The following is a 121896-nucleotide window of genomic DNA, read 5'->3' on the forward strand; positions in this document are numbered from 1 at the left end:
TGTAACAGTTCTAAAAATAAATTTTTCTGTGACACGCAAAGAAAAACTCCGAGACCCACCTTGTATGCTTCCTTTGTTTTTTCTTCATTTTTAAAATATCCATCAGTAACATTTGGACCGCCAATAACTATTTCACCTCGGGGCATTGGTGAATCATTGGTTCGATATCCACCCTCAGGCCAATCTATTAACTGAAATACAGAGGAGACTCGTTAATATGAGTAGAATAAATATATTCCTCCATTGGATGAAAATATAATACTGTAACCTTTTTGTACATTTTTGTGAATCATATTAGAAATCCACAGAAGTTTTAAGAATTCCATTGCAAAACATCAGAGATTATCTCACAAAGAATCAATAGAGTGGACGGGTGGTGGGGGGAGGGGGGCTCTAAAAGTGTTGCCATCCGTAAGCCCAACAGATAATCCCATCAGCAGATAAGAAAGATTCATGCAAGATCAACAACCAGGCTAAACATTATACGTCCACTGTTTTGAGTTATTCCTATGAAATAATGGCCGTTTAGATTTCAGAGCAACATCTCCATGTACAGAAATAAGGCCACCAAATTTTAGAAGAATAGATTGAGAAAAAGGATGTTGCAGTTGGACAGTATCGAGTTTCAGAACATTACATGAAAATAAAGTATGGAACGAGGAAATCTGAAGAAGAATCTCTCAAGGAAACTGATTATTAATAACCAGCTGGAATTCCCCATAATGTATTTAAGTGCACATGATGACATAAAATTTCTAATTGCAACACATAAAAATGAAAAATTTCTAAAGCTTTTACCTTAATATAAGAGCATGGTACTGGAGGACCTACACGACCAACGGACGTATCATCAAACTCAGAAAATGTTCCACCAGCACAAGTCTCTGTGAGACCGTACGCTTGACCAATTGGGGCGCTAGAAATGACCATCCAATTTTGGGACCATGTTAAAAACATAACCCAACAAAGCATTTTTCAAAAGAGTAATAACAGAGATGGTACATAAAGGTGAAAGTTAACCAGAAGAAAGCGATGAAATAATAGTCTTGTCGGCAATGTTAACCAGAAAAAAGCAATAAAAGACGTTAAAGCATGAAAGAAAATACATTGTGAAAATTTCTGCTCCGAATAAAACCGCATGCAAATTCTTCAAATGGCTCAAAAATGAATCATACATGTAAAGCATCAAAGAATATGACAACATTGAGCACTGGTCTAATTCCCCTTCTCACCCCCAACCCCTTATCTGTCTTTTTAACAAAATCATCTTTAAGAGAAATGACCAACAGAGACCAAAGGTTCAATTTAAAGGTGCCATAATTCATAAGTGCCATTGAAACAAAAAATGGAAAAACAGAAAACTAGAGCCAAATCTAAATAGAAGGAACTGGGCTCAAGTCTCTTAAATAAAATTTGACCATGTGCTACCAAAGTTAAGAGGTGCAATGAGTGTGAACAGATGTATGCGCCTGTGCACGCACGAGAGAGAGAGAGAGAGAGAGAGAGAGAGAGAGAGAGAGAGAGAGCAGCCAGTACCACTTGGAATTAGATACATTCTTTTGCAACCCCACTTACAGAAAATAGCTACTCTGACGAATCATTGTCAGGAGCTCATTACAGACATGAGCCTTCTCCCTAGGAATGACATTATCTTTTCAGCCTCACAAAGCAATTCAGAAAATCTATTTATATATGAAGTTCAATTAGAATTAGCTAGTACAATACTAACCCAAAACAAATATTGATGAATCTTTGAGTATCTGCAGAGAGAGGAGCACCTCCAGATAGTAGAAAACGGATGCGGCCTCCCAGACTTGCTTGGACCTTTCTAAATACAAGAAAGTTCCATAAAAGCTTCTCTAGGCCCCAAGCCCCAAACCAACTGCCATTAATTGCAGACAACAAACGGCCAAACGCAAGATAAAACAATTTCTTGGATAGCCCACCCTTTGTGTCTACCTGAGGTGTTGGGACAATTCAGTATTCATGTAGGTGAATTTGATTTCAAAGAGCTAAGTTTCACACAGTAAAGATCAAGTTTCACATGCTAACAAGACACAAATGCACGTAAAAAATCGGAGATTCACAAACCTTTGTAAGTACACCATCTCTAATACGATCAAGAATTGCTGGGACAGCAGCCATCACTGTTGGTCTCAGAACTGAGGCATCCCCCTTAGTTCCCTTTTTTATTTTGTTTGATGTATCAGTAAGAGTCAAAGGGGATCCAAATCCTATGGCACTTCCAACCGAAGCTAAAAGATTCTGCAATATGGATGATGAGATTTGTTAAAACACTCTGCAGAACAATATTCAGATTGTCTGGGAGTAAGCCGATCACTGAAAATCCTCACTAATGAAATCTAATGAGTACAGAAGCAGGTTCATACCTCAGCTACCAATTCAAGGATATGAGCCATAGGTAAGTATGCCAAATAAACATCATTGCTTTCAAGACGAGGAACAATTATCCTAACAGCAGAAACTGTCGCTAGGACATTGCCATGTGTCATCATTACACCCTGCGCAAAGCGTATATAATTAATGTGGATAAACGCAATGAAACAATATGACTTCACCTTGGTGAACATTTTAGTACTTACAACATAGAAACATCACCCAAACAACAGGTAGTCCCCATCATTGGCAAATTAGAATAAAAACAAAGAAAAAAGCATTTCTTTCATAGCTTCAATCAGATGTCCCAAAAAAAAAAGGCATTCTAAAGCACCTAGGGAACAGTCACCACACATGGTTAATCTTCCTCTTTTTTTATTTTTGGATAAACAGAAAGTGTATTAAAGGAAAAAAGAAGTACAACAAAGGAAAATAAAAAAGAAAAACCAGGGAGAACAAGATATCCACCCATTACAAAAGGAAAGATAAATACAAGACAAAACTAATATATTAACACCAACCAATCCGCAGCAAATCCTCCAAAGAAACACAATGAGGGAATCCATTTGCCAAGCACCAAAGGGATGCAAGGAATAACACTCTACTCCAAAGCCATCTGTGCTTAATCTTTTGATGCCAAGAACTTAGAGCATGCACTCAAAGCAACCCACAAAACCTAAATTGGGAATGCTCAGGCCATGAAAACTATATCAGGGCTAAAAGGCTTTCATCAAACCCAAAAGTTACCATTCGCTTCATGTATGTAGGCAGCTGCCACTAAAACTTTGTCTATGTATTTGCACATTAATTACTTAATTTGATAGATAGATTTCTTTACTAAGAAAACACTCAAGCCAGCCTACAGCCACATTCAGTCTCTGCAATAGCACAGTGGGCAACTCCACCAAGGCCACAAAAGCGGCAATCAATGTTCCACTGGGATCAAATGGGAGGTTCAAACGGGACCAAATATCTTGGACATCCCAAATAACACATAAATTTCAGCCCAAGGCAACATAATAGGCAGATGTTCATGCTTTCAAACCCAAAAGGCTTCAGGTGAGGGGATGACTTTGTTAATAAAACCTATTCTTCAGAGCTCATCAAACATTAAGGTTGGAGATTAAGAAACTTGTCAAAATATACACCATCTCACTCCAATGTCCCAAGGTTTGAGCATTCTAACAACACCAGTTCATTCTGAGGACATGACCAATCAATTCATTTCTCCTTCTACATCTTCAATTTTGCTTAAAAAGTGAGATATTATTTTTTCTATATTTGATGAGTACAAGAATGGGGTAGGCAGTGTAGTGGCAGAACTTTTGAAGTTGATTCTAGTTCTTCTAGTGGTGCGATGGAGCTAAGCAGCCATCAATGAAGATGAGGATGCTTATGGTGGATAAATTCAAGCAACATAGGTTAGAAAGAGAAGGTGAGGAAGGCAAAACAATATTGATAGGTATTCTTCTAAGAACCTTGAAGAAGCTTGTCAAGAATTTAATATTTTAGGATGGTGGAAGATATATAGTCCAAGATTTCCTATCCTTTCACCAGTCCCACGTGATGTTTTGGCTGTCCCCATATCTACTCTTGCCTCTGAGTATGCATTCAGCATGGTAGGTCGTGTTCTTTATTCTTTCAAGACATCATGGGCTCCTAAGATTGTGGAGGCTCTTAAATATGCGCAACATTGGTTGTGGAATTCACCTACCAGTTAACAATGAAGAAATACTTGAAGAACTTGATAAACTCAAAAAAGATAAAAGATAATTTCTTAGTGTTTAGCTTCTTTACATATCCTAATTGTTTTATTCAAATTACCAATATTTTAAAAGGCACAATAGAGGTTTGCCTTGAGGCGAGCCTCAAGGCAAGGCATGCCTAAAACTCCTCGAGGCTCAATCTAAAATACCAAATTCCAAGATGGCTAGTGCATTACATGTTGAGACTCATGCATTTTTGTAAAAAGCACATCTTTCGTGCCTTCTTAGTTTAGGCTTACGCATTTTGGGTGTGTGATTCTCAAGTTAGAATTGGTTAGAAAATTTTAATTACATGTTTGTGTAAAAGAAATTTCATAATATGAGTTTATTTCTAAAACTCTTGAACCTCAACCTTTCCAGAATAACTGAGAGTTATATCTAACATCATGTAAATAGTTTGAACTTTGAAATGATATACCTATCCCTTTGACATGATTTTTGTCATGTATTCAAGTTAAAAGTTTTTGAATGGCCAACAAGTATTTTGCAAAGTATATCTAGTTTTTCTTTTTTACAAAATATTTGTGATTTTCTTAATTTTCACTTTATTTTTAATATATATATAATTTATTTAACATATTTTTTATTTTTTTTTTAAATTCTCAAAAGGCTTACGCCCCAGCGCCTCTTAAGGGTCAAGACACCTCGCCTTACGCCTTCGCCTTTTAAACATTGCTAATTACTGTTTTGTATTTATTTTCCCTAATTTTTTAACTTCTTTTTTTAAATTCATTTCAGAATTTGATAAATTGGGCATAAATTCTTCTAGTATTGACACCATCAAGATTTGTTAAGTAAGATTATGCATTCATTTTTTTTATGAACATTGATTATCAACTTAATTTTATTCCGTTATAATTTCATTTGCTTTATTTTATTAGGAAGGCTGAATGATGCTTGAATGGGGATCAGAGAATTGAAGCTCTAATTTTGAAAATTGAAAAATGTGGACTGGAGAATGTGGATGACTTCTTTGAAAGTTTTTAACATTTATTTCCTTTTTTAGTGAACAATTTTAATGTTTGTTTTTAGGTTTTTTATTTGGGATATTTCATATTTCCTTGTTTATTTTGGATGTTCTGTTATTTATTATTTTGCATGTTTGCTTATTTTGGGCAATTATGGGTAGGAAGACCTAACCATTAAAGAGCCGAAGAATTTACTTATTTTTTGCAATCAAGGACAAGGAGACTTGAGTATTAAAGTGCCCAAGGATTTGTGACATTGTGGTTAGAGTATATGTGATCTGCACTATTATGTTATAGTTACCTTTATTGGTTTGTAAGAGCCTAGGAGGGACCCAAAACTGATTAACAGAAAATCTAGTAGGAACTAGGAAGAAAATGAAAAGGATATAAGACGGTATTAAAACCTATACCAGTGACCAATCCTAGCCTCTAGATCGGTTTGACCAATCGAACCAGTGGTCGAACCAATAGTATTATATATATACACAAACACATATGCATAATATATAGTATGCATGTGTGTGTATTACAAAGAGAGTTTAATGATGTTGATGTTGTAACTATTATCATCCTTAAAAGTTAAGTAATATTTAATAATAGTAAGATAAGAGTTTTATTTAGTTAAAATTTATTATGTTTGGTTGGGATCAAGAATTTTAATTTAAAGAAATAAAATTTATAAAAAAAAAAACATAAATAGGAAATTCATCTTCTATTGTATTTTTTCTATATTAAATGAGATCAGAATAAAAATTATGATTCAAAATTAAGAAAAAAAAAAATAGATTTTAATAATATGCAAAATTAAATTTTTTTAATTGATTTGTTATATACTTTGTGTCTTTTTTCACTTTCTATAATTAAAATTAAGTAAAAAAATTTTAGATTTCCTTCATTTTAAACATTGTTTTTCTTAATATTTTTAAGCTTCAAACAAAGACTTCAAGGTAAAAGATTTTAAACTCTGATAAATTCTATATTTTTACCTATAATTTAGATTGCCCGTATACCTGTATACTGTGGTTATTGAACAAACAAAATATGGTAGCTTCTGTGGTGAGACTCCTCATCACTGAAGGTCCTGGGATCAAACCCAGGCTGGCTGCAAATCAAGCGTATTAATATCTTTATTCAATACCGTTAGACACAGTTGACTCATCGAGTTTGGCCAGGTTGAACCGAGTCACCAGAGTCTGACCAGGTTTATTCCAGGTCACTCAATTCCATTTAAGCCCCTATCAGGACTGGCTAAGCTGGCCGGGCTCCAGTCCAGCCGATTCAGGCCGACCGATCCAATCCAGTTTTCAAACTATGGTTTTCTCTATATCAATTATTATTTAAATTACAAATTTTCTTCCATGATTAAAAATTAATGCAAAATCAAAGGTCCAGCAAGTTCTCAACGGTCTAGGCTGTCTAGCAAGGTTTGCTTCTGTTAAATTTATGAAACATTATGAATAATCAAAAGGTCAGCAGGTTCTCAACAGTCCTCCGTGAAAAAAAAACCATTGAACATTAAAAAGTCAGTTTAAAACTGAAAAAACCAACGAAACGGAACCGCCCAGCAGGTTCGGTTTGGTGTCTGTTTCAGTTCGCTTCAATCACAAACTGCAATTTTCAGTTCAATTTTCGGCTTGCCCCCTAACCGAACCAAATAAAACTGAGTCCACCCCTACCCCCATCTTCCTCTTTCACTCTTCTTATACCCTCCTTTTCTTCTTCCTCCTCTCTTCTTCTCTTTCTGATCTTTCTCTGGTTCTGTTTCCTCTGTTCTGTCCCTAATCCTCTGCTGCCCAGCAGCATTGTTTCCAGTTTCTTCTTCTATGTTCTATTCTCTTTCTAGTTTCTGTCCTACAATGCCTGCAAACCCCCTTTTCTTCTACTTAATATTTCTTCTTCTCTTCTTCTTCTTCTTCTTCTTCTTTTCATTCTATGCTTCCCCCTCACTCCTCTCCATTTCTGATGTATTCTTCTCTGATATGAATTTTCAGTACAAAAAAGAAGAACAGTTCTGAACAATTTTTGAAAACTCCAGTCCGTGTCCCCAGTTTTCGAAACCCTAATTTCCTGGAATAATTTTGCGATATCACCACCACCATCAAAAACAGAACCCCTTGAAACCCTCCTTCCCCCTGATATTTCATCACCATCCAACCAGTCATGAAGTCCCACGTGCCACCTGAAATTCCAGCCACCTCTTCGAAATTCACTCTATAGCCGGATTTTTTTTTTTTTTTATGACATACCATCTCTCACCCGTCAACTCACCCGCCCTTCAATCTACCACCTTCCAGAACATCATCACCAGTGTACCCTCCCAATTGCACACGCCCCACACAAACCGCAACCTGCAAGTGAGAAACTTCAGGTGTGTTCTTGTTGAGAAATTGGCTCCAGCCACTGAATTTGGGTGTTTTCTCCTGAGATTTTGATTTGCAGCATGTATTTTGGGTTTCCAGAAGATATTTTGCAAGTTGTGATAATTTTGCTACGAGGAAGTGAGAAATTCTCACTGCCAGCACTAAAACCAGGTTCTATTGCTGCATTTTGTGAATTTTCAAGGTGAATTTGTTGCATTTCAGCAGGATACTCAAGATATAAGGTGAATTGAAGATAGATTTTGAAAATTGGGAGGCAAGTTTAATGGTTTTGCATGACTAGATTTGAGTATTGTGGGCAATGTGTTAACAACTTTGGGGATATATAGTTTACAGTATACATAAATGTAAATCCAGCAAACATGGTGAAAAAAATTATTGGACAAAGGGAATGCTTTGTCACACCTTGGGCACAATTTCAAGCTTTGTCACACCCTTTCTCAACTACGGGGGGAAATGTTTACAAAATCATCATTGATGGACGATGCCCATGAGTATGATTTCTAAAAATGGAGTCACTAGAATGCAACTTTATTTAGAAACCTCAAACCAAAGCCCTTGTGAGATGTCTTGGGATTGTTAGGATGAAGTGCTTACCACTTCTCCTAAAAAGCAATTGCTGTTAGGAAAGGCGCAACTTTTATTTCCTTATACGTCTGGCAGCGCAGAGCCCCACACTAAATGGCAGGTGAGGCATAGAGGCGGCACCATTTCTGGTGCACGGGCGGCCCCGCTACATTCTTCTCTGAGCATGAGTAGATTGCTGGCCCCCATAAAGCCAACAATCTCCCCCGAACAGCTACCCTGGGAGCGCTCGAATCCGTGACCTACTCTACACCACTTGTTAGGTTCAAGCGCTTACCACTTCTCCAAGAAGGCGCAACTTTATTTCCTTATACACCTGGCAGCGCAGAGGTCCGCAACTAAGTGGGCAGGTGGGCATAGGGGCTGCACCATTTCTGGTGCCACGGGCGGCCCGCTACGTTCTCCTCTGAGCATGGGTAGATTGCTGACCCCCATAAAGTCAACAGGGTTGATAGCTCCACTATACATGTTAGTAAAAGATGTTTGGTTCCTATCCAAATGGGTGACTATTCTGGTAATGTTTGGTGTGATATCATACCAATGAAGATTGGCCATGTCCTTGGTTTTCCTTGTTTAGATGATTTATATGTGACTAAAGGACATGAGAACACACGTCTTCCACAAGGCAATAAATGTGTCTGAAGACATACAAAGTCTCTCAAACTTTCATATTGAAGAGTTTGTCATCTCTGATGTGATTATTGATGCCAATTCTCAATTCAAGCCTATAGTGCCGTCAATGGAGCAAGGTTTCTTGTCTCACTCAAGTGCTGGCTTTCAAAGGATCCAAGTTTGCTTCTTTGTTTTTGATCCTTCAACATTTTAAAATTCGAGGCCGAAATTTTTCTATCTGTGGAAGAGTTGATGTGGGACAAGAAGCAAGACCATGGGAAGACCCACCTTGGGAGAATAATTAAGAAGAATTGGGTTAAGGGATTGTTGTGTTTTAGATAGTAGCTAATTGTGGTCTTAACTTAGGATTATGTGTATTTAGGAGCTTGTTTGTAACATTTGTGTATTCCAGTGGTATGTTTGTAATGTAATTAGTTTTACAGGTTTATACATAATTTCATTTGAACAGGCTTTCTTATAAATAATTCGTGAAAGCCATGGTGTAAGCAGTTTATGTTGAATTTGACTTTGAGAAGTGAACATGAGTTCCCCCTTGTATCTCCTCTCTCCTCCTCCCCCCTTCCTCTTGCAAATTCAACACCACCATTTCCCCCCCACCCCCCCCCCCCGGCGCAGGGACTTTCCTAATACAAATCTTAGAACATCGAACCACCAATCCTACTTTCAACTTTCCTTACCTTGTAGGCTGACATTGCTCCAATCCACACTTATTCTAATGCAGGCAAGGACATTCAATCAACATTTTCAATTATCTTCTTTCAATCCAAACTCATTGTGTCTATAAAACTAAATAGCAATTTACAGCATCTATTCTAGTGCTAATGTACAATATCGTGCTATTTCTCTAGGCATGAAAGTATTTGATTTCAGCTTCTATTTGTTGACCTGGAAGTTACTATCTTCACAGCTTACCAACCTATTATCATAACTGAAAATGGTACTCGGATGACCATGAGCCAGGAATCTCAAAAGCACCAAGCATAGTGAGATTGAACACCCCTTTAACCATATTTACTTAGAAACGCAATTTTATCACGTCAACTTCTTGATTTCTCATATAATCCCTCATCCTTCAAGAATCATTTGTCTAATTGACAAACTCTCAGTTCTTGAACACTGTAATTTGTGATATGCATGAGGCTAAGGGTATGTAGAACATAATTCAACAGATTTTTTTACATGCTGTACTCAAGGAATATTGCCAAGTACACATGCTTACATTGTACCAATATATAAAAAAGATCACATCATTAAACAGAACAAAGTACAAAAATATTACATTTTTCCATTCAGTTTAAAAGTAGGGTGATGCAACCAAAATGAGCAGTATACATGTTAATCCAACCCAGGCAACTGAATGGACCGGGCGACTGGTGATACATGCAAGCACTTTCTCTTGTGGCAAAGAAATAGATTTATATCCCAGATGAAGAAAAGGGGAATAAATAGGAAGAAGCTGATGACTTTTAGTATGAATTGAGGTTGACACACATCACATAAAGCTTTGAGATCTAAGGACACCACTGAGTTAATAATCCAAGAATGAAAGAACTAATACTCTAAATACCCACATGTTGCACATAATGAAAGACTTCTGTTTTAGAAAAAAAAAAAAAAGGTGAGTAATTCCAATAGGAAGATAATGATATGGAAACTAATCATGCGTCCACTTACCTTTGGCAATCCAGTACTCCCACTTGTATACATTATAACTGCAATATCAGCTGAAACAGGTAAATCTGCATCAACAGGATTCTCTTGGCCAAGTCTCTGCACGTCAGCAAAAGAAATAACTGTCCAGCTGCTATTTCCCCTCACCAATGACTCATTCTCATCCTCCATAACTATCACTCGTTTCACTGTATCAAGTTGTCCACTGATGTCCAAAAGTTTTTTCAGTTCTTTGTGCCCACAAATCACAGTGGTAACCTCTGTCTGCAGAGGAGAAATAAATTTTAATTTTAAAAAACTATATAAATTATGTGAGAATTATCAACAAAAAAAAATACTACAAGATATCACTGCAAACTAGGAAAAATAAAATAGATCTATTTTCTAATAAATGATGCACATTTTGAGGTCAAACTCAAAAGCATAAACTAGCATATGAACTGCAGTGAAACATAAACGCAATATAATATTCCAACAACTAATGACAACATAAACAGAATAATTTGAAGAGATAAAAGACTTAAAAATTTGAGCATTAGTTTACTAATAAAACAATTTTAGCTAAACTTTTACTTCTTACAGACTCAAAAAATAATTCTTTTGAATGTGTGTCTCTGCTCTTCATGCAGGGCTATTGAGGGCTTGTAGTCTCAGTAGTGGACATGGTGTTCAAGCTTTTCGAAGAACTTGAACTCCATGCCTGTGAAATGACCTCCAACAGACCCTACAAGAGGCAAATTTGAAGAATGGATTGCCTAAGAGGGATTTCTTCTTTATAAATATAGATGTCCACCATGCCATCAGTTACCTTCTTAACAAAAAAAATGGCACACAAGATGCAACTGTAAACTTCAGCATGAAGCTAAGATATAATCCCACACCGAACATAATATAAATGATATTTCAAGACTGGTCAATGTGTTAACAATTCAAACCTAAATTTACATTATTTTTGTTGAATGCAATTGTTCAATGCTATTTAAATTCTGAAGTGATTAGTGAAAGTATATATTACCATACATGTACACCTCCCCACAACCAACCATGTCCATATAATAGAATTGATCAGATTCTGTACTTCAATATTTTCCATTAAAGTCCTAAACTTCTAACTACATAGTATGATCAGAATATAATAGAAAGTTCTACAAAACCAATTCTAACCACATAATGTCTAAATCTCAAAGCAATGTTTCCCCAAAAAAAGAACACCTTTTCCTCTGCCCCATTTCCCCAGAAACTAAACACATCCCTTCACCCTTCATGCAATATTTATATATATATATATATATATATATATAGAGAGAGAGAGAGAGAGAGAGAGAGAGAGACCTGATTTAACGAGTGACATAGAGCCTCTCCCCCAAAGATGCGTATATGGTCACAACAGTGACATTACGCCTAAAGCAGCCCTGGTCAAAAACATAATATGTAAATAATCCACCATATTATTTACACGACAGTCAAGACATTCAGAAAAATCATTTCACCAACAGATATATAAGAAAAATATATTAAATCAATGGCAATCGTGGGGCAATTCTTAGAATGCGCTCTAGAAAGTATAGTTTAGTTAAATTAGTAACATATCAAGTGTAAACGTACTCATGAAAAAAGACAACAAAACATTTTTTGTCAAAAAAGTAAACCTGCAACGAAATAAACCATTCTTCTCGTGTATCAGCAAATATTGCCGCACGTTCTTCCCTTCTGTGCCCAAGTTGCACTAAACCAGAAGCAAAGTTGCACACAGCTTCAAATACTTTGCCATAGCTCAGCCATACATAGTCTCCCAAATGAAGTTTCTCAAAATACCTTCCATCCTTGCTCACTCTTTCTCTGGAAATTAACTCACGAGTCCCAAGTAGTTGCTCGTTCGGATGCTGCCTGCATGACTGCTCAAAAAGTTCTGCAAGTGTTGAGACGCCTTCCCAAGCAGTTTCCAGTGGGGAAGTGTACCTAGCATTTCGGAGTGTAAACCCAGGTTCACCACCAACTTCAGCAGGCAAGCCCCTTTTCTTTCCTTGCTTTGACTTCCGGAAGAGAAGAGAAACCACAAGAGGAACAAGAACACCAACGACATAAGGATTCATCTCTCGAGGATTATACAGCCCCCGGCAGAATCTACCAAATTCAAATCCTATATCAAAAATTACATGTAGCCATTCTCATTAATATCCATTCATAAAAAATAAAATAATAATAATAATAATAATAATAATAATAACAACAACAATACAACAACAACCACGCAACGTAGAAAAAGCATTGCAGCGAATAGTCCCAACAAATCAATTGGACCTAGAGATACATCAATTATAATCGTTAACCAATCCTAGTAATGAACCGCCGACTGAATGAGCTTCTCGCACCTGCCACAAAAATACAGCGGGGCCTATGATGACAACAATAAAGGACTCAAACAGAAACACGACGTTTGAAACCAACTGACCTTTTCGAAGCTCCAAGACACTTCAAAGACCTAGCACACGAAACCAAAAAATTTTGAAAATTTTCGAATAATAACGAGAGAAAAATGCTTTACGAATTTGGCAAAGAAGCAGAACAATAAAACACTGGAAATCGAAGAAAATAAATGACGACGCATTAATCGTAAATGATCTTGGAAGTTGGTAATATTATTCGAGAATTGACAAAATAAATGCAAGAGATCAGGGAAGCAACTCTTGCCTCCAAGGTTCACGGACTACGATTCATGCGAGGGAAAAAAAACACCTCCAATTAGAGAAGACGAGGAGTAGTAGGAGGCGGAAGAAGGCGACCAAGTCCGTGACCTACACCTTTAGCCGGTACCTGAAACAAAACAAACAAAAAATGACGAAAAACGCTGCGCCGAGAAACCCTGCAAAGGAATCGAGATTGCAACTTCAAGGAGGACAAGGACTTAGGGTTCCTGCGGAATAAAACTGCATCCCGGGTTAGAAGAAGCAGAAAAAGAAGAAGCAAGGCGGAGCGAATCAATCCCGCGACCAGAGCAAAGAGAGAAAAATCACTTGTCTAACTACAGCATCAATGTGCCTATTTCAAGGATTTGGAGATGAGTTATTTCACCACACTTCGTTTTCTTCATACAGATTCCTTCGACATTGCTGCGGAGTCGGTGAACGACTTGGGACTGGGAAGAAACCAGGAGATGCTGCGTTACGAGAGAATGGATTGGTCGCCATACCCAGTTAAAAAAATGAAAAAAACCATTGGAGGACAACACGTGTACAGAAACTAGACACGTGGCACATCATGTCGCCCATTCTATTAATTAGGGGCAAAAGAAATTTTATAATTAATATTTTTCGCTTTCCATTATCATTAGCCGCCCTTTTTGAGTGCTTTTTTTTTTTTTTTGATAATTTGTGCACGTATATGTTACTTAAAAAAAATTAAAATCTACAAAAAAAGAGGTACATCTTTCTAAAAATTTAAATATATTATAAATCTTTCTTAAATTTTTAAAAATATTATATACGCCTACAATTTACTAAAAAAATATAAATTTCATTCAAAAAAATTATCTTCTTATAAAATATAAAAAGGGATTCGTATATTTTTTTTTTTGAATTACGTACTGAGTATTCACGCGTCCAAGATTTATATATTTTTGACAAAACTTAAGAGTGGTTTCTAAAAAAATCATTATTTTTTTTGTTAAATCTAAGAAAAGGTTAATATCTTTTGTTCTTAATTATTTTTTTTTATATTTAATGTTTCGATCATTTTTAACCTTTAAGAGAATATTTGATTCCGATCAAAAACATTCTTATATATTTCTAAAATAAACTATTTATTTAAAAGTATTTTTTTTAAAGTATTATAATTAATAAGTATTGTTTGATTGTATCAATAAATAAGTAATGATTATAAGTATTGCTTGGCATGATTATTTTTAAAATAATATCATATAATATAGGAATATGATCCTATTAATTTATTTTAATTATAATATTCCTAATTCAATTAAAAATTTTATTTTAATTTCCCAAATTGTTGCTTCTTTAGGTTTGGGAAGACGCTCGTCACTTAGGAGGCAGCGGCAGAGCGTAAAGTGGGAATCGGCGAGGACAGCGCCGCCGATGACTTGCGGAGGAGGCGACGGCGACGATATCGACAATATATCGAATCTTAAAAGAGAGGATTTAAAGGGACAAGAGTGGTGGCGGATCTAGAGACAATGTCGCAGAGAGGGTTTGATCATTCGAGGTTGCTTGGGCTGATCTTGGAGTTAAACCACCATTAGTCCACTGCAGAGCACCACTGGACGATCAAATATTAACCAAACTGTTATAATTAATGGATGGTCTCAGTGGCTGTCCACCTCACCCGCTCCCATCATTCATCGACTCTCACCCACCCCAATCACCTAATAAGAAATCAACACGACCTGCTCCTCCTGTGTGATTGAACAAAAGTAGAAGAAGGAAGAAAGAGAAGAAAAGGACAGACGCGGAGAGGAATATGAAAATTATAAAAGAAAGTGATAGATATTTTGTCTCATATCATTTTTATTATTCTTCTTAAAGAAAGAGAAGAAAAAGAGAGGAATATGAAAAATATAAAAGAAAGTGATAGGTATTTTGTCTCATATCATTTTTATTAGTAAAGTTTTGATCGTCCATAAAATAAGTATATTCGAATCACGTAAAATTTTTGTTTTGTTTTTATTTATGTTAAAATTGGAGAAGTTTGATTTTTCACTATTGATTCACACTCAATACAAGGATTACAAGGGTATATATACATCAGAGAAATAGAAAAAAATGAAAGTAAATAATTTGTTAAAATGGCAAGTATATGTATCATTAATATTCCCCCTCAAGTTGGAGCATGGAGATCTGTAATGCCCAACTTTCGTGATAAGTTTTGAAAATGGTCACGACCCAAAACTTTTATGAAGATATCGGCAAGTTGACTGTGGGTAGGAATATGCTTAGTGAAAAAAAGTCCAGCCTGTAACTTTTCACGAACAATATGACAATCGATTTCTATATGTTTGGTACGTTCGTGGAAAATAGGATTCTGGGCAATGTGAAAAGCTGCTTGCTTGTCACAATATAAGAGCATAGGCTGAGAAAGCAGTATGCCAAGATCATGTAAAAGAGTTTTGAGCCATGTAAGTTCATAGGTAGTAGAAGCAAGTGCCCAGTACTCAGCTTCAGCGGAGGAGCGAGAGATGGTAGTTTGTTTCTTAGTGTGCCAGGAAATGGGACTAATGCCCAACTGAATGAAAAAACCAGTGGTGGAGCGGCGAGTGAGGGGATAACTAGCTCAATCCGAATCAGAATAAGCTAAGACTTGAAGAGTGTTGGCAGTAGGAAAAAATAAGTCTTGACCTAGAGATGCCTTAATGTATCGAAGAACACGGACAACAGCATCATAATGTGGTTGTTTGGGCTGGTGCATAAATTGACTGAGAAGGTTAATTAGAAAGACAAGGTCGGGACGAGTGATGGTAAGATAGATCAAACGTCCAACGAGGTGCCGAAACGAGCTTGGATCAGAGAGGAGAGCACCATCAGTATTATTGAGCTTCAGATTTTGTTCCATGGGAAAGTGGGCAGGACGAGCACCTAGATGACCGCTATCAGTTAGGATGTCGAGAGCATATTTGCGTTGATTGAGAAAAATGCTAGTGGGAGAGCGAGCAACTTCGAGGCCAAGGAAATATTTCAATTTGTCAAGATCCTTGAGTTTGAATTTCTGAGCGAGTATGACTTTGAAAGTGCTAATAGCGGAGAGATCATTGCCTAACCATGAGAATGTCATCAACATAAACAAGTATAAGAAGAAAAGACTGACACCGAGAGCGGGTGAAAAAAGAGTGATCGGCTTGAGATTGGGTGAAACTCGCAGCAAGTAAATTAGAAGATAATTTAGAGAACCAATTGCGAGAAGCTTGCTTGAGGCCATAAAGGGATTTCTGAAGACGAAAAACACGAGTCTCCCCCTGTTTGCAATAACCTAGGGGGGAAATCATATAAACCTCCTCATCGAGGTCACCATGGAGAAAAGCGTTGTTGACGTCCAATTGAAGGAGATGCCAATTCCGAGCGGCCGCCACACCTGACAGTAACGAGTTTAGCAACAGGAGCAAAAGTATCATGATAATCCAAACCTTCTACCTGAGTGTAACCTTTGGCTACCAAGCAAGCTTTGTGTCGCTCTATGGATCCATCGGCCCGGAATTTTGTTTTGAACACCCATTTACAGCAAATTGGTTTTTTTCCAAGGGGAAGGGGTTGAAGAACCCATGTATTATTGGTTTCTAAGGTTTGGATTTCAGAAGTCATAGCATCACGCCAATGTGAGTGTAGCACAGCCTGAGAATATGAGGTGGGTTCGGGATTGTGGGACATAACAAAAAGAAAAGCCAAATGTGGTGTAGAGAAACGATGGTAAGATAAAAAAGAGGAGAGACAATGAACCGTACCTGAGGGACGTCTTGAAACCTGTGAAGCCATGGAGGACTTTGGTAAAGTAGAACAGATATAATCAGCTAAGTGAGAGGGATGTGTGACAACTCGTTTGGGCCGTGAAAAGGGAGGTAGAGGGGGTGGTAGGGGGTGGAGGGGAAGGGGACCAAGGGAGAAGGAGAGAGAGAGGAGGGGCTAGGATTAGGTGTGGGTGGTGGAGAAGGTAAAGTGTAGGAAGGATGTATATCAGGAATAGGAAGAGGAAGGACTGGAGAAGATGTGGGAGTTGGAGAGACGAGATGATAGGAAAAAACATTTTCTTCAAAAGTGACATCACGAGAGATGAAATTTTTTTTGTTTTCAAGATCGTAGACACGATAAGCCTTATGATGAGTAGGATAACCTAAGAAAACACATCGAAGAGCACGAGGAGAAAATTTATCGCGATGTTGGCAAGGAGTTTGGGCATAGCACAAGCATCCAAACACTCACAAGTGTGTATACAAAGGGGGTTTCTGAAAAAAAAAAAAAAAAAAGTGTTCATAAGGGGACTTATGATTGAGGCTAGGGGAAGGAGTACGATTAATTAAATAGATGGCTGTCAGAATGCATTCGCCCAAAAGGAAACAGGAAGATTGGCTTGAAAACATAAACACCGAGCCACATTAAGAAGATGTCGATGTTTACGCTCGGCAACACCATTTTGCTGTGGTGTATCCACACATGTGCGCTCGTGAAAAATGCCTTGATCATGGAAAAAGGTTTGAAGCGGGGTGGATAGAAATTCTCGACCATTATCAGTGCGTACATGCTTAACAGTGCAATTGAAATGATTTTTGACCATAGCGCAAAAATTTTTAAGACAAGTGAAAGTATCAGATTTCATGCTCATAAAATAGACCCATGTAACACATGAGTGGTCGTCCACAATTGTTAAAAAGTAATGTGCACCAGAGAGTGAAGCGGTAGGATAACCACCCCATATATCACAATAAATCCGATTAAAACAAAATGTGCTCTTCTGTGTATGCAAGGAAAAAGGTAAACGAGTGTGCTTTGCTCTAGCACAAACATCACAAAGCAAATGAGGAGAAGAAGTATTTAAGGTTTTCGGCATACATGAAATGGAAAGGTGACCGAGACGTTGATGCCAAAAAGTGGTGTCAGAAACACGTTGAGAGTGGAAAACTGAGGTGGAGGGGGGTTTGTAGTGGTAAAGCCCATCACGTACTTCACACGTTCCAATCAGCCGCCTCGTTGATAGATCCTGAAAGCACAAAAAGTGAGAAAAAATATAGCAACACAATTGAGATCAGTGGTAAGTTTGCTGATGGATAATAAATTAAATTTAAATGAAGGCACATAAAGAACATTAGAAAGAGAGAAATTAGGAGAAAATTGCATAGTGCCCATATGAGGGACAGGAACAAACTCAACATTTGGAAACTTAATGGGGCATGGCCGATGGAGAAGTTGAATATTATTAAGAGAAGACAAATTGGAAGTCATGTGATCGGAGGCACCTAAATCAACAATCCATTCAGTGTTAGAAAGTGAAGCAAAATGACACGAGACAAGGTTACTAGCAAAATTAGCAGAGTTGGTGTTCAAGGGTGATAAAGGATCCAAGAGCCAACAACATTGTTCGCTGATGAGACAAGGGATTGCAATCTCAGAAGAGGTTGAAGAACCGATGACAATATTTGCCACCATAGAAGAACTAAATGCTTCGATGTAATAATCGTCAAATTTAATCAGAGGAGCCGAAGGTGCCGGAGTGTTGAGACCACTAAGGCAAGCCGAAACTGAAATAAGTATTATACTTGCAGCCTGCAGATTGAGAGCTCTTAACTAGGGAGCAACTGGTGGTGTGAAGAAGCCCCACAGGTTCAAGCCGGAAACAAGTCCTTTTGTAATGCACTTCCTTTGCTTCAATGTAAGTTAATATGTTCAGGTCTTTCTTCAGTGTGTTGCGATGCCACCCATGAATAATATCTTATCAAAATGGGTTCCTATGGCAGAGAGGAACAGAGCGGGATGGAGGCGACGCCGGGAAAAAAAAAAAGAGACAGCCGAACAAGAAACTGTTGCGTGCGTTCGGTGACAACGCGGATAGACGTCGCCAAAAAATCAAGAAGGCCACCAAGAATAGGTCCACTAGACGGCTGAGAACTAGATGCCAGCCAAAAAAAACAAAAACAGAGAGAACCAGAGAATCTGGAGAACTGAGAGAGCGCCGAACTGAGAACACCAGAACGATGAGCCGCCGGAGAAGATGAGGGCCGGAAGAGCACCGGCCGAAACGGAGAGCACAACACTGAGTACGACGGAGAGCAGAAGGTGACGCCGGAACACGGAGATGAAGCAGCGAACTCCTGAGTACAGAGGGTGCAACGGCGTGACTAAGAGAGGCGGTAACACGCCGGAGAAGACAACAGAAGACAAGAGACCTCTGGAAAAAAAAAAAACAGAGAGAGACGGGAAATCTGAGAGATGAGAGAGACGGCCAGAGAAGATGAACACAAGCCAAGAGACGAGCCGTGAAAGATGAACTCCGGAGAATATGAACGAACACTCGTCGGCACTGATGAGCCACGATTGAGATACGGCGGGATGGCCAGAGCGTGTTCGCTGATGCCGGAACCGCAGGAGTCTGGTGGGTGTTCAGCGGCAAGGGTGTGGCGGCAGCAGGACAGCGAGGGCGACGACAAAGAGAGACAGACCAACAGTAGTGGGGGCGGCGCGGCAAGGCAAGGAAGAGAAAAAATTTAGGCTTATTCTACTACCATGTTAAAATTGGAGAAGAATGATTTTTTACCATTTCATTCACACTCAATACATATAAGAGAAATGGAAAAAAAAAAAGTAAATAATTTGCTAAAATAGAAAGTATATATATCATTAATAATTTATTTGTTTGCATATTTCATAACATGCTATCAGCATGAAACTCTAACCAACTGAGATTTTTTTAATTCTTATTTAATTTATTTATTTATTGTAAATTTTATTTCACAAGAATATAATATTCTTTAGAAGAGAATATGTTTTTTAAAGTTTAAAAAATATTAATTTTCAGAAAAGATGATAAGATAGTTCTCTTGAAAATGCTATATATTTGAATTTCTCGAAAAAAATAATCCTCCTGAAGAGGTTATATATTTAAATCTCCTGAAGAGATAGTCATCTTAAAGAGATTATATATTTAAATCTCCCGTATATATATATATATATATATATATATATATATATATATATATATATATATATTTAATATCCCGAAAAGATAGACCTCCTCAAGAAGTAATACATTTAAATCTCTCGTCTATACATTTAATATCCCGAAGAGATAGACCTCTTGAAAAAGGTATATATCTATTCTCCAAAAGAAATGGTAATATTTACCTCTTGAAGATGGTATATTTTTAACCTCCCGAAAAGATGTTCAAATCGACCTCTTGAAGAGGTGAAACGTTTATCCTCCAGATGAGGTAGTATATTTAACCCTCCAGAAGAGGCGATAAATTATTACCGAATTTAATATTGTAAATTAGAATCATACTCCTAAAGGGTACAAATTGAGAAAAATAAAATAATATTCCTGAATAAACATATTTAAGTACACCGGAAGGGTGGAAATAATATTATATTATTATCTCAATTTTATTTCAGGTTTTAAATTTTATTTTTCTAAATTACCTTATTATTGTTAATCTATTCACATGTCGAACATAAGTAAAATTGAATTTGTTCCACTTGACATCAAAGACAACAATTATCTATCATGGATTCTTGATGTTGAAATTTATTTAAAAGCAATGAACTTGGAGAATACTATTTTAGATGAAAATATCGCATCCCTGTAGGATCGCACAAAAGTTATGATCTTCCTACGTCATCATTTAGATGAAGAATTAAAAACTAAATATCTCACTATTAAAAACCCACTTATCCTATGAAATTATTTAAAAAATAGATTTGACCATCAAAAGATTATGATTTTACCAAAAGCTTGATATGGATGATACACCTAAGGTTGTAAGATTTTAAAACAGTCAGCGAATATAACTCAACTCTGCATAAAATTAGTTCGAAACTAAAATTATATGGTGAAAATATTACTGATGTAGACATACTTGAAAAGACATTTACTACTTTTCATCCGACTAATGTGCTCATGCGGTAGCAATATAGGGAGAGTAAATTTAGTAAATTTTCTGAACTAATATCATATCTTCTTGTTGTTGAGAAAAATAACGAGTTTTTAATGAAACATCATCAAACTTGTCCAACAAATTCGACCACATTTCCTAGAGTGAATATGAACACATCTCGTGATCGAGGACGAGGTTGTAGGTATGGTCGTGAGCATGGTCATGGCCTTCGTCGAAATAATCACTAGCATCAACGTGAGGTTGCAATCCCCAATAAGAGGGATGACCCCCAAAAAAGGGATATCCCTTAGAAGCGGGTTAATGATCAAAATCAACGACTCATGCATAATGAAAATGAATGCTACAAATGCGAAGAAAAAGGTCATTGATCGCGTACCTATCGTATGCCCATGCATTTAGTAGATATATACCAAGCCAAAGAAGTAGAAATAAAATTTGCTGATTTTCTTACAAATCAAGACGGAAATAATGATGAAATATTTTAAGATATTAAGTAAGCAAATTTGGATTTAAATAAATAAACTATCATATTTATTATTGCTATTATCAATTATAATAATGGGTTTTTAAAATATGTACTACACCGTGGATTGTCCTAAAGTTTTGATCAATTCTAAGATGTCTATGAAGGAAGTTTGTTTAGTTGATATTGTTACAACACACATAATTCTTCAAGATAAGAAATATTTTCATTACTTGAATATATTTTCAACAAATGTTAATAACATATCTAGTTCTACAAATTTGATTGAGGGCTCTGAAAGAGCTAATATAAAGTTATCCAATGGTGCTTTTTTACAAATTGATGAAACAGTATTCCCTACATTAAGGGGAGCAAAATCAGTGTCTGAAGTACAACATGAAATCACATGGAATGTCATGAGTTTATCTCATTTAGATTCTCACACAAATCAACGTGAACTTGAAGTTCTGAAGATTATACATTTGCAAGGGATTACAAATCAGTTACTAGATTCTTTTGCAGATATCAATGACATATTAACATCTCTTATACCTGTTACAAATATTCCAGCACATATTGATGTCCCTAAAGGACAACAACCAACTAATAAACCTAAGTCGCAAGTCAAACGTAGAAGGCCTATTGGTGCAAAAGATAAAACTCCCAAAATGAGAAAATTAAATCTGTAAACACTCCAAAAGAGGTTACAGAGATAATCCATTCAATATTCACAAACATGTTTCTCCTGAAAATGAAATCTCCATTAAGGAACATCTTCAAGAGGAATTTCCTAAAGAGACATCCCAGCCTCCTGAAGAGAAATCTCCTAAAGAGACATCCCAGCCTCTAGAAGAGGAATCTCTTGAAGAGAAAACTCCTGAAGAGACATCCCAACCTCTTGAAGAGGAAACTCCTGATGAGAAAACTCCTGAAGAGACATCCCTTAAAAAAAATAGATACTTGGAAATAATAATGAGATCTCAATTCATTACACAAGATAAATGTGGGATAAAATAAAGTTGTTGTCAATAACACATTTGTATATGTAGTAGCTGCTGACATTACCAGAAGTAATGATGATATTACCAAAAGTAATTATGACATTACCATAAGTAATAACATTACCAAAAGTAGTGAAGATCATGAACCTGAATCTATTAATGAATGTTGATATAGAAGTGATTGGGAAAATTGGAAAGAGGCTATCACAGCAAAAATAAACTCTCTATTAAAATAAGAAGTTTTTGGACCTATAATCTAGACACCAGAAGATTTCCAACCTGTTAAACACAAATGGGTATTTATACGCAAGCGAAATGAAAATAATGAAATTACTCAATATAAAGTAAGGTTTGTGGCACATAATTTCTCGTAAAATTTCAAAATTGATTATGAGGAGACATATGCTCCCATAATGGAAGAAATCACTTTTATATTCATAATTGGGCAAGTTGTGACGCCCCAACCCGCCAAATGGGGCCCGGGTGCCACGTGTTCCAATCACTTGCATCTGATACCATAATTATCATTCACGCAGCGGAACATAAATAAATAACCTCAAATAAATACCAGAGTTCTAGATAACAACCCAAAAACGAATACTACAACATCCAAATATCTGTATCCACAACCAGCATTTAAAACGTAATTCCGTACAAATATATCTATACATATATCAGTATCTCATAATATCCCAAAAAGAAACTACCACAAACAGTCACAGCCTAGGCCTTCAAACCCGGTCTCCATAAGAACCTGAAAAATTGTTAATCCACTAGGGTGAGACACTTCTCAGTAAGGGTGGAATAAATTATAATAGTGTGTGACAATTGAGTTTTAATATTTATATCTCAAAATAAATTGTTTATCACATAATATCAATAACAACTGAGAAAATGATTAATAACATCTCTAACATATGATATCATACGCACATCCAAAATGCACAAGTACATAATTTTTATGCAGGCGAAAGTCCCCAAGGATAGGGAAGATTACCCGCCCATACAAGTAGCTTCCCTCTGCTCTGGTACTACAAACTACCTACCAGAGTACTCACCTTACTCAGTAAGCCCTCAGGTGAAGAATTACCTCGCTTCCAGTCTGCACATATTTATTATTTTAAAGGCGAAGGTTTCCGAGGATCGGGATGTCTACCCGCCCATACAAGTAACATCCCTTTACACTGATACCAAGAAACTACCTAACAGAGCACTCGCCTTTCTCAGCAAGCCCCCAGTGGTATGTTTACCTCGCCGCATGCACATACATGCATTCATAATGTGCTATACTATTATTTTTATGCTATAATTAAATTCACATGCGCACAACACATCCACACAGGAATCATGCATCTCATACTTCATCTTCCAAAGTCCTCAGTACGTGGCCCACACAGAACAACTGCGTACATGTCAGTGCTTGGCCCACACAGGCACCTACGCACTTCTTATCTACACATGGCCCACACATGCACCACTAACCACACGGGGTACATAACATAGTCCACACAAGCGCCATTATCCACACAAGATATAACGTGACCCACACAGGCACCACTACCCACACATGGTATATAACATGGCTCACACAAACGTCATTATTCACACAGGATATAACGTGGCCCACACAAGCACCACTACCCACACAGGGTATGTAACATGGCCCACACAGGCTCCATTATTCACCAGTATCCAATCTCCATGACCTACCTGTTATACATCAGTAGAACAAGCTCCTCGACCTGCTAATGTCCTACCCCATATAAATAACAATACTACGAGCTCCTCAACCTGCCAACGTCATATCATGATTTACATCTAGGCAATATAACAACCTCCTCATGCCAAAGTCATATTGAGATGCATACGAATAACCACACAGTTAGTTCACACAGACGCATTAATGCATTTCCACACAAGAATCCAATAGATCAATACATTTCCCACACAGTATCCCCACAGATCAATACATTTCCACACAAGAGTCAAACATAACAACTCATTCATCATGTCATAATCATTTCAAACACCCCCACATGCAAACCCAAATACTATAGTAATTCATATTCAATTTATTAGGAAAAATTACTCCTATGTCACACGAATTTCATATCATAAACAATTATCCCAAATATAACCTTAAACCAAATCATCATTTTTTTCCAGTAATAAGACTATTCTGAAAATCATATAGATAAATAATAAATTTCGTTTGCTCGTAAATAATTGGTTCACTTTAATAAAATACTGATATAATTTTATTCCCCTTTACCTAATTCCCTAAACCACGCCTGCAGGACTCCCAAATTTATACCCACACCGCTCACCCGAACCCTGATTCAATCATATCAACCCCAAAAAAATATTATTTTAACCCTTCATAATTTATAATAATTAAATAATGATTAATTTCTAAATAACCCATTTATCCTAATTTTGGGTTATTTCTATGACGATCTCACGAGAAATTCGCTTCGCTGGACTTATAGAGAATCATCCCTAAATTCTCGTGGTGGTGTCCGATCGCCCATTTGGCTTAAAATTTGGGAAAAATTGAGATAAAAATGAGAATTTGGCTTACCCCACAAGATATGCCCACATTACTCCTACGATAAATCCACTTCGGTAGATATGTCGGTGGCGAAGAATGGAATTCGGTGGTAACTTCTGATTTTCAATTGGACGAGAATCGGCCGCGAAATCGTAAAAAGAAGAAGAGTGGAGAGCGTGAGAAAATATATTTAAATTTTTTTTCTCTTTCCTTTTGTTCAAAGCGCATGAATCTGTTTTTTTTTCTTTCCTTCTTCTCTTCCTGTTTCTCCGAAGACTTAACCTTTAAGTTTTCTTTTCTTTTCTTTTTTCTTTCCTTTATCCTCTTTAACCTTTATCCTACTTTAACCTTATCATATACTCTTTTATATATATATATAAATTAAATATACATATATATATATATATATATATATATATCCACAATCCTCAAATTTCTTAATTTAATTAATTTTCTTAATAATAATTAATTAATTAATAATAATTTTTTTAATTAATAATTTTTTATTTTATTTATTTATTTATTTATTTTTTAGATCGTTACACTAGTAGTCGCTAAACGACTAACAACATACCTATATGAATCATTTGATAGTGAAATTTATATGAAAATCCTAAAAAGATTTAAATTACTTGAAACAAAACCCAAAAATTTATATTTATTTAAACTTTAACGTTCTTTATATGGATTAAAGCAATCTGGACTCATATGGTACAATCAATTAAGTGAATACCTTGTCAAAGAAGGATTCATAAATGATCCAATTTATCCATATATTTTTATTAAAAATTAGAATCCAGATTTGCTATAATTGTTGTTTATATTGATGATTTGAATTCAGTTGAAACACCTAAAGAGCTCACTAAAACTGTCAATTATTTAATGAAAGATTTCGGAAAGACAAAATGTTGTCTTGGCCTACAGATTGAACATGTAAATGGCGGAATTCTTATTCATAATCTAAATATACGGAAAAGGTATTAAGACAATTCTATATAGACAAAGTCCATCCTGTGAGATCTGTAATGATGGTGCAATCACTTGATGTTAAAAAGGATCCATTTCGACCTCATGGTGAGGGGCAGGAATTACTTGATCCTAAAGTACCATATTTAAGTTCTATCGGCTCTTTGATGTACATGGCCAATTGCACAAGACCCGACATTGCATTTGCTATAAATTTACTTGCAAGATATAGTTTTGCTCCTACTCAACGATGCTAGAATGGAATTAAACATATTCTACACTATTTGAGAGGTACATCTTATTTAAGTCTATTCTACTCATTTGATTCCAAATCTCAACTAGTAGGACATGCAAATGGTAGATATCTATCTGATCCTCACAATACTAAATCTTAAACTAGATATGTATTTCTTTACGAAAAAATTGCTATATCTTGGAAATCAGTAAAACAGACGATTGCAATAACATCTTCCAATCATTCTGAAATACTAGCTATCCATGAAGCTAGTAGAAAATACGTGTGGCACAAATCAATGATTTTTCATGTCCAAGCAAATTGTGGTCTTCAATCAATCAAAGATATTCCAACAATTTTATATGAAGACAACGCTGCATGTATAGCTCAACTAAGAGAAGGATACATAAAAGGTGACTGATCGAAGCATATCTCTCCAAAATTCTTCTATACACATGAACTTCAGAAGAATGGTGATATAGATATTCAAAAAATCCGATCAAGTGACAATCTACCATATTTGTTCACAAAAGTTTTGCTTACTACAACATTCAAGAAATTGGTTCGTCTCATTAGAATGAGACATCTTAAAGATTTTAGCAAAAAGAGTTAATATATGAGTGACAGCCAAGGGGGAGTGTTATGAATAATGGATGGTTGTCTTATGTGGTTGTCAACCTCACCAGCTTCCATCATTTATCTACTCTCATGCACCCACCCTAATCATCTAATATATTTGAATAATAATAAATCATCACAACCTGCTCCTCCACACGGCTATATAAAGAGGAGCAGATAATTGAATAAAAGAACAAGCAAGAAGGAGAAGGAAAAAGAAAGAAGTGGAGAGGAATAGGAGAAATGTAAAAGAAAGTGATAGATATTTTGTATAAGGCTGGTTACATATCATTTTTGTAATTCTTTCCGGGATAGTGAAGTTTTGATCCCATTGGCCCATGGAGTAAGTATATCCAAATCACATAAAATTTTTGTTTCGTCTCTATTTATTTTTTTGCATCTTTCATAACGCAAAACACCACTTTTTTAAATAGAAATACTTTTTTTAAGTGAGAAGTGTTATAAACACTTGTTTTTAAGTGCTTCCAAACAAGTGGTAAGAATAATATATTTGATTTATGAAAAAAAAAATTATTTAGCTTGTATTATAAGATTCCCAAAAATGAATACATGATTCTCGTGTTCATGTTTGGTCCAACGAGAGAATCTAGACAGACATTTTAAAGAGAAGGTGATCATTAAATCCTTTACATGTGTGTAACTAATATATGAAGAATAATTATATTTTTCGACCAAAACTTACTAAAAATATGTAGTTAATTAACATTTCATCTTAAAATCTTTAACAATTATAAATTTGAAGCACTTCACATTTAATAATTGAAATTGAGGGTAATATAATGCCTAAATATTGATTATTATATTTAAATTTTATGAGGCAATAATGCTATTAGTTGTTTTTAATAAATTACAAATTTCAATTAAAATATTAATTAACATAAATGTAGCGACCCAGAAAATATGAATAATAAGAAAACAAAGGAAAAGAAGGAATTTAGTTTGGTGTAGACCAAACTATCGACAGTTTGGTGGGGGAGTAGAAAATCATCGATAGTTTTGTAATTATTGTGGCACAGTTAAGGGTAAAATGGTGAAAAAGTTTGGTTAAAAGCCAAACTATCGATGGTTTCAAGAAAACCGTCGGTGGTTTTATCTGGCAGTAGCTTATATGTAAGGTCCTGCAGCACATTTTTTTTTTTTTTTTTTTAAGGAAATCAAATCTCTCTCTTAGGGCTGCAGCTCCTCCTCCTTCTCTCCTAGATTTCTCACATGATTTCAGCCCGAATCAGTAGATAAATGTGATTTCGGGATCCCAATGGTGATTCTCTGCAGTTTAATCAGAGTAATTTCGTGAATCAGACATTTCAGGCACCACTCCAAAACTAGGGTGAGGAGGTTATTTTTAAATTTTAGCTAATTATTGGTAATATGTGAGCCTAGGTATGTCGAATGACTATCATTCTAGGGTTAAGTTGATTGAATTAGGGTTTATGGATACTGGCTTTGTGCGGGCACTGCAGACATAGTATTGGTTTCTCTGCAGACATAGTTTTAGGAAACAGGTAAGGGGATAAAATATGTCAGGTATCTTCAAAAAGTTTACCGTTTAAAATATAGTATTTGATTTAGAAATTGTATATATGAATTATATAAGTTTTTGGGAAATCTGATGTTTGAACTGAGTAAACCCTGGAAACAGATTTATTATTATTTTTCAGAAAAATATAATCTTCCCAAACAATCAGTATATTATAGAATAGAAAATCGGCAACGATTTTGGTTTTACCGCGAAATGGTAACGGATAAACAATAAAATCAGACTGGTTAAATAGAAAATCGGCGACAATTTTCTGAGGGTTAGAGAAAACCAGCGTGCTGAATATAATAAAGTTCCGCGAGCTCATTTGGTTTAACAAATAAAAACCACTCTCTCCCTCTCTCTCTCCCAAACCCTATGAAGCTTCCTTCTTCTTCCTTCGATTCCGGTTCCGTTAAAGCTCGAATTGACAATTAGCAACCACCACGGTGTTCCTAGGAAGATTCTCTACAACGTACGCAGAGTAGATTTTCAGTTTGGGGTTCTAAGGTACTATCCCAAAACCAGGGTAAATGGTGTATTTTAGAGTTTTAGTATTAATTTGGAGTATATAGAGCCTAGAGAGTATTAAATGGAAATTATTCTAGGAGTTGAGTAGATTAATTTGGGGTAAATGTGAATTTCAGGTTTTTGGGCTACGAACGCAGAGGGATGTAGAAATTGGGTGTTTTAATGAAATCTCAGTAAGTCAAGTAAAGGGAATAAATTATAACAATCAATTTTGAGAAATACTGATTGAGTTATTATGTGAAAGCGGTATTATGATATTTTACCTGAAATTTATTTATGATATAAATATCAGATGAAATTTGTGTGGTATATGATTTATATTGAGATATGTTTAAAATTAAGTTAAATGATTTACCTTGAGAATATGAGATTATGAAATGTGATTTAAATATGAGATTTGAAATGTGGAAGAATGATGAAAAGTGATATGTACTAAAAAGGGTACCTTCTGAGAAATACGGAAATGTTTTATTGAGAAATATTGAATAACATGAAATGAGATATGTATATGTTATTATGAGACGAAATGATTATTGAATTAATGAAATATCATTTAAATGGTGAAATGAGTTATGAATGCAAAAAATGATACTGCAATGTGAAATCTACAATGTAAATCTTGAGATGTGATTACTGAAAATGTGAACATTGCAATGTTTGTGTTACAATGAGAATGATGAAAAATATGAATACTAGTTGTGAATACCGATATGTGAATACTGTTATGCGAATATTGAACTGAGAAAATGTAGTTCCTATTGATGTCAATGGGGAAGAATGCTCAGTATGGAGATTGTATATGTGTTGTTCCTACTGATGCCTATAGGGAGGTATGTTCAGTACGAAAATTGTTGTGTAGTCCTTACTGATGCCGTTGGGGAGGAATGCTCAGCAGGGAAGGTAGGTTGTGTAGTTTCTACTAATGCCGATGGGGAGGTATGCTCAGTATGGGGATTGTGTGTGTGTGTGACGTTCCTGTTGATGTCGTTGGGGAGGTATGCTCAATAAGGGAACCATATTGTGATGTTCCTACTGATGCCGTTGGGGAGGTTTGCTCAGTATGAGAGCCATATTGGGAAATTCCTACTGATGTCATTAGGGAGGTATGGTCGGTACGGGAACCATATTAGGAAGTTCTTACTGATGTCGTTGGGGAGGAATGCTCAGTATGGAAAGTAAGTACGTGTTGTGAGTTAAAGTTAGGTGATTTATTGTATTATGTAAAGTACATATATATGGGTTTACCTATACATGGATATTTGTTGAGTTAGAACGTGTTCTTGAGAAGGACGGCTATTGAATGTGCATTCGAGAAATGAAAGCTTATGAAAGCTATAAAGTATGAAGATGAGAAATGAAAGAGTGTGAGTTTAATAACATAAATAACTAGGGCGAAGTAAAACTCTGCGCCTAAGGGCTTACTGAGTAAGGTGAGTACCCTGATAAGTATCAGTTGTACCCGCACCCGATTTAATTGGGCAAGGTTACAAATGATATCAGAGTAGAAGGGCATTACATGTATGGTTGTCTAATCTCCCTTATCCTCGGGAACTTCACTAGTAAATGGGGGTTGTATGTGAATGAAAATTGAAAAGGAAATTAAAGTGTCTAAAAACTTATGTTGTATATCTATATGATAGTGGAAATGGTATATTTTCTAAGAAGATATTATTACTGAAACAAACATATGTTATGATATAATGGATCTTATACTCCCACACACTGTAGATATTTTATTCCGTCTTATTGAGATGTGTCTTACCCAATCATTTAAATATTTTAGGAAACCAAGATAAACCTGATGATAGAGCTCAGAGGTAGAGGGGAGCAGATATCCTGGATAGACAGGGTACGTATTTTAAGCTAGGGAGGTTTGATTCCCCTAGAAGTTTTCTGGTAGACTTGTATTTATGGATGGTTGGTACTCTAGTATGTGTATTCGCTATGATATGTATATATGTGTGAAATGATTTCCACTGTTAGGTTCGTGTATATGAATATGAGTGTGTACTCGGTACCCACTTTCGGGTCGGGTTATGTATTGTGGTATCAGAGGTCGACGTGGCCAATATGTGATGAAATGTGTTATTTATATATATAGAAGAAAATGGCATGAAAACTTGGGGCGTCACACTTGTGATCATTGCTTATTTGACAAGCAAAAGAGAATTTCATTTAGTTCATCTACAAATAGAAGATTAGATTTATTAAGGTTGGTACACTATGATGTATGCAACCCCATGGAGGAAGAATCACTGGGTGGTAACAAGTATTTTGTCACCTTCATTGATGATGCTTCATAGAAGGTGTGGATATAATTTCTCAAGACCAAGAAGCAAGTATTTGAGCATTGCAGAAATTTCCATGTCATGGTGGAAAGATAGACAAGGAAAAGACTTAAGTGCCTCTGATCAGACAATTGAGGTGAAAACACTTCCAAGGAGTTCAAAGCTTATTGTGTTGACCATGGTATCAAACATGAGAAGACGGTCTCACGTACCCCGCAACATAATGGTGTCATTGAGTGAATGAATCAAACCATTATGGAGAGATTCAGAAGTATGCTCAATATGGCTAGGTTACTAAGCCATACTGGGGTGAAGTAGTTCGTGCCGCATTTTTCCTTATCAACAAATTTCTGTCAATATCACTAAATTTTGGAGTTCTAAAGAAAGTATGGACTAGAAGAAAAGCTTCTTACACTCATCTAACAGTGTTTGGGTGCAAAGATATATATATATATATATATATATATATATATATATATATATATATATATCTAGTGAGCAGAGACAAAAGCTCGACATTAAGTCCATTCCATGCATTTTCATTGGCTATGAAAAAGATGAATTTGGCTACATACTATGGGATCAAGAGATGAAAAGGGTCATATGATCCAAAGGTGTGGTATTTTACAAGCATGAGTTATTTGAGGACTTTGAAAACCTCACAAAGTCCAAGCAGCCAAGTACCAATGCTCCAAACATTGTATCTGATCCTGCACCAGCATATTCTCCCACAAACGATGGAAAGCTACAAGATGATCCTCTGGAAACAGATGTAGAGGGTATTAAGCAGGGGGAGCAACAACCCCCCTCACCGAAAATTTCATATTCATCAAATCAATCAGATGATGAAGCAACTCCTCCAGAAGTTATTGAGCCTAGAATATCTATGAGAGGTCATGTTTTGATTCCATTGAGGAGATATCCAGAATCAAAGTATCTTTTACTCACCGATGAGGAGGAGCCAAAAGGTTTCCAAAAGGTCCAATCTCATACTGACAAAAACAAATGGATGGAAGTTATGAAAGCATAGATGAATTCCTTACATAAGAATCAGACGTATGAGTTGGTAAGACTTCCCGGAGGGAAGAGAGCACTAAGGAACAAATGGGTGTTCAAGCTGAAGAAATATGATAGTGGATAGATAATGATGCATAAAGCCAGATTGGTGTCAAAGGTTTTGAACAGAAGAAAAGTGTTGACTTTGACAGGATATTTTCATCAGTAGCGAAAATGACGAAAATTCGAGCCATACTTGAATTGACAGCCAGGTTAAATCTAGAGCTTGAACATATGGATGTGAAGACAACTTTTCTTCGTGGAGATTTTAAGGAAGACATCTACATGGAACAAATAGAATGAATTGAAGTTCCAAGGAAGGAGCACCAAGTCTGTAGGTTGAAGGAAAGACTCTACGGCCTCAAGCAAGCACCGAGACAATGGTATAAGAAGTTTGACTCTTTTATGGTGAGTCATGGATACAAGAGGATTGCAACAAATCAGTGTGCATATGTTCAGATATTCACTGATGGTAGTATTGTCATATTACGGCTTTATGTTGATGATATGTTGATCGTTGGTCAAAGTGCAAGAAAGATCAAAAAGTTGAAGATGGAGTTGTCTTAGTCATTTGAGATAAAAGACTTAGGCTCAACCCAACGAATCCTAGGCATGAGGATTAGTCATGACAGAAAAGTCAGGAAATTATGGCTGTCACGGGAGAAGTATGTTAAACGTGTCATAAAAAAGTTCAACATGGAAAGTGCTAAGTCAGTCAGTACTCCATTGACTAATCATTTCAAGCTAAGCAAGAAGTTTTCTCCCTCATCAAGGGAGGAAATTTCAACAGCCCCATACTCCTCAACAGTCGAAAGCTTGATGTATGCAATGGTGTGTACGAGAACAGACATTACTTATGCTGTAAGCGATGTGAGCATGTTTCTTTCCAATCTAGGGAAAGACCATTGGAAAGTTGGGAAATGTATTCTCAGGTACTTGAAAGGTACATCGAACTATGCTTATGTTTTGGGGAAGCTTAACCAACCTTGGAGGTGATGCATACATGGCTGATGATCTTGATGGAAGAAAATCAACATCAAGTTTTTTGTCCACCTTTGCAGGGGGAGAGCTATATCATGTCAATAAAAATTGCAAAAGTGTGTTGCCCTATCCACAACAAAAGCAGAATGTATTGTCTCAATAGAAGCTGGAAAAGAGATGTTATGGTTGAAGCGGCTTCTTTAAGAGTTAGGGGTCAAACAAGAAGAATATAAGGTGCATTGTGACAATTAGAGTGATCTGGACTTTAGCAGGAACTCAATGTACCATTCTCGAACAAAACATATTGACATTCGCTATCATTGGATACGCGAAGTGAATGAGTAAAAATTGTTGAAGCTTGTCAAGATTCACACTAAATAGAATCTGGTAGACATGTTAACAAATGTGGTTACTTATGAGAAGGTCAGGCTATGTAAAGACATAGCGTCAACTGAAGATTGACAAATTGTTCTCCTCCGTTGGGCATGGAGGGGAAGAATTGTTGGTAGATTTGCAAAAGATTTACAAATCAATTCCATGCCCACAAATCTTGATTTTCAATGCAAATCAATTTCATGCCCACAAATCTTGCTTTTCAATGCTAATCAATTCCATGCCCACACATCTTGATTTTCATGCAAGCTGCTAATATGGTGGAGATTTAGGCTGAGAGAATTAGTCCCCAATCTCCTCCCCCTCCCCTAAAAAAGGAAGTCATCACCTTCCATTGTGACGATGTGAAGACACAATGTGTGAGTATGAGAATATCAAAGTGTGAGTATACTGTGAGTGTATTTTGAGTTGAGTGTATTGTAATCTTCCTCCTCCTATATATATATATATATATAGTGAAATTATTCCTCTCCCATGGATGTATGCTAAATTGGCCGATCCACTAAATTTTGTGTGTTTGTGTGTTCTTAATGTGTGTTGTTTGATCTTGGGTAGGATTAACATCCCAACAGATTGTAGCAGCCAATGAAATTTTTTAATACAATATAAAACACCATTGCATTGGAAATTCTCTAGAAACCATTCAATTTCCTCATCCGAAGAGCAAACCTCCCTGTAGATGTATAGCGGGAAAACATTATGAAGAACATAGGTTCAACTCTTGAAGATATAGAACTGAAAAAGGGGGGCGGAAAAACACACAAAACCATTAAAAATATTGAAGTATGAGAGATTAAAGAAAAGAAAATTTACCTTCTAGAAACCCAAATGAAGAAATCTCAAATGATGATGGAAGAAAGCCCAGAATAGGTGCTATTAGAGGGAGGCACCCAGATTTACACAAAGAACCAGTAGGTGTAACTGAAATTCCATAGGCCAAAATAGAAAAAGAAGTGACAAATAAAATCCATAATGATGATGGAACAAACCCCAAATTTCTACTCTGTGAAGAAACCTAAAACTAATAGACAAATAAATGAGTGGTGCTTCAAGCACTAGTGCTAAATTCTTAGAGCGAAAATCTCTCTACCCCACAAAGAAACCCTAAAAATTCAAACACTGGCTGAAATACCTTTGCTGTGCTGAAGTTTCAAACCTCAAAATCTCCTTGTTGCATGAAAAAACCTTAAAATAAGAGAGAAAGAAAGGTGAGATAGAAGAAATAAAAAAGGGAAGAAAACCCCTCAGAGACGAACGAATTTCCTTCTTGTATAAAGAAATCCTATAACTTCAAGCACAAAAATCCCTCTGTTGCCTACAACAGAAATCTCTGTTTTGTGAGGAAACACCAAAATAAGAGAGGAAGGAAGGAAAACGGTACTATCATTGGCCATAAAAAGAAAGAGAAAAAACAAAAGGAAATAAATATAAGAAGAAAAACCCTAATCAGCATCTAGAGTGAAAACTCTAGTTAGAAAGGTCCTAGCTCTTAATTTTTTTTATTTTCCTCTTCTTCTTTTTTTATAGATAATTTTCTACATTTTTCCTATTTTTTGGATTATTAGAGATTGCTTTATATTTATTTTGGATTTTTAGAAATTTTCTTTAATAGATAAACAAATAAAATAAATAAATGCCTAAGATATAATAATAATAATAAATACTATAATAATAAGTATAATGACAATAACAATAGTAGTAATAATAATATTAATACAGACACAATAATAATCATTACATGAATATAAATAAATAAATAATAGAATCAAGAAAAACAATAAATAGTAATACATTATATAAATAATGATAATAATAAGATTAAAGAATGAAATAAAATAAAATAAAATAAAAGGGCAAAAAAAAACCTTTTATGGAATTTTACGATTTTCCCTTTTTGTATATCTTTTCTGATTATCTTTCATTTTTATTTCAATTGAGATAAAAATAGGTGATGGACCGGTCAATTGGTCCAGGCAAACTAGTCGAACGGTTCAGGAGCATGAGTTTTCTTCTTCTTGCTGGATGCAAGCTAGGGTACCCTCCCCCGCACAAACACCTTCCAGCTTCCCTGCCGCTTGTCTCTGGCTGGCGACGTCGAATCGCAGAGCAAATGACAGAGAACAACTTCAACCTCTCTCTACTATCATGTTGCTACAGACGACCATGGAAGCAACCTCTGGCGGCCGCCCTCGGCTTCGCCCTAGCTAGTGCCCCTCCGGGCTTCTCTTCTGATGACTTACAGTCGCCGTAGCTGGCCGGCAATACTGCTGGACTACCTTGACGAACATAAAAGTGCCCATAAAATCTCTTTATTCCTGTGTGTACGCCTCTCTCTCTCTCTCTCTAATGCAACATGGATCTGCTAATGGCTACTACAGTCTAAAACTCCCATCCGTTGCGTCAACCTCAACGAATTTTACATACTTTCGACAATACACACTCTTCCTATATCCAAGTGCCTGCTTCACTCTCCCTCTAAACCCTCTGTTGCCCAAGCAAAACAGTATACAACGAAAGGCTTAACAAGATATGAAGAACAAAAGAGAAGTCAGAAGATTAACAGGCAGAAAAAGATGACGGCAGTGATGAATATGTTGATAATAATGAGTGAGGTATGTCAATGGAATTAACAATGATGACGATGATGATTTCATGCCAAAGATGAAATTTTTTTCCTAAATCATGCTCATGTGGATGTGGATTGGGTTCAAATCATAAAAGGGTGTGAACGGAAATGTGATGGGAGTTGGGATACAAACTATATGGTTTTAAGCTTAAATATCTTGATGAATGAGGAGACACAATAACAGGGTAGTAACACATGACACACCTAGACACTAAAGAATCCCAAACAGCAATGCATCTCCTTGAAGTGGATAAATTATTAAAATAAAGCTCCCAAACGACATCATATTGTACACAACTAATTATACTTTCAAATTTTAAATAATTTTTAGTAAAATAAGAGTTCGACTCCCAACAAGATCATAACACGTGTCAAGAAATGACAAAAGATACTAGAACCAAGTAATGGAGCTAACACTTGGACAAGATTTTGACGAGTTGGAGCAAGTTAATCTAAATAAGCAACCAGGGGCTCCAATGCCCTCTAGCCTCAACTAAGGTAGTTTGGGATTTGGGGACAAGTGGCAATTGTTTAGGGGTATTGAAGTACACGTGTACAAATCATAGTCCCCTTTTATCACGAGTTTTTTCCCGAATTATTTTTTTAAAAAATATATTAAATAATACCTCTTTTTAGAAAATATTTCCCATAATGACTCTGACGTAATCTTGCTACTTGGAGTAGCGAGATTTACTTTTGACTGAACGATTCGTGTAGACGTGTGGCAAATCTCGCTACTTGGAGTAGCGAGATTTTCTTCGGATACTTAATGCTCGGCCACCCGCCGTTTGACACGTGGCAAATCTCGTTATTCCAAGTAGTGAGATTTGCTTCAGGCTAATCTCAATCGTTCTTTCTCCTTCCATGCGCGAACAGAGCAGTACTTTTGCAGAGGGGAGGAGCAGGTGACCGTTGCCATGAGGGGTTCAAACCGTTGAGAGTTATATAAACTCGAGATGGGGTAAGACACATTTTCAATGTTTAGTTCATAAATTTTTAAATTGATTTTGTTTGATCCAAAACATTTGATAATCAGAGAGTTTGAGTTTAGAGTGCTAAGAGTTTCGTTTGGAAGCGCTTTTCTTTAAGGTTAGTATTTCTATTTTTGTTTTTGAATTTGATTTTTTATGGTACTGCCGAGAATATGTAATTTTTTTTGTTTAGAGTGTTTGAAAATTTTTTTTCTCCCTTTCCATCTCTTTATGTGATTTCATACAATATGAACAACAATAAATTTTAATTTATAAATTCATTGTGATTTGAGGGCTTGGTGTTATAGGTTTTAATGATGTTTGAACTATGCAATCTAGAAGATAAGGTTTTATATATAATGGGTTTTTTTTTTCTTTCTAGTTCTGTAATGTATAATAGATCTAAAATAATATTACAATTTTGTTTTAATATGTAATGCTAGTGCTCTATGTGGGTGGGTCTGGAAAAAAAAATGTGGGTGGGTCTGGAAAAAGTATATTATTATTGGGAAATGCAGTGTGTGGCTTTCTAAGTGCCACTTTAGTTATGAGTATGTGAATGCATGCATTTGTTGATGTGTTTTGAATATGTTGTATCTTTAATAGAACTTTCGGTGACTGAATTAAAGTGGCAATGTCTTCCATTATGAATGGCTTGAAGTAAACGTGTGACATAAATGAAATAAAAATTATGATAGAAATGCCTATGGAGCTCAAGTCCTGGATTTAACGAAATGGGCACAGGTTATTGGCAGCTTGTCTGTGACATAACAGTCTACAATTGCATTGCAATAACAAATATTTGGGTGGGTCTGGAAAAAATATCTTATTATTGAGTGGCTTTCTAAGTGCCACTTTAGTTATGTGTATGTGAATGCATGCATTTGTTGATGTGTTTTGTAACCGAACTATTGTTATTATTGGCATGAAATTCAAACTTCTAAAATTCCAAAAGTGAAAAGAGAAAAGGGATGATGAATTTGTGTGTGTGGGGATGTATGTTAATCAAGTCCATTTTTAGAAATTTAACAATGCAAACCCAACAATAGTAAATTGGACTAATTAGTATGTATTTTTAAAATTTTTTTTTTTATATTGATTGAAATTTTTTAGGATATAGATTTAATTAGATACATATTCTTAATTTCTTTTTATGTTAAAAATTTGATCACTTTTTATTTATATATTGTTCTTCATAGATAGGTCAATTGTGCTCTTTTTTCAAATGTTTATTAGAGCTTTTCCTTATTGGTACAAAAAAATGTTATGGATATCCTATGTATTTGAGAATCTTATAATGCAAAATACACAACTTAACTTCAATTTGATAAATATTCATAGTTGAATTTTTTATTTTTTATTTTGCTGAAAATTTTGATTATTCTTCATTTATTGTTCATAATAGATGGGTCAACTATGTAATTATTTAATATTAAAAATTTTGAACAAGAGGCAAAGAATCTAATTAGATTCTAGGCTTATAAGCGTAGGCCTAATTAATCTAACCAAAAAATAAAATAGCAGCATATGTTATATAGCATCATATAGAACTTGTTTCATTTTCTACAACAACTAAATTATAGTTAGTATAATAAATTTTCTTTGACAAGTTTTATTTGATTTGGCTTGCGGCATGTCCCATCTTAAAAGTTAGGCCCCAATAATGATCGAATTAATTAAACCATATGATATATGCAGCACTACTAATGAAGCTCATGAATAACTTTGTTAATCAACCTATCTAATTATATATATAATTAAAGGTTTACCAAGGTGCAATGAATCTATAAATGTTTTTTTTTAAGATCAAACTTATAATAGAATATTGTATTGATGAGCACTGAATCTGGTTTGAAGTAAATTTTTTTAACCTATTTTCAATTTATGTTTTAGAAATTAAATTAGAAAATTACTAAACAACAATTAATCTTTCTTTGGTAAAATTGCTTAAGAGCACAATTTCATAGTTCTTTGGATTCAAAATTGAAGTACCATTTTGGAAAAATCCTAAGTATATGTCATATGGGGAAAAATCAATAGACATTAATGTTTTAATAGTTTATTCATTAGACTTTTCAATTAATTTATTTGCTTTCTTGGTGGAAAGTGAAGTTAGCTCCAAACTCTAGAGTTTGTTTATTCATAAACTTTTAATTCATCTATTTATTTTCTTGGTGGGAAAGTTAGGTCCAAACTCTAAGTTCATTGATTCATTAGACTTTGTAAACATCTATTTGGTTTATAGTTATTTCGTTAAGCTATAAGTGACACATATCACTTATACATACAATTTTGTTTTGCGTAGGTTTTTTTTTTATTTCCCGATCACCGATCTAAATGGTAGGAAGCTCAAGCAATGCTCCGGTGACGGTATTATTATATATAGAGGGAAACATCATAACCGGATTAGATGGTGTTAGGTATAGTAGTCCGCCAGTTCGACCTATTCTAATTGTCCCTAGGTGTAAATTAAATAAATTATATACGAAGATATATAAATATTTGCATATTGATCCAGATCAATATGCATTGCGGGTGACCGCAAGAAACCATTTGCAAGGGTTAAATAATACAGCCTTCTACGAGGTTGTTCCCATATCAGATAATTATGGGTTGCGCGTTGTATTAGACGCACACTGTGTCAGTGAGACATATTTAACCGTACAATTGTATGTCGAGAGCATTCCTCAAATGGGTGTAATTGCAGTTAGGCAGCCAAACGCGCCTGCGGAGCAATTGGATGAAGTCAGTGAAGACACTGAACAAACATATCACCTCGATGTTCGTGCGGAGGTTCGTGCTATGTCTACGGTCGATTTTAACTAATATTTGAGATCGTCATTCGAGCCATCAGCATACAAAGCACCTGTTCCTGACACGTTTCAGCAAGGAGGTTGTGAAGACGTCTCGAGTGCGGGACCAGCGTCGTTGTTCGCCATTGTGAACGACGCATTTGACGAGGGCATGAACATTACGAACGATGTTCATCTTGAAGACGAAGACATGCACGAGTAGGAAATGGATAAAGGGTTAAATAATGTCCCCGATGATGTGAACTTACCCCACCGTGACACGGACGACGCAACGTTTGACGCCCAATTCATGGGCGAGCTTCTGATGTACGGTCATATTGACCTAGATGTTGCAGATTTAACTGCTGTGGATGAGCTTCCTATATGCGTGACTTGTTGGGAAGAATCCTCTGAGTTGAGTAAGGGGATGCTCTTCGGATCGAATGATCAGCTGATTGCCGCAGTGCGAATATATCACGCTCGCACCCACCATGACTTCCACGTCGTGCGATCTACCCCTGATTTGTGGGTTGCTAGGTGTAAGGACCACGATTGTGTGTGGAGATTGCGTGTCATGTATCGGATGATACATTGTTTATTCGAAATCACCCAATATGGTGGTTTGCACACGTGTTTAAATGAACTTCTGTCGCAATACCATAACCAAATCACGTCATCCCTCATTGCTGGGGAGATAGTAAATATGATAAAGGGAGATGCGTTGACGTCAATCGCTACATTGAAGGAGTTCATAGATCGTCAATTCGGGTATTCAATCTCTTATAAGAAGGTTTGGTTGGGCAAATAGAAGGCAATAGCCCAAGTATTCGGTGATTGTGAGAAATCCTATGAAACGTTACCGAAGTGGATGGAAGCGATGCGCGCATACAATCCTGGGACTATAGTCAAGTGGAGGTCGACTCCTGTTCTAGGTAGCGAGAACAGCGCAACCTTTGTATATGTATTTTGGTCATTCGTAGCATCTATTCAGGGTTTTCATCACTGCCCTCCCGTTATATATGTGGACGGGATACACTTGTACGGTAAGTACAAGGGCAAACTCCTTATTGCGACGTGCCCGAATGCAAATAGGCAAATATTTCCCCTTGCATTTGCTATTGTGCAAGAGGAAAGCCTCGACACATGGAATTGGTTTTTGTGTTGTCTGCATTCCATTACCGACAGGGACGACATTTGTCTCATATCAGATCAGTATCTAGGGATTATTGCTGGGGTGCAGCACAATCCTAATTGGCAACCACCACGTGCGCACCACCGATTCTGCCTTCAACATGTGGTGAGCAACTTTAATACGAAAGTGCGGAGTGTCAATCTGAAGCGAATGGTTGAGCGAGCGGGAAGAGAGCATCAGGTGAGAAAATTTGACAAGTGGATGGAGAGGATATTCGATGAGGGTGGAGAGCCAGCCAAGTCGTTCTTCGATCAGATCCCTCCTCATATGTGGATTCAGTGCCATGACGGTAGAAAGAGGTATGGGAACATGACCACTAACCTAGTCGAATGTTTCAACGCCGTCCTAAAGGAGCTCATAGCCTTCTCATAACGATCCTTGTGCAACTAACATTTTATCGCATTACACATTATTTTAATAGCCGACGGGAGGCTGCTCGTAACGCAATATCTGGAGGAAATACGTTGACTCCCCATATATTGCTAGTGATGAAAAGAAGGAAGCTGAAGGCGACCGGACATCGAGTCACGACGTTCAACTGATTTAGGGGTACTTTTAGCATCACGACCGCACAGTTGGGACCCCAAAAAGGAAACAATGTCCAAACTTTGAGCATCCAAAGGCGCGAATGCTCCTACGAGAAGTGACAATCTTTACACTATTCTTGCTCTCACCTTCTCGCAGCCTGTGCCGAGACACGACTAAATGCAAGCCAGTATGTCGAGCCATATTGGAGCACTACCGAGCACTATGCGAAATATGCTGCGAATTTTCATCCGATTATGCATGAGGCATATTGGCCAGCTTCCTCATTTTCGAATTTGCAGGCAAATCCTGCATATGCTCGACATAAAGGTCGGCTTAGGAGCTCACGTATACACAACGAGATGAACGCCCGGGAAGCTAGGAAAAATATCACGTGTAGCATATGTCGTCAAGAAGGACATAACTGCACGAGATGTCCGAGAAGGACATAACCTAGGGATGCAGCTGGACCTTCGCACTGACCTATCACTTATAGGTTAAATGACGTGTCCTACACATTTAATTGCCATAAGAGGGGCGAAAGAATGATTATGGGTGCTGCCATACTACTTCTATCTCTTTGTTTCACACACGTTCTATATGCAATAGATGAAGAAATTTGCTTACTTGTAGCCCCATAATTTCAACAAGTTTTCAGCTGTCATACTACTTCTTCTTTCAAAACAAAGCGATTATAAATAAGTCGTCCGCATCCATTTAGGCGAAGATTCATGATCTTGGGCTTGGGTAAGGAGAGCCTTATTCCTAGATTCCAAATCTAAGATCCCTAGGCCGCCTTCCTTTTTCGGTGAACATATCTCCTTCCATGCTATCAGTTGCCTTTGAGCAATTTAGTCACTCTGTTCATCAATGGGGAATAGTGCATCTTGAGAAAAAAAAGTTAGGTAGGATATTTTCAGTTGTACACATCTAGGATAAAACCTGAGATTTCCGTTCGGTTCCACTGTACAAAGCAGCCGTGACAGATACTCAATTCTGATGATTTTTATATTGACGCTTTAACTATGCTGTCTTCTTTGTAGGATCGATCTAGGGTCGTCCGATCCTAGTGTACTGACTATGGGCGATCGTCACCGGTCCAATCGGGCGTGGACCGATTCGCATGCTGACGTGTTATATTGCCGAGGGGGCAGTCAAAGCATACACGAGAGGATAGGTGTGGACCCCCGCATTTTTGATTGGATACGGGACGCGAGCTTTTATAGGATATGTCAGATTAGCCATATCCAGTTGGATTGGCATCTCGTGACCGTGTTGGTGGAGCGATGGAGGCCGGAGACACAGACGTTCCACTTGCCACACGGGGAGGCGACTATCACCCTACAGGATGTCGCGGTGTTGTTTCGGCTGCCAATTGATGGATTGCCCGTCACTGGTCGTACTGCTGGACCAGTACAAGAGGGAGGCGTTGGTCAGGGGGGAGCACTCCGCCGCATATGCGAGAGATTGTTAGGAGTGGTGCCTCCAAATGGTGATCTTGTTGGTGCCCGCATTCGCATGCGGTTTCTCGAGGGCGAGTTGTTTCGCCAGCTCCCGGCAGCTGCCGATGATCATATAGTAGCATGCCACGCACGTGCCCACATGCTGCGATTGATATGTGGGACGCTGTTTTGTGACCTCTCGGGGAGTTACGCGCACTTGATGTTCCTTCCACTCCTCGCAGAGCGAGTAGAGATACGCCAGTATAGTTGGGGCTCTGTGACGTTAGCGCGGCTGTACCGGGAGATGTGCTGCATTACTGACGTTTCCCACTCACAGATCGGAGGAGCACTCTGCTTACTGCAGGTTTGGGCGTGAGAGAGATTCACGTCATTAGCTCCTACGCGCCGCAGTCTCCGGCGTCTTATTCAGAGGGACGAGGACGGATGCCCGATTGACCCAGCTCCACTCACGTGGAGGTTAGTAACTCCACTTACAATCATTTCCTTGTATAAGTGCTACGAATATTGAGTGGTACTACGTACTAGTCGTTACACCTTTTTTACTTACGTTTTATTTTGTATAGGTGGAGGGATAAGTTGTTGGTTCCTAATGTTGCACAACACATGCTGCCCTGGTACAGATTCGAGCTAGACATGCACCGGGAGCATGAGGTAGTCTCGGTCATGTGTGTTGACAGTATTTTGCATTCTTTGCAGATATCCCTACCCACCTCTTACATTTACCATATGTGTACACGTAGTTTGTATGGGCGCCATACACGGATGACAGTTTAGCAAACCTACCGACTGACTATGCAGTTGGGTCCGACCTCTGGGTTGCCCGAGTGCCACTCATATGTTTTCATATTATCGAGTGGCATCTCCCAGACCGAGTGATGCGCCAGTTTGGCTTTCGACAAGGCATCCTAGACCGCTTCTCTACTTCGGGGGTCGATGTATGTGGGGACGACCTGCATGAGATTGATGGTCGCGGTCGGGGGAACACGGATTGGGCTGCCGAGCACGCGATGTACTTGAGTATGTGGGGACATGGGCGGGACTACATTGTACAGGGAGTGGAGGCGGACGGCCCGATGGGTCCGGAGGATCCGTATTACACGTGGTACAGGTTGATCACACGTCACTTCGTAGATAGAACCGCAGCAGTTACATGAACCTCGTACGCATACTCAAACGGATAGCTAATTTGTTACCGTTTACATTAACAGTTCAACGTCGTAACCACTATTTTCGTATGCTGCAGGCTGACGTATTACACCAGGTCAATGTACTATAATCAGACCCTGCTGTGAGCGATTTAGCGAGAGCTGGTTTGGGCATTGTCTACGAGGACGGGTGACTAATCCCCACCCCACGCTGGCCCTCGGCACCACGAGGTGGTCAAGCAGCTCTAATATAAGGTGGTCGAGCAACTACCTCCAGTCGCCCATCAAGTTTGGCATTCTCACCGCCCATTGTACATGAGGAGTACGTATTCGAGCCGTCCACACCGTATGCCACTGATATTGCGGGACCCTTCGGTAGACCGACGGATTATCGATCTGACTTTGCCGCGACCCTGTCAATGTCGTACCTACTAGACGACCCTCTGGATGCGGAGGAGGTGGATGCACCCGGGTTGCCACCTTGGACTCATCTAGAGACTACATATGACATAGCTCCCCGTTCACTTTACCTGGAGATAGATTATCCAGTACCTATGGGCGGAGACGACAGACATGCAGCACATCAACATGACCGGACGCCAGACGTGGACGAGCAGCCAAGTGAGGGAAGACACAGACGGCAGCCACCCCGACACCGGAATAGACCTCCCTACGGCACTGAGTAGGCAATGATCGTCGTATTATTTCACTTCTACAGCATGTATATGTTCATTCTTTCATTTGTACATCATGTATATGTTCATTTGTACATCATATATGTTTACAACTTCATTTGTACATAATGTATTTGTTCATTACTTCATTTGTACATAATGTATTTATTCATTACTTCATTTGTACATAATGTATTTATTCATTACTTCATTTGTACATCATGTATTTGTTTAGAATATATCATTTGTACATAATGTATTTGTTCTTAATTCTGAATCTATAGAGGACCCCTATGTAAAGTGCCAAGCATGTATCAATTGTATTTGAAGAATGTTTTCTTTGCACAGGTGTGTGGATGGATATGCTCAATTTGTAAACAGGACTCTGTCGAAATTAGTATAGTAGTTTGATAAGTTGAATGTATACGAATGTTGTGAATGTAACGTTGTGAACATACTAGTATCAATTGCATTTGAAGAATGTTTTCTTTGCACAGGTACGTGGATGGATATGTTCAATTTGTAAACAGGACTCTGCCGAAATTAGTATAGTATTTTGATGGGTTAAATGTATACGAATCTTGTGAATGTAACGTTGTGAACATACTGGTATCAATTGTATTTGAAGAATGTTTTCTTTGCACAGGTGCGTGGATGGATATGCTCAATTTGTAAACAAGACTCTGCCAAAATTAGTATAGTATTTTGATGGGTTGAATGTATACGAATCTTGTAAATGTAACGTTGTGAACATACTGGTATCAATTGTATTTGAAGAATGTTTTCTTTGCACAGGTGCGTGGATGGATATGCTCAATTTGTAAACAGGACTTTACCGAAATTAATATAGTATTTTGATGGATTGAATGTATACGAATCTTATGAATGTAATGTTGTGAACATACTGGTATCAATTGTATTTGAAGAATGTTTTCTTTGCACAGGTGCATGGATGGATATGCTCAATTTGTAAGCAAGACTCTGCTGAAATTAGTATAGTATTTTGATGGGTTGAATGTATACGAATCTTGTAAATGTAACGTTGTGAACATACTGGTTCCATTAAATTTGAAGAATGTTTTCTTTGTACAGGTGCGTGGATGGATATGCTCAATTTGTAAACAGGACTCTGCCAAAATTAGTATAGTGTTTTGATAGGTTGAATGTATACGAATCTTGTGAATGTAACGTTGTGAACATACTGGTTCCATTAACTTTTACCGCAATTCCATTCCATGAGTCATAAACATAATTGCAGAGTAATTTGTACAATTGTAAATATATTCTTTATTTTTGTTTATAGGTATTAAAGTGTTTTCCTCTATTTGTTTGACATTTTCTTGATTTTTATAATTATATTAACTAAATTAGTTAACATATAATTTCGTATCATCTAGGCGTTTCCAAACTTCGATGTCTTCATAATTAATAATTTTAGGCACCAAGTCCATTAGCTTCCAATGTCTTCATGATTCTAAGCATCTTCACTGTGTTGAGAAACATCCTATACACAAATCAACAAACATATGTTTACCATCTAAACATCCAAAGACAATATTGTCTTTTCCAACGACATAGGCCTCTGCCTCTCCAAAGTACCTAGGAACTTGAATGAAACAGGCCTCAAAAGCATGGTCCAAAATATTTAATATTACGTTACTAGTAGTGGAACTACTGCTCCTACACCTTAAAATGTTGCTCGAAATATACCAACTACTCTTCGACAAGACTAGTCTTGTCATTTGATGGGATGTCATTTAGGGCTTAGTAGTGCATATATAGACATCAGTCATAAATATGTGCATATATACACACAAAGACTCATTCACAAAAACATATATACATAAGTATAAATATATTGCACTAGTACAATCATTTAAAACAAAATGAAAGGTGCATACTCCCAAGGAACATCTCGTACGAGCATCAAGTCCCCCTCCTTATCTTCATAAGTGAGCACAAATTCGGATGATCCATTTAAAAACTTGGTGGCCTTTCTTGATTGCTCACTCTCTCCACTCGAATCTAGTTACACAATCATAATTACATTTTAAAACTAGAAAGGAATTATCTATGCAACTCATTACTGTCATAGTCCTACTAATTTGACCTTGATTATCAAAATGTTTACGTCATCTTAAACCACTTGGTTCTAAAAGTTAGTTGTTATATTGAGGTGCAACAATGATTTAACAATAGTTTCACATCAAAACATTTAAGATCGCATTTATAGAAAATAAATAAATTATACATTACTAATAAAAAAATATAAAAAAGAAATATTGCACTCACGAATGGAAGTGATGCCTGTGGTTGGATTATACAACATGTCCTCCCGTGCTTGGGCTAAAGTAGCATATATAGAAGAAGCATTTAGATTTACTTTCCTCCCTATTGACAATCCATCCATGATCCTTAAGAAACCCAAGATGTCCTTTTCTCATAGCAACAGTATTGTTCTTATTGCTACTATTGTACACTTTTTTTCTTTGAAGTTTGCTTCAATTTATCATCCTCACATGTCTCATCTTCCTTACCTGGTTAGCCAAGCAAGTTGTTCATCCTATAAGCCATATAGACGGTCATCCCATAACCTAACTGCTCCCAAGGAACAAAATTAATTATAGTAATGACTAATGAGTAATATATTAGTTGACACATGAAGAGACAAAATAATGGAGGCAACCATGATCCCAATCCTTTAACAATCCAAATTAATTGAGGCATATCCCAATCTTTTAGTTATCCTCATGATCAACATTTTATTCTCTACTCTTCATCATTCTAATTTTTTTTTTTAAAAAAGATTAACCCTTAACAGAAAAAATCGAAACACCCATATCAACAAAATAAAAATTACGTTAGAATTTATAGGAAAAAAATGGTGGAACAGAAACAGAGAGAGAGAGGGAGAGAGGGAGAGAGAGAGAGAGAGAGGATAATAAAGGAACAAATACAAAATATTAAATGCCAGAAATGCGGAAATTAAAATCTTAACTCCATCAAAAGGAACAGTATGATAAATTGATGGATCATCGACTCTCTTTGTACTAGAGATAGCCGCAACAAATGGAACATGTTAATATTTAACTATTTCCTACTCAATAAAATATATAAAAATTTTCCTATTTAATTAAATATAATTAGTTTATATTTATAGTGTATGACTGTTATATTAATTTTTTTTGATAAAAAAATATTTTTAACTAAATTACAAACTGTAAATTATAAGTAAAAATTTTAATTAATAATTGATTCTTCACTCAAATAATTCAAAAAACAATTTAATTAATAATGAAAACCTGTGCGAAATTTAACTAAATTAAAATATAAGTGAAAATTTAAATTAATAATTAATTCTTTACTCAAATAATTCAGAAAACCAAATTAGGTGTACAGCACAAAAAATCTTACTACTCGGAGTAGCGAGATTTAAATGTCAGACCCATTCTCATAGAGACGCGTGGCACCCAAATATCGCTATTTCAAGTAGCGAGATTTGTGTAATGTCAACACGTGGCAAATCTCGCTATTTCAAGTAGCGAGATTACGTTAGAGTCATTCTGAAAAATATTTCTCGTAAAGAAGTATTATTTAATATATTTAAAAAAATAATAATAATCTGGGAAAAAACTCCTTTTATCACCCTTGCTATGGGAATAGTCAAGAGAAGGAGAAAGTTACAACTTCTAGAACCTTCCAAAATCGTCCTAGTGAAAAAAGGAGTTTTTTGTTGTAATTAATTTTCATATACTATGCTTTTTGAGAGTTGCACTTTTTGCCACATCCGCCAAGGTTATTCCATTGGAACTGCATGTAGTTGGATATCAAACTCAAAACTTGGATGGGAATAAATCCAAGGCTGGTAGCTGGAATAATGGCTATTATTTTATTATCAATTTCATCTGCTCCTGTTTTCTTATTTATATGCTCTGGACCAAAAAAAAAATCCCACATAAAAATCATGGAGTGAATTATTTCAAAGCTCACGTCCAAAACAGAATTTCAATCCATGCATTTGCCTACACAACAGTTCACGGGCGTCTATTGAAAAGAGAAAATGGTTAATAATAATAAAAGCAACGACAATAAAATTTAAATTAAAAATAAAACGAGGATGATCTGGTTGAAATTTTGTACAACTCAGTTGAGTTTTAATTTGGTTCTGATCTTCCATTCATGCCGCCTTGTGGGCTGCCATGGGGGGCTGCTCCTGAGAACATCCCCATCATAGATCTTAAAGCCCCTGTTAACTCCTCAGGCATTTGTTCTCCAAAATTCAAACTGACGTTCCCCCCAATTCTTATTCCTGGCTCCTCAAAACCACTGGCATTGTTGCCATCTTCAGGACGGTCTTGGGAATGTTGTCCCTGTCCCTGGTATGCATTTGCTGCCATGTTCATGAACATGCTTGCAATATCAGGAGGAAGGGCACCAGCGTCAAATTGCATAGATGTGGAAAATGCTGATGGCGGAGTGCGACTCCTTCCTGCAGACTGATTACCTGAATCTTGGTTATGATGACTTCCTGAACCTGAATTCTGTAAAGGGAGAAGGAAAACAGAAATGAAGTGAAAACGAAAAAAAAAAAAAACAAAACAGAAAGTTTAGCCCATAGATTAATTTGAAGTACAAAACTGGTCTTTCATAGGCAAAACCACCACCAACTAAAGTGAATTTTAAACCTTTCACATATCCTTCACTGAAACATGTTTGTTTCGAAGTGAGTACATGCAAAATGAGGCATAATGAATTCTGCTTCCTCGTTTTGTTTTTTGAAATTATAGTTGGCCTAAACTAAACGAGCCTTGATAATGAAAATAAAATTCTCTCCTGGTTTGTATGAATTGAGTTTCTTTCCCACTAAGGCCTAAAGAAGATTTAGAACAGTAAAACATTCTGTAGATTTGATTCTCTATTCTATCCAAAAAAAAATGACAGATAACAACACACTATTTAACCCCTTGTTAGGATAATTTCTTACAATGATGCGTAGATAGATTCGCACACCAAAGAAAAGAGAAGCAGCAGGAGCAGCTAAATACAAGACTCATATGAACTAAACTAGCCGAAGTTTAAAACTTTCAAAATAATAACATCTAACATGCAAGTGGGACAATGAGTCAAGCTTGTTCAGGGTCTTATGACTGCTTTTCTTGAGTTCATTGGATGGGTAACCATCATGTAAATAATAGTGTAGGTTTTGTTATTTAAATTGTATGACACCTTATGGAACAAGAGATTATGACTTTCATACATGTTAATGTTTTTTTTTTTTCTGTTAGTTTAGGAATTGCAAAGAAAGCTATATACAAGAGGCTGTGTGTTTACCAACAACTCCTCAGCTCTTGTAAACGTGCTCAGATTACCTGCCTCCCTCGCTAAAAACACGTTGCCTAGGGAGGTGCAATAAGATGAATTTTCAAAATTCATGCATGCTTACTGCTTACCACATATTTTGTATTTGAACGCTTATGAACATGTTCATGTGGTGAATCCTCATTTTCGGTTGACTAATTAAGCTTGTGTGCTACAACTAGAGCTGCACAACCCTTCATGTGGAGTGACTTGTTCTGGTCTATGATAGTTGGTATTAGAGCTCAAGTTATTGTTGTCATAACCATACCCTCTAGGTCATGGTAAATTTAAACTAATTTAATAAATTAGCATGACTTAGCTTTGATTTGCATTAAACAAGTTCATACCAGTCATATTATCTATTTATTTTGTTGGAAATCCCATTTAACTTACTAGTAGTAGGAGAGGCTTAGATGAAAAGGAATTACGAGGGATATGCTAAAACATACACAACATAAAGGTTGTGGCAAAGAGAAGAAAAAAAAAATAGGATGGGCCGTGCTAAAACCAAGTGTGACACCTCACAGCACTACAAACCAGCAGCATCCACCAGGCAGCTCCACATACCAGTAGTCGACACCTAGCGCACAGATGGCAGCACTGCAGGACCCTTGTTGCACCAACTACAGCAGTCCTACCATGTTTCCAGCCTAGAAGGAGATGCTAGGCAAATAGTTGCTGTCTTGACCTTTGCTGTCCTGCAAAGCAGCCCCAACACCTTTCCAGCAATATGTAATGCATGCTATTTGGATGTTTGGTGATGGTAACTTAGATGAAGATATCGCTTTGAATAAAGTGTGTACATGCATATTGCCTAGAATTAAGTTCTCCAAGAGACTGCCATTTTTGACATATATTACAGGTTACAGGAAGATAATAGAGATACTAAGCATGTATTCAATTGGCGGTCATGTCTGTAGACTAGAAAGTGTGAAAAATGTTGTGTGTAAAGTACAACCTAATGTAAAGAGCTTGTCACTGAAAGTAATATGTTTTTAGTTGCTTTATGAAATATATATATATATGCATGTATCTTGTGTTTTCAACAAATATTAACTCTTTTAAGTCTTATTTGGTTTCTAAATTGTTTTAAAAATGAAGGTTTTGTAAAACAAATTCTAGCCTAGGCCTAGTGCCTCCATTGGATTTTAGATGGAGTCAAGGCCAGTCATGAGCCAAAAATAGGGACGTAACAATTGTTTCATGAGTCTAATACCTCTGAATTGTGTGTTTGCATGAAGCATCTAAGGGAGAACCATGCTGCACAATAATTTTGAAGAGGCACAATGTGCCATATTCAAATTTTAAGATCGTCAATTAGGTGACCATAGAGGTAGCTCAACATACGGACAACTTTAATGTATTGGAGGGATCCTAAGGACAAGAAGGTTTATAGAAAAATTGTTCAAATATTTGTGTATAGTGGAAATTTTACAACATGAAATGGGAGAGCATACCTCCTAGGAGAACCTTCATGTTCAGGCTTTAGGACTGCCGGTTCTATGGGGGTAAAATATGGTAAAGGGTTTGAAACCCTAGCAGTCAGTGGCGCTTGTGATGCAAATGGATTGGAGAACTTGTTTTGACAAGGAGTACTACTTTCATGTGGTTAGGGCCAACTGAAAAAAGGCAAAACCGTACTGAGTATGATGAAATTCAAAACCGTCGGTGTATGATTGATACATGGGAAGATTTAAGAAGAGGGCTTAAAGCTTATTTCTTTCCAAAGGATGTTGAGTACAATGTTTGGCACAAGTTATGTGATCTTAAGCACAAAGGCATATAAGTAAATATTTAAAGCAGTGTTTTAAAAGGCATTTTTGGGGCACAAGTTATGTGATTTTAAGCACAAGGGCACATAAGTAAATATTTAAAGCAGTGTTTTGAAAGGCGTTTTTGTTGCGTTTTTGCGTAAATCCAAGAAAGCGTTCGCCTCAGCCAACAAAGCATACGCCTCAGCCAAAAAACCATGCTTTTTTACTCCTCATCTCTCTCTCTCTCTCTCCCCCACCACACGAAGCTCGGCCAACCCTCTGCTCTCTTTCTAAGCCTGGACGAAGCTCAACGAAGCCTATGCTCTCTCTCTCTCTCTCTCTCTCGATCTCTCTCGATCTCTCTCGATGCTCTCGAAGCATCTGGTCTCTCTCTGATGCTCTCGAAGCATCTAGTCTCTCTCTATCAGCATCTGCTCTTGAAGCATCTGGTCTCTCTCTGTCAGCATCTGCTCTTGAAGCATCTGGTCCCTCTCTCTTTCGAAGTCTCACGTGTCTGAGTTCTTTATTCGTCTCTCACGTAAATTAAATCTTGCATCTAAAATGTCTAAAGCTGATTCAAGGGGCAAAAAAAAGATTTTGCTTGGAAATAGTAAGTACATAAAATATTTTCTCCATTATTCTAACATTTTTCTCATTTTAATACTATATATAATTTTTTATTTATTAATTATTTTAAAAATTACAGTCCCAAAAGGCTTAGGCCTCAATGCCTTGAGGCCTACGCCTCACCTCGTGGAGGGTAAAACGCCTAGCCTTACGCCTTTGCCTTTTAAAACACTGATTTAAAGCAATTCTTTGCTTTCATGTTGGATACTTTGAAATGTGAGAGAGAGTTGTTTTACTTCTAAGAGCATAGGCAAAGGCTGAACTTTATCAGCAAAAAGTTCAAGACTTGCCTACTACATATTCTTCTGTAAAATGCTTGACTGACTATGCTTGAGAAATTCCCACGCCTAAATAGAGTGGCTCGTGGTGGAAAAAGTAAATATTTTGAGAATGGAAAATCCAAGTGTTGGGGAGCTGATAACAAGGCATCATCTTCCAATGATTGTGTCAGGCCTGCAAAACATTTGGTGGTTAGGGCAAGATTGATGCTTCTTATGTTGAGGCCTTCATCAAGTTGTTGATTGCTTTGCAGTTTCCATTCTGCAAAGGTCACAGAGATAAGAATGAGAAGAAAAACCCAAGGATGTGTTGGACATGCAAACAAAAGAACTAAAGGTTGCCCAAGCTAAAGTGTTAATGTTTATGGATTACAATCGATGGGAAGCACCCATGCTATGGTGGATACTTGACCACCCACAACTTTGTCTCACAAGGTGAAGCACAGACACATATCTTGAAGTTGGATAAAGACTTGGGACGTATGAAAACAATTACTTTGTAGCCCAACTCACAATAGGAGTAGCAAGGCTTGGTCCATAAAAGGGATATGCAAATTACTGCCCTCTCTAATAGATGGTCTCCGAGTGATATTTAGGATGGAATTATTGTAGAAGACTAGGGCAATTCTAATATTGTTTGCTAGGTCCCTTTGCCTAGTGGGCGAAAGCAATTTCTCGGATCAAGTCGTAGTGAGAAAAGGCGACAACAAGAACTTCAAATCTACCATGCAACTCAAGAAATGATTTGAGTGAACCAACATATCTTGCCTTCTTGGTGGTAGATAAAGTAGCACAAGAGCTAATGCTACTATCATCAAAGGTGTGTTGGAGAACTAAGTTGTCATGCCGAGTGAAATAACGACTTGCCCCTGCAACAAGGTCCACAACAAGGGATCATTCTTACAAGGGATGAAGCCCCCCGCTAGAGGGTCATATGAGATTATGCCTCCAGAGTTGGTAGAACTACAAAAGTGGCTTGAGTTATTGGAAGCGGTTACATATGACCTTTTAAAGCACTACAACATTGGCATTTTTTTAGAAGAAACATGATAGCATCCTATGGTTATATGTGGATACTATGTGCATAACAAAGTTCCATCATAAGTATCCCATTCCACTAATCAACTAAGTCATTTTAAGTACTTCACCAGACTTGATTTGAAGTTAGACTACTGTAAAGTGGGGATAGCTGAAGGTCATGAGTAAAGACTACTTGCATGATGCAGTACGAGACTTATAAAAACTTGGCCCTTTAGGTTAAGGAATGAATCAACTGTTTAATGACTACCTCGATAAGTTTGTCGAGGCCTTAACGACATTGTTTGTCTATTATTCTACTTTGGAAGAACATAAGCACATATTCGAAAATGTTCGGTAGGTTGACAAGGAATGACCTATATGTGAAGAAGAAGAAATGCTTCTTCATAGAAAACGTATCAAGTTTCTTGGACATGTGATTGAACGAGGCCATATCCAAATGGATATGGAGAACGTCAAGGCTTTTTCAAGATTGGAAAATATCAACGACAGTTAAGGAACTATGATCCTTTCTTGAACTCGCCAATTATTACTTAAACTTTGATGAGGGCCACATAAGGAGGATACCATGTTAAGTGGATTGTTGAAGAAGGATTGTGGGTAGAACTAGACATAGGAGTGCTGAGGATCCTTTGACAACTTCAAGGAAGTTGTGATGAAAAATTAAGTACTTGCTCTACCATCAAAGTACAAACACACGCATCCAACTGTGCCCTCAAAGATTTCTTGTTACAAGAGGGTCATCCTGTTTTGAATAAGAGCCATAAGCTTAGTGAAACTGAACAAAAGCACACAACTCAAGAGAAGGAGATCTTACCAATGATCATCGTCTTCTAGTGCTTGATTGGATCAAAATTTGTTGTGAAGACAGGTCATTTGGCGGTCAACCACTTATTCATGTAGCCAAAGTTATCCTCCATGTAGACTTGCTAGAAATAATTCATGGTGGAATTTGATTTCTTCTTCGAGTATAAGGGGGGTAAATGAGTTAAGTTGCAGAAAGTTGCAGACAAAGAGGCCTAGGTTGTGGCCCTCCACCAAGTAACACATTTGACATTAAGTAAAGTTGTCACAACAATGCAAGAGCACATTAAGGAAAATCTTATTAAAAATCCAAAATCTCAAAACCTCATAAAGTTGGTGGGAAAGGGCAAAGGGTGGTTGCTCTAATTAGAATATGACTCACTATTGGACATATGGAAACGAACTCTTTGTTCCCCGATGACCTCAGAAAGACTTTGTTGCAAAAGTGTTACAACACCATGCAGGTGAGCAGCCACCTAAGATCGCACCTAACTTTTGCATTGTTGAAGCAAAGCAATTGCAAATCACACATGCAAGATGAGGCGGTTGAGCATGCTCTGACTTGTCTCACTTGCTACCAAGGCAAGGTCAAACAAAAGAAGATTGCAAGACTATTAGAGCCCCTTCAAGTGACAATGAGACCATGGGGGAGTATTTCACTTGACTTCATAACTAACCTACCTAGTGTCGAGGACATGGAGATTGTACTTGTGGTTTTTTGCATAAGAGAAAAATTTTATTAAGAAATGCAGCAATGCATGAAAGGATGAGACAAGATGTCCTCTAGGTACAATGAGCTACAATTGAAAATATTATAATAGAGCTATGTTTCAATCCCTTTGAAGGTCGGAAAGCAATAAAATCCAAAAAATAAATAAAAAAGCCAAAAGAATGGGGCCCAAAAAGAGCACCATTCTATCCCACAACAAACAAGGACAAGTTGTGCGGCCTTTAAAAATTCTAGCACTCTTCTCAATCCAAGGAGCCCCACTTAGTGGGACTAAGGCTTAGTTTTGTTGCTGTTGTTTCTCAATACAAGGAGTCCACTAAGCTAACGAATACTACACAAACTATAGAATGCAGCCCTTTCTACTTAAACCAAAACCCCAACGTCTTATGAGCAAAAGATCTCCCACATTTTGAGGCACCAACAAAACTTTGCCCAAGTAAGAGAAAAGAACATCCCAAAAATGGGATAACACTGTACAATGCAAAAAATGGTGAGCGCTCATTTCATTAGATGTGCATATATCAAGCACATTTCAGGACTCATTATAGACAAAATTTTCAAAGCCCAATACTTTAAAACTAGCACCAAAGTACTCCTTGACAAATGAGACAACACAATTGTTTTTGAAGCATATCTTGAGGCATTTGTTTCCTAAGACATCATTAATGATCGGGGAACCCACCCAAAGAAAAAAACTTATTAGACTTTTCAAAATACTCAATTCACAGCTTGACATTGCTCAAGCTACCACCTAGAGTCTAATGGCCTCAATGGGTTAATAGAACACTTGCATCATTTCATCAATGTCAATTAAAAGATTAGGTGTAGCAACTCGATGTGGCTCAGTTATGTTTCAATGCCCAACAGAGCTCAACAAATAACAAAAGTCCTTTTAAGCTTGTCATAGGCCAAATCTCTCTTACCTCGCACAATGTATAAGCCATATCGAGGAGATGAAAGAGTCTAAGAGAATACATCTTCCCAAAAGAATGGAACGAAATGTGGAGTTTGCCCAAGCCTACCCGGAGAAAACTACCAACCAAATGAAGAAATGAACATATCAAGGGAGAAGATCGTTGCACTTCAACATAAAAGACTTGGTGTTTGTTAAGATCCACCCAAAAATATCAAGTTACTAGGGGTTGAGATGGAGACTACTTCACAAATATGAAGGACCATTCATTTTTCCATATCTTGGCCGAAGTCGAGAAGACCTCTTACAAGGTTGATCCTGGCTCGGATGAACTTGCACACATGTCTTTCATGTCAGCTACCTCAAGCCATTCAATGCTAATAGTGAAGATCCAAATCATAGTTACTGCACAACTAGAGATCCTTATATGCATAAAGAGTTCACATCATCAAAGCGAAGATGACACAAATTCTTAGTAAAGTGGAAAGGCCACATAGATGAATAAATAAGCTGGATGTCAGTGGAAGGCGTGCATTGTTCATGAACAACATTGAAGAGTACATAGCATCAAAGCCTACAAGGACATCGACTGCATAATTAGGAAGGGATGTCATGAGTCAAGCTTATTCAAGGCCTAGCGCACTCATTGTACAGCGAACCATCATGTAAATAGTAGGTATAAGGTTTGTTCTTTAAGTTAATGTGGTGCCCTAGGGAAAAAGAGGAATATGACTCCTGCCATGTTGATGTCTCTTTGTGCTAGACTAGGAATTGTCTAGAAAACTCTGTAAGGGAGGGTGAGTGTTTATTAATCTCCTACTAAAAGTACATTACTACAAAAATCTAATAAGATGAATTACATTACTTTAATGTTTACTGCTTGACTCTTGTGTTTAATTTATGCTTGCTTACTAATTACAACGTATTTTGTATTCGATGCTTGTGAACATGTTCATGCGGTGAATTCACTATTTACTTTTGACTTACTAATTAAGCTTGTGTGCTACGACTAGTCCCGCATCACCCTTCACACCGTATGAAATCTTTGGCCAGTGACAAATTGGCATGCTCTAATGTTGAGCACAATTGCCAGTATCGCACCCTTTAAGAAGCAGTGATGAACCAAAAAAAAAATAAATAAATAACTAGTTAACTGGTGTGTCAAAATAAATGAGCCTTTGTGAAATTTTCTTCAAAAAAAAAATTGTTTAGCTTTAATACGGCAGAAATACAAGTAATCATTAAGCAGTAAGGGAACTACAAGTAATCAATTGAAAGAAACAACAATATAATCCAAGAGTTGTTCATATAAATATATTGTTAGCAAAAGTACCCAGGACAAAAATTATATTCATTCATTATTAGAAAGCTAAGGTTTTAGAATGCCTCGTCATAATATTGTAAAGTTAAGAGAGAGATTGTCACATTCATGCAGTATGCAAACAATTAATATTAACCAATTTAAATATTAAAGACTACAATTCATTTGTTAATAATACCTGATTACGTTCGGTCCATTGTAGCTCTTCTCTCAACTTTTGCTCAGCCACCTATATTTCAAGATGGCAAAGTAGAAGATTAAGTAGGAGGAGGTGGTGGAGGAGGAAGGGGAAGAGAAGCAGGAGGAAGGGGAAAGTCATGCATGAACAAACCCGAATATTTTCTTTCACAGCATCGTTATTGGGATCCAATTGCAAGGCTGCAAATATGACATCTAAAATTAGGAAATGGAATAGTTTGTTTTATCATTTAATAAACATTAAAACAGATAAAGGAAGTCAGTATTTATTGTGGGGATTGTTATTCACTGTATTATATATATATATATATATATATATATATATATATAATGAAGTGTGTGTATGTTGTGCATACATATGGATGTGTATTCATGAGCATGTGGTCTATACATCATATGCAACTGTGTGCCAATGAAATGCCATACATGCAGATTACAACCAAGAAAAGTTTCAGGAAGGCTCAAAGTCACATGATCAATACATATTTTGGATCATTGTTCATACATTGACACCCACTTGATGTGAATATCTGCATGTATTTTGGTCCAACAAACTCGCACTACTGCATAACAGATGCATATATCAAGCTGCACACAAACACACCAAACTCTGTGCATCGACTCAGTAAATTATTGTTGGAACTATGTTTCCTTTAGCATATCTTTGATTTGGAACCCCTTGCTCATCATGTGTAATGTTGATTGAACAGTGCTAGCTAGAAACTTGCATTTATTATAATAAAAAAATTTAAAAACACTATGATGAAGGGCACTATGTGTGGTCCAGCTTTTGTACCCTGACCAACTTGAATATGGCTTGAGTAGGAAAATTTTAGCCACAACAAATTCAATATTATCAGTTTATATATCATTGTGATTAGTGCTCTAAAGAACCAGACTCATACCAACCTTTCAAAAATCCTTTACTGATAGCATCGGTGTAGTTCCCTTCCGCATAATATGCAAATCCCAGACGACTGTATGCCTTGCTGTAATTTGGATCAATCTCAATTGATTTTTGGCAGTCTCTAATTGCTTCAGTATATCTGTGTATCTGGGTGTATGCAGCTGCCCTGATGAAGGCACATTATATAAAATCAATTAAATAAAACATGTATCAAGGAATCAAAAAACTGTACATGTTGAAACTTGTTGCCACCGTAGGAAAAAACAGCTCTGTGAATGTTTAGCAACCATGCTGTTAAAGCTTTTTGTTGGCCCACAACCTAATAGCTTAAGCTATGGTGTAATCTAACATGGTATCAGAGCTGGTTACCAGGAGGTTAAGGGTTCTAGTCTTGCTCCCTGAATTTTCTGTGTGGTGTTTTAAAAAAAAATTGTATTCCCTTTAATTGGTATCATTTTTCCTGGCATTAGTAGCAGTTTAATGATCAGCAAAACATGGGTCAGTTGAGATGCTGCTTGGTGAATATTTTAGCAAGAAAACAAAGTGTAAAATATGGAATATTCAGGTCTGAAGAAGTGAAATATGATTGCGGCTCTAAAACAATGCACTTTAAAATGTGACAAATGAGGGCATGCTCACATGGATATGTGAGTGAAAAATGTACAACGGTAATTATATATTTACATGGGGATGTTAAGCTGTTTCAAAAATTAAAAGAATTTTTTTTTGGGTGGTACAAATTAAATTTTTAGATAGACAAAAGAAACCTTATTGACAGGAGACACAAAAGGGAGGATCAGGCATCCTCCTAAGAGAAGACAAACGAGAAAAAAGGAGCTGGTAGTGTAAATCAATAATGATTCGAAGGGAAAAAAAAAAATAGAGGATAGACATAGAACTATATAAAGAGAGAAAAATGAAGAGTGCAAAGCAGACGAGGAAAGTTCATTAAAAGATCAGGCATGTACAAAGAGGAGAATAAGACATCGTCCTAGGAACAACCTAGAAGAAACCAGAAAGGAAATACGAAAAAATAAAAACACAAAATTATGCACACAAATAGAGCCAAGCCCCTTGAACATCCAAGAAACTCACTCCTTTAAAATTCCCATAGCCAACACACCAAAACAAAGCAAGGTAATGAATCTCCTCCCATACGAGCAAAGAATTCAACTCCATCCCCAAAGATATTCGCACTTACCCTCCATTCATAAACCCCACATCACTGCAAAATAAGCGCATTTCCAGAGTGCTGCCAGATCCTTTCTCTTTCCAAATCCAAAATAGGAAACAGCCAAAAAAATCCTTTCGGACAAACCCAGTTTTCTCCCAAAAACCAACTATTCTGTTTCCAAGCAAAATCAACATTGCAGAAAATAAATGGGCATTGCTTCTGAACTGTTACAGCAAAGAACGCAAACATTTGCAGAAAGTGCCTTTGAACAGTCTCCCACTCTGCAGCAAGTTATCAGTATTGACCCTATTAAGCAGAACCAACAGATAAAAGCCTAGATTTTTTGGGGGAACCTTAGCTTTCCATATATTTTTTTAATGGAGCAGAAAGAAAATTTTGAACTGGTCAAAAATTGCAAAAGGATTTACAAGAATAAACCCTAAGGACCCAATGACCAAAAACAAGATTCCCCAACTGAAGGTCTTTCCAAAAAACAAATATGAGAACCCCCTCCCGACACACTCAGTATGGGGAATGAAGAGGGTATAAATCTCAAAGATAGATCTCAAAACACTTTCCCAAGAACATCTAGATCCTAAATTGGCATTCCACCCATTCACATTCAATTGAAACTTACTTTTAATGACCCTATGCCAACGGGAAGAATTGGCTAAGGGGAATTGCCACAGCCATTTAGGCAGGAGGGTGGTGTTTTTAGACACCAAATTCCAAGACCCAACCCACCCTAGTTTTGACCAATGCACGACATCCCTACTGACCAAACGGTCCCTATAGCTCCAACCCCAGACCAAAGTCAGTCTTACATTTTTCTCAAGCTTACTAGCAATCCTCACGGGAATCTTAAAAATAGTCAAATAATACAGCAGGGTAATAGCTAGGCAAGCCTGTGAATGAGAGAAATTCTGGCCCTAACCCCTCCCCTTGAAAAAAAAAACAAAACAAAACAAAAAACCAAAAAAGAGGGACCCCTAGATATAACAAGGCAAATCCAAAGTATTGCTACAAGTGACCGAAGTCAACTCCCTAACTCAATTGGCAATCAAATCAATAGTAGAAAGATCACTCTTCTCCATGTTAACTTTATGACCAGAAACCCTCACAAAATATATGGAGAACACTCAACATATTCAGACAAAGACGGATAGTGATCACCTAAAAAGTATATGGTGTAATCAGCAAATTGAAGGCAAGAAACCACCTACTCCCTCCCCACTTCCAGACCTTTCACCAAACCCTTATCCACCATCCTATCAATCAACCAGCTTAAAACACTGACCACTAAAACAAACTAAGATGGGGAGAGTGGGCCACCTTGTCTAATCTACCTCGAGGCACTAAACCAAGATTTAGGTTTGCCATTCACTATCACAGAAAAGAAAACATTAGTCCATCAAGGCCTGATGCAAAGGCGCACCTCTCCCAAACACTTTTCTAACAACAATCTTTCTACGAAACTCCAACTAACTCTGTCTAAGCTTTCTCAAAATCCAATTTAAAAAAGATCCCTCATCTTTTATCCCCCAATGTATTCACTACCTACTTAAAAATCAAAATGATATCCACTATCTGCCTACCCCCATAAATACACTTTGAGCCTTGGAAATGGCCTTATCAAGCACCACATTCAACCTACTCGCTGGTACTTCAGCGACAATCTTATACACGCTGAATACTAGACTAATAGGTCTATAATATGCAATCTTGATAGGCATACTCTCCTTTGGCACCAAAGTTACAAAGGTGGAATTAATACTCTAACTTAAAACCCCATTCTAGTAAAATTCATTAAACATCTTAAACAAATCCCCCTTCACTTCCCAACAGTCTTGAACCATATTAAAACCTTCTGGATCTAGATCCTTATCCCTCTCCATCCCAAACACAGTATCCCTCACTTCCTCCTCAAAAGGCCTTTCCAACCTAGACATCTGATCTCCAGAAATGTTCCACTTGAACCCCTCGATTATCTACCTATATCTTCCTCAGCATAAATATTAGAATACAAAACAATGATTTCATAAGCAAACCAACAAGGATCTGAGATAACCTCATCTCTAACCAAATCCAATTCCCTAATCAAATTCTTCCTCCTTTTCTCATTAGTTAGCCTATGAAAAAATCCAAAGCCACAATCACCATCGTTAACCCATTTAAATTTAGTCTTCTGCCTCAACTTCTCACTTCCTTAAAGATTATGTCTTCTAACTCATTCAAAGAATCTTTTTCAACTCCTCACCCACCAGAAAGCTTTATGGTGGATGCTCTGTTATGGCTATTATTTGGTGTCTGGCAGGAAGGAATGCTAGAATATTACAAGGAGTGGCTATGTCTCATAACTTGCTCCAGAGTAGAGTGATTTATCTTCCATCGTCGTGGGTGTCAGCAAATGGATTCTTTCACCGCATCTTTGGAAGACATGCAGTGGGATTGGATGGCTCTATTGCATTGAGTTTGGTTTTGGGCTTAGACTATGAGCTTTGTAATTATATACTTTTGATGTGAAAGGGAGGATTTTATTCTCCTTGTTTTCTATTTTTTGTTTTTTTCTTGTACATTCTTCCCCATCCAATAATATCTCCTTTTTTACTAAAATAAATAGCAAATCTCTGAAGACGCTTCCCCTTGTACGACTACCAAAAGCCACAATCTTCAAAAGAAATAAATACCTTAACGAGGAACGGCACCCAATGCACCCCAAAATATGCATTTGTCCCTTACTCCAAAAGCATAGAACACAAACACCATAAGGTTGCTTTATTTGGCCCTTTTACTAGTAACAAATCATTAGTGTTAATCCTGTCATGGGCCATAGACCAAACAAAGGCCTTAACTTCTTAATCTTTCCAAATAAAGGAGGGCAAAGGAAAACTACTACAAAAACCACGGATCAAATGTTCAAAAAATATTTGCAAGAAAAGTCGAAACGCTTCTATATTGTCTTAGAGTGAAACGAATAGAATCACATTACTCAATAATTGACAAAGATCATCCATTTCTCACTCATCAAGAAATTACAAGAAATAATACTCCCATTCCCATTAAGATAATACATAGGAGGATGACATGGTGGAAATAGAAGCAACCACTATCCATTGATCCTCTCGAAAATGAATACCCTCCCAATTGTCAACACAAAATTCTACCCAAGGAATCCAATGATAATCTGTGAAATGAATTTCTAAGGGTTCACATGAATGATCACAGCATCAGCTGTATCATCAAAACTATTTGGAAGGACCCCATATTCTTGGGAATTTGGATCACCTTATGTAAACCTGCTTCTTACAACTCTACCTGCAAATGCTTCACGTGAGTTCGATCATCTTTTTATGGACGAGAGTGTTCAACTGCACCAAAGACTCCATTGGCAACTAAAAACTTGATTTCAATGAATTGGATTACGCTTCTTTCTCCAAATGTTATGAAGACACTTCTTTCGCTACTACAAGAGACTGATTTGACAATCTTGATGACTCATTCACATTCATAATCTCACCTTACACATCTATAAGAATACCATAAATTTTACAACTTTACCCAAGTCCAACAATAACAAACATGGAAAACATCATTCCAACAACAAAAATATGGAAAACATTGTTCCAACACATGTTGAGTACACATCCAAACATGTTGGTGAAGTGTCTACCAAGGCGGCTAGGTTTTCACTCCCATGTTCCTCCTACAATACTCCTAAAAAAATCCATTGGTTTATTCATCATAATGCAGGATGTAGTCATAACATGGCCTCAAACTAGAAGTGCTCCTCAAGTGGGTCATTCATTGAGAATCAAATTATCTTGTGCAAACAATTAATCAACTTGTTCCCTAGCTATGAAACAATAGAATGTCTAGCAATTAGATAATATAAAGAACCAACTGTTGAAAAATGTCTATGGAAATGAATATTTTTGTGATTTCTTCATAATCATTAATGTACAATGGGATATATAACAATCTCAACAGAAACATACAGCCCATTTTGTTCACATAATGGAATTAATGCAAGAATAGAATTGAGGAATCGTGGCAATAATGAGATTGAATTTGTTTTCAAATTCCAGGGTTTCACTTGAAGCATAGAATCAAAGTCGGAATGGAATGCTAACGCCATTCCAGTGATTGTAATATGTACCATGAAATTGTATGAATGGAACCACATAAATGTTAAATTTACCTATCCTTATGCATAGAATATACATGCACCTCGCCTGTGCAATGCTAATTGTTCATAATATCTTCATGCACAGCCAGTCCCAAACCCGAATAAAGGAGTAGGGCTGCGTTAGGTAGCTAACAGCCAGCGTAACATTTGTCAAAGTTGTAAGATATGAATCCTTACCAAATATTCACTGGGGTGTCCCCTATGGGCAACACATTGCACCTATAACACCCAAGTGTAGTGGAAAGCGGAAAATGGGCAAGGGTGGGCTAGGCCAGGTCATTCTAGATAGGAGAGGGTTAAGAAGTTAGCACAAGAAATTAGGATCAAATTAGATACTTGGAATATAGAAACATTTAAGGGTAAAATCATGGAGATAGTTTACACAATGATTAGCAGAAAAATTAATGTAATCCGCCTTTGACAAAAACCTAATAGTGTGGTAAGTGTTAAAAGAGTAGGTGATAAAATTATAAAAATCAAGATAGCTCTAGGCTGAAAGATATTTTTCTTTATAACAAAAGAAAGTATATTAGATAGAAAGAAGAGAAAGTACAATGTGGGACAAGAAGTCCACCACAACAACAAAACCAAGCCTATATGAATCCTTTTCTGCCAATTTATGAGATCATGGACAATTTCTTTTGCTAGATTCAAGGATATTAAATCCTTACTCACTATCTCCTCCCAAGTTATTTTAGGTCTACCCCTACCCCTTCTACTGCTCCCCACAGTAGCTAAGTCACTCTTCCTCACAGGTGCACTATGTGGCCTACGTTGCAAGTATCCATACCATCTGAGTCGTCCCTCCCTTATCGTATCTTCTACAGGAGCTACACCTAACTTACCACAAATATGTTCATTCCTTAATTTATCTTTCAATGTTATACCACTCATCCATCTAAGCATTCTCATTTCAGCAACTTTTACTTCTTGGATATCATGTTTTTTCGTCGCCCAACATTCCGATCCATATAGCGTAGCTGGTCTTATAGTTGTCCTATAAAACTTCCCTTTCAATTTTAAGGGTATTCAATGATCACAGAGCACACTTGAAGCACTTCCATTTTTCCCAACCTACTTTAACTCTATGCATTACATCCTCTTCAATTTCTCTTTCAGCTTGCATAATAGATTCAAGGTATCGAAATCTACAAGTGCTATTTATTTCTTCATCATCAACTTTAACTGTCTCCAATATTCCTCCTATCATTACTAATATTACATTTCATATATTCTGTCTTATTTATACTTATCTTAAAGCCTCCAAATTCCAAAACTTCTCTCCATAATTCTAACCCAACCTCTACTCCGTCCCTAATTTCTTCAATTAATACAATATCATCTGCAAACAACATACACCATGGAACCTCCTTTTGAATACTCTTAATCAATTGGTCCATCACTAAAGCAAAAAGATACGAACTCAAAGTAGATCCTTGATGTACACCTATGGTGATTGGAAATTCTCTAGTTTCTCCATCTATAGTCCTTACACTAGTCATTACTCCATCGTACATATCCTTAATGACATCGGTATACCTACTACACGCACCCTTTTTTTCTAAAACCCACCATAGAACTTCCCTAGGTATCCTATCATAAGCTTTCTCAAGGTCAATAAATATCATATGCAAGTCCCTCTTCTTTTCCCTAAACTTTTCCATTAATCTTCTTAAAAGATAAATAGCTTCTATGGTAGATCTACCAAGTATAAAACCAAATTGATTTTCTAAGACTTTCGTTTCTAACCTTAATCTTTGTTTAACTACCATTTTCCCATAGTTTCATCGTATGACTCATAAGTTTAATTCCACGATAGTTATTACAATTTTGAATATCTCCTTTATTTTTGTATATAGATATTAAAATGTTTTTCCTCCATTCATCTGACATTTTCTTAGTTTTTAAAATTGTATTAAATAAATTAGTTAACCATATAATTCTATTATCACCTAAGCATTTCCAAACTTCAATTGGGATGTTGTTTGGTTCCATAGCTTTCCCATTTTTCATTTTTTTAGTGCAAACTTAACTTTGTTAACTCTAATTTTGCGAATAAATCTCATATTTTTAGTCTTTTCCTCATTTGACAATTCTAAGTTTAAGTCTTCTATTTGGTTTTCATTAAACAACTTACTAAAGTAACTTCGCCATCTTTCTTTAATGTCTTCGTCCTTAACCAAGACAATATCATCCTCGCTTTTTATACATTTTACATTTCCTAAGACATTACTCTTCCTTTCTCTAGCTTTAGCAAGTTTAAATATATCACCTTTCCCCTTCTTTTGTACCTAATCTATCATACAAACTATTAAATGATCTATATTTAGCTTCTTCACTAACAACCTTTTTTGCATCTTTTTTTGCCTCCTTATATCTTTCAATTTATCCCTGTTTCTACATTTTTGCCACGTTTTATACCAAATTCTTTGTCTTTATGATTTTTTGTACATCTTTATCCCACCACCAACTCTCTTTGCTATTTGAGAATCCTCCCTTTGATTCACCTAATATCTCTTTTGCTATCTTTTTAATATAGCTAGCTAATCTATTCCAAAAAGTATTTGTATCTATCCCATCCTCTATGGTCCAATCTCCATCTTTGATTATTTTATCATTAAATTTTATTATATTTTCTCCTTTTAGGTTCCACCATCTAGTTCTCTTACACTAGTTTATTTTATCATTTTTCTTCCATTTTTTAATACATATATCTAACACTAAGACTCTATGTTGTGTGGTTAGGCTTTCACCTAGAATAACTTTACAATTCTTGCATGGTAAACGATCTACCCTCCAAGCTAAAAAAAAAAAAAATTTATTTGACTTCTGTTTTGTCCACTTTTAAAGGTTATTAAGTGTTCTTCTGTCTTCTTAAAGCAAGTATTCATTATACTAAAATCATAAGATATAGCAAAATCTAAGATCATCTCCCCAGACTCATTTTTGTCTCCATATCCATATCTTCTATGTATCCTCTCATAATTTTTATTTTCTCTTCCAACGTGCCCATTCAAATCTCCTCCTATAGATACTTTCTCAGTCCCTGGTATGCCTTGTATAATACTATCCATATCTTCCCAAAATTGTCTCTTTAAGATTTTCTGCTAAGCCGACTTGAGGAGCATAAGCACTAATGATATTTATTATCTCTTGTCCTAATACCATCTTGATTTTTAAAATTCTATCCCCTACTCTAGTTACATCCACAATGCTATCTTTTAAGTTTTTGTCTATAATAATGCCTACTCCATTCTTATGTCTTTCTTTCTTTTCCAGTGTACCAAAGTTTAAACTTGATTTATCAATTTCTATAGCTTTCTCCCCCACCCACTTAATTTCTTAAAGGCAAATTATATTAATTTTTCTTCTGATCATTATATCCACAATTTCCATGCTTTTACCCATAAGCGTCCCTATATTCCAAGTTGCTAATCTAATACTAGTTTCCTCCAATATCACTAAACTTTAAATCCACTTTATCCAAAAGAGTTTGAGCTTCTAACTCCTCCTTCAGAATATCCTCCATTGGTGTAGGCAAAATTCCATCCCTATGTTGTACCACATTCGCCAACCCATCATTATCAAAAATAGAAACTCCCTCCAAACCTTCCAACGGGGGTGGATGAACAAAAGATAAATCCCCTATTTCATCACAGGAGTCAAAAACATATCCACATTGATCTCCTATCTCGTCCACGAACAAAACCCCACCACAATCAAAATCGCTATTAACATTACTTTTTACTTCTGAAAAATCCCCCCATTTCTTTACCCACTTACCTTTTCTAATCTCAATAGAACCTCTGGCATTTTTCTTAAATTGAGGAACTTCCACAATGCTAAACTCTCCTTTAAAATCTCTCCTTAATACCTTTGTCATAAGACTCGCTAGAATTTTCTCTCTTATCTTCGAATACATGTTTCATTTCAACACATGAACAAGCTGCCTTTCGACGAGCATAAACCTTATTACCTTCAAATTTATCAGTCGGAATATAAACGACAATCATCATTCCTCCCACAAACCTGCTTTTTTTCACTTTACACCACATTTTTAAAACTCTATTGGAGTAGATGTAGATTTATCACAACAGTCTTGAACCAAATCTAGTTTTCTAACATCTGGAACTTCCTCAAACTCTTGCTCAATTTGATTCATATTCTTAATAACTATAGGTTGAATAAAATTTCTATTAGTTGGACGTTGAATGAGAATTCTATTGCCAGAGGGTACATCTTCCTCCTTCCCAATACTCATCTTCTGAGAAGTGGGAGCAATACTTTGGGCATGTCTATTATCTAGAGCCAACATAGCAATATTAGAGGCCTTAATTTCTAAATCATATGTCTGGTTATCACCAAGACCCTTTTGTGAGGAGCCCATATAAGGATAACCTCCTTTTGGATTCAAATTGATGCTCGTATCAACAATTCCTAAACACTGGGCCTTTTCAAATAATTGAACCAAATTAGTTAAAAAAGAAATACTCCCTTTTTTCAATTACTAGAGTAGGTCCAAAATGAAGAGCATGCATCCCAGACCAATTCTCTTCACTACCTCCTCCCCGAATGCAGCCCTAGCTGCCTCTCTAATCGTTTCTACTCCATTGCAAACCCTAGCTTCCATCTCCCACCCATCAATCAAAGCCAACTAAGTTGCAATTGCCTTAGGTTCATTCTGATGCAACTCGTCTCCATACAAATGACACAACTCTTGTTTTCCAACCTTCTTGTATTATGGAATAGGCTTGACTACGACAGCCATCACCATCATGATTTTTGCCTTCCAACACCACCTGACTTCACAATCTGTGCTGTGACAAGCTATCTACACCAACACTCCCAATTTCCTCATGAAAATCCTTTGTTGTCTTGCAAAAAACACTCGTGGAGCTTTTTTCACCCTAAGGACTAAAAACTAAAAACTTATTCCCTTTCCACCCAACCCTAACTCCAAAAACTTCCCTAACTTCGTCCATTTAATCAACATCCAGAGTTTCGTGATAGCCAATCGAACAGATCGAAACCCTTTTTTGCGTGCAACTGAAAGTAGATATTCCATCAATGAACACAGCCTCTCCGGAAAACCTAACCCACCTATTACAAGAGACATTGTTCTCAACCACAAGCAAGGACACGAACCCTTTGACCTTGCCTACTCACAAATTGAAGGATTTACCATTGATCTAGATCGATCATTTCAGCATCAACCAATGCAGAAACTTCCATGGCAACGAGTGCACAAAGGGGAGAAAGGAGTTAGCGAGAGAGAGAAAGAAACATTCATCTTATTTTGATGCTCTGGGCCAAGAGATAATAAACGTCATTGGTCATTAGCGTGTATGCTCCCCCACAAGGCTTAGTAGAAAACCTTAAAATACAATTTTGGGAAGTTATGGATAGTATTTTACAAAGGATACTAGGATATGAAAAAGCATTCATAAGAGCTTATCTAAATGGACACATTGAAAAGGATAATAAAGGTTATGAGAGGATATATAGGGGCAATGGATATGGAGATAAAAATTATCTCGGCGATATGATCTTTAGATTTTGCCATGTCATATGATCTTGTTGCAATGAATACCTACTAAAAGGAAAGAGAAGAACACTTTTTTTTCTTATCTTCACTTATTCTCTTTACTTTTCCTTTTTTTTTTTTTTTTGCCTAGCAAGAGAAGAACACTTAATAAGTTACAAGAGTGGACAAAATAAAAGCCAAATAGAATTTTTCTTAACTAGGAGAAGAGATTGTTTATAATTTAAGGACTATAAAGATATCCTCGGTGAAAATATAACTACACAACATAAAGTTTTAGTATTAGATGTATGTACTAAAAAAGGAAGGGAAAGAGCAACATAAATCAATGCAAGAGAACTAGGTAGTGGAACCTAAAGGTAAAAAATATAGTAAAATTTAAAGATAAAATGATCAAAGAGGGTGATTGGACAATAGAGGCCAAGATAGATGTGAACATTCCATTGAATAGGATGATTAGCTTTATTAAAAAGATAACGAAAGAGATTTTTGGGGAATCTAGAGGAAAATTCTTGGCAGTAAATGTAGAGACCCAAACCAAGAAAATAAAGGAAAATAAATAAAAGAAAAGGGAAATAAATAAAATAAAAAGAAAAGCAAGAAAAAGGAATGGAGAGGGTTTGGTACAGGACCAAACCGTCGACGGTTTGAGGCCATCTCAGAAAACCGTCGACAGTTTCGTACAGGGGCAGCATACCTATAAATACTAGTCAGGTCATTTTTTTTAGAAAAATCATTTCCCTCTCTCTAAGCTCCAAACCTCTCTCTCTCTCTCTCTCTCTCTCTCTCTCTCTCTCTCTCTCTCTTCTACGCTCACCCGAAGCCGCTCTCGCTCCCCAAACGTCCTTCTCATCTCTCTCGGGTTGCCGAATCAGTTTCGGCATTTAGAAAAGCTTGGGTTTCCATCTCCCGATCATTTTAGGCATATTTTCAGGATCAAGTAAGGGGAATAAATTATGCTAGCTTTTTATTAAAATTGAACAGATTAAACTGTCGTATATGGACATATGAATACTATGTATGATTTCTAAATAATTCAGGGATATAGAAATGAGGTTTTTGGCTTATTATATGTATTTCTGGGAAAGCTAAAGTGAGTAGGGTTGATCATACCCTAGTTTTCATTAAAGTATATTGAGTATAACATGGAATGATTTCTTCGGTCAAGTTATTAAGTAATGGCATGACATTCAAATCGTGTGGCATAGGATTAATTCTTCATAATGAACTGGTCGTGATTACTATGGTAAATGAATTGATATGTTTGGATGCTTTGTTTGTGTGGTTATTTATGTATTTCACAATATAAAGTTGGCAGGCATGAGGAGTTCATTATATTGCCTCTAATATAAATCGCGATATAACCTTGGCAAGATATGAGAAGGTCATTATATTGTCATTTATATAAAGGGGGTAAAACGTTGGCAATGAATGAGGAAGTCGTTTTACTGATTTACCACGGATAGGTCATTGTAAAAGTGTAACAGCTGTTTGTTGTGAAGTATGTGCTAAGAACGACGGGGAGGGATGCTCAGTACATAGAGGAAACGATGGGGAGGGATGCCCTGAGAACCATGGGAAGTGAAGTATATGTGTAGTATCCCGTGTGGATGTGAATGAAATGTATTGTGATTGTGGATGTGTTGTGGTATTACGTATAATACTTGTAAGCAGACTTCTGTGTTATGATTAATGATGTATGTGTGAGTACAATTTATGAGTGTTCTTATAGTTGTTAATTAATAAACGAGTATATTTTGTATACGCTAAAACTCATGTTAGTCACACACTGGTAATAATTTATTCCATCCTTACTGAAAAATGTCTCACCCCATTACACAACTCATTTTTTAGGACCTTCGTGTGATCGAGCTTAGCGAGCTTAGGGCAGGGTCGATTAGCATAGCGTAGTGTAGTGTGAGTGTTTGTAAGAACTTAAAGTCTTTAAGTTTATGTTGTTTTAAAATTCTGGTTATGTAATATAGACAGATGGAAATTCCTTTTTGGTTGTGTAATATAGTACTCTGGTATTATATTTGAGGATGTTTAATTATATTCTGCTGCTTGGATAATATTTATGGTATCAGAGATAGGTGAATGGAACGCATAACACCCCGGGCCCCACTAGGCAGGTTCGGGGCATTATAGTAAAGGAAGTTGGTGCAAGGATCAAGATGTTTAAAAAGTTGTAAAGATAAAATAAATTTGGTATAAAACATGAAATAATTATAGAAGATTATTAGCTCAATTAAAAAGATATCAAATGAGATTTTAGGTGAATCTAGAGGAAGATTCTTGGCAGTAAAGAAAGTTGGTGCAAGGATCAAGATTTTTAAAAAGTTGTAAAGATAAAATGAATTTGGTATAAAACATGAAAAAATTATAGAAGCATTGAAAACCTTGAAATGTATTAAAAAAAAAAAAATGCAAAAAAGGTCTTGTAGTGATGCTAAACATAGAGCTTATGACAACCTATGTGCTAGACAAGATACAAAAGAAGGGGAAACGGACTTATATAAACTTGCAAGAGATAGAGAATGAAAGTACCAAGGATTTAGATAATATAAAATGTATAAACGATGCGGATTACAATGTCTTGGTTAAAGAAGAGACATTCAAGAGAGGTGGCAAAGAACCTTTAATAAGTTGTTTAATAAAAATCAAATTGAAAGCTTAAACTTAGAAGTGACAAATGAGGAATAGACTAAAAAACAATGATTTATTCACAAACTTAGAGTTACCATAGTTAAGATGACATTAAAAAAAAATGAGAAGTGAGAAATCTATAGGACTAGATAACATCCCAATCAATTTTTGGAAATTTCTAGGAGATAATGGAAGTATATGGTTAACTAATTTATTCAACACTATCATAAAAATCAAAAAAATTCCAGATGAATGGAGGAAATGCACATTAATACCTATATACAAAAACAAAGATGATATTCAAAATTGTAATAACCATCACAGAATTAAATTTATGAGTCAAAATAAAACTGTGGGAAAAGGTAATTGAACAGCGAATAAGATTAGAAACGAGGGTCTCAAAGAATCAATTTGGCTTTATGCCTAGGAGACTGAGAACAGAAGTGTTTTACCTTTTAAGAAGATTAATAGAAAAGTTGAGGGAAAAGAAGAGGCACTTAAATATAACTTTTATTGACCTAGAGAATGCCTATGATAATTTATCTAGGGAAGTTCTATAGTAAGTTTTAGGAAAGAAGGGAGTATGTAGTAGGTATATTAAGGTCACTAAGGATATGTATTATAGAGTAAGTACTTGCATTAGGATTGCAGTAGATGAGTCTAGAGAATTTTCAATCATAATACGTGTACATTAATGTTCCACTTTGAGCCCCTGTCTTTTAGCTTAAGCGATTGACAAGTCATTACGAATATCTGAAAAGTGATCTCATGTTGAATGTTGTTTGCAGATGCTAATGTTTTAATTGATGAAAAATAACAATGGACTATAATCTAAAATAGAACTAAGGAGAGAAGATTTAGATTCTAGAGGTTTTAGGATAAGCATAAACAAGATAAGATGTATGAAATGTAATTTTAGCCATGTAGAGAGTTATACCAAAGATTAGATTAAACTTGATGGTCAAGAAATTAATAGCACTACTTGATTTCAAAACATTGGATCTATTATGCAAGCAAAAGGGGAAATCAAAGAGGATGCAATACAGAGTTAAGGCAAGTTGGATAACATAAAAGGGTGCCTTGAGCGTGTGTTGTGTGATCATAGAAGACCCTTAAAATTAAAAAGAAGGTTCTATAGGGCGGGTACAAGACCAGTCATGCTTTATGGATTGGAATGTAGGGCAACTAAGCAACAACATATCCAACAGGTAAAAGCTTTCCTAAATGCAAATGCTAAGGTGGATGAATGATATAGCATCGGAGCATAAATTAAAACGAAGATATTCACAATAAGTTAGGCATAGCATGGTATAAGATAGTATTAGAGAGGGATAGCTTACATGGTTTGGGCATATGAAACATAGGCCAAATAGTGCACCGATGAGGAGGAATGAGCTAGTTGTTGTTACAAGTATTAGAAGGGATAGAGGTAGACCTAAAACAACAACCTAAAACAACATGGAATGAAATAGTGAGGAAGGATTTACTAGCTTTTAAGCTGGCCAAGAAAAGTGCCCTTGATCGTGTGAATTGGTAGAAAATAATTCATGCAGCCAACCCCACCTAGTGGATCTCAAATCTTGTTGTTGTTGTTGCTGTCGCTGGTTATGCATAGAAATTGGACTGTTGATTCAGTATATAAAATCAATTTTTACATTTTTATAATGTAAAAGTCTGAATTATAAATCCAATTTTATTAGTTTTTAATAAAAAATAATAAATTAACACTCTATTTGGTTGGAGAGATGGAAAGAAAGGAAAGAAACCTTTTGGAAAAAAGAAACTTTCTGCTGCTTGTTTGGTTCATTGAATAAAGCTGGGATAGATACCTAAAGAAAGAAACATAAGTCAACTACAACAACAACAACAAACCAACCCTTAGGTCCCACTAGGAAGGTCAGCAACATGAATCCATTTCCACCAATTTTTTAATTAAAAAAAATATAAATTAACACTCTATTTGGTTGGAGAGTGGTGGAAAAAAAGGAAGAAACATTTTTTTAGGAAAAAAGAAACTTAATGTTTGTTTGGTTCATAGAATAACACAGGGATAGATACCTAAAGAAAGAAACATAAGTCAATTGCAACAACAACAACAATCCAAGCCTTAACTCCCACTAGGTGGGGTCAGCTACATGAATCCACTTCCACCAATTTGCACAATTGAGGGCATTTTCCTCGGCCAACTTCAGAGCTACTAGACCCTTCCTCACCATCTCATTCCATGTTATTTTAGGTCTACTCCTATTCCTTCTACTACAAATAATAGTGACTAGCTCACTCCTCACTGATGCCCAAACCAAACAAAGGTAAACTATCATTTCCATCTTTTTGAGTAGTTTCCCTCCATTTCTCTGCAATTCTCTCATATTTGGGGAAGAAAGAAAGAAAGTGCCCCTCTTCCCCCTCTTCCTAACCATTTTTTTCTCCTCTCTCTACTCTTTGCCAACCAAACAAGAAAAGTGGAGAGATCTATTTCCTTTTTCTTCTCTTCTCCATTTCTTCCAAACCAAATGGTAGGTAAATTCACTCATCTAGCGAAAAAAAACACACACACACACACAAATGCATCTGGGTTCATTGAAAATATAACTTGTTTTGTGAAAAAAACAGAAGAGCAGCTCAAGTTTATCAAAGATTCACTTGTTTTGCACAAGAATCTAGAGAGAAGTGCAATTGTCCATGGCTTCATGTAGCTGCGGGCACTAACTGACTCTCTTGTTAAACATAGTAGTTAAATAGTAGATTTAGTTGGGGAATCAATAAGGGCTTTGAATATGATAACAAAGAACATATGGAAATAAAGAGCAATTGATAACATTGACAAGTAATAAATATTGCTTGTCCCAAATACTTCTACTTTTACACCATGGAAGCTCCACCAAGAATTGGCAGTGTTGAATTATTGGGAAGACTGCCATTCAGGTCAAATCAAATTTTCTAACCATCAAAAAATTGCCTGCTTTCCAAGTTGCTACTTCTCGTTGGAACAAAGAAAGAGAATGCACCAATGTATTTAACATGGCAATGAATGTAATAATGTATCAAACACCAATATGAAACATTTGATGATACTGATAAAGGAAGCAGGCAACTACAGAGAAAGGAGATCGGAGAAAAAAATGAGTTTGTATTTCATTGATCATTCAATTGGAATTGAAGGACAGATTTTTAAAATTACTTAATTCCTAGAACTTCTTAGTATTTATAAAGAATGACATGAGAATGGGATGATGATTGCAGAGGGAAGGCAGATGAATGCCCATTCCTTTAGCTTGGAGAATCTCATTCCAAGAGAATCGCAATTCTGGCATCAATTCATATACCAAATGATGGGAAGGAATTGGTCCCAGAATCATGATTACAAGCCCACCTTAATTCCAAATTTCAACCCAGCCAAGCATGACCATACAATTACACCATCAATCATGATATATTTTTACTGCAGAACATGCTGCAGTCCAGCAAAATAGTACTAGTACCCCCTGCATTACTGACAAACCTGAGGAGATGTTACTTGTAGTTACTTTTTCCTCTTTACCACACTATTCACTCTCATCATCTTCCACCACTAAGTCATTACAAGTAGGATGTGCTAGCAATACAACCCTTATATCCATCCATAAAAATATGTCAATCTCGTCAGTTGTAATCTACTCCCTGAAGTTTAGATTGCGGCAGTTCTAATTTCAACTTCAAAATCAGAATATTTAAAACAAATCTTCACAAAAGAGTTAAAGACATTGCAACTTTTATCCAATATATGCAGTCATTCAGTGTCTTCGTTCTACAATCCTTAGCTTGAAGGTTACCATATTGTTCTGAATAGAAACATATCACACATAGACTTCTCAGCTTCATACTTGCCTGCTGTCACGGACAGCTCATAGTGTTTTGTTGTATCCACAATATTATAAGCTGCTGAAAGCAATGGTACATTACCAAAAGATGCAACCAGCAGTTGTAGGGAAGAAGTACACCCTTCAAAATGGTAAGGGTGCATTAAATTACACAGGTTGTGCCAAGCAAAGAAGCAATAGGTCTTTCTTGACCAATTAATAAACATTTTTGGGTTCTTAAAATACACTTACTCTAACTTGTTATACATATATTTTGGACAGCCCCAGGCTTTATGGGAAGGTCTCCAGCATCATATAATAATCCTCAATAGGATTATTTCCAAAACTGTAGCTCCTGTACTCTAGGAAACATGTCCAAGTTTTTTTTATCCAGGGACACCAAAACAAGCATATGGTAGTCTTCTCTATAAGAAATTATCTTGCCTTTCTCTGCGCAAGAAATCACCACAAAATCACCTTAAAGATTTATAAACTCTAACAGTTGCTTAAGGCTTCTAAAGAATAGGGACCAAGTTAGCAAGATGCCATCACATATGAGCTATCATAAGGTACATAAATAAATGAATCAGAGTTTCATAATATGCAAGGCTTAAAAATGCATTTAACCTTAGCCATTGTTGTAAGCTATAAAACGTAAGCCATTGACCAGAGAATAAGATTCCCCCCATACAGTAAAATTTTAGGGCAGAAAGAAATCATATAAAGAAAATTTGTGATGATAAATTTATCTACAAAAATTTTTTAAAAGTGATGAATTCTAAGTTTTTCCTAGTACAGTCTCTTCAGCTGTATAGAATTTTCAAAATATTGGTCATATACACAAAACTAACTGTTTTGGTACATCCAATACCAAAGCATCTACATTTGTAGCAATAATCAATGACAATTGGTTTTATAAAAACTTAACACACCTGTTACAGTAGTAAACAGCATTATTTTCACAAAGCGCAACAGCACAACTGTACAGTTCAATTGCATCAGGATACAGCTTTAACTGCATGGCCCTGTTACCTGAAATAAAGACAATATTACACAATTCAATCATATCATACATGGCCTAAAATCACATTATTGAACATCAAACAATTAATAGAGCATGAAAAAAATGATTTGGGAATTGGATTTGGGAGGAGATGAGGTTATTTTTTATTCTCGTTTGATTGCAAATGAGATTACTAATTTGGTTTCCATTCTCTTTTTCATAGGAGGATTTTTGCAGGCCTATGATTAAGGGTTTAGATTGGAATCACATTTCCAGGGATGAAAAAAGTTGGTTAGAAAGGCCTTCTGAGGAAGAGGAAGTTAAGGCAACTGAGTTTAGGATGTAACGGGATATAGCTCCAGGTCCAGGTGGGTTCAATTTGGCCTTTGTTTTTTCAAGAGTGTTGGGATGTGGTTACAGTGGATTTGTTTTAGGTCTTTAATGAATTTTATTGTAAGGGATTCTGAGCAAGAGCATTAATTCTGCTTTCATCTCTTTGGTGCCTAAGAGGAATAGATCTATTAAAATTGCTGATTCTAGGCTGATTAGTTTAGTGACTATGCGTGTAGCGTGTATAGATCACTGCTAAATTACTAGCTAATAGGTTGAGTGTGGTGTTAGATGATACAATTCCTGAGGCTCAGAGTGCACTTGTAGGGGGTCGACATATTGTGGATGCTTTATTGTTTGCTAATAAGGTTGTAGAGGAGGTTCGTAGGAAGAAGGAGAAGGGCATTGTTTTGAATTTGAATTTTTAAAAAGCTAATGATAGGGTTAGTTGAAATTTTTTGGATAAGGCGTTGGCTAGAAAAGGGTTTGGGGAGAGATGGAGGACTTGGATAAGGGGTTGCTTGTCTAATGTTTTTTCTCAATTATTGTGAATGGAGAACCTAAATCTTGGTTTAGAGCATTGAGAAATGTTAGGCAAGGGGATTCGTTATATCCTATTTTGTTTCTTTTGGTTGTTGATACTTTGGGTAGAATGGTAGAGAGGGCAGTTGATAAGAATTTAGTTAAAGGGCTAGAAGTGGGTCAAAAGTGGGTTTGAGTGTCCCATCCTCAGCTTGCTGATAATACTCTATTTGTCATTCGTATCATTGAGATTCTGTTTTGAATATTTTGAAAAGTGGTATAGCAGCCATCAATTTGACATTTAGTAGGTCACGGGAGTTGGCTCTGTTAGTTTATTGTGGTCTTTTAGATTGGCCCTCGTCTAATCTAGGTCTCTGTTTCTTGGGGATCCAGTGGTGGAGAAAGCCTCTAAGCATTTGTATGGGTGGAAAGGTGTGTTATTTTTTTTAGGGGGTCACATTACTCTTATCCAGGCTTGTCTTGCTAGTATCCCTCTTTATTATTTGTTCGTTTTAAGGATTCCAGTGCGGATAGCAAGTAAAATTGAGAAGATCATGCGAGATTTCCATTGGTTGGAGTTGGGGATAAGAGAGATAACCTTGTTAGCTGGGAGACTGTTTATAGGTCTAGTTTGGAGGGCGCGTTTTGGGTCTTGGTAAATTGGTGTCTATAAACACTGCTCTTTTGGCTAAATGGTTATGGTGTTTCCCTTAAGAGGAGTCTCTCTCCCTAGCATAGAATCATTAAAAGTAAATTTGGCATGCATGTAAATAGTTGGGATGCTAATTAGGAATGAGATGTTCTTCAAAAAGCCCATGGAGATGTCTTTCTTAGGTCTACCCCCTCTTTATTCCTCACACTATGTTTGCCTCAGGTATGGTTTTCATATTCATTTTTGGGAAGACTTCTGGGAGGGTAATGCTGCTTTATCATATTCTTTTCCTCGTCTTTATCATCTGATCTCAGGCCATAATGAAGTTGTTTCCTTCTTTTTGATTTTTGAAGGTCATTCACTTTCTTGAGACTTCAATTTCCGTAGAACTCTTAAAAGAGAAATTACAATGAAAGCGAACAAGAAGTCCACCCCCAAAAAATAAAATAAAATGAAAGGAAAAAAAAAAAAAACCAGGGAACCCTCCCTTCAATCCTTTTATTTCATAGTTCACCAAACTCTTCAAGTTAGCTAACTCCCTTTGGCCCTGTTTAGCTCTGTTTTTACACCCATTAAGATGCACTTCATTTCCCCCAGGATCACAAAACATTAAATCTAATTTATCCATGAGATCTTGAACTTCAAAATCCTTCCTTGAAATCTCCTCCATTGGTGTTGGTAAAATACTGCCCTTGTGCTCCAGCTCATTTACCAAATCATCATTTTCAAATAGAGAGACCCCCTCCAATACTTCCAAAGGGGATAAGGATGGGTGTATATATGATAAGTCCCCTGAACCATCATTGGATTTGGAAACATAATCATATTGTTCTAATTTCATCCAGTAGTAAACCCCCCACCACAATCAAACTCACTAAGACCACCGCTTTCATTATATAATAAATCCCCCCACTTCATTACCTCCTTTCCCTTGCTAACTCCATCACAAGAATTGCTCGTCTTTTTCTTAGCGTTTATGTCTTCCACAATAACTCCCCTTCTAAATTCCTCTTTAAAATCTTTGACATTACCTCACCAAAGTGCTCTCTTTTTGCTATGACAAATTTTTCATATCTGCACCCATCTGCGCAATCTTCTAACGAGCATAAATCTTGGGACCCTTAGATCCCTTTACCTTAAGGTCTGAAGCATCACATATCCTACCCAAAACACCATCACTTTTGTAAACCTTTGCTGCAGCATCCTCTTGATCCAGAACACAATCATGGACCAAAACTCCAGAATTGTTTGAAACAAGACTTCCTTCATCACCTCTTTCTATTTAACCCTTTCAGTGCAGTTGCTTCTTTCTGATGAATTTGGCAAATCCTCTTGGCCATCAATAATCTGCTTTGAAACTGAACATTGCAAGGTATGGTTTGTACCAGGGATCTGCTTGGTAGACAGCATACCTGTTATGTCCCTTGTCTGACTACACCGATTAATGGGAGAATTCTTGGTTTGAAATGCAGGAAATTTCTGATCTTCCCCAACCTAACGTTCAACTTCTGGTAACATCTGCTATAGCTGAGAGGATCCTTCCACAACATCTTTATGCAAGTGCTCTCTCTTTGATCCATTCACTCTCAACCAAACATACTTGATCTTAAGAAACTCCATTGGAAGAATCCTCTTGGGTGCTAATTGAGAACTGAACAGTTCCTTGAACATTTACGCCATTCTCTTGGGCCTGGTCCACATTATTGGGTAATTCTTGTCCTCCCTTTGGGGTGGATAGGCATTCTTGCAATATTTCTGTGACAATTTGATTAATGCAAATATTTCCTTTCTACTCCATAGAATTATTTGGAAGGCCAAAATTCTCTCAAAGATCAAGGCTTTTATTTGGTTGGTTGTTATTAATAGAGTTAACACCAACAATCTGTTGCGAAATAGGAAACCTCTAAAGGAACTTTCTCCTGATATATGTTTTCTTCATCTTGATAGTTATCAAACAGTGTCTCATTTTCTTTTACACAGCTCATTTGCTTGGAATAAGCTTTTTGGTCTTTTGGAGAAAGATGGGTTTGTCCAAAGTCTGCAGGATTTGTTGGCCACTTCTTTTGCTGGTTTTGGTAAAGGAAGGATGCTCATGCAGTCATGCTTTGTGGATGTGTACAGTTTTCACAGTTTTACAGGGTTTATGGATTGAAAGAAATGCTCATAAATTTATGGGAAAAAAGTTGAACAAATCTTTGTTATGAGAGAAGATCCATTATTTGGCCTCACTGAAATGTGCTTCTGCCAGTTGTTTTAAAGGAGTGAGGTTTTCAGATATCCAATGGGATTGGTTGGCTTTGTTAGTCTGATTGTTTGAGTTTTGTTTTATTGTTTTTGTTTTATATTTTATTTTTTCTTTTTTCTATCTTCTGCTCTGGATGATTTCTTATTCTCCTTCTTGTACATTCTTCTTTTTCAAATATAGTCATATTCTTTTGCTATCAAAAATAAAGCAAGAAATAAAATATGCTCTCTTCCTCTCTCCCTCTCAACACAGAAAATGATAATGCTGTACAAATTGCCATTGTGATGAATCTTGTCGAGTTTCTAAAGAAAGAATACACAGATGAGTTATTGGTTCAAATGCAACCACCAGCCTAATCACAAGCAAGGTAGTGCAAGATACCTTGTGATTTTAGCATCTCAGCCAGATTATTCCGGTCAAAATTCTGGCATCCTGCTTTTTCCATCTCCTGATCAAAAAGATGATCCTTCTAATTAAGACGGTGCATGAAGGATGCATAACTTGATAATTAACAAAATCTATTAAATATGACAACCAGAAAAAGAATAATTAACATATAATATGTATACACACTCATAATACATGTCTGCTGTCAAGGATAGGAGACAACAAATTGGTGGACACCGGCTAGTATTAGACAAAAAAAACAAGCAAATAAGGAAACAAGAAAAGGGGAGCTATAATTTGAAGCACAGTTCATTATATCTGCAGTAAAATATTATGACCGAAAAAACCTTCTAAAGTGTTAAGTTTAAGGGATTTAAATAAAATAAATAGTGCCAACATATACAAATTTCATATTCTAAATGACCAAAACGGCATTCAAAAAAAGAGGAAATAAATTGGAAAATGAAACTGATAAATAATCATCCCCCTCCATCAACTCTTGACATGAGAATCCAAAGGATTAATGGATTCTTCAAGGAAACGTTAAACCCATCCAGATGCCAATCATAATCAAAATGGCAGGGGCAAGTTAGGTAAGTTGGTCTAAAAGATATGGGTTAGCAATTCTATTACAATCAAGAAATTTCCATTAGATGGATGTTTAACAATAACTAAAATGCTCCTAGAGAAGTTACAATGAAATAGGCTCCATCACTTACGTAACCTCTATTTTCTCTTCTTCCTTTTTCCTCTGACGTCTCTATAATCTTCCATTCTCTCACCTGTTTGTACCCCATTTTATTTGCTTACAATGCCATCTCACCACCTTTTGTTGCAAGGCAACACTTTTAATATCAGTAAAGAGAGATCTAATTAGGGCACTAAGTGCCACCCATGTACAAGCAAATAAAAGAGAAAGAAACAAAAAGTATAGAATCAAGGATGTGATAGGTTATCCAAGAAGTCAAGAATTGTTAGTCCCCAGCATGTGCGGCCATCTAAATGAAGTTGTAAGAGTTTTAAGCCATCTATCTTCGAGGATTGTGGGAGAAGTGGTTATTCCTAGAGCTCTAGCATTTCTATCTCTCCACACTATTGGAAAATAGCGAGTGGAATCAAGGAAAAGGCTTTTTTTTTTCCTTTCCCTGCTCATTGGTATACCATTCCATCCTCGGATTTCCTTTCCCACCGCTTCAGCAATAACACAGTGCTGTCTTGTACAAGGAGTGACCTTATTCCAAAACATGCTGGTCCAGGGGCAGTGGAGAAATAAGCAGTCTATAATTTCAGCATCTTCTTTGTATAAAAAGCATCTATTAACAAAAGTGAAACCCCTTTTCTAAAGCTTATTAAGAATGAGGATCTTCATTAAATTTCCCCCCCCCCCCCCCCCCAGCACTCGCACATGCAATGGATGGCGGTGTTGTGATTGATTGGCACATGAGTTTTCCAAATAGCTTTCCACGGGAAATTAAGCCTGGCTTCAGAGGTGTTGCCAAGCTGCCCGTGAGGTAGCCCCCCACCCCTAGAAGATTCAATGAAGGCACATTTGACTAGTCCAATATGGACATTTTGATATAAGCAGATGTAGAAATCAAAAAAAGAATCAAGCACTCAATCATGGGTGTTTCATATAAAGGGGAAGCTCCCAATCATGGGCATCTCTCATAAAGGGCATGTTCCTAACTGTCCCATTGATGGATTCATCAGCACACTGCTCACTAAAGCATTTCTGTTGCAGGCTAGATTAAAAATAATAATTAGGAACTGAGAGGGAATGGGCCACACCAGTTGTCATGGCAAAAGAAAATGTTGTCCCCATTTCAAAATTAGAAGTAGGCAAGTGTAAAGAAATACTACAACACTTTCCAGATCAACTTCCAAATACTCACCCCATATGACTGCCTGGGTTCTTTGGATGTCCACCCATTGTCATTGAGGTTGTACTTTAAGGCAATAATCTTCATCCATAGTAACTCTCTCTTGTTCATGAATCACCAAATCCTTTTACAAAGGAGGGGCTTTATTGAAAAGCATAAGAGATTGAACCCCAAGCCAACTCTTGGAATTGATTACCAAACAACTTTACTTCAAGTTGCAAGACAACACTTAACCTCAAGGATTTTGCTAGCCCCAAGGTTTCATACTAAATTTGATGATGACAAAACATTTGTGGTGATATAATACTTTTGCTCAAGTGTTGTCTTCAAAGGTGCTATTGAGAGTACCTTCACGACTTGTTGATAAGGTTTGCCATACACATTTGAAACTTTCATCGACTACAACTTGCTTTAAGTTGATTAATTAAATTGGGCAAGTTCATTCTTCCTCTTAGTTTATGACTTTACCTAAAAGTTTAAGCTATTAGGTTGTGGAACAACAATATCAAGCTTTAAAACGTCAACACACATGCAGCCCAATAGCACGTGGAGAGATAAACAATGATAAATAACACCCATTATAGGAGATACAATAATTTTAAATGTTGGCAACAAGACTATAACCCAAGACCTTTTGCTAACCATCTCTAATATCATATTAGATTACCACTTTACCTAAAAGCTTAAGCTGTTAGGTGGTGGCCCAAGGAGGACAATACCTCACCAAAGTTAAGCTTGAGACAATTACATTTGGTATCAAAGCCACCTTAGGATACTATCATGTGGATGAATCCTACATAAAGTTGTGGGCCACTCTGATGAGGGTGTCAAAGATCCGACAGGAGAGCATGTCCCAAATTAGATGTGTACTAGGAAGATCTTGGGGTTATAAAAATGGTTTGGGCTTCAACTATGTGAGGCACCTTCTATAGGACAAACCTGTGAGGCCGGCAAGCCAAAGCGAACAATACCTCACTGAAGTTGATCCCAAGACCACTACATTTGGTTATTCAGTTTATGGAGGGCTTAAGATTAATGAATTTGATTTGAACATATTTTCCCTATCTCCCTATATGTCTCTCTTCCTTTCTTCCCCTGCTCCTCTTTTCTCCAACAGCTGATCTCCATTAGTTGGTATTAGAGTCAAAAGGTCCTCTCCCAACTTCTACCCTTCACTGTCCTCATTTTGTTTCCCATCCTTCCCCTTTGGTTCTCTCTCCACCAGCCATAGGTAACAAAAGCAAACAGTGATTATTATCCAAAAAAAAAAAATCATGAGGTATAGACAACATCAACAACATCATGCATGCCTCCCTTGAAGCTCCCAATCTACTTCACTACTTCTCATCATGCCACTGTCACAAAACTGGCACATCTGTCCATTCCCATCACTGTCTTCTCACTCTGCCATCTTGTTGGGGCATTGTCGCATGTCCACACCCACAATGTTGGTGCACACCTGGCAACCACTCCTTTCACAGCTCGATTCCTTGAACTTGTTTCCTTCCCGCCGCTTAAGCTAGCTAGCCAAAACCCTCCCCCACTAAGGTTTAGGGAAGAATTAGGGTTAAAGAATTTGATTTGAACATGTTTTCTTGATATCCCTTTCTCCCTTTCTCCCTTTCTCTCTTTTACTTTCTTCCCTCTTCTCTTTCTCCAGCAGATAATCTCCATTAGTTTGTCATTTTGCTTTGAAGTCAAAATGTCCTCTCCCATCTTCTACCCCTCACCCTTCTCATTCTGTTTCCATCCTTGCCCTCTGGTTCCCCCCCTACCTGTCAAAAGTAACAGCTGCAGACGGCCATCAACAACATCGTGCACATTACCATTGACGCCCCAATCTGCTTCACTACTTTTTGACACCTTACCATCATAAGACTGGCACAACTGTGCAATCCCATCACTGTATTCTCACCCTGCTGTCACGTTGGGCTGCCGTCACATGCCCACATTCACAATGTTGACCACACCTAGGCAAGCACTCCACTCCACTCCACTCAAAGCTTGATTCCCTGAACTTGGTTCCCGTTTGTGCCACCTAAGCTAGCAAGCCAAAAGCACACTAGTCACCACAGATACTGCCACAGCGCTGGATGCATGGTCTTAAATTTCCACAAAATTGGAAATTTCTTTTGAAACTTCTGCTTTCACCGCCTTCAAAACCATGGCAGCCAATTTCCATTTTACAAAATTCCCACTGAAATTTCCACAATCACACAAAATTTATTTAAGTCTCAAATATTCAGCAACATTTTTTTTTAAATTTCCTTGATATTGAAATTTGAGATTCCAAAGTCCAAACCCAAATCAAAATTTCTCTCTTAATTTATCTTATTCTTTTTTCTGTTGAAACTAAATATTATTACAAGGACATAAATAGCTTTCAAACTTTTGAAATAATGATAAGCAATAAATTATCTTTATTTATATAATAGACACTATTTAACTGATTTATGTATTTTATTATCTTTTAAAACAAAGAAATTTTGTTAGAAATCCCATGCTTTGCTGCATATTTCCATCATTCCTTAAAATCAAGATAAACGAAACATAAAAATTTCCATACTTTTGAAGCCTTGAAATTTCAGTTGAGATCAAAATTTAAGACCTTGCATCGAAAGATCAGAGCACCAAACAAATCCAAATGTAGAGACCACTACACTAACCTTGCCAAACCATGCTTGAGAAGACTGCTTAAAACCATAAATAACCTTATGCAACCTGCGTACTTTACCATCCTCCTCCTAAGCAACATACACAAAAGGTTGCTCCATGCATACCTTTCTTGCAAAACTTCATACAAAAAGGCACTCTTCACATCCAATTGGTATAAGGGCCTATTGAAATTAACTACTACGAGATCAATACCCCAATATAATTTAGTCAAGCAATAGGAGAGAAGGTCTCAAAATAATCAATACCATATGTTTCGGTGTATCCCTTCGCAAACAATAGAGTCGAGCCGTCAAGAAGATATTTGATAATTAGACCGAATGACGTCAAACCAACTTCTCCTTAAAAGAAGGAAGATCCACCTAGTCTCATGTTCCTTGAGGGGTCAAGGCATCCATTCTATATCCATTGCATGCTTTGACCCACAGTTAACAAGCCCTTTAACATGTGAGGAAGGGTTACAAACAAAATAGACGAGGCAAGAGACTGCAAATAACTATGAAGGTGAAGAATTGAAACATAAGGATAAGCAACTAAGGACTGTCAAGTACATGTTCAATGAGCAATGCGCAAATACAAACACTTTGATGGATCTCCCAAACCAAAAGTCAAAACAAGGATTAGTAAAAGAGGCAACTACATGGTGGCAGTGATGTCTACTCTTACTTTCCTTCATTCGTAAACCCTCAAATAGTTTCTCTAGTCTCTAACTAATTGATTTAGATGAGGAGGAGAAGATTTCTCAAGGGGTAACAATAGGAATTGGAAGATCAACACACAATGTGGGATAATAAATCATTAGAGGGACCTAAAATAGATTCACCCAAGGAAGAAACTTCATTAGAGAAATAAGGTGTCCCTTCAAAAAAGGTAACATTTGCACTAACATATTTCTTGCAAGTGTAGGGATCATAACTATGGTTTTAAAAGACGAACAAGTGATCAACCCAGTGACGTCACTCAAAATGAGAAATCAACTTGAACATGAAAAACTTTTTTTTTTTTAGTTTTTTTAAAGTGACAAATGACCCAAACAAGCGTACCACTCATCAAGAGTAGCACCATGTAAGGGTGGCAGAACGGGTTGAAACCCGACGGGTGACCATGACCCACCCGTTTAAACCAAGTTTGAGTTTTATATTATACGAACTGTTTATAAACAGGACAACCCGGGTTCCGGTCGAGTCACCCGCATTTGCCTACTACATAAACACAGACTAACACGTAAAACCCTAATTTCTATTCCACTCTTGCACGGATGCACTCTAGTCTCCACTGCCTTGCGCCCTTGCCTGTCTATGCTGCACGCCGCACGCCCTCAAGACGGTGGTCGTTTCAGTGGTCTTTTGAAAGCTGAAGCTCGCCATCTTCCTCACAACGCTCGACATGTGGGTTGTCTGTGTGGCGTGTGTTGTGTGGGCACTACCGCATGGGCTTTGGGCAGGGCACTTGGGCAGTTGGGCTTTTATGGGTTAATTAGTAAAAGGCTTTTAAGTAGGTTGGTGGATATCTATCGGATAAACCCGACCCAACCCACAAAGGAGGCGGATATGAAAATGAAAAACCATATTCAACTCGTTTAGCAAGCGGTTGATTATAAGTCGGTTAAAACGGGTCGGATGCAGGTCGGATTAAAGGATTTTTATCCATTTTTCCAGGTCTATCTACGAGCTGTGGAGTGAGACCTCTCCATCGCCACCTACAACTCCTTCCTCTCCCCCGCCTCCTGTGTGTCCGGCGTCTTCTCTGCCGCCTCCAATGACGCCCTCTGCTTCTCCTCCCTCAACCCCTGCTTTCTCTCCGCCGCCGTCGACAACCAAATTGCCACCATCTCCTTCCTCTTCTTCCCCTCCTACCCCCTCAAATCCCTCAACGGCATCGACTCGGAGACTTAGTTGAGTCTCTTCTCTCTTTCTCTCTCTCCTTCTCTCTAGGCCAGCTCCTGAGCAAGCTCCACCTCCTGATCAGCAGCCAGAACCTCAGATTGATGCTCCTTCATGGTTCATACCATTTCATCATCAATTTACTACTTTTAGTAGTGATGTACGCTTAGGACTTCAATCTCTTAAGGAAAGTAATACTTCACTTTAGTCTAGTATCTCCTCAATTGATCAAAGACTTAGTCGTTTGGAACAATATCAAGCTAGTTCCTCACGTTATCCTAGTGATGATGCATTAGATGAGGAATCTGAGGAAGAGAAAGATGAAGGAAATGATGAAGGATCTGAAGATGATGATGCAGCTAATGCTGATGCTGATGCTTGATGTTTTTGTTGCTATGATGTGTATTTCAGTGCTATATCAGTTTTTTTGTTGTGCATCTCATTACTCTATATATATATATATATATATATATATATATATATATATATGTAATCAGTTTACTATGTTTCGAATTGTATCTCAGTTTATTTTTTTTTGTTTATGACACTATGTACAACTATGGTTCTATATGAATATTTTGTTGTATATGAATTTGTGTCTACTTTGGACTTTGCCTTATTATTTCCTTTCTCTTTTTGATTGATGTCAATAGGGGGAGAAGGATTGAGCAAAATTGAGAGTAAAGTTGCAAAGCAAAAATTGAGAAAGTTGCAAAATTGAGAATACTATTGATATACTGATATATGTTGATATATGAAATGAATATTATTGAACTGAGATCTTGCAATATATATGATATGCTGACATATGTTGATATATGAAATGAATATTATTGAAATGAGATCTTGCAATATGAACTTTCATAAAACTGAAGTTGATACTATTTGAAAAACAATCATATGGATGATTATCGTACTTTCAAAACATTGTTAAAAATATGTTTATTGTAAGGGGGAGCCTTATCAAGGTTCACTCACTTTTTCTCCTTATTTGTCATCATTAAAAAAGGGGAGATTGTTTACCTAACATGGCTTACTAATCTTATTTTGATGATAACAAAACAAAGGTAATTTAACATGTTTTGTTGAAAGTGAGGATACTTCAAGAATCAGGTTTTTTTTTAAACTCAAGTTCAAGTAATCATGAAGCTCATTGCAAGACTACGTGAAAAGGAAATGAAAGCTTAAAGGACATGAAAGCATAAATTCCAAAGATGACTTGATGAAAGCTTAGAGAATTGAAGCTTAAAGACAAGATGGACTCCGCCAATGACAAGCATGAAGATTCCAAGCTTAGAATATGTTTAAAGTCTTAAGAGAGTTTCTATGTAAGTACTTCATTCAAATGATGATATGATTGGATTCGAAGCTTATTAGGAAACTCATTGACTTAGAGACCACATTTTGCAAAACCCTGAAAATATTTTTCAAAAGTTTTAAATTACTTTGGGAAAAACAAAAGAGCAAAAAGTTTTTGGAAACAAAATGGAAAATCAGTTTTTTTTTTTTTTTTTGTTTATCCAGGTGCCTGACTAAGATGGCCCAGGCGACTGACAAATAAATAGAAGGAATTTGAGAGAACTCGAGAGGACCCAGGCGACTAACTCTTAACGACCCAGTCAACTGACACCCTACTGCCTTTGAAATTATCAGTGTTTTTAATGATCCAAGCGACTGACTCTTTGTACCCAGTCGACTGACTCTTCGAGAATTCAAATTTTAAAAATAACGAGAAGTTTCCAAAATTGAGTTTTTGAATTCTAAACATTATGAAAACTTGGGAAACACTTCAAGTCACTTGGGGAACAAAAAATACTCTTTTCTAAACATCTATAAATACCCCCCAAGACAAAGGATTCAATACACAAAAGCAATACACAGCAATCAAAGCTTCCTTGCTTACAATACTCTCAAAAACTCTCTTGCTCACACACGTGCTGAAATTCTCTACTAAGTTTTGCTGTGAAACTCTCTCAAAATTCTGAGCATATTCTGAATTCTTGCCATCAAGAAAGAAGCTCACGATGACGTACTTCTAAAACTTCAAATTCTTTCTATTGTTATTTTGAATTGAAGTATATAAAATTGTGCTTTATTGTTGTACTAATCAGCTCTTATAGAGAGTGTCATTGTACACAAAATTTTTTCTTGTTTTTGTAGACGGTTCAGGTTTTGAATCATTGTGGACCAAGCGTGGGGTATCGTTTGGAGAGGCGAACGCTAGCCTATTGAAGGAGGGATTGTAAAAGGTTACTCCTACCCATAAAGGAGTGATATAGTGGAATCCTTAGGTGTGTTGCCTAAGGCAAGGACGTAGGCGGGGATAGCCGAACCTCATAAAACTCACGGTGTCACTCTCATCCCTACTCTCATTTAATTTCCTGCTCATATAAACTGCGTGATTAGATATTTAATTTTCTGCTCATATAAACTATATGGATTGGATATTAAATAAACTGAAAATTAATTTGACTTTGAGATTGCGGAAACCGAAAGAGAGTACGTTGATTGATCAATACTAATTGCGAAAACCGTAAGGGAGTACGTTGATTGATTAATACCCAAGACTCATTAATTAATTGAAAGTTTGTTTAAATTCTAAGTTTTGGAAGAGTGATTGAAAATTTCTATTGTGCTTCATATTGAGAAATCAAGTCTATTAATACAGGGCATTTATCAGCTACATACTTAAACTCCACTTTGCATTACTAAATTGCTGGAATTATTCTTTATTGTGAATCTTGTCTCGATTATCTTGATTGGTTAAATTAAATTTCTAAAAGAAGTATTCAAATTGGAATCCTCATTCATAAAGGTTTATAACTAAATTAATTTTTTGCTGAACTTGTGCTTGTAAACCAACTTTGTATGTGTGTTTGCTGAAACCAAAAGGAGTTAAGAAAGAATTAATTAAAGAGGGTAAAAAAAATTTTTTAAATCCCAATTCACCCCCCTCTAGAAAGTACACCTTATTTTTCATTTCTGTCTTGCACAATTTCCATTGAAATCTCAATTAATCATCCGAAATTTATTGACATCTCTAAATTTTAGAGAAACTAGTCAAAATTTTAACTAGGCAATAAAATTTCCTTGGAATTCACATGACATATTTAGGAGTGAAGTGAAATTTCTCTCTTAATTTATTATATTTATTTTTATCGAAACAAAATACTATTACAAGTGCTTTTGAAATTATACAACAAAATAAATTTTCAACAACATTTTATTTAACCATTCATGTCTAAATTATCATTATTTGTATAATAAATAATATTCAAATGATTTATGAATTTCATTTGTATTAACTAAATAAGTTCAATGCACATTATCTTACAAATACATTTGATGGACATACTATATTACAACTTTTCCACCTCATACACAACATAGATGTATTTAACTTGTAATATATTAGTCCAAAAACTCACATTATTATGTTTGTTAACCATTTCTAAAGTTTCACAAAAATTCCATGCTTTACTACTGACTAATTTCCATTTTTTTTTCAAATCAAAATGGAAATTGATGTCGAAATTGAAATTTCCATACTTTTGGAACTTCAAAATTTGAGTCAAAATTGAAATTTAAGACCTTGTGCACAAGTAGTTGGAGGATCAAATCAATTTGATGGCAGCCGAAGCTCTCTCTATGGAGGCCATCAAAACCACCCCCATTCGCCACAATCAGTGCACACCAGTATTGGGAATAAATAACACAGCACTTGTGCAGAATAGGAAGTGCACACAGGCACAGTACTGCACTTTAGAACTTCAAAGATCCAGAATTTTAAGAGGTAGCTCAAACCACAAAACTAAAGTTAACAGTCCTATGAGGAATTACGTGCAAGAACAGGAAATAGAATCAATGAAGACCAAACAAAACTGCCAGAAACTGATATAAGATTGCAAGCAAGCAATCACAAACACACAATATTAAAACAGCATCATCATGCCAGAACCAGCCAGTGAACAGCAAAACAGCCACAGCAGTATACTGGAAACAAATTATAACTGCTTCACATCAGCAAACCACCACAAACAGACGCAGCATCCTACCTAGGATGCTGCATAGCCAAACCAAGATGAAAAGAGTCCCTAAACGACTCTCAACCAACTAAATCAGATTCAACAGGGGAGGGGGGGAGTAAATAATAGTGTGTCAAAAAAACAGCTCAAACAAATCAGATTTGATGAGATTAACACTCTCATAGTGCATGGTAAAGATAGAGATGGGGCAGACAAGACGAGAATAAGAGAAGAAAAGAAGAAGAAAAGCAAGAGAAAAAAGAGGTGACAGTTTCTAGAGCCTTACATACACCTTCAAGTCTGGCTTCTTATATATTAATAAGGTTAGATTAACACTTCACCTAAAAGATTAAGCTATTAGGTTGTGGACCAACAATGTATATCAAGCCTTAATGCTCCCTCGTGCATGCAGCCCATCAGCATATGGAGAGATAAACAAACAATACATAACACCCATGATAGGGAATATGATAATTTTTTAAATATCACACAATAAACGCAGGCAACAAGACTAGAACCATCCTAAGACCATGTTAGATTGCTACTTTCCTTAAAATCTTAAGCTATTAGGTTGTGGGCCAACCGTGTATATCAAGCCTTAACAAATAACAATAAAATAAGACTTGACAAAAAATACCCCACTCTGACAACCTAATTACTAAAATAACATTCTCTTCTAACAGAGACTTCCCTTCCTCCTCCCACGCACTACCCAAAAATATTAAAATTTCAATCCCCTTTCTTAAACAAATTCACTCTCACTTTTTCGGTCCAACTCATGTCCTCCCTCAAAGAGCACTTCCAAGCCACTGCAAAGGGTGACCTCCTAGACCTAGCCTCCTCATCTAACAATCCACACTCCCCGAGCCTATCCAACCCAACAATTTAAGAGAAAATGATGTTTTTGTCTCTTTAACATTTCTAAAGATCTCTTCATTCCAATGTTTCAATTGCACCTTGACATCATTCCGTCTTTTCATTAATTTAAAGCCCTCCCACCCCAAAATTGACACTCTCCTCACCGGTCTTTCCCACACTCCTAAAAGGAGAGGTGCATCAACCACATGTTCTAGAAACAAATAGGGATGGGTCCCCTTTGCATCGGGTTTGACTCTAGAAACAAAGGGCAATGGCAAATAAAGGTCTAGCAAGGTTCTCCTCCGCAAGGAACTTGTGCTCCCACATGTTGGTAAACAAGAATTTTTCTACACGAGAGGAAGCTTGTCTATCTCATGACGCCATCCAAAGAGACCATTGCTTAAAGCCAATCCAACTCCCTACTCAATTTCTTAGCCCTTTTATTATCCCCAGATCCCCCTATCCCCAACCTAACTCTCTCTCCTCTAGGATTCAAGAAAGCCAAATCTGGATCATCCAAGAGATCCTGAGGTACCTGATTATCTTTGTCATCATCTAAAAAGTACGCAATTTGGAAGACTCTTCTTCACTTGACTTCCTATGGCACAAAGGTGACTCAAAATGTGTATGAGACTCAAAAAAACTGGGATTACCATCAGAAAAGACATTATTTACGGGCCTTTGGTTATCATTTCCAAGATCCTTTTTGCCACCAAAATCAGGAAGGTGTTCGGCACAAGGAAATTATCAGCGTGCAGCTGAACTACATGTTATAAGTATCTCTTGGCATGATTTACATTGTAAATTCAAGTATTCTTGCAATGCCTAACAGCTAGTTTATAAATTGTAGTTTACAAATTCTATTTTAAGTTAATTTTTTTGTAATTTTTCTTAAGTTCTTCGTTCTTAAAATATATGTAACTTATTTACATGTTTTATCTAACTATAAAATTCTCAAAAGGCTTACAACTCAACACCGTAAGGCATACATCTCGCCTCATTAGGGTTAAAAAAAGCCTCACCTTACACCTTCGCCTTTTAAATATTGATGGATACAATAGTTTTTTCTAAGGAAAACAATGTTGATTTTGGGTTAAATTTTCAACAGAGACCACCATCTTATTGACTACAGTTCTTATAGAATAACAACCAATAAATTAAGATTTTAAACACTCTACAGTACTGCACGCATTAGTGCATCACCAATCATTATCACAAAACCATGGAGTAAATATTTAACAAATATTGATGTACAACAAAATAATACTGATATCAGAAATAATGCAGGTTCATCATTCATAGGAGGAACAAAGAAGTAAATTTACTCAAAAGATAAATCATACAGCTTTAGCGTCGTGAAATATACGTGTTGCTCTGTCCAATTGCACTTGGTCATCATTTCCGTCAAGTGTAGCTTCGAAAAAGTGAATTTTCTCTAGTGCAGCAAAGAACTGCCCAAAAAGTTCATCTTCGGCAATTCCTGCCAATGACATAATCACCAAGAAACAGTTAACATACATAGTGCTGACACTGAGCCCAAACCACCATTTCGACTCCATTGAAAAAATGGATCTCCAAAATGAGAGATTAACAAGACTGTTAACAAGAAAATCCACCTGAAATTCAGAAAAAAGTTTAGACGATAATTAACAAAAGTAACTGGTAAGGTAAAAGAAGATAACTAGCCTAAAGTTGCATTTTTTATGTAGTCAACTCGAATACTACTACAATTTGTTATGAAAAGCATTAACAGAATTCAAGCGGGATTTCAAAAAATTTTCTACGCCAGCTTGAGGACAACTTAGTCACATGCCAAATCATTGTCACAGAAATTCATTTAAAGACCCAAAAAAAAAAAAACAACAACAACACTGACAAGGCAACAAGCTGGCATATCAGTCCTGTCTTCCCATAACCAGTAATGCCTATGTGAACATTTTCAATTGATCAGGTTAAAAATATGATCATTTGCAATTAAAATTTGTAATTACCTTACATCTTATACTATCATCATGTAAACAGTGTGACAGAGAAATGCGCATGGCCATTAAAATTTGTAACAACCTAACAGCTTCGAATATCATCACAAAGCAGTGAGACCGTGAAATCTGCATAGGTTCCTCATTCTGGTATAAGAAGCATAAGTTTTTACCTTTTTTTTTATTCACTTTGTAACAGTCACTTCATTGTCCTCAAATCAATCAACCATTAGAAGGAAAGTATATTACATTTCATACGGTATTAGATTAAAGCAAGATGGGTGAAGTGGGAAACAACCTCCACAGTTTTGACTTAAAATGTTGTAACATCAGAAACTGATGGCAGAGAGAGATCAGGTAGCTAAAATGGCAAGGAAATATAAACGAATACAATCCGCTGTTCCTGGGACTACATTAGGTCCAAAGAGTGATGCTTTTCTTTTGGGGGAGGGAAGCAGGTAGCTATTGTTTGAGCAGGATGGCTCCCACTATCTCGTTAAATGACCCTCTCTCTCTCTCACGACCATCTTATAGCTTCAAAAGTAGCAGGCAATGCCAAAGCGCTTGATCAAGATCGAAGGAAAAACCTTCAATCTGAAATTGGACAAGGTGGGAGTTTCTGAACATGTTCGAGAATAACCTCTCTTGCACTAGATGGGTAAAGCACTCAAAAGAGGCAGCCCTTTGGTTTGCCAAGGCTCTATCAGATTTCGCTCAGTTGGAAAGGGGTTCTCAAAGGGTCAGTATGGGATATCTGCCGTACTGGATAACAATTAGGTGGACAACGGGTAGGGAAGTATTTGGAGTTAGAGCTGGAATGTAAAGTAAGAATTTTTCTATGTTTTCTCCTGATAGCACAAATGGGGTTGGTTAGATAAGCTTTGCGAGCAAGTTCTGTGAATTAGCTAAGAAGCTTCTTCTTCAATCTGGAGGCATAGGTGTTGCAAGTCCTTCTGCTCCTATTCATGTAGTCAGGCGGCGATGGAAGGGGACACAGATGAAAGAGAAGGTTGTGCAAGTAGATTCCAACAAGGAAAGCAGGATGCGGTGCATGGGAAAGATAAGCTGTGCCTTTGGTTGGGGGCAAGCTGCAGTCGAAGGTTTCTGGGTAGCCAATGTCAGAAGGTTTCCATTCAGAGACTTATGTTCATTCTGCTAAGACAGCTAGGCCTGCTCAAACTGCTAAGGCAGCAACAGTTCTGAAGGATGCTGCAACTCCAGCTGAGGTAGCTAGGGTTATACTTGATAAAGAGCAGGCTAAGAAATCTGGGCTGGACCTCCTACTCCTTGTTTTGGATCTGGTCCAAATTTTTGAAAAAGGAAGAGCCTTTTTTTAAAATAAATTGAGACATTTAATTGAACAGGCCCATATTGTTCAAGTCTCGATTCTGGATGATAAGGATGCCTCACCACATATGGATCTCCTGCAGAAAGGTCAAGTCTCTAATCAGGCCCATCATAAGGAAAAGGTTGACTGGTCAATCAACTCATGGATTTTGTTAATGGGCAGGCCCATCACCCAAGCCTCAATTCTCAGAAGCAGAATACAGGGAAGAACCGAAGAAGGATCTTCACCCATCTGTAAATGAAGTCCAAGCCTCTCACCAGCTCCCCAAGACACGTGTGGAACAGATCTAGTCGTGGAGCAAATCCAGGACGCCATTAGCTTGGGTCTATTAGTATTACTTTTGATAGTGTCTTGGAGTTGACTGACCTAGTTGGGTGTGGTACGGTGCGCCTTCAATTGGCTTCTGACTTTTTTAGCCTCTTTGGGATGGAAGTTTCATTCTGCAAGCCTTCTGGGATCCACTGGCTACTTAGGTGGCTAAGCGTTTAGATGGTGGAAGGTGCATTGCATTAATCTCTTTAGGTGGTCATACCACTCTAATTCAGGTTAGTCTGAGCTACCATTCCTGAGTACTATTTGTCTTTGTTTAGGATTCCAAATGAGGTAGTTCAAAAGCATGAGGTAATTATGAGGGATTTTCTTTGGTTGGAAGTAGGTGAGAGGAGGGATCATTTGGTTTGGAAGAAGATTATGGGCAAGTCTAGGAAGAAGGAGGGGTTGGGTATGGAAATTTGGTGCTTTTTTTTTTTTTAAACACTTCCCTTCAAGGTAAACTCCTATTGGCTTTCTATGAATTAAAATTTGGCTTGCGAGTGAATGGGCGGGATGCTAACTTTTTTTATAGCAAAAGAAATGTATTAGATAGAGAAAAAGGAATTATAAACAAAGACAGGACAAGAGGTTGTTTGATTACCACTTTACCTAAAAGCTTAAGCTGTTAGGTTGTGGACCAACAATACATATCAAGCTTTAACAATCCCCCCGCACTTGCAGCCCAGCAGCATGTGGAGAGATAAACACACAATAAATAACACCCATGATAGGGAACACTAAAATGTTTTAAGTACCACACAATCCTCACCACCAAAGACCACAAGCAAAGTCCAGTAGCTGCTGGAAAATACTGTAGTTGCCAGAAAAATCCTGGACACTGCTGCCCTCTCATAAACTCAAAGAAGGACCTTATACTTTGAAAAAATAACCATATAGCCACCCTCAGAAACTGCCGATCTGCTGCCCTGTAAAATCTCACAGCCAGAGACAGCCCCACGCGCCGCTCAGACGCCGGCAGCTCCAACTCCATGCACCCCCACATAAGAGTGTTTTGAGCAAGATTTCTTGTCCCATTTTTAACAGAATGTTTTATATGTTGAAAATATAATAGAAGGAAAAATAGTCACTAATAAAATTAATAATAATTAAAAATATTAATACTTATAAGAAACCGAGGCGTGGAAGGACCATTGTCCTTAAAGCCGATTTCACGCCTACAAAGAACATTTCTTGGTCCATATGGTCATTGCACACACAAGCTCCAAGATTACTCAGCTGGCTTGGTTTTGTGTGCACTCACAAACACTAAAGCTATAGGAGACGTAGTGTCATTCAATTACCCAATAGAATATAATCTTAAGAGAGAGTAAAAGATCGAATTGTTTTGAAGAAGAAAAAACGTATCTTGAAATGAAGTTGGATCACAGTTTATATACGTAAAATTAAGTATAATTTCCAGCATCATAAATATGAAACCGTAAAAGTAGTAGTTAATATTTTAAAATGTTAAAACTAATTAATATATTAAAATTTAACGTATATTTAATTAAAATAAAACCAACAACTATTAAACAAACATTTTTTAATTTGAAACATCCAACATTAATATCAACACTACATACATGCATACATCATAGTATCAAGTTGTTCGTCATATATTTTGTTAAAAAAATTCAAGTTTTTCAATTGATCACATGGAGCACTCTGTTTATGGTTGTTTGGTACTGTTAGAGCTGTGTGCTGGTTTCTTGGGGCTGTGTGCAAGCTTTTTGGGGCTGTGGAAGCCTTTTGCTGGTTTAGTTGCGACTCATATATGGTGGGTCACCTAGCTCATGGTTGCTCCAATTGTTCTGGTGCTGTGTGTTGGTTTCTTTGGGCTGTGTCTAAGTTTCTTGGTGCTGTGGCAGCCTTGTGCTGATTTATTTTTGACTCGTCCATGGTGGTCCCCTCATTCATGGTCATTTTGATAGTTCCAGCAATTAATCTTGTTACCATTGGTCTAAGTTTGTGAGTATTGGGGTGGAGTTTGGGAATCCCAAAAGTATGGTTCCCTTGTTAGTCACCTGTTTGAGTGAACCACGTACTGTAACTATCTCAGAGGAGGAGTATTCAAGGTTTCTACAATATCAATCGTCTCAACAAGCATCTTATCACATTGCATCTTTTGCTCTGAAAGGTAATCCTACAGTCTTATGTCATCCAATATCTCTCCCACTAGTCCTTGGGTTATCAACTCTACTGCCACTGACCATATGACATGTACAACCAACTTTGTTTCCACCCTCCAGTATCCTAAAAATCTACCTCAAGTTACCATTGTTGATGGGTCCACAACTACAATTAAGGGAATAGGAATAGTAAATCCTACTCCCTCCATCTCTCTTTCTTATGTTTTGTACATTCCTAAATCCCCTTTCAATCTCATGTCTGTTAGTAAGCTTACAAAGTCACTAAATTGTTCTATAACCTTCTTTCTTGATTCTATGGTTATTTAGGATCTAAAGACGAGGAAGACAATTAGGCAATAAAAAAAATCCAAGACCTCTTGGCACCCAACTCTGACACCATGATAAGAGTACCACTTTACCTAAAAGATTAAGGTATTACGTTGTGGGCCAACAATATATATATCAAGCTTCACCGCTCCCCTCACACGCAGCGATAGCACATGGAGGTATACAGACACGATAGATAACACCCGTTATAGAGAATATAATGATTTCTTTTAAATATCATGCAATTAATGTGTGCAATAAAACTAGAATCTAGGACATCCTGGTAACCAACTCTAATACCATGTTAGATTACCATTTCACCTAAGAGCTTAAACTATTAGGTTGTAAGCCAACAATGTATATCAAGCTTTAATAGAGGTAAAAAGAAGGGGGGGGGGGGGACAAAGAAGAAAGCATAACAAAAATAACTAAATAAGAAAGCCCCTTAGTAAACCCTTCCCCATCACAATTAATTGAACAATTCAAGTCTGTCAGCTCATGCTGACCTTTCTTCATCCCTACTCCGACCCAATTGAGCTTCAAGCACAAGCCCATCTTGTCCATAAGTTGATGAGCTTCAATTCAAGTCTGTCAGCTCATGCTGACCTTTTTTCATCCCTACCCCGACCCAATTGAGCTTCAAGCACAAGCCCATCTTGTCCATAAGTTGATGAGCTTCAAGATCCTTCCCATTAATCTGCACCAATGGAAAAACGTGGGTAGGTAGAAAAAATGGCATCCCTAATATGATTACTCGATGCTCTTTACCCATAGCATCAATGCTTAAAAATAGGAACACCCTCTAAACCTTCAAACAGAGTCGCCTGCACATGTGAAATATCACCATCTAAATCAGGGGAATCTGAAACATACCCTTTTTGATCATGAAACTCATAAAATAAACTGCTATCACCAGAAACTCACTATCAAATCACTCTCAAAATCAAAACCAGCACCCCATTTCATTTTTCCCTTTAGATGTCCTTCCTAATTAATTTCCTCGTCTTATTTCACCGTCAGAAAATTCAAAGTTTCCTACATGCTAAAACTACCATCAGTATTTCTTTTTAAAATTCTACTCACCCGCACATCAGAAGTAATTTAGTTATCATGAAGAGAATTCCTCATTTCAAGCCCACCTGCATTGCCACTTGACGAGAATAAACTTTAGTAAACACAGCACTATCAGTTTCCTTTCAAGAGACTTATCACCACCATTATTTCCCAAAATATAAATCGCTGTCCTCTGCCTCACATCAACATTTGTTTCTTTAACATCTTGCACACACAACTTGGCATAAAGATGTTCTTCTAAGAGTCCTTGGAGGTTAAATTTTGTCGGTTTACCACTTCTTTCTTCCTTTGAACAAACTTAAACTAGAAAGAGGTAACCACATCCGCTTTCAGGATGATGTTTGGGTGGGAATTCTGCTTCATCGTGCACCTTTGCTCATTTGTATGTCTTTCTTCCTTTCATAGTGATGTTATTTCTTCCTTTTCAATTCCAGATGCTGACTTTTAATCTTGCAATTTTCCTTTTAGAAGGGATTTGAATGATAGGGTGTTGGAGGAGCTTTCTTTTTTGCTTGTCTTTTAAGGGTTGCCATCTCTCTCAACACAAGTTATGTTAGGATGTGGGTTTTGGATTCATGCGGATATTTGTGCAACTCCGTTTTTGTCACTTCATCAGGTCTAAATGTTTCTAGGCTAAAGTCAATTCTAAAATTAAGGCATTTGTTTTCTTGGTGATCCTTCATAGGGTTAACATCTTAACACCAATAAGTGCCACAAGGTAGGGGGCCTTCTAACCCTGATCTCCTAACATGTGCTTTTTGTGCAATAGCAGTTCAGAGAATGTTTCCCTTTTTTTTTTGCACAGTTCATTTGCTTGGGATATGTGGTATAAAATATTTGGTGAGGTTTGGGTGACCAAAGTCGGTGGAGGATCTTTTGAGTATCTCTTTTGTACGTTATGGAAAGAGAAAGAATGCTGGTAGGTTGTAGATGTGTGTTCTTTTTGCTGTTGTGCGGGGGATTTGGTTGGAGCAAGAATGCTCCTTGTTAGATTACCACTATAACTAAAAGCTTAAGCTATTAGGTTGTGGACCAACAATGTATATCAAGCCTTAACACTCTCCCACACGTGCAGCCCGACAGCACGTGGAGAGATAAACAAACAATGAGTAACACCCACATTAGGGATGCAATAATTTTTTTTTAACAAACTTACATTAAACATGGGCAACAAGACTAGAACCCAGGACCTCCTGGTAACCAGCTCTGATACCATAGATTACTTCACCTAAAATCTTAAGCTATTAAGTAGTGGGCCAACAATGCATATCAAGTTTTAACACTCCATGTGCAGCCCAACAGCAGGCGGAGAGAAAAACACACGATAAAAAACACCCATTACAGGGAATCCAATAATTCTAAAAACAATGCATATCAAGCTTTAACACTCCATGTGCAGCCCAACAGCAGGTGGAGAGAGAAACACACGATAAATAACACCCATTACAGGGAATCCAATATTTTCTAAAACGCCACACAATAAATGAGTGCGACAATACTAGAACCCAGGACCTCTTGGTAACCAGTTTTGATACCATGTTAAATTACCACTTCGCATAAAATCTTAAACTATTAGGTTGTGGACCAACAATGTATATCAAGTCTTAACATGCCTCTGATGAGAGATTGTCTCTATCATCAGCTTGGGACACGTTCTGTATTTGCCATCTCTTTTTTTGTGCAGGTTGTTTCAAGGGCTGTTGCTTTGAGGATGTCAAGCGCGACTGGAAGGCTTCATTGAGCTGATTGTATTTTCTTATTTTATTTTCCCATTCTGTCTGAGGGTTTCTTGTCTTTTTTACTTTTTCCTTTCTGTTCTGACAAACTTTCTTTTTCTATCAAAAAATAGAATAACATCAATAACATACCAAGCGAAGCAATAGCATACCTGAGGCACAAGGTTGTCTTGTCCAATCCACAGCCTGAGAAATCATGCAAATGGTCAAAACCAGCTCACAGCATGAAATGATTTCAACAAAATTAAGAAATACCAAATGCTTGTAATCAAAACTACCATCAACATTTTTTTTTATAAACAAAGAACTTTATTAGAAAAAGAGAGAAAAGACAGCAAAAAAAAAAAGATAAAGAAAAAAAGGAGGATGAATATCCTCAAAGAACATGTGAAAAAAAAAAAAACTCAAAAAACAAATAACTACAAAACACAAGCAAAGCAACCTAATCCCATTGTAAATCTGCAAAAGGTAGATGCGGAAAGAAACCATTTGCCAAAACCCACAATGGTGCAAGAAACACCAGTCTATTCCATAGCAAGTTAGGAGAAGAAGCAAAACTCTTAAAAATTCTGGCATTTCTCTCCATCCAAATGCACCAAAAGATAGCCATTTGTTGAGCACACCACATAGCCTTTCTCTCCTTCCCTCTCCCAAAACCCACCTAAACTCATAGGCTCATGGCACAAAACTCTTCCAAAGAGTAGAGGGCCAGGGGCACACCCACTACTCTCCAAAAACATCGAACAAGTTGCTCCAAAGGGTCCAAGAAAAATGACAACGTAAGAACAAAAGCAAACAAATCTCTCCACTCCTAAAGCAGAGGAGACACACATCAGGGGATAAGGACCAGATGGGTTTACGTTTTTGAAGCAAGCCATTAGTATTAATTTTTCCCAAGATCCTGTCCACATAAAGGCCCTAATCTTTGAAGTAACTTTAGCTTTCCAAATGAAAGAGTAAGGAGCAAAAGGATTAGCATTAGGGTTAGTTAAATGAGAATAGGAAGTCTTACAAGAAGAAACCCCAGAAGAGACCAAGCCTCAAAATCTTTTGTCAAATCCCAGCTGGAACAGAAAAGAATGAAGCACATTAACCAAGGGAGTAAGCTCACTGCTTTCTCTCTCATCCACCCTCTTGCAAGAGGATGGCTAGAACACCAAAAAAGGGCAGTCCGGTGCACAAAGCTCCCACGTATACAACAATATATTCAAGCCTTAACACTCCCCCGCACGTGGAGCTCAACAACACATGGAGAGAGAAACAATCGATAAACAACACCCATTATAGGGAATAAGATAATTCTTAACAAACAAACAATAAAAGCGGGCAACAAGGCTGATCCTAGGACCTCCTGGTAACCAGCTTTATACCATGTTAGAATGCCACTTTACCTAAGAGCTTAAGGTGTTAGGTTGTGGGCCAACAATGTATCAACTCTTTAACAAGGATGAAAGCAGAAATAAGGGTATCATGATAGAAGATAAGTGAGAGAGATGAGGATATATTCTCAATCCAATGATCCTGGACTTGAATTAGTGAAATTAGCCCCAATAATAGCATCCCAACAGTTGTGTATGAAGTCCAAACTTATTGCAGATTACCTTGTGCAAAAGAGAGTAAAGTTGTGAAGGGAAGTGCCGTAACTTCCTTGCCAAGGAAATGCTTTTGAACACCGTATCACGTAGACTCAGACCTTCCTCCCTTTTGGACCTACTCACAGTAGCGCAACTTTACAATATTATCTCTGTCACGCTGACCTATTCCTGACCACAAGAAGTCCATCTGCAATTTCTCTAATCTCTAAGTCATTCACAGGGAATTTGAAAAGGGACAGGTAGTGCAGGGGGATGGACGAAAGACAAGCATGAATAAGAGTAATACAACCCCTAAGAATGAAAAATGCTCCCTCCCACCTAACCAGCCTCCTGGTTCCTAGCAACACTCTCAAAGACAAGGTCCCAAAAAGAACCAGCAATAGGGTTACTACCTAAGGGGGCACCCAACACATAAATGGTAATAGGCCAAATCAAACACCGCACCCTGCTTACCTAGCAAAAGGACTACCATTACTCCTGATACCTAGAATGCCACTCCTAGAGAAGTTAATCCTAAGACCTTACACTTATTCAAACACCTGTATGGTTAAGAAATTGGAGAAACTACCCATATCCTTCAAAACAAAAATAAAGGTGTTATCTGCAAACTAAAAATTCGATATGTCTAAGTTCTCATGGCCCACCTTAATACCTTCCACCAAACCTCTCAACCCCCCTTTCAATCATCTAATCAAAGCCTCAGCCACTGGTAAAAAGGAAAGCAGAAAGAAGATCACCCTATCTCAGAACCCTAGAAGCTCTAAACTAGGGTTTAGCCTAGGTCCATTCACTAGAACCAAAAATAAAACACAGAAGAAAGGCATCCCTTAATCCATTTACTCCATCTTGCATCAAACTCTTTTCTACTGGGCACTCAATCCAAGAAACCCCAACTAACACAAACACAAGTTTCTTTTTCAAATGCAACTTTAGAACCAAACCCCTCTTATTTCTTCTAACAGCATCTTTTCCCTTTTATTTTTTTTTTATAACAAAAGAAGATTGATTTTATTAGTAAGAAGAGAATTTACACGAGGGAGAATGAGACATCTTTCAAAAAAGGCCTGGAACAATCCAGAAAAATATAACTAATAAATACCAGAAAATAAAAGATCAAAATACCAATATGTTCCTCCAATCTCTATGTAACTCATGGAAACTAAATCCTCTGAAAAAACCCAACCCAACGCACAACAGTGCGGCCAAATACTTAATTTTATCCCAAACCAGCACCCATTTAATTTCTTCCCATTGAATATCCTTGCATAACGCTCCAACCATAACCCTCATAAAACTGCAAGTATTCCACACATAGGACTGCCTTATCCTTTCTCCTAACAAAGCCTGTGAAAGAAATAGCTAATAATTCACCAACCGAAGAAGGGCATACCCAGCTCTCTCTAGAAATACCAAAAAGCATATTCCAAATCCTCCAAAGAAAATTCAAAGCAACTTTCACAACCTCATTTACCATGAAGGCACCATCAAAAATCTGCCCATCACCAATGAAAGTGCTCTGACTATGGGAAACAGTATCCACAAAGAACACTAGCCAACACACCATAAAGAGGCCAGGTATTGAATCTTCTCCCAGATCAGCTGCCAATGCAATTTTCTCCCTTAACAAATTTGTGCATTACGCTCCAACCATAATCCCCACAACACTGCGAAAACGCTGCATTTCCAAAGTGCAGCCCTCTCCTTCCTTCTTCCAAAGCCCTCATAATAAGTTGACAAAATTCCCTCTGCCAATGCAGCAAACCCAGTTTCACCCAACACACCAAATAGTTTTATTCCTGATTCTCCATGCATAGTCACATTTTAAAACAGATTAGGTACTGTCAGAATTCAAGTAACAGAGCACGCAAACATCTAATAAGGCCTTCAAAGGTCTGCTGATCTGCAATAGGTTATTAGTATTGATTTTATTAAGCATAATCAACCAAATGGAAGCCTTAATTTTTGGGGGAGCTTTTGCTTTCCAAATAAAAGAATAAAGAGGGAAACAAAAATTGGAACAGGTCAAAAACTCAAGAAATGATTTACAAATACACCCCAAATGATCCAAAGCCCAAGAACAAGTATCCCTAGTTGAAGAAAAATGACAATGTTCAATAATGACAACAAAAGGGACAGTTCCATCAGCTCTTTATCATTAAGAGATATTCGAAATGGAAGTTCCAAGAAACCAAAGGGCTACCTGAATCAACTACCAAGAAAGGAACCATAGTATTCTGCCTTGAGCTCAAGCGAAAGACGAGAAGAAGATGTGGCTAGAGCAGCATTGGCCAACCACAGATCTTTCCAAAAGTGAATTCAAGAACCCCTCCCCGCCACAAATTTAATGTGAGGAGTAAATAAGGGATAAATCTGAGAAATAGATCTCCACCGGCTCTCCAATGAACATCACAAATTAACGCTGCTATCCCATCCATTCTCACCTAACCCATACTTACTTCTAATAACCCTATGTCAAAGGAAATGATCTTCTAGAGGAAAACACCATAACCATTTAGCTAAGAGGGCGATGCTTTTAGACAACAAATTTTCAAGATCCAGTCCTCCCTCCGATTTAGACCTGCAAACCTCTTCCCACCTTACTAAATGATCGCTAAAACCCCCAATCCCTAAACGATTCCTCAAAGTTTTTCATTAGTTTTTTCATAATGAGGTTGTGCCTCGAACCACCTCCTCCTCCTCAAAAGGCCTCTATAGGCAATCTGCACCAATCCAACCCCCCAATCATAGCCCTACCTCTGTCCTCCACAAAGACTAGATTCCTTAAAAATCAATAATCACACCCTAGCATCTTCCAGTTCTTTTATAAACTTCCTCTGCCACCTACCATTTGCCACATGATGAGAGCATCTCATATTACAACCGCCCTACTTAACCCAATTCATCCTAGACTTCTGCCTCCAACTGCCATCGTCTGTCAAAAGAACCTGCTCAAACTCATTAGGCAGTTGAGCCCTTCTACCCACAAATCCTCTCGGAGAAGCCCCTCCTCAGCCAACCAATCTATAACACAGTTTTTTAAAATATCTTTTTCCAAGAGCGCAAATCACCAAAAACTTTCACATTTCAATTTCAATTAAATAATAATAATAATAATAATAATAATCCATCTCAAGAAGCAAAAAACCCTCCCATCCTTCCACTATACACTCGCCCCACCACTCCATGGCCAGCCTCCAAAGGTCATGATGCGTAAACCACATATTTTTAAAACAAAGCAAGCACTAAGGGGCAGATATCAAAAACCACTCTAAGGATCACTTCTTGAGAATGATTAAGGAAAGCACCCTCCCAAACTATAAAGAATGAAAATCAGTCAATCCTAGTAGCTACCAACCTACTAACCCCAGCAAACCAGAAAACTGTGAATCACAATCTCTTATGAAAGTATCAGAACTCTTCATACTACGAGTGATCCTAGACCCTCCCAATTTTTCATTAGTGGATCTAAAGACCTTAAAGTCACCCTAGACACCATGCTTTTTATAGAAAAAGTAGATATATTCCAAGAAGGGGAAAGAATGTACAAATGGGAGAATAAGATCCTCAAATGGAAAATGCAATAGGAGGAAGACAAGAAAACCTTTAAAGATAAAAAAAAAAACTGCCAGAAAATTACAATAACACTGCCTTCCAATCCCTAACGAGATCAAGCAGCAGCACACCCTGAAAAATCCAAAAGGAATGGCCATAAAGAGGCCAAGAACACTGCTCTATCCAACAAAAGAAACAAAGAGGAAGCGTAATCCTTAGAAAATCTAGCATTCCTCTCCATCCATAAACCCCACAAAATAGCAAACAACAGGTTGTGCCATAAAACTCCACCCTTCCGACTCAAACCAAAACCCCAAATCTCATGTGCAAAAAAAATCACCCACCGCTAGAGATGGCATCTAAGCTTCACCAAAGCAAGAAAAAAGGATACTCTAGAGATGGGTTGCTATAAAGAAGGAAGAGATGAGCATTCATGTCATCATACTCGTGGCATATCACAAACATATCAAGGCCAAGGGCCCTATAAGGCCTTCTAATTGGTAACAAATTGCATTTGTCAATCCTATTAATCATCACCGTCCAGTTGAAAGTCCAAATCCACAAAGGACCTCCGCCTTCCAAATGATGTGGCTTCAACAGAAGAAATGGGAGAAGGAGATTTAAGTAGGCAAAGGAAGAAAGACGGTGGAAGAGAGTCCTGACAAGTCACCTTCCAAACCCCCTCATCTCCCCTATTAAACGGAACAAAATTATACAATGTGTTGAGTAAAATGATAAGCTCATCAACCTCTCTTTCATTGGAATTCAAGAAAAAATAGAAATATAGGAAAGAAATCCCCTTCAAAAAAAAAAAGGCATTGATAGGTGCACCCAAGCAACCTCCCAAAACTGAACTCTGCTGCAAGTTCTCACTTTGAAATGGGTGATGGGGAAGAAAAGACAAACAACCTGGGACACGAACTTACTCCTAGTCACCAATCAATGCCCCTTCCTCAAGAATCTCATCCATTTCGGTGAATCCCGTACTTACCCTTAATCACCTCACACCACAAGGAGTTAAGTTCCAAGAGGAACACCTTGAGATTTTACTTTCCAACTAGAGAGATATTTCTGGAAACCACATTACCAAGCCCCAGCCTCCCTTCTTGTTTAGGTATGCTAACAACCTCCCAGCTTATGAGGTGATCTCTCTTCTCCCAACAACCTAACCAAAGAAGGTCATGCATCATCCTCTCAAGGATTCTAGCACGCTTGAGCACTCTAAAAAGAAAAGTAAAGAGTGATGTTAGATAGGGCAGCACTAATGAGGGTGGTGCAACCTCCTAAAGAAAAGTAAGTTTTTTCCCACCTGCCCCCCACCAACCCTTTCAATCACAAAATCCCACAAAAACAACAGTGTTAGGGTTGCCTTCAAGAGGAAGACCAACGTAGGAGAGCAACCATTCCAAAGTAGCACAAACTTTTAGGGTCTCAAACCCCTTTACATCCCTGCCACCCACTTCCATGCCCTGCTCCTGAACAAGTTGCTCTTCAATCCCAGAATCCTTTTGGAAATTTTCAACAAAATAATTGCCTTTTGGAATTTCACAACATTGTCCTCAAGGAACACACCCCGCCCCCCCCCCCCCCCCCCCCAAGAATCCAAGTAGGACAGCACAAACAATAAACCACTACAAGCTCTTCCCATTAAAAAACCCCTTAGTAGACCAGAAATAAACCATCATTGTCCTTTACCCTTCATATCATGAAAAACAGACACAGAAAAGAAATAAAGAAAAACATCAAGATTGCATGCAAACCTAGTGTCCCAAATAACCAAAATGCCTCCTTAGATACCAGTAGAAGTTGATCACACCCAATATTTGAACCTAGAATCCCAAATAATCCTAAAAGAAACCCATCAACCCTCTCTAACTTAGTCTCTAGTGTCATGAAAATATGAGGGGAAACTTCGCCAAAAACCACCTTTATTTTACAACATTTACCCAAACTCCCCAACCCCAAATGTTCCAACTTTATGATCTACATAATAAAACCAAGGCAAAAATGCCCATCGATAAACATCATAACATGCAACTTCAAGAACAAACCAAAACTAATTTGAAAAAACACATAACCATGTTTCTTCTCTTTCTTTAAGATCCTACAATAGTAGATGAACAATTGTTTTTAGATTTTTTTTTATTGGATGGATTTTTTCTTATTTTATTGTCCTTCATATAGATTTTTTCTAATAGCAAAAGAAGAGGTTCATTAATAGATTAAGATTATAAAGCAAGAAGAATAAGACATCTCCTTAACAAAATTTGGGACAAACCAAATAGCAATGCAAATACACACACACACACATATATATAGAACAAGAAAGAAAAACAAAAAAAAAAAGTTCCAGCACAAATTATTAAACCAAGAAATATCACTAATCGTGTTGAATATCTGAAAAGTTCACTTCCTTAAAATTCCCATAATCAACACACCATAGAGATCGATGAATTGAATCTTCAAAAAAGTCAGCTTTTTCTCCAAAAAAATAAGCCCATTATGTTCCAACCACAGCCCCCTCATAATTACAAAGAAAGCACATTTCCAAATCGCTGCCCTGTCCATTCTCCTTCCAAAACCACAATAGAAACTACGAAAAAAAATCCTCAACTGTCTCTTAACAAACCTAAACTCTCCCAATAAACCAAATAACTTATTCCGCACCCTCCAGGAAAAATCACACAACACAAAATTCCTTCATCTAGTAGATCCAAAAAACAACTATGTAAAATTAACAAATACCTTTTCTTTGAATGAAAAATATGGAAAAGAAATCATTTCCAATGGTACATGCTCGCAATGCATAAGCATTTACCTAAAATGCATAAAAGTAAACAATAGAAAAATATCTTGCAGAAAAGACATTGAACTCTTCTAGGGTTGGGCTATTTAAAAAATCCCATGGACCTCTCTTCAGGTTTTACAAAAAGATACAAACCTTCCTTAAGATTTCAAAAAACCAAGAACCTTGCTCAAACATTTTGACTTTTGGGACACTTATACCCTCCGTCAATTTACCATCAAACCCAAGGGGTTATAGATATCACAAAGATAAAAAAAAAAATTATTAAGAAGAAAGAATTACAACCCAAAAGAGAACAAGATATCCTCAAAAAAGGAACTAAGGAAGAAACAAGAAAAACCAAAATTAAAAATTAAAAAGAAAATAAATAAAAAGAAACAAGATTTACAAACCCTAATTTTAAAAACCTCCTTTTAAGCTCCTCTTCATAATTGATAGAACTCTGTAACCCAAGTATCAAATGTCCAAGAGGTCCATGGGATTTTTAAAACTCAAGGGAGATCTACATCCCTTTCCCTTTGCCAAATCTTAGGTAGGTGTGGATTTTTGAAACGTCCACGTCTTCATGCAAACTTCAAGGGAGGGCAATGTTTTTTTTACCAAATATTTTCATGTTGATGGATTATATTTAAGTTTTATCTTATCATCTCGAAGTTGATAAACTCAAGACTATGCAGCCATAAATAAATAACATGCAGGACCTATGAATGAAAAAATCAAGTTTTAACAGCAATATGATGAGTGCTATCTTAAACTTGAAAATATAATAAGCATAATGAGCATGCACAAAATATAATCACCTCAAAATATTTTCTTACCTTATGCTTGTTAATGAATAGGCCATCTTAATAAACGTGTAAAAGGAGAAATGAACATGTTGTAGACCATACATTCAATGCCAAATATACTTTCTGGACCAAAGCATCTGACAAATATTTTGAGGGACCATACATTCAATACCTTGAAGTTTTGGTTTAAAAGACAGCCTTTTTCGCATGTACAGGCTGCTTTATGCTTTCAAAAAATATATATATTGTCTTGTAAATGAGATTTTTATTTTTTCCTTTCTCTTGTATACGAATTGTCGATTCCCCCCTTCCCCGCCCCCAACTCCCCCCTCCCCGGGGTTTTCCTTGTAATGAATATCTTGCTCCTCACCCATCATGGAAAAAAAAAATGTTCTGATCCAAAGTAGTTCATGTTTTCAGATAATGAACCTACTTAAACACATGACAGGAAAACCCATAAATTTATGAAAGGCACCACAAACAGAGGAACCACTAATCTCCCCATAAAATAAATAAATATAAAACTAGTATAAGACGAAATATACAGTAGATTTTGTTGCCTTTAAATAATCAGAATCAACAGCATTCTTTGGCGAGGATGTACTAGGAGCATCAACTGAAACTCCAGTGTGGCTTATATCTGATCTGATTTCGCTTTGCCTACTTCCTTCCAGTGAACTAAACATGTTCACCAGTAGATCAGCGTCAGCCCGATCATCAACGGAACTAGGCTCTAGCTTAAATACTTCTGTCAAACATTCCCTAGCAACCTCAAGACCTTCAAGATCAACACCAGGAGCAGGTTTAACTGTTTTAAAGGAAGCCACTACATCACTAACATCACCAAAGGAATTTAACAATGAGAACTAAGCACCTAAATAAAATAAGAATATATCAAAAGCATGCAAATGGTCAGGAAACAATTTTTATCAAAATAAAAGGCAAAACTAGCAAACCATGGCAAAGGAAGGTAGAACCAATAGTCAAACTAAACTAACTTCGAATTTTAGCTTAAAAATTAACATAAATGCTTGGGCACCATAAACAAGTGTGAGAAGTAAGAATGCAATGATGCTTCAAAGTTGATTAAGACAACCAAAATCATTGAAAATATTGTCTCAGTTGATCATTTGCTAACCAACATTTTGTTTGCGAAATGGAATAGAAGCAGAAAATGAGTCGGGGAAGAATGGCATCAAGGCAAGAATGGAATTACTTTTGGAATGCAATTACTGTTAGTAACATTGAATGGCCGTAGGAATCGCAATTTCACTTCGTTTCCAACTTTTGGTATTTAATGGAATAAAAAATAAGTCAATTTTCAAAAATATCTCTAATACGGAATTATTTATTTTGGAATTTTTCAAGCACATGACTTCAATTCAAGTAAAATGACTCAGGAATAACATTTCAAATGCACTGCTGAAAGCAAAATCAGTCAAAACCTAAAACCCACTTTCGATGATAAACCAAGGCATTTGCAGTTCCTCCAAGTCAAACTATTCTAACCGCAATGATCTATCAGAAAGCAAAGACAAAGCTAAAGCAAATTAGCATTTTATTTTGTAGTCTGTTACAAATATTCAATTCCCATAATTTAATTAAGAAACAATATGTCAAGAAATTAACAAATCAAACACGTCAAAATAACTGAGAAACAATTTTAAAAGAATTTTAAATTTCCAACCTTTAAGTAAGATATAATCAAACTGTCAGGAAATTAAAAAAAATAGACGCATTCAAAGCAGAACAAAAATATACAAAGAATGCACACACACACACTCAAAGGGGGACAGAGAGAGAGAACCAGAATCGAGGAAAGTCAAGAAGGCATGGACGATGCGACGAGAGAGTGGAGAATCGGTGCACAAGTTCGCCATTAGAGGAGACTGAGAAGACGTCAAATGCGCATGATAAGAGGGTGCGCCCCTGCGGCGTTGCGCAGACGTGAGGGCTTAGAATCTTTCAGGAGCTCGAACTGCCCCGAAGAAGAGACTGAGGACCGGTGAGGGAATCTTCTAGAGAAGATTAAGGATTTTGTTTTAATCATTTAAATTAAGAATTTTGATAATATAATTAAGAAAAAATAACAATTTTATTGAATTTTTAAATAAAATTAAGAATAAAATTTTATTTTAATATGAAAAGAAATTAGAGATGGGCAAATCCTATTTGTATTCCCAGAGTTTAACCGTCTTTATCTTTAAAATAAAGCAATTTTTTTTGGAAAAGTTGAAATAATGAGTGGTTAAAAATAGATTTTAAAATTTAAAATTTAAAATTTAAAATGCTAATTCTATTTTTAGGATATAGGAGGTAAGTTAAAGATAATGGCAAATTGTGGATATATTTTAAAATTATAAATTAAAAAAATTACATAACCCTTTTTATGATTTGATCAAACAAAAAATAGCAAGACATCTTGTCATTTAATTTACTCTGCTTTGATACACTTAATGTTCAATTTTTTTTCACACACTGCTGGTCCCAAGCTCAAGTAAAGGATGAAGGTTGTGTTACGAAACTAATGTAAAATTTGTCAAATCGTCGTGATATGAATCCTAACCAAGTATTTGCTGCGGCATCCCCTACGAACAATGTGTTGTACTTATACCACCCAGGTGTCTCGAAAAGTGGGGGAGGATGAACTAGGTCGTTACCCCAAAACAACGCGCCGTGTCAGCGCCCAAGTAGGGTATCAAATATGCGAGGATTCCTGTATCATTTTGGACTTGAGCAGGTAAAAAAACTAGTTAAGGAAACTAGAATTAAATTAGCAACTTAGAATATAGGGAAACTTACGAGTAAAAGCATAGAAATTGTGGGCTCGCTGATTAGACAAAAAATTAATATAATTTGTCTTCAAAAAACTAAGTGGGTGGGGGAGAAAGTTAGAGAAATTGATAAATCAATATTTAAACTTTGGTATAATGAAAAAGAAAACATAAAAATGAAGTATGAATTATTATAAACAAAAACTTAAAAGATAACGTTGTTGATGTAAATAATGTAACGGATATAATTATAAAAATTAATATAGTATTAGGCCAAGAGATAATAAATATCATTAGTGTTTATGCTCATCAATTAGGCTTAGTAGAAAATCTTAAAAGACAAATTTGAAAAAATATGGATAGTAATATATAAGGCATACCAAAGACTAAGAAAATATTCATTGGAAGAGATCTGAATGGGCACGTTGGAAAGGATAATAAAAGTTATGAGATGATACATAGAGGATACAGATATGGAAACAAAAATGAGTCTAAGGGGATGATTTTAGACTTCGCTATGTCATACGATTTTATTACAATGAATACTTGTTTTAAAAATAAATAAGAACACTTAATGACCTTTAAAAGCGAACAAAATAGAAGTCAAATAGATTTATTTATTTTTAAATAGGAGAGTAGATCGTTCATCATGTAAAGATTGTAAAGTTATTCCAAGTGAAAGCCTAACCTAACAACATAGAGTCTTAGTGTTAGATATATGTATTAAAAAATTAAACTATAGAGGATGGAATAAACCAGGGTAAAAGAACTGTGTGGTTGAATTTAAAGGGAAAAAAATATAAAAAATTTAAAGATAAAATAATCAAAATGAGGATTGGACTATAGATGATAGATAGATACAAATACTCTTTTGAGTAAATTAGCTAGTTATATTAAAAATATAGTAAAAGAGATTTTAGGTGAATTAATGGAAGATTCTCGAATAGCAAAGAAAGTTGGTGGCAAGATAAAGATGTTCAAAAATTTATAAAGGCAAAAAGAATTTGGTATAAAATGCGAGAAATATGGGTAATTTTGAAAAGCAAAAAAAACGAGAAAAGATGTTAAAAAAATTCGTTAGTGAAATTAAACATAGATCATTTAATAGTTTGTATGATTAATTAGATACAAAAGAAAAGAAAAAAATATATTTAAATTTGCTAAAGCTAAAGAAAGAACAGTAAGGACTTAGGAAATGTAAAATGCATAAAAAGTGATCATGATATTGTCTTGATTAAGGAGGAAGACATAAAAGAAAGATGGTGAACTTATTTTAGTAAGTTGTTTAATGAAAACCAAATAGAAGGCTTAAACTTAAAACTGACAAATGAGGAAAAGACTAAAAATATGATTTTTGTTCGCAAAATTAAAGCTAACGAGGTTAAGTTTGCACTTAAAAATATGAAAAATGGAAAAGTTATAGAATTGGATAACATCCTAATTGAAGTTTGGAAATACTTAGGTGATAACAGAATTATATGGTTAACTAATTTATTTAACACGATTATAAAAACCTAGAAAACGTCAGATGAATAGAGGAAAAATATTTTAATACTTATATACAAAAATAAAGAAGATATTCTAAATTGTAATAACTATCGTGGAATTAAACTTATGAGTTATACGATGAATTCGTGAAAAATGGTAGTTGAACAAAGATTAAGGTTAAAAACGAAAGTCTTAGAAAATCAATTTAGTTTTATGGCTAGGAGATTTACCATAGAAACTATATATCTTTTAAGAAGACTAATGAAAAAGTTTAGGGAAAAGAAGAGAGACTTGCATATGATATTTATTGACTTAAAGAAAGCATATGATAGGGTACCTAGGGAAGTTCTACGGTGAGTTTTAATTAAAAAAAAAAAAGTGTAGCAAGTATACTGATGTTATTAAGGATATGTACAATAGAGTAATGACTAGTGTAAGGACTATAGATGGAGGAACTATAGAATTTCCAATCATCATAGGTGTAGATCAAGGATCTACTTTGAGCCCTTATCTTTTTACTTTTGTGATGGACCAATTGATTAAGAGCATTCAAAATGAGGTTCAGAAGGGTATGTTGTCTACAAATGATATTGTATTAAGTGACGAAACTAGGGGTGGAGTAGAGGCTAAGTTAGAATTATGGAAAGAAACTTTGGAATCTAAAGGCTTTAGGATAAGGAGAAATAATACATAATATGTGAAATGTAATTTTAGTAATGATAGGAGGAATATTGGAGACAAAGTTAAACTTGATGATGAAGAAATAAATATCACTTGTAGATTTCGATACCTTGGATTTATTATGCAATCTGAAAGAGAAATTGAAGATAGTGTAAAGCATAGATTAAAGTAAGTTGGGTAAAATGGAAAAGTGTTTCAAGTGTGCTTTGTAAAATACACTTAAAATTAAAAAGGGAGTTTTATAGGACGACTATAAGACAAGTTATGCAATATGAATTAGAATGTTGGCGACGAAGAAACAGAATATCAAAAAAATAAAAATTGTCGATATGAGAATGCTTAGATGGATGAGTGGTATAACATTGAAAGATAAATGAAGGAATGGACATATTTATGGTAAGTTAGGTGTAGCTCCTATAGAAGATAAAATAAGGGAGGGATGACTTAAAAGATTTAGGCACTTGCAACATAGGTCACATAGTACGCAAATGAGGAGGAGTGAGTTAGTTATTGTGGGAGGGGGAATAGAAAGGGTAGGGATAGATTTAAAATAACTTGTAAGTAAAAATTTAATAGCCTTAAATTTGTCAAAAAAAAATTGTCAATGATCGCATAAATTGGCGGAAAAGAATTCATATAACTGACTCCACCTAGTGAGACTTAAGGCTTGATTTTATTGTTGTCGTTGTTTTTACCTCGTTATTTAACTACAATTACTAACCACTATTGTGTTTTTTTAAAATTAAAAAAGTTATAATACCATTAATTTAACTCAAATGTGTGAAAAATACTAAAATATCTTATGTAATTAGTTAAAATGACGAACGAGTGAGAGCAACAGGATTTCAATAAGCGATAATGAGAAATGTAGTGACGGTTTCATTGCCAATATGTAGAGGTGGCAATTATAATCCACACCCACCATAAATAAATGTTTTAGATTAAGAATTTTTTTAAAAAAAATTGTTTAAATAAGGATTTTTGATAATATAATTAATAAAAAATAATAATTTTATTAAATATTTTAAATATTATTATGAATAAAATTTTACTTTAATATGATTAAAAATTAGTGATGGGCACATCCTATTTGTATGCCCCCACATTTTTAATCGTATTTATTTTTAAAATATAACAATTTATAGGGAAAGTTGAATAATGAGAAGTTATGAATAAATTTTAAAATTTAACATTTAAAATAATTGGAGGTGAGTTTAAGATAATGACAAATTGTGGGTATATTTTAAAACTATAAATTAAAATACATAACCCTCCTTATGATTTGATAAATAAAAAAAATAACAAGACACCTTGTGATTTAATTATAATCACTAACCACCTTTGTGATTTTCAAAATTATAAGAAGTTACAATATTGTTAAGCTAAATTAACTTAAGTATGTGAAAATACTAAAATACCAGTTGAGACCCATGCTATGCACGAGAAGTGTTTACTTTGTGAGTCTAATCACTGTTTTGATGCTGACAAAACACAAGTATCTTATGTGTACATATAGTGTGTGAGCAAGTTTACATTTCAACATGGACATAAGATACAGAAAAATGAAAGTCAAGACGGAACTTAAAGCTCACATCAACCGGCGCATTCCATGGAGAAGGGAAGAGCAAAAGAAGAAGAAGACATTTATTTTTTATTATAAATACATTTAATATTTAAGTTTTGATATGTAATAATGCATTGCTTGCATGATGTGAATGTAAGCTTAAAATAACCATAGACTGACCGTAGGAAACCAAACCTGAGGTCGGTCAACGTTGCATTTTTAGACTTAATTAAAAAGCCTTGGTCTACTGAACCCCTTACTTTATTCAAAATCCTTTTTATAAAAGTTAAAATCAAAAAAGGGTTTTTGAAAATTACTTTAGGGTCAAAATCTGGGTTTAAATTGAGGAAGTAACAGAGCTCAATCGACTGACCAATTCCAGTATTTATCAGCTTAGTCGATTGAACACATTGTTGGCCGAAAGTCAAAAGTTTGACTAAAGCTCGGTCGACTGACCGAATTTGAACATAGATTCCATGGTCGACTAAACGTAAAATTTGGCCTTCCTACCTTCCTCAGCCGACCAGCCAATTAAGTTCAAAATGCCCTCAGCCAATCGACCATCAAGAACTGGCAGACCGGCCTTAGGTCATGGTCGACCAAACCTACGAAGGTTCAAAATTCGCCTTGACTCGACCGACCAGCCCTTGTCCTCGGTCGATTGAACCTCTCGGGTTTATGTTATTTTAAGCGCTTAAAACATGTTTTATTTTAATTAAATAAACCTTAAAATGCCTTATGTGTCCCTAGCGGTCATATTTACCTCAGACTTTATGTATCCCCCCTTATTACTCCATTTTTAATAGATAGATTAGAGAGAAATTCCTCCAAGAATATTTTTTATCCTTATTCATTTTTTACACTCTCCTACACTTATTAGTTTGAAAATTTTCTTTTGGAGAGCATTCATTTTGGGCATTTATTTACACACCAAAAATTCATTTACTCTCATTCACTACTTCATTTTAGAAAAAAATTTTTAGAGAGTAAAGTTAAAGTTTCTCCACTTATTTCATATTGATAAACTTTTTGTTGGAGAAATTTCATATTGCTGGTGAATCTTGCACATCCATTGCAAGACATCATGAGCTTACTTGTTCTTCATTGCAAAAATTATTTTAAGCTACAAACCTTTACTTTCCTTTGTGCCAAAATTTTTAATATCATTATTGGGAAAATTAGTATTAGGGTTTGAATCTTTGAAGCATTCATCATACACATCCTCTCAAAGATTATAAAATATTTTTGTGTGAAAAATATACATACTCACTTGAGTTTTATTTTCATATCATACATGAGTGCATTTGTTGTAAGAAACCGAAATATGAAAAATGGATTTAAATATTAAGAGAGGGGCAAAATTGGAAATTGCTGGGTCAAAGGGCTATAAAAGGAAATTTCCTTTGCTTCCTCATTAAGAAATCTCAAATATCTCTCTCTCTCTCTCTCTCTCTCTCTCTCTCTCTAAACCTCTCCCTACTCCTCTCTAGAATTCTTTGTCGATCGTTGACGGAATCAAAAAATGGAAGCTACCACGAGGATTGTAGAAGGATTCTCTACAACTTCTACGGATCAGAATCTCGTTTCGGAGATTTTTGGGTTTCGGCGTAAAATCGAGGTAAGGCTTAGTTTTCAATTCTGATTGGGTAAATTTGTAGGTAATTGTCTTGCGAACATATTATGTACTGTGATTTGTAGGTTTTAGAACTCGGTTCGCTGTTTAGGGACCTTGGAGTTTGGGATTTGTTTACGGGGTTAAGGTAAGGGGAACTATGTTTATATTGGTTATTTTTTAAATCGGATTCGGTGGAACTGTGATCCACGGTCTTGTGTGTGTTTTGATTACTCATTTGGGGGGATCTAACAGGGAAAACTATAGGTTTTTCATTATTACAGTTTTGGGGAAAAGGGGGCGACGGGCTGAATCCCGGGTTTTGTTGAAAACCAAGTATATATGTGATTTATATTGTGATATTGGGATGGTTGTGCCTTGACTTTGTTTAAACTGTATTTGTTTGGAAAACCATGATTTAGATTACCAAATGAGTGTGGTTTGTTTGGTTATATGAGCATGCATGTGTGTGTGATATGTTGAAATGCTAGTATGAACGCGATTCCGAAATGATTCCAGGTACTGAGAGTGTTTAACTCTATATCTGAGGGCCTGTATTTTACCGCCTGCCATGTGGGCAAGAGTGTCCTGCTTTATATCCGAGGGCGTGAGCCTATTCTGATAGATCAGGCCGAAGGGTGTGGATCCACCAGTTTAGCACCGGTACGATGCCATGGGAGTTGGGGACTAGCCATGTGCCGATGGCGCCGTGTTCGCGGGTTGGCTACGGGCCAACGTCGTATGTCGCGGGCCGGCTTCGGGCCGAAGAGTGTGACAACACTAGGGATTACTGATCATGTGTATGTATGTGACGGGGCTGCGTATAAATGGCCACCGTATGTGTGCGTGTATGCACTGTGTAAATTAGTACTGGAATGCATTTAACTGCGTGTATGTTGTATCATGATAACACTCAAATGCCACACACCGATATAACCTGTGTTCTTCTTTACTGAGAGGTGTCTCACCCCTGCTGTACGTACATTTTTGCAAATCCTTTAAGTAACCGGAACTAGCGTCCTAGTGTAGGGAGCATAGTGGCCGATGTACTACATTTAGTGCTGGGTAAGTGCTAGGATTGTAATTTTGTTGGATTGCCATTTTGAGTCGTATTTAGGCATCCGGTTGTACATTTTGATAGAGTTGTGTTTGGCTCGTGTATAGACTCTGGTATGGTACTGCATATGTATATAGAAGACCTTTTTTTCGCTACGTATATGATTATGATTGGATGTGTTTAGGGTGTCTGGGAACCCCACGGGGTCGAACCCTCATCCTTTTGTGCTGTATCTGTGATGATTTCTATGATACGGGGACAGGTTAGATTACAATTTTCACCCCCGGGTCCCATTTCCGAGTTCGGGGCGTGACATTTGTACTTATTGTTGTATATCATTTGCTTAGTATAAAAGCACGTTTCTTATACACAAATATTTGATTATTGTTGTATTCCCGACGTGTGGTCGAAAGAGGATTACATTGGCCTGTAACGTGCACCAGATTACTTAAACCCAGTTAAGAAAGTACCGGATGGTTTAGACCCGGTTAATAAAACTAGTTGCACCTTTCTAAGGTTTAGATGTAAAGGTTGGGGTCAACCCTATAATCTGACCTGGGGTATTCTCTTGCCTAGTAAGGAAAGGGTAATTATAATCGGTGTCGCTCCACCCTTAAGTGGGCAAAGGTAGTGGAATCCTCTTACTTGTTAGCTTGAGGCGGGAAGTAGACAGTATTGGCCGAACCCCGATAACATATTGTGTGTGTGTCTCTCTTTACTATTTATCTTTCTTGCACATGTATGTTCATATTTGATATATCGTGTACGCTGTGTATGATTTAAATTGCTTACAGCTTTAACTGCTTCACATACACGCGTTAGGTAGTTAGGAAATACTAAGTGTGCTATATATGTTTTATTCATCTGCTTAGTCAAATATTGTTGGGTAATTGGTATTTGCTTTGATAGACCCTAGGTTGCAAAATACTAATTGTGATTTTGATTAAACCTAGGAAAAAATTTTAAAATACCTAATTCACCCCCCTCTTGAGAATACACAAATTCCAACAATTGGTATCAGGGTCTCATTGCATAAACTTACACGTTTTTGTAAAAGATCGCAATGACTCAATTTGGTGTATCCCCATTCGATGAGGGACAGTCACCTTCTACGCCTCCTGTGTTTTGTGGTATCGATTACACCACCTGGAAAATTAGAATGAGCGTATTTATAAAATCAATGGATTGGATGGCCTAGCGGGTGATTGTTAATGGAATTCGTATGCCCTTGGATGAAAATGTTAGGTTTATGCATGCAAATTTATATGCCATAGACATGTTATATCTTGCATTAGATTCTAGTATTTTTCTTGAGATCATGGCATGTAAAAGTGTACAAGAAATTTCGAAAGAGCTGGAAAGGAGATATGGAGGAAGCAAAAAGGAGGAGTCTACTACTCGAACATTTTAACTCCAAAAGATCAAGAGGAGGTAAATCATGGGCCAATAACGTTTATTAATGAATAGGTATATGATTCACCTTCTATTTTAGTTAATGATGTAATTAATGTTTCTTGTGTTATATCATGTAATACATCATGCTATGAATCATCTTATGTTTCTTGTGATGATAATGCACGCACTGATTCAGGTGATAATTCTTGTATTAAATCTTGTGTTGAATCATGTGCATCTAATTTTGGAAGCATGACATCTTATGAGAAATTGAAAAAGAAATTCTTTAATACTTATAAGATTACAATTAGGATGTCTTAGTAGAAAATCTTTCTAAAAAACAAAAGCAAAAAGTTGGTAGCACAATTAAAAAATCTAAAAGATTATCATGCCGCATTAGAAAAAAAGAAAATTATAAAGATATTGAAAATTAGTTGCTTAGAAGAAGAAATAGATGATTATTCTAAAGTAACACTCAAAGTTAAAAATGAAAAGAATAATCATAATAGGCCCTTAAGAGTTAAAAGGAATACTTCCTTAAAAAGGGGGTCATCTTGTATATTCCATGGTCCTAATTAGAAAAAGAAGATATAAGCAAAACTCTTCACATGTATATAATACTTGCTTATCTTATAAAAGAAAAGGGCACAACTAGTTTGCTTGTCTATGTAGAAGTGCCAGAGGCTTAGATAAGAAAACGGAATGGATTGTCAGGAAAGCATATCCTGTAGGACCAAAGGAAGATTGGATTCCAATAGAAATTATATAAATATTCTAATCTTCCCTTAGTTCCTAGGTTTAGGAGTGGTGATAACTAAAGGTTTGGGAAGTGGTTTTGGTTTAATATGTCAAATCTTAATATATACATTCACTATACACTATATCGAATACTATATGCAT

At 36.6% G+C, this 121896-nt stretch overlaps 2 protein-coding genes across 5 annotated transcripts in view; both read right to left on the reverse strand.

Moving 5' to 3' along the window:
* The window catches only part of LOC131161567 (long chain acyl-CoA synthetase 9, chloroplastic), a 14671-nt gene extending 1044 nt beyond the window's left edge, over positions 1-13627 (reverse strand). The window contains 12 exon segments of the mRNA XM_058117408.1: positions 60-191; positions 799-916; positions 1730-1959; positions 2092-2265; positions 2391-2522; positions 10402-10662; positions 11731-11759; positions 11762-11810; positions 12048-12538; positions 12851-12880; positions 13090-13212; positions 13413-13627. Coding sequence (XP_057973391.1) covers positions 60-191; positions 799-916; positions 1730-1959; positions 2092-2265; positions 2391-2522; positions 10402-10662; positions 11731-11759; positions 11762-11810; positions 12048-12491 — 1569 coding nt within the window. The 5' untranslated portion in view covers positions 12492-12538; positions 12851-12880; positions 13090-13212; positions 13413-13627.
* A 35335-nt stretch (positions 13628-48962) lies between these two features.
* Positions 48963-112469, reverse strand: LOC131162045 (small glutamine-rich tetratricopeptide repeat-containing protein 2). Of its 4 annotated transcripts, none has more exons than XM_058118153.1 (10): positions 112233-112469; positions 110986-111233; positions 101837-101870; positions 94123-94259; positions 81455-81521; positions 77254-77353; positions 58937-59100; positions 58161-58207; positions 58008-58058; positions 48963-49547 (listed from the first exon to the last, which is right to left on the reverse strand). In XM_058118153.1, the coding sequence occupies exons 1-10, from the start codon at positions 112303-112305 to the stop codon at positions 49161-49163; spliced, it is 1308 nt and encodes a 435-aa protein (XP_057974136.1). In that variant the 5' UTR covers positions 112306-112469; the 3' UTR covers positions 48963-49160. The 4 variants fall into 4 exon arrangements, with proteins under 4 accessions (XP_057974136.1, XP_057974135.1, XP_057974138.1 ...); XM_058118152.1 differs by having other exon boundaries at positions 110971-111233; XM_058118155.1 differs by having other exon boundaries at positions 110986-111203; positions 112233-112446.
* Between the last annotated feature and the right edge of the window lie 9427 nt (positions 112470-121896).

Source organism: Malania oleifera, chromosome 8, assembly GCF_029873635.1.
Source record: "Malania oleifera isolate guangnan ecotype guangnan chromosome 8, ASM2987363v1, whole genome shotgun sequence".
Lineage (NCBI taxonomy): Eukaryota > Viridiplantae > Streptophyta > Magnoliopsida > Santalales > Ximeniaceae > Malania > Malania oleifera.

What these genes read in the sequence shown, in the direction of transcription:
- LOC131162045 (XM_058118152.1), bottom strand. Translation starts at nt 112,305, where the DNA reads ATGGCGAACTTGTGCACCGATTCTCCACTCTCTCGTCGCATCGTCCAT. An exon ending in AAGACAACCTTGTGCCTCAG is followed by an intron (nt 94,260 to 101,836) that starts GTATGCTATTGC and finishes TGTCATTGGCAG; the next exon opens with GAATTGCCGAAGATGAACTT. An exon ending in CAGTAAAGGATTTTTGAAAG is followed by an intron (nt 58,208 to 58,936) that starts GTTGGTATGAGT and finishes TCATATTTGCAG; the next exon opens with CCTTGCAATTGGATCCCAAT.